At 38.5% G+C, this 121896-nt stretch overlaps 6 protein-coding genes across 11 annotated transcripts; 4 read left to right on the top strand and 2 right to left on the bottom strand.

Annotated features, from left to right (window-relative positions):
- Positions 1–2694: 2694 nt before the first annotated feature.
- tdo2a (tryptophan 2,3-dioxygenase a) lies at positions 2695–8330 on the top strand. Its single transcript, XM_056769670.1, has 12 exons — positions 2695–2816; positions 2952–3054; positions 3345–3435; positions 3971–4041; positions 5007–5134; positions 6057–6243; positions 6466–6573; positions 6660–6771; positions 6846–6903; positions 7331–7410; positions 7592–7682; positions 7852–8330. Exons 1-12 carry the CDS (start codon positions 2782–2784, stop codon positions 8003–8005), a joined length of 1218 nt encoding a protein of 405 aa, XP_056625648.1. The 5' UTR covers positions 2695–2781; the 3' UTR covers positions 8006–8330.
- A 115-nt stretch (positions 8331–8445) lies between these two features.
- Positions 8446–13661, bottom strand: ctso (cathepsin O). 2 transcript variants are annotated; one of them, XM_056769672.1, is made up of 8 exons: positions 13192–13661; positions 12670–12778; positions 12458–12597; positions 12026–12193; positions 11800–11921; positions 9977–10140; positions 9399–9491; positions 8446–8996 (listed from the first exon to the last, which is right to left on the bottom strand). In XM_056769672.1, exons 1-8 carry the CDS (start codon positions 13363–13365, stop codon positions 8962–8964), a joined length of 1005 nt encoding a protein of 334 aa, XP_056625650.1. In that variant the 5' UTR covers positions 13366–13661; the 3' UTR covers positions 8446–8961. The 2 variants fall into 2 exon arrangements, with proteins under 2 accessions (XP_056625650.1, XP_056625651.1); XM_056769673.1 differs by having other exon boundaries at positions 12670–12800; positions 13192–13325.
- A 385-nt stretch (positions 13662–14046) lies between these two features.
- rnf130 (ring finger protein 130) lies at positions 14047–53860 on the bottom strand. 4 transcript variants are annotated; one of them, XM_056769476.1, is made up of 10 exons: positions 53720–53860; positions 52897–53322; positions 39651–39845; positions 32761–33011; positions 30693–30764; positions 26431–26513; positions 21585–21681; positions 19772–19976; positions 17499–17592; positions 15162–15282 (listed from the first exon to the last, which is right to left on the bottom strand). In XM_056769476.1, exons 2-10 carry the CDS (start codon positions 53168–53170, stop codon positions 15276–15278), a joined length of 1278 nt encoding a protein of 425 aa, XP_056625454.1. In that variant the 5' UTR covers positions 53171–53322; positions 53720–53860; the 3' UTR covers positions 15162–15275. The 4 variants fall into 4 exon arrangements, with proteins under 4 accessions (XP_056625452.1, XP_056625454.1, XP_056625451.1 ...); XM_056769473.1 differs by lacking the exon at positions 15162–15282 and adding an exon at positions 15768–17292; XM_056769474.1 differs by lacking the exon at positions 17499–17592 and having other exon boundaries at positions 14047–15282.
- A 1751-nt stretch (positions 53861–55611) lies between these two features.
- Positions 55612–58913, top strand: si:ch211-132p1.2 (proteinase-activated receptor 4). 2 transcript variants are annotated; one of them, XM_056769745.1, is made up of 3 exons: positions 55613–55690; positions 55971–56000; positions 56810–58913. In XM_056769745.1, the coding sequence occupies exon 3, from the start codon at positions 56890–56892 to the stop codon at positions 57826–57828; it is 939 nt and encodes a 312-aa protein (XP_056625723.1). In that variant the 5' UTR covers positions 55613–55690; positions 55971–56000; positions 56810–56889; the 3' UTR covers positions 57829–58913. The 2 variants fall into 2 exon arrangements, with proteins under 2 accessions (XP_056625722.1, XP_056625723.1); XM_056769744.1 differs by having other exon boundaries at positions 55612–56000.
- Positions 58914–63550: 4637 nt separating this feature from the next.
- Positions 63551–65133, top strand: LOC130438035 (leukocyte cell-derived chemotaxin-2-like). Its single transcript, XM_056769785.1, has 5 exons — positions 63551–63674; positions 64189–64224; positions 64365–64461; positions 64630–64781; positions 64860–65133. Exons 1-5 carry the CDS (start codon positions 63635–63637, stop codon positions 65024–65026), a joined length of 492 nt encoding a protein of 163 aa, XP_056625763.1. The 5' UTR covers positions 63551–63634; the 3' UTR covers positions 65027–65133.
- A 2559-nt stretch (positions 65134–67692) lies between these two features.
- Positions 67693–69204, top strand: LOC130438212 (leukocyte cell-derived chemotaxin-2-like). The gene is made up of 5 exons (XM_056770043.1): positions 67693–67817; positions 68209–68241; positions 68316–68412; positions 68587–68738; positions 68833–69204. The coding sequence occupies exons 1-5, from the start codon at positions 67778–67780 to the stop codon at positions 68997–68999; spliced, it is 489 nt and encodes a 162-aa protein (XP_056626021.1). The 5' UTR covers positions 67693–67777; the 3' UTR covers positions 69000–69204.
- Positions 69205–121896: the final 52692 nt, after the last annotated feature.

Here is a 121896-nt window from a genome sequence, read left to right as displayed (position 1 = left end):
ATACATTAAATATGTTTTACAGATTGAGAGAAACAGTCTAAAAGCCTTATTCTAACTGCTTAAATTATAATAGATTTATATAACGCTTTCCAAAGTGTGGATTGTTCCAAAGCAGCTTTACAGGAGAAAAACAGAAAAACACAGCATAGAACAAGCAATATCATTATAGTAAATAATATCTGGTGAGAAAGCCAGCCAGCCAGCCAACAATGTCCTGTGGCGAGGAACCCAAACTCCAATGATAAATAAATGGAGAAATAAAACCTTGGGAGAAACCAGTCTCAGCCGGGAGGGTCAGATCTCCTCTAACGTCTCATATCTGCACTCAGTTACTTTGATTAAAAGTTACTGATGTTAATGAAGAAAAGGTAGAGTTTATTAGTTGTGATTTAGGAAGTTTCTGAAAGATGGAGACCTTCAGTATATCATGGCCCTTTCAAATAAGTGCATGTTGAAAAAAAAAAAAAATTTGGGAGAGAAATATTATTAGTAGTTCATAGAATAAACAATAATCACAATACTCAATATAGCCTACATAACAATAATAACTTTACCTAAATACATTTAGTAAACTGAAAATGTTTTATGTGACTGTATATATTTGACTTGTGAATACAGACATTTCATATGCATTTAAAACACTTAAAAAATGCAATGAACTTCTAGTAAATTTCCATCAAGTGTGCAATTTATGAGTCATGAGCAATGGTTTCTGCAAGGCAAGGTCTGATGAAGCCACCAAGACCACTGTGTTGTTTCAGTGCAATGAATGTTAATGATATGCAAATGCGTGGAGGAAAAACCTTCCCTGTTTTAGCCGTATTAGCCATGCTCTCCATTTTCTGGTTTAATCCACAATGCACCATGCTGTTCTGCCCCAGCGTCTGATGAGCACTGCCCTCAAACACACATTCATTTACAACCAACTTCCTTTCCTGTTAGAAATGAGTTATGATTGAGTTTCAAGTGCCTAATGTCCTCAGTTTTACCACAGCGATCTAGTTTTCTTTTTCTTTCCAGATTATAAATTTACACTCCTGCCAATAATAAAACTGCTTCATGAAGGGCACTGGATCCTGAATTGTGTCATGACCGACAGCCCTGTTTTTGTTTTCCTGGTGTCCCGGGTTGGCAGATTTGATGGATTAGCCATCTCGTCTTAAAAGGTATGAAAACAATGACACTGCTACCTGTCGTCAGCTCGCTCAATACCAGCGGACTCTCGTGCCCTAGCAGGGCATTTACAAGGACACGAGATACGCTAACATAAGAAGACGAGCTAACTGTCTTACTACCACACGCACATCAAATCCCCAGACAACCATCCCCACACCTTTAACCTTTTACAATCTGTCCAGGCTAGCCAGAGTTCACCTGTTATCCATCATATACAATTCATCAGAATCTTTTCAAAAGGAAACACAGACAAGTGTTTTCCTGAAGCATGCATGTACAAAACAGAAAAGCAGAACATTTGAAACACTTTAAATTGTCTATTTCTTTGGTAAAGATAACTAGATAAACAAGACACAAATAAAATGAATGTCAGTGTGAATGGACATGATTAAAATTATACCTTTTGCTCTGATTGTCTTTTTTACACAAAATTGTTTCCCCTATGCAGCATCATGACTTTTTTTCCCCTTAATCACAACAATAAAACTATCTAGGGTAGAGAACACACAGTGGAATGAGACAACTAACAGTAAATAAAAATTCTGGCACCATTCACCCTCGAGTTGTTCCAAATCTGTATAGATTTCTTTGTTTGGTTGAGCACAGAGAAAGATATTCGGAAGAACGCTTGTAACCAAACAGTTCTTGCCCACCACTGACAACCATAGTAAGAAAAATGACCATGGTAGTCAAAAGTGTCCCAGCACTGCTTTTTTCAAAATATCTTCTTTTGTGTTCGACAGAAGAAAGTAATTTATAAAGAAAAGTTTCCTACTATGGTAGTCCATGGTGACCAGGAATTTTCTGGTTAGAAGCATTCTTCCAAATATCTTTCAAAGGAAAGTAGAAACTAATAAGACCACCATAACATATCAGATGTTATTGAAGTCACGGATTTGGATTTATAAAGTGTTCTTTAACCCTCTTATGGGCAAGGGTAAAAACGGAAACATTTGAACATAGTTCAAGGAGTAGTAATCCTTCAAAATGAAAATTCTATCATCATTTACTCTCGTCATTCACAACCTGTATGACTTTCTTTCTTACGCAGAGCACAAAAGAAAATATTTTGAAGAATATTGTTAACAGCCCCCCTTCACTTGCATTGGCTACAATAGAAGTGAATGGGGGGGCTGTGATGATCGGTTACCAACAATTTTTTCAAAATCTTCTTTTGTGTTCTGCAGAAGAAATTCAGTCATACAGGTTTGAAATTGCAAGAGGGCGTGTACATGATGACAGAATTTTCATTTTGAAGGTGAACTACTTTCGGACAAATTCTTGCTAAAAACTTGAGTTTGCTGTATATTGAATGAAACATATTCAAGTCAATGTCGCACTCATGTCGCTATAAAGTCGAAGTTCTGTTTCAAATCCAATTTGTCAAGTGTACACATAGTTTTGAGGATTTCACATAAGATAAGAAAAAGACAAAGTACATGGAGTTCACCCGTTACAGGGTTCATCCACCGTTAAACATGAGTGTCCAGAAGGGAGGTGGGACGAATCTAAAGGTGATTGGACAATAATCATGTGAGAAAATATTATAAAATGTGCAGAAATCCTTGAAAACCATTCTACTTGTAACATATTAACATTTTAGTCATGAGTGGATGTCCATATTTTCAAGCGAAATTTGTGTATGTATATTAACATTTTTGAACATTTGAGTTTATAATCCTAGTTTTAAGGGCACATTTCTATCTTCAATGTGGAGATTTACCTCATTCAAATGTGTAATTCTTGAGAAGATAAATTACTTGATGAAATTACAGGTCCAGCAGTAAACAGCCTCTGACAGAAGATGAGAATAATGATTCTCAAACTGGAGTTAACAAAGCCAGCAAAGGAGGTCTTATCTATGGAGACTATCTGCAGGTAGTATTAATATTGTTATTATAGATTCACCAATCTGAGCAAATGCTGATACTTACTAGCTTTTTCTATCAATATATAATGAGCAAATCAGGGACTAAATGAAATGGCTGTATGTCCCAAAACCCCATGCAAGTATCAGTTTCAAATTTTAGGATTCAGGACCATGTTCGAATTCCAGCATAAATAATGAACTAGTTGTTTTGTGGGTTTTAGTTTAAATTGATACCTTCAGCTTATTTATTCAAGGTTTCCTCTCTTTGAAAAGCACACATTTTTTGCCTTGTTCCCAGCTGGATAAAATAGTGACATCTCAGGTGCTTCAAAGTGAGCTGAAGGGAAACAAGATCCATGATGAACATCTGTTCATTGTCACACATCAAGGTGAGTCACACAACACACTAAACAGCCTTTGGGCAAATCAGTATTAGCCTTAGCTTTATCCCCACCGAACGCTCCCAAAACAGCAGGCAAAATACTTCCACTCCTTTGTATAATGTTGAATGTTGACAAGTTTAACTAAAAATAGACAAGACTGTGTCAGAAAACTTCTTCTTTGTTAACATCCAATTAGCAGATATAAACTATCAAGCATACATTACTCCAGTATTTTAAATACAAACAATAATATATTATTAAAATGTTATTTAATATAAATCTACTTTGACCAAAGATTAAATACACAATATTTCATTTCAAAGGCAATTTTGTGGCATCAATAAATACTATTATTTTCTTGCACATTATTAAATATATATTTCTCAACTGCACTAAGAAAGAAAACTGCTCTTGCAATACTATTCTTCTGAACTTCACACATCTATAAGGTTTAAGAGTTCAGTGACCTTTCACATTTACAAGTCTAACAACTTCACATGTGTAACCTAGAGAAATAATTAACTCTTTTTTTGTATTGCAGCCTATGAGCTGTGGTTTAAACAGGTTCTTTGGGAGCTGGACTCAGTGAGAGAAATCTTTATAAGTGGACATGTGAGTTAATGTAGCATCTACAAGACAAACGTTCAGATAAGTTGAGAGTTTTAGGATTTACTGAGTCACGAACAGCAGCAGTGATTTTTGTCACATTTTGTTCCCCTTCGAATTAGTAAATTTCCTTGAAATCCACGTACCGTGACATGTTTAATGAATAATATACAGTATAAAACGGGTTGAAAAATGGAAATATTACATGTCATGCTGATGAAGCTTCAAGCTGATTCGAGCTGTCAGCGCACAGAAGAGCATGAGGTGTTGGCTGAAATGATGAATACATTTAACAAACATCAGTAAATGAAACACTAATTCAGCTCAACTAATAAACTACAGCCCAAAATTAAAATTCGTCATATTTTAATATTATTCCAACTCAACTTTTTGTGCTCTTCGGCATCCTTTAAAGTTTTTTGTCACCAATGTAAAACGGGATGTTTAATGTATTATGTTAGAAAATCACCTGCACTCATTGTTTGCTTTTTTATAATGATGATGAACAGATCTGCTTGTTATATATGACCCTGGATTACAAAACCAGTCTTAAGTAGCACAGGGACATTTTTAGTAAAAGACAAAAATACATTTTATGGGTCAAAATTATAGATTTTTCTTTTATGCCAAAAATCATACGGATATAAAAAAAAAGACGTAGATATTTTTTACATTTCCTACCTTTACCTTTAGTGGATGGCCTGCCACAGTGCCTCTAAGTCACAACTTTAAAGGCCATTAGACATAGAAATCTTATTTATTTACTTTAAAGATTTTGTAAAAATCTAAATTTCAAAAGTTGACCCATAAGACTGGTTTTGTTGTCCAGGGTTACATATGTGCTACATTTTGAAGATGTGCATTACTGCATGAGGCTGCCACCTTCAGTCTAGTTTAAGATATTTCGAGCAAGTTAACTCTCATGAATTTTATGACTCACACAGATGTGAAATATGTGCACATTTTCTCAGGTTCGTGATGAGAGATACATGCTCAAGGTCAACACTCGCATTAACAGGATTGTAATGATATTCAGACTGTTGCTGGATCAGTTTGCTGTTCTGGAAACTATGACTGCCTTAGACTTTTTTGACTTCAGGTGAGATGCATTTCTTGCAAATCATTGAAGTCTTTCTGAAACCTCGTATGTCCAAATTAGCCGTTTTTCAGGAAGTTCACTTTTTTAATGATTGTCATTCTTTATGTCAAGGTCGACAATAACTTTTTAATACTTTTTATTGGTTAGATATTGGCAAAACCCAGTGACAAACAAAAAGGATGACGACAGTAAAAAATATAAAAGCCTAAGAAAATGGAGATACGAGGTTTCAGAAAACATCATTGAAATTCCCCTATTTCTTTGTCATAGCTACATTTTTTTTTAATTACAGCAAAAAAGCAATTCTGAACATAGCCTATATGTGACCCTGGACAACAAAACCAGTCTTATGGTCAATTTTTTTAAATGGAGATTTTTATATAATCTGAAAGTTGACCAAATAAACTTTCTAATTACGTTTGAGTTATTAGAATAGGACAACAACTGGCTGAGATACCTGAGAGTGCAAATCTAAATATTGAGAAAATCCCCTTTGAAGTTATTAATCAAAGCTGTGACAGGCCATCAACTCCCAAAAATAAAGTTTTTATATATTTAAGGTAGAAAATTTACAAAATATCTTCAAATAACATCTTTACTTAATATCCTAATGATTTTTGGCATTAACAGAAAAATCTATAATTTTGACCCATACAATGTATTTTTGTCTTTTACTAAAAATGTTCCCGTGCTACTTAAGACTGGTTTTGTGATCCAGGGTCCCATATTATTTCCTACATAACAGAATTTCTCGTATAAATCAGATATATTGGATTCAGTGCATTCTGACACTCTGTACAGGAGCTATAAGGAACTAGGAGTAAATGGGACTTTGATGATACTAATTTGTTAAATCAAAATCAATGGTTGTGTTAAACATAATTGCATTTAGCTCGATCGATCTGTGTGCGTTTGTGTTCAGGGAATATCTCTCTCCAGCCTCGGGTTTCCAGAGTCTACAGTTTCGACTTTTGGAAAACAAGATTGGGGTCCCACACAACCAGAGGGTCCCTTACAACAGAAGACATTACCGAGACAATTTCCGTGGCGAGGAGAACGAGCATCTCATCTGCTCAGAGCAGGAACTCACTCTGCTCCAGTTAGTCGAGGTACACGAGACCCACACCAGAGGTTAAATAACATTACAACAACCAGCACTGAGACTCATATTAACAGTCCAGTCATGAATATCAGTCATAGAATGCAAATAAGAAAGTCAACAGCTTTGACTTCTTTGCAGGTGATTGGTATTCATTAAGTAAACTGGTGCACGGCCAAGTTTTCTATTCATTTTGTAGACAGTAACGTTTTTCTCGATCAATGTTTCTCAGCAATGGCTGGAGAGAACTCCTGGCTTGGAGGAAGACGGCTTTAATTTCTTCGGGAAATTGCAGACCAATATTTTCAAGGGACTCGATGGAGAAAAAGAGAAAATCGAGGTTTGTGAATGATCCCTTGACAATTTCACAGCGTTCTCTGTTGTGAGCGAATGAAACTCCTGACAATTTATGCTTCTTTTTGTAAGAAAATGGAAGAGTCGGAGACGAAAGAAGAAACGATGGCAGAGTTCATTAAGCATAGAGACGTTTTCTTATCTCTCTTTGAAGAGAAGAGACATGATCATTTACTGAGCACAGGTGAGAAACCCCTCCAGAGAGATTAAACACCAAATGAAAAGTCTTGACTGTTACTTATTTCTTTCCTTGTACAGGTCAGAGGAGGCTGTCCTATAAAGCATTACAAGGAGCACTGATGATCTATTTTTACAGGTAAATCCAATTTGTAAACACAATGGGATGGTTTGTTTGGGTGAAACGGACAGGTCACCCAAAAATGTTTTTGGCGTACTTATCTTCGAGTTGTTCCAAATCTGTGTACATTATTACGATGAACACAGAAAATATACTTGGAAGAATGCTGTAACCAAAATGTTCTCGGCCACCATCGACTACCATAGTAGGAACATCTGCTTTCAAATGTATCTGTTCTGATGAACACAGAAGATGATATTGTGAAGAATGTAGGAATAGTGTTCAAGAACTTACCATCATTCTTACAAATATCCTTCTCGTTGTTCATCAGAACAAAGAAATTTATACGGACTTGAAACAACTCAACTTGACAGAATTGACTTTTTAGGTGAACAATCCCTTTAATAAAGATAACTGAACTCAACTTCTTGTCTTTGGTCTTCAGGGAAGAGCCTCGATTCCAGGTTCCTTTCCAGCTCCTGACGTCTCTGATGGACATCGATACTCTCATGACCAAATGGAGATGTACGTGTTGCCATTTAAAACTAATAGCTATGAAAACTTGCCATTTCTTTGAAATTGCTTGTCAATACTCATAACACAGGAGAGACTATGCTGTCGCATATTTTCATCCCATGCTATTTCTCACGCTTATCAAAAACACCTTCTCACTTACTGAATATTTTATCCCCAAATTCTCACTTAGACAACCACGTGTGTATGGTGCACAGAATGATTGGCAGCAAAGCTGGAACAGGCGGCTCATCCGGCTACCAATACCTGCGCTCCACTGTCAGGTGAGTCGCATCATCTGGGACAAATCCAGTCTTCAGCTGAGAGGCATTAGGATGATCGGTTTCAAGCACAATGATAATGAGATCTGGGATTTACAGCATTATACAAACCGTCTTGTAAATACAAAATATGTGACAAGCTATGTTAATGACAACAATTATGTTTTGCCAGTGATCGCTACAAGGTGTTTGTGGATCTGTTTAACCTGGCCAACTTCCTTGTTCCGAGAGAGTGGGTTCCCAAGCTGAACCCGACAGAGCACAGTTTTCTGTACACTGCCGAGTGCTGTGACAGCTCTTACTGCAGCAGTGATGACTCAGACTAGAGAAAGCTGGAGGGAACAGAGTCATGAGATAGCGGCAAGTGTGTAACTCGCCATTCAGAAGAGCTGGAGACCTATGAAAACGCAGGGTTGAGTCTGGCGTGTGTCATTTCCAAATATTTTATCACAAGTTGTATTTCTATCACAAGTTTAAAAGCTATGCTGATGCTTTAGTTGTACAATAATGTCAATTCAAGCATGTCATCAAACTGTCTAAAGTACAGTAGTGGAACTGTTGACGAACTTGTATATACTGTCAAAATAATGTAATATATCAATTATATGTGAGGTCACCAGATTATTTTTTCAATAAAGATAATACAAACAATTTGTGGTTTATTTGAAAAAATCGATCTGTTTCCTTTGAAAATGTATTCTTGTTTATTTACCATTGATACACATGTCAGAGTGTTCTTAAAATGTACTCAAATATAAAACTAGTAAACAGTACAAAGTCTGTGTAGTTACAAAACATGTAGGACAGTAGATAAATGATATCTAGCAAAAGAATCTGTAGTAAAGCTGTCAGTAGTATTTACAATAATACAGTGTGCTCAAAAAGCATTTGAACATTTTTTGAAATACATAACTTGTCACATTATCCTTGATGAGTTAACAATGTGCCCTAAAGCAGTGCAACATTATTATTATTATCCAAATAAAACACATGTTAAATGCACAAAAAGTGTTAAAATCTTTTTTGTTTTTTCGTGTTTCCTAACTAAAATTGGCCCTGACTGTGAGATTATTTTGAGCTATATTGTTTTCCAGGATTAGGAATATTTGTCATTAATAGGCTTCATTTGCTTTGAATTCAAGAGGCAACCTGATCTATAAACCACAATCCACACGAGACCGTTTACCAGCTGCTTTTGAGACCTGATTCAGGTTCTTGTCCATATTTTCAAATGTTTATCTGTTATTTGCTGATCCCTCAATAATACAGATTGTTAACCTCTTTAAACGAAGACAGCAGCAACACTTTCCGCAATGCCTAGAAAAAGATAACAAGGGGATAAAAAGCACATAATAGGTGACCGCATAATCACTGTGTAACTTTAATTACTGAATGAAATGTCTTCTGACGCTGTAAATTCATTCAAATAAACCGACAAATGTTTATGACCGCTATCTCAAAACAATCACGCGACATAATTTCCAGAGAATCTGATATGAATCAAACATGAACAAACCGGCTGACATTTATTTTTTGATCTTTACATCAGTGACATTATTGTTGGCCGTCGTTTGTCAACAGAGAAAAGTCACATGAATATTTATGAACGCACACAATTGCCGCTCACTGTAGCAGACTGCACCGTGCTTTGTGTTTTATGTTTATGGTTTAATTGTGACAGTCAATGTCAAAAAGCATAACATCTCCAGATAAACTTACCACACAGGTTGCTTCCTATTTTTATGTAAACATAGCCATTATCACCCCATGAGGTTCCCCATGAATTGCGTACTATCCAATATGGCACATCCCCTACAGAAACATAAGATATTTTAGAGATCTGTGCCTGGAGTAGCTATAAACATTTAAGGTAAAGGCATAACAAATGCACTGATCAATAAATAAATATCAAACCTACTGACATTCTAGTTTCTTTCTTTAGTATACACTATGTATGCATATTGTATAAACCAAACCATAAAAAAATTGTACTATATGTAAATAGAAAATGTAAAATCTTTTTCTTCAAATTGAATAAAATGTGCTCTTAAAAGCTATTCAAAACACTGAAAAACATTGATTCATAGTTTATATGTTAATTGAAGCTTGCGGTGTGACATTGAACAGTAATTTCTCTCCTCATTCAAAATGATGTTGGCATAAAGCCCGTGTTTGCCAGTGTCTGATCAATTCAGCGTCCTTGACAGTATGATATGCGTGAAGGCCAGCGTTCTGAACCTTTATGCTCTGCAGCACAAGTAAAGAGTGTGTAACAGTCCGTGTCTGTGTGTGTGTACCTGTGGTATCATAGCCGGTGATCACTACAGCATGGTTGGCATTATGACTGGAGCAGTGGTGTTGAATGATGCCACCCAGATAATCCTGCCAGCTGATGGCATCCACAATGACAACAAGAGGTCCCGTCTCCACCAGTATACTTATCATTATCTCTTCCAGTCCACTAGAACACAATATCAATTTCATTATACTATGCAAAAATTATAAAAATAGTTTTGTTATTTTACTTCTTATCACACTGATATATGTTGTGTGTGGTTACAACCCTAATGCTGCAAATCCACCTTAAAGTTAAAAAATGAATTTTTTGTCATCATTAACTCACCCTCTTGTCATTTTAAACATGTATGACTTTCTTTCTTCGCAGAACACAAAAGGAGATATTTTGAAGACCGTTGGTTACCAGTTCCCATGCATTGGTTTTGTGTTCATACAACAGAAGTGAATGTTTGGTTACCAACGGTCTTCAATAAATCTTCTTTGTGTTCTGTGGAAGAAAGAAAGTCATACATGTTCGAAATGATGTGAGGATGAGTAATTGATGACAGAATCTTCATTTTTGGGCGAACTATCACATTAAGATCACTACTGCTCAGACAGGCTGCAAATGACATCATGTTTTTGCTTCATTCAAGAGGAGACACGTTCTATAGGCGAATCTGAAAATGTTGGACACTGTTTCTCAATCAGCTCCCTTGTTCAGTAGTCAGGGCATTGACCAGGGAGTCAGACATTTCAAGGGCTGTCTCATTCGCAAAATGCCTAAAAGTTCCCACAACTAAACGCAAAAACCAGGGAGCATCGATGCTCCCTATGTTCCCTTACCGCAGGGGTGTCCAATGTCGGTCCTGGAGGGCCACAGTCCTGCAGAGTTTAGCTCCAACTTGGCTCAACACACCTGTTAGGAAGTTTCTAGTCTGCTTTGCGGGACCTTGATTAGCTGTTCAGGTGTGTTTGATTAGGGTTGAAGCTAAAATTTGCAGGACACAGGCCCTCCAGGACTGACTTTGGACACCCCTGCATTACCGGCAAAGTTGCTATAAAGAAAGGCAACACAATCTACTTAAAAGTTAATTTAAAATCGACTACATTTTTGCACTAATATGTAACAAAATATTGAAAGTGTTTCTCATATGTACTTCAACAAGTATTCATAAAATATAGTCAGACTCAGAGAGATGTTGGTTTAGGTAGTTGTTGATGAATACCAGCTGTGACGTATAAGAACGCGCCTAAGCAGTCATGTAACAGGAAAATATGTGAACGGTGTCACGATGAGAAGAAAACCAGAATCCTAAAAAGTGCCCGGACCCCCGTACACGATATACTGGAGCAAGGGAGCTGATCGAGACACAGGGTTAGTCACAGAATTACATCTGCCACATTTACGACAAGTCACCCGAGTTCATAAGTGCTATATATGATAACATGATCGAAGGTATGTGAACTTGAAAATCCATAGTCAGTGGCCGCACTGTATCTGACCCTGAGCAACAAACAGAGTCGACATGCACAAATAACTCAAAATAAAACATCGGCACGCATTTCACCTGAATTTCAACCTCTCAGAATCACATAAGTACACAGAATTCAGCAAAATCAACCAAGTGTTCCAACAGCTTCACTGGTAAAACATTTAATTTGCAGCGCAAAGGTCGCAGGGCACGAACGATACATGCCCCCCCTGAACACACTGAAAATCAATGAACAAGCACAAAAAGCCTTAATATAAATGCATTAGTGTAATTGTAATGTCAGTGTTATATACAGTATAATGATAGATGTTGATTTAAAGGTCACGCAATCTGCACATTACACTTACCTGAAGTCATAAGCTGAATAATTTGTAAGTACGACTCCATCGTGAGACTGAGAAAAGTACTGACACATCCCAGCAACAGCTTTGAAAGGATACTCCACCTGGTTTACTAACTGTAGTTTGGTCTAAAATGAAGAAGAAACAAAGCATTCACAAGTTATTACGTATTCAGCGTATAACATCTCAAAATATGCTGATTATTTTCATAGGAAATTTAGAGAATTCAGACCTTCATGAGCCAGTCCAAAGTTTCAACAGGAGATCCACCATTGCATCCATGGTTCCTGTAAGAACAGTCTAGAACTTGCTGTACACTGAGCTCCTGTAGTTTTCCAGCATGTGTAGCAGATACTGATTCAATAGCCTCCACCACACTAAAGGCCCAGCAACCTCCACACTACAAGAAGAAAACTTTGTAACACGGGTAAACACAGGCACACTTTATTATTACTTAACATAAAAAAACTGTGAATGTCTGCAAGAAAATATACGTGCAACAAATCTCTGTGCTTTTAATGTCATGCAAGTGTAAACAGAGACGGAAGATGAAAGATTCGACTCAAATTCTCCATGTACGGGCCTGAATACAACCCACAGCCCTCTTTCATCTGGATGTTTTAAAAGATCTGACGTGCTTTCTTATCTAATATCTCCAACCTACCGCGTTTTGGTTTCGAACTGGTCCGACAACTCCACGGTCCCTCCAATCAAACCGTACTGGATAACTCGTCTTCACACGGATGTCGGGCCTAGTGGGGTCAAACTTTGGAACAGCATCGGCCTGGACCGTGAGGTAGCGTTCTGAGAAACAAAAGAGAAGTCAGTTGTTCTCTTAAGGAAACATCTGTAAGTGTGCATCTGCGACTCACTCACCTTTAAACTGTTTTGGAGATAAATCAGAGAACTGGTTGATTCCATACCTGGCAGACTGGTTTGACTTCTTCAGCGCAGAGTTCACAACCTCGTGTCTCTCAAGTGAATTCTGCATTTGAACAAAATGAAACCTGGAATTGAGATGTTTATCAAGTGAGGAAACGTCTCATGAACTGACTGCTTAACAACAACCTGGCATAGCTGCTTAACAACAAAAACATTATGAATCATAAGAAAAATTCTGATGGATTTAATGGTTATAATGGGAATTGTGTTGATTTAAATGGCGAACAGTTTATAATACAATTTTCAAAGAAAACTATTAGATTGTGTACTTTTCAGCGGTTATTGCGTCTAAAATATATGAACTTTTCTATGCATTTGTTGTACTATTAAGCTGTATATTGAACGTTATGATGCCCACAAAAAAGTGCCAAAATCTGAGCTCGACTTTGTTTTCCTGAACTAGTCTATTAAACATTATACACACTGCGTTATTCATATTTAGTTTTTCAAACATACCTTGAAATGTATCAAGCTCTCGTCTAACTCATTGTTTTTGTAGTTTCTGTCGTATAGTTGTTGAAAAGCATTAAATCCTTCCGTCTGATGTTGCTCAGTTGTCTTGACACTCCTGGATCCTTTCAGCAGCTGATAGTAAAGGACCAAACCAACAAGTGTTTGCGTAAACGCCATTAAACATGTGTCAATAAGTAACAATTTATTGAATGTGCTTTCAAAACTTTCATTTTGGGTTTTTTGCTCGTTTTTGCATCCGGATCAGGAGTGCGTGTCTGCAGCTGCGCGCTGTGTCTCCCTCTAGCGGCGAATTGTAGCTTTGCTGAACCTAAAGTGCAGCGCTGCGCAGACGTATCGGCGTATGACATCAAAGTACCGCGAGAGATACGCTTTCGAGGATCTCTCGCATACAGTAATTTGTCTTCTTATATCGATGTTAAGTTAGTTATCTCAATCTCTCTCATTCTAATGCAAATGTATTTTTATTAAAAGCGACAACTAACCCATAAACGAAAATCTGTCATCGTTTAGTCTGCACACAAAACCATTGAAACATTCCTCAAAATATCTTCTGTTATATTGTCAAGCAGGTTTCGAGTGACATCAGAGTGAATAAACAATGACAGATTTTTTCAGTTTGGCCTTTAAGCCGTGGGGGAAATCTAAAGGTCAAAGTTCCTGTTATTACATAAGTACTGTGTAATGAGACTATTAATAAGCTACATGTACTTTCTTTGTGTACCCATTTGTAATTTCACTTCATAATGTTATCACTCTAGACACATTATGTCTAGAATTATTGCTTTAAATCGATTCATCGAGTTTGGTAAACACATAACACAAGGGAAAAAAGCGAAATACGCAATTATGACAAGTTTAATGCTGAGGCAGTATGTAACATAGGTAGCCCATGACCCACATAAAGCAGACCCTTTACTCACTAAGTGACTCAAAGTATACGTTCCGACCCAGGATCAGGTTATCCTGCCCTGTCCTGATTGTAATTTGTATGGCAAAAAACCCATAACTGGTTCAGAATCAGCACTCCAGCTAGATTGGGTGTGAGTGCAGTCTCAGTATGGTCACACGTGGATGGCATCATCCCCAAAATCAGATAGGAAAACAAGAACAGACAGACACTCTTGTGCACAGACAAGATTGAGGAAAGACAAATTGTGCTAAGAGGCCACTTGAGATATATATGAATTATTATATGCAAATACTGTATATATCCATATATATATATATATATATATATTAGGTCCCCTTGTTTGGAACTGATTAGTATTCGCTGCAGGTATTCCATAGGATTTTCTTTAAATACATGTTTCAAACATTTTCATTCTATGTACAGAGAAATACTGTATATTTCTATGAGGAAGTAACGCTGATCTGTTGAGGAGTCTGAGTGTGAACTGGCCAGCACTAAATGTAAAGCTGCATATTTAAGCATATGATGGACGAGTTCGTTTGCATCTGAGACGGCTACAAAAGCAGGAGATACAAAGCAGACAACTGTCCTAAAAAGGCTCAGTTTCTTTCTTCAACCACTGTGAGAGTTTTCCCACCTAGCACAATAATAAGCACTGGAACGAAAAAACAAATCAGATTGGCAAATTACGCACATAAGACAACTTAAGAAGATGTTTGAAGCAAACAGAGAAACCGAGCGGTACTTCCAAAGCCATCTGTGTAAAGATGTCTTTTGAAATAGTCTTTCAAGAAGTATCAAAAAAAGAGGATAAAATGAAGTTGAAAAGTGTTAGGAGGCAGATGGCGGCGTTGACGTGTGTAACAGCAGTCCAGTCACATTTGCTTGACGCGGCTGATCGCTACGAGGATCGTTCTACAGCGGTAGAGTTTATGACCACAGTCAGTGCGGTCACCGTCAATACTCCATTTTACACTCGTAAGGTCAATTTCCCCTCAGGCTGGGGTTCAGGGTCACGTGACGGAGGAATGGGGTTGATGTGGAGGAGTGTCCTCAGGATTTGTTGTCGTCGTACATGTCCAACGTTGCCTGGATGTCTGGAAGCTCCATCTCACAGACCATACTGCGCGGAGGCATGGAATTCCGGTTGAAGAAATTACCACCTGAAAAAAATTAACGATTGGGTTAGAAGGCAATTTGTGCATTTGTGATGGTGCTCTTTATTATTACACATGCATGTGAAATGCACAAGATGGGGACGGAGATTTAGTAAGATGAGTGTTAATGAAATATTAAAGATAATCTTAACCATCTTGATAAACTTAAGGTTTCTGCTTATGTAGATTGTAAAGATTTGTCTAACTCTAATATGCAAGTTCTGGTTAATCTTCATTTTAGTACAAAATTAGTTTCTCTCTAGCACCATCAGACTAATGACAAACCAATACAACACTTTACAAAACTTGAAAGAACCAGCATATGCTGGGTTAGGTATCTTTTGATGCTGATTTGACCAGTTTAAACTAGACTAGGACCAACATATGACCATCTTAAACCAGAGTATGACCAGTTTAAACAAGCACAAACCAGCATCAAAACATAACAAACCAGCATATGCTCTTTATTTTAACATGGAAAGTATATAATGTAATTGTACATTGTTTTATTTACACAAGTAGTTCCATATGGTTATGACAAATGTGTGTATGTGCCAGTGTGAGTTCACACAACTGCATATTATGAAAGCAGATAATACATTGTATTAATGAAAAAAAGCAGAAAATCCTGAACCAAAAACATCACAAACCATATCTTTTTACTTGGCTTTAAAATGCAAAGATACCTTAAGTGGTGTGGTACATTTTAAATATCAGTATAAACACAAAGACAGGGGTTAAAATGTACAGTATATTACCATACACCGCAATGCAGCAAATTATGTCCACATGAACAACCATCACAGTTGCTTTCACCCATTATAGTTTCATAATAGGTCCATGGTGATATAATTTCTTGCTCAATGCATTAACTGTGAACATAATCTGCCATCATAGTTGTGTGCTGTTTTGAGGACTGCTGCTCGACATAAATCACTGTTTAATGAAACGTAAGCATTAATAGTACAGTGATGTTATGCAAGGATCCTGCACCTATAGAAAAACGCAAATTATTCCCAAAATTGTACACATCACTGACAGCACAACTACTGTATAGACGATTTCATCGGACACACGCACCTGACCCAAACAATTTATATTTGATTTAATTTATAATATTTATTTATAATTTATATGTTATAACAATTGTATTACATAAACAATTTGTTGAATTTAATTGTATATTGATTAATAATTTGTTTACTTGGACTCTATTCTTTGCGGATATGTATGTATGAGCCACAAAAGCAAAAATGCGCAGAAAAGTTTTTATGTTGTTACTTTGAAACCATCTACAGTAAAAGTCCAACTTTCTCTAAAGTCAAGCATGAAAGTTTGTGACCTAAAAAGAGACATTTACACTATGACCTGTGTGTTTATTATGCCACTGCACATCACCCTGTCCATTCTGACCAATGTTTATTTTTAACATTTTGGTTCATCTGGCAGTATTTTCTGCAACCAATGAGAGTCCAATACATATTCAAACATATTTGCATTAATTTAGCTGATAACTCTCAAACATCAAGCAGTAAAAATGAAATAAAAAGACATATTTTCTGTCTGGACTGCTCATAAGCATCATCACAGCAGCTTGAGGATGACAGAAGGATCCATTCAACAAACTTACATTTCAGCACAACAAACAAACACTTTTGCATAAAGCACATTTAATACACGATGTGTTTTGACACATTTCTACTTCTAACATCTAATTCACAATACAATGAAAAAGTAAATTAAAATCTATTTAATGTTTATGTAAGACACTTTATGCATTTAAGCAAAAGAAAACAAATGAAAATGTGCTCATTAAATAAAGCAATTGGTTCAAACAACAGTAGAGGTTCATTGGCAATGTCATCCAGTGAAAAGCTATGAGCCAGCTCAAGTCTACAAACATAAAAATGACTCCTAACACTACCAATAAATGTCTAAGTGAGCTTGAAGAGCAATTAGCACAAGTGAGATTTAAGGATGTGTGAGACCAGGAAACATCTTCATTCAAACATCATTCTGTAAAACATAAAACATAATAAAGCATATCGTCATTGTAGAATAAATTAAAAATCTCATTTAAATGTGCCTGTTAATTCCTGTCTACATAAGAAATTAAACTCCATTTAAAATATACCAAGTAAAGTTACTGTGGTTGGTTGTAGGAGGATGCTGTATTACTGTATGTAGACTCGACACACAGTCTTTTAAAGCAAAATACTCACTCATCAGTGGGGGTGCTGGTGGTAGCTCGGATGATCATGTAACAAAGTGTGAGAGCAGAGAGGACGGCGAAGCTGGCAACAATAAACCACTCTTCTGTTAACAGAGTAAAAGGGGAGGGGTCATTTTCTGGAGTGGGCGGGGCCAGGGTATGATCACGACACAGAAAGCCGAAGAGAAGAGGAAACTGGAGACAGGTGAAGGCGGCGGCGCGAAGAAACAGGAGCGTGTCTCTTATCCATATAACAGGAGAGGAAACCACCGGACAGCAATGATCCAGACAGCGCAAACAAGAGGAGAAAGCTCAACCGAATGTAGCACAGTCAGCGCACACGACATGTAGTGCTGGTTTAGCAAGATGTTTAAAAAGCAGCATCAATCTCGCATCTGAAGACCACTGGACAAGAAAAAGTAGCAGCTGACTACTTCACATTTCTCTCTTCTTTACATATTAGTACAGGAATTGAGAAAATTACAACATAATTGGTGAAATAAGACAACAATCGATCACAGAATTTTAGAAATGACCCTTCAAAACAAATAAAAAAATTGCAGAGCTATTTAGGCAGATACACCTTTATGGGTGTCATAATCACTGCAATATAAACTCTGGGCCTGAAGACGGGTTACAACTTTTGGGAATAATCGTATTATATAAGTCTGGCAAATAATAAATACACAACAGAAGGTTATCACTTTTAACATACTTATGAAGAGACCGTGCATACAAGTATGATGCTATCAAAAACTATATCTGCAAACAAATGGCTAATATAAAGCATAACAAAAATGCAATGGACTGAATTATTACAGGAAATTATTAAATAACACACTCAAGTAAACATAGTACATACATAATATCTCTATTAGTAGTATGAATAAAAACGTGACAGTATTTTTGTTTTGCATAAGTCGCAGATTCAATTTTGTTTATTTCCGATCAATTTAATTGCACTTCATATAAATCGTCTAAACGTTATTTGAATGGGAATACGATATTTTGAAATCCCCTCTACACATGAAATTTTAGTCATGTGTTTTTGTTTTATCAGCCCCAGTTGTTGTTACAGGGGAACATGTTTTGGGAGATAAGATCAAACTGCATGCTGCACGTTGTGTTGCCAGGTTTTAAAGGACTTTCCTTAACAACGATGATTTTATACTGCATTAAGTGTATATTCTATCCTTAACGTCAACATGAAACAGATGTTGCAATGTTTATTTTTCGGAATAGAGAAAAGGATTTCATCATTCAGGATTTTTCTGGATTGTTGGCAGTTGGATGCCTGACCAATGGACAGTAAATATAGCCCCCAGGCCAAGACATACATCATGCAGAGGAGATTTTGCCATTAGGAAGGCGAGGGGAATTTTCAGTTTTTGATTAAGGATTATGAAGGCACATGAAAATTGATTTTTAAATAATAATGATGAAAAAAAATATTGACTTGCATGGAGATATTATTTATAAACAGTGCAATTCCGTAAAAAATAAGCATTTGCATTTCGATTCCATGGTGAATTTAACCATTCCCTTAAACTGTGTCTACACCGGACGCCGTGCGATGCGACGCAACCAAAGACAATAAAACGCATTAGAACCCATTATAATGTTAATTTTGTCCACACTGAATGCAGCGCGACAATCGAGTCCAGTGTAGACAGAGTGTTACATAAAAAAATCTGAATTTTTACATAATAAACATCAATTACTTTTTTTGTCATTTAACTGTTTCCTCAAGGGTAAAAATGCCTGTTATTTCTATCTTTGTGGTTACTATTTATTTGGTCCCAATAACATACAGTAAGGTTTACTCTTACCACACACACTTGTAATTTGTGGAATCTAGAACATTAGACAGTAAGGGGCAGAACACAGTGCGTTTAGGACAGACACCTGATCACATCAGTGAGTCTCAGCGGCAGTAGGACAGAGCGCATGAGTCACAGCACACAGATGTCCCTGAACAACAGGTGGAGTGATGCAGAAAAGTTTACCCCCCGCTGAGGAGGAAATGAAGGACAGAGAGAGAAAGAGCTCAAATCCAAGGGAGGTGAGAAACATAAAGATGAAGTGCGTAATTTCTTATTATGCAATACTTTGTCCTTTCCCAGTTCCAAGGATTGTTCAAATAAGTACAAAAATCCTACTCATGTAAGGAAATGATGACTCTGCTGTCACCAGTCTGCTAAGATATCTTGACAGGACTATGTGGTGAAATTACACACTTCAGCTTTAAAAAAAATCATCTAAATGAAGAAGTTGTGTTCTTACTGGTAACAGCGATGTTAATCTCTCCGGTTCGAGGGATGAGCTCATCGTCGGAGGGGTGCTGGGATGAACTGGAGTGCCGCAGAGGCTCCAGACTGATGCTGGTCTCAGAAGACAGGTCCATCAGTGCCGTTCTCTGGCTGGACGTCTGGCTGCGGGACATCCGCTCCATGTCAAAACCCATATTGTCCACACAAGGCAGGTTCGGCTGTAAATAAATGAATGTCTTAATCCAACAAATAAATGTTGATGATATTTAAGTTACAATGATGAATTTTATACTATAGAAAATCACACAATATCTCATTAACATCAGAAATGAACAAAATTGATGAGATTTAACACTTGATTAGAACAATGAAAACTTGATCAAGCATCTTTGAGAAATAACTAACATGACCAGCAGAGGGCAGTGCTGGATAAAACAAAAACATTCGTTGGACATGCTATGAACAATTACGAGGCTGGTCCAGCTGAGGAGATTTTATGAACAGTTTTTCTAATAAAATACTCATAGTTCTTTGCATGCATAATTCTGTGGTCATTATTTCAAAGATAATACAAAGTATTTAAAGGGATAGTTCAGCCAAAAACTCCAATTTGCCGTTTATTTACTCCGTCCGACATGTAGGTGACAGATTGAGTAGAACCATAAAGCAGATTGTTTGGTAAATCCGCAGCCCTCTGTGATTCATATAATGGGAGTCTATGGGGTCCACCTGTCTAAGAGCTCCTAAAGCACATAATTCAAAAAAGCGCCTCCTGGCGACATGTTGACGTTTCGTGAAGCAAATGATTTGATATTTTCATAAAACTGAACCTCATTTTGAATAAAATTAGCCATAATGTGCAGCCTCTGCACACAATCGCAATCTTCTTCTTGTAGTATTTGGTGGCGAATGGCATACCAGCGTCTGGTACGTTTAGCGCCACCTGCAGAAAGGGAGTGTTGAGGCTGTACAATATGGCGAATAAATAACGTTCAAATTTATGAAAATATCAAACGAGTCACTTCATGAAACGTCAACATGTCGCCAGGATCTGCTTTTTGGAATTATGTGCTTTAGGAACTCTTAGAACGGCGGACCTAATAGACTCCCATTATATGAAGCAGAGCGGGCTGCGGATGTACCAAACAATCTTCTTTATGGTTCTACATGGATGTCCTGAGGGTGAGTAAATAAACGTGAAATTGCAGTTTTTGGCTGAACAATGCCTTTAATTCTTCATTCTTTTCATTATCAGCTGGACTTTTTTGGAGGGGCCGGATCAAGGAAAATCTGGGGGAGCAATGCCCTCCGGTTCCCCACAAGCCCCCATGATGGTATTTTCAAAACCAAAAAAGAAGCATTCTCATATATTTCATAACGGACTGGCCACAGACTTCATGTGCCTGTTGTTTTTGTATGACATTTAAACGTGTTTGGTATTACTCAGCTATACATTTGGGACAAAACTATTCCCAGAAGTCAGTCAATTCTGTCCCTTTGGGGATATTCCCGGACGTAAAAATAATAGTTTTGCTTTCCTATTTTCTTCTAAACAGGCTGGCAAGTGCCTCACGAGAGCCCCGTCCCAGAGAATCGTCAGTCTTTATTGACTGACAATTGGCTCGTTTTACTGGAAGGCGGGACTTCCTTCGCATCTTGTTAATATAAATATCTTTGGTTTGGTTTAGTGTTAGTTATAAAAATATATATAATTAGCTTAATATAAAAACAATCAAAGTAAATGGAATATCCCAAATTTATGTTAGGGATATTAGGTAAATACGTGTCTTTATATGTACTCAAAAAAAAAAAAAAAATGTACTCACCATAACTCCCAGTGCTTTAAGTATGTTGAGTTTACACATAGGGCAGGTGCAGTGCTCATTTAGCCATGGATCCACACACATTTTATGGAAGACGTGCCTTAAGAGAGAACATTATGACATTTAATAATAAAACAAGAACCCATGATCTCATTAGTTCACACAAATATAAACCTCACCTACATCACTTTCTTTATTACGCTATATTTGGTTCCAACCAATAATATCCATAAGCATTTGAAAATAATTTTTAACCAACAACTATGTTCAATTATGTAAAATCCTTTCATTTCTCTACGGCAACAATGAAAATTTGAAACTGCTCTGAGAACATTGGTTCAAGAAGTGCATTACACATCCACATTACAACTAGAGACAGAGTGAGCGAGGCAGATTAAAAAGAAGTAGCTGGTGGGCTTCAAAAGCAGCAACATGAGCTTTCATAGAGCGCTTTTGAGTCTCTCCTCCTCGTATCCGGCTGCCACACAATCTGAGCTGTGTTCACTGCAGGAAAGACCCTGAGCTCTCAGCGGCGGAAACCCTCTTCATAACCGAGTTTCTCTGCACAAGCCGGCCATTGTGGCTCTTGCTAGAAACAAGGCGGCCATTGTGGCTCTGCAGAATGTTTATCACTGACGGTCAGATATGCAGTGTGAGGGTTTTACGAACTACATTGATTTTGAACAACACCCAAGTGTATCTGCCGGTTATTCAAGTATTTCATATAGGCCAAATGCAATTCTTCAGGTATGACGGGTTTCGGGAATGTTTTTGCTAGGAGAGAGGATAACTGTAACACTCAATAAACGTAACATTGGTAAGAGCTTAATGCACAATGCACTCGAGACTTGCCATATCAGGTATAAAGGCATGACTCGATATTTTTGTTCAAAATTTGCCCTAAAGTAACAGTTTCGGTAACAATCAACTTGACATTTCTTACATCAGTTAAGGGCTTGAATAAAAAGAGTTACCTCTCCTTAGAAAGATGCATACAGTATGCAGTATTGGCAATATTACCAATCATATCTGTATGAATCATATCTGTATATAATGAAACAGCAGCGAATTTCGAACTCTAAGGACCCGTACAATTTAGCTCATTGTTATTTATGCCTTTGTGACAACCAAATGCAATTATGTTCGTAAGTTAAACAGTCATATCATCAGAAATATTAGCTTGTTCTTTTATGGAAACGTATATCAAAATCTACAAATATTTATATGACATGCTTATACGGCCCTCTGGCATTACATCAAGAAGCACTTATGTGGACTAGAATAGCCCACTTTGGACGACATAAACAAAGCTAGTCAAACACTGGTCCAGAAGAACTTTTTAGTTTTTAAGAGATAATATGAGGTTTCTTAATAAGATACTGTATGTCATTCAGTCAACTTGTTTGACTTGCTTTTAAAGGCTGTTACATTCCTGCTCTCCTCCGGTACGCACACCACCTGACAGGAGAGTTCTTGGAGCACAACTTCAGCAATGCATTTAAGGAAGTTATCTAAGAATGTTGTGCAATGCTAAGTGCCTCTGCCACGCTCTGATTTGTGGGTACTGAGTGGACGCTATGAAATGATCCTATAGCCAGGCGAGAGCGCCAACAATCTCCAACAAAGCTTTATTTGCTTTGATGGAGAACACACAAACAAGGGTCAAATGAATTAATGATGAGGGTGCTTACAACACAAAGACTACTAAAGAGATCAAAGTGAAGCAGACTAGAGCTGCGTGTGGGCTTAATCTTTGTACTATTTTGCATTTACTTTGCAGTCAGACAAGGTGTTGCATAACATGCATATCATGGTTAGAGAGGTCATAAAGTGAGGGTCGCACCCCATAGGAAAGGTATTGGAGAAACAGGGAAGCTAATGTGCTGGGACGTAAATTGAATGGTGAACGTTGGGTCAAGTGCGCTTCCATTACTTATACTATGAGTTATTGATTGTGGCCGGGGAGCCTCTCATGCTTAGAGAGCACAGGTACTTATGGAGTATACAGCAATGAGATAAGGACAGATTTTATAGTTATGATTCTGACATATTTATTACATACTTACATACGTTTGGGCAAATAGTTCATGAAGACCATTTAACTTAATAGTCAAGTGTAAAAAAATTTAGCGCCATCTAGCAGGGAGGTTGCGAATTGCAACCAATGGCTTACTCCACCCTTCACTCTCGAAGCACTACGGTGGCTGACACAGAAAAAGATGCCGTGACACTTACGTTTCTTTGCCGGATGAGATTTTTAATTTAAAAAGCACACTCTGTAAAGCAATTTGTCCGTTTAGGGCTACTGTAGAAACAACATGGTGAATTCCATGTAAGGGGACCCACATTGCATGTAGATAGAAAAAGCTCATTCTAAGGTAATACAAACATAACACTTCATTATGTAAGCCTCTCAAGACATAGTTATGTACTTTATATTGTATTTCTGTCAATAGATCCTATTGGACCTATTACACATTGGACCTTTAAAATGACCCTATTTAAAGTTCATCTTTTGTGCACCTTTACCATCACCAAAACAAAACACATTACATTTTCATAACACTTTCTCATCTGCCAATGCCCAAAAAACAGAAGGCCCTGCCATAACTCACGCCACCATAAACTGTTCTTCAAAATCGATTATTTCTGCTAACAATATCAAGACTCATTTTAAATATTCTAACCAATATATATCCCAACCTATAGGTGATCTTTTTATATATGAATCATTTTCTATGTTCAGTCATTCACATTCATGCAGTACAAATTTACCCCCTTCTTTCAACCATATGACGCTGCTATTTCAGAACTTAACTAGCTCTGAATATTCTTTACAGAGTATTCATACATATTGCATGACTATTGTATAGTGTACATCAGGTTACAGTTGTATCTGAATGGCCCCATTAAATCACTAACAGAGCAGGCTATTTTTATTTCGTGTGTTGATGTATTTCCTATGTTCCTACAAGCGAATTGCTTTAAGTGAGTGTCACTTTAAAAAACATAATAAAAAAACACTGGACACACCCATGAGTGCAACATGAGTCATCAATATTCTGAGGAATCTCATTCCCCGGAAGAGAAGAGCTGTAAATATTCCCGCTAGCATGCAGATTATCCCAAAACCAACAGAAATGCCCAAACTAACACTGAAAGCCATGGATGGTTCATATATGGTAAGATTGAGGCTGTCACTCATCATGACTAAGAGTTTCTGGGTGGTGAGCAGCAGGATGCCAGTAGCAGGAACTGGCTTGTGAGAGTGTTATTTGATCTGATAGGAGTGAGGCAGTGATTCAGCCGTACACAGAGAACCACATAGAACAATGCAATTAACCAGCTTCAGGATTAACGTTTTACTGCTTTACAGTACAGTCTACAGAGAGACACACATGGAGAAAGAAAGAGGGAGAGTGTGGGTGGGTGGGTGTTTGGTTGTGGGTTTAGGATGACAAAAATAATTGTATTGCTGTGAAACAGTAGATTTCCTGCAGAATTAACAGATAAGGCTACACAATAATATACTTATGAGAACCATTATGTGTTACTGCATGTTGTCGATCTTTTGTGTAAATGCGGTTGTAACGTGAGCCCAGATCTTTCCAGCAATACTATTGAGCAGCACTACGGCAGTATACATTTTTTTTACTCGAATTGTAAGTTTGCAGGGTGATTTAAATGAAATGTGATAAAACAAAGGGCACTGTGAAAGAAAGACAACACGGCTTCCTATGGTACAGTTTTGTCTTGGATGCAAAAGCAAACATATCCTAGTGAAGTTTGATTTAAGAACAAACGAACCAGTTCATTTATTGAATCGGTCAAAAATAATTCAACAGTGTAACTGAATAGTTACTGTACGAATTAACATCTTATGTAAACTCGACGTGATAATTATGAATAAGGCACTTAAAATATTATTGTTTTCTACAAAATGTAATTATGACCAATTTATGGAGGAGGCTACAAAGCCAACCAAACTAATGTATGGCATATGTGTTTTAGATTGTGTGTTTGCTGTAAGGTGATCCGCAGAATTACCGGCCAGACTTCCAGCTGTGTGACCGGGTCAGACCCAGCAGATGGTGTCTGAAGCTGTCGGAAAGGGCATGTTTACGTATTTGCGTGTGTACATATGTCAGGTCCATTAAATGCATTGTGTGTGAATAGCGTGTCTGTGTATGTAAGTAAGTATGTGTGTACGTGTTTGTGTCGGCTGCCGAGAGGTCACTGGAAGATGACGCTGCTAAAAATAAGCAGGGCCGTTTAGACAGGGCCAGTGAATCACAGTCACAGCAGTGCCATATTTCCGCAACAAAGTCACAACAGCACGTGACCTCGGATCTTTCTCTCTCTCTCTGAAAATGTCGTTCGACCATTTATGTAAATTTTGAGGTGGGAACCTGATTGCAAAATAAATCTGTGCTTATGGAGAGAGAACAACCCTATATTTTCTGCTGCTGTACATTTAGCTATGACAACTATGTTACAGGTGGTACATTCATGGAGGAGTAAAAATGAAACTGAAATCAATTCAGGGTGATAAAGGTCATAATCCAGTCAGTAGCCTCCCAAAAAAAATTGATTGCCAACCTTAAGAGGTCAAAGGAAATGTTATGAAAGCTGATTTATTTACTATTAATTAACTTTTACTAAAAGACGTTTGCAAGTTTTCAACATTTTGTGACGTATAACTACACTTTATTCCTTTCTAAAAAGAACAAATCAATATTAAACATTTGTAGACATTTGTTTATATCTGTTTGAAATAAAATGGCACACAAAGTGTACTATGTTCATGAAAATGCCAAACACATTGACTTGCAAACACATATAAACTTACTTGCAAGGCAAGATGCGGACCACATCATTTAGCTGGTAACCTTCAATACATACTGCACAATGATTAAAATCGGGTTCCGTTTCCTGCAAAACATGAAGAAGACAAAAAAACTGAGTTAAAGCTTTTAAACAGTCTAAGAAATATACTCTAGATAAAACACCCAAATGAAAGCAAAAACAGCATCATTAGGCCACACCTTCAGAATTCATAATAAAAGGAATAGATCACCTAAACATCATTAACTTGCCCTCTTGTCACTTTACACCTGTATGACTTTCATTCTTCGGCAGAACACAAAAGAAGATATGAGAAAGTTGGTAACCAAACAGCGGCGACACCCATAGACTTTCATTGTATAGACACAAAACCAATGTAAGTGGATGAGTGCCATCACCGTTCAGTAACAACATTCTTCAAAATATCTTCTTTTGTGTTGTAGAGAAGAAAGAAAGTCATAAAGGTTTGAAATGACAAGCAATTGAGTAGGCTTAATGATGACAGCATTTTCATTTTCGGGTAAACTATCACTTTAATAAACAATGAACAGCAAAATTCGATCAAATTGTCATAGATGACAAAACAGAAGGAAATTCACAATAACTGACGAATTCCCAAATTCATCTCACAGTATTAACATGCAGTAACATAATAAACTTCCTTTAGGACCCAGAGTCATTGATGCTCATTCCCTTCTTGAGCATCACACACCCATTCTTTTAAAATATGAATGCTGGCCTTATGGCACATATCTTTGAGAAAAGGTAATAAAGCAGGTGTGACTTTCTCTTTAAATGCCGTGATATGCCCTGAGCACCTGCATTCGCTCCATATTGATTTGATCTTTAGACCTCGCCCTTCTTTTCATCTCATCCGGCTATTCTTAAGAGCACCATTTAGGCTTCAGTTAAGAAGCCTGTGTGCTTGCTTTGAAACTACATAGTCAACTAAATTCTCCAAACAGATGACTTTGAAGTGATTCAACTGATGAGAAATCGAACTGCTAAGGCTGTAGTAAAATATGACAAACTAACTCTGTAAAATGCATTATAATTCTTCATAATGTGTGTTAGAATGCATTATAAGTAGTTGTAAAGAATTATAACCAATTTAAAATGTGTAGTGTAGCAATGAATTGATAAGTGTTATAATGTATTAACTGTAATAACAATTATTTATAAAACCTTACAATGCATTAAAATTGGCATTACAATGCTTTAAAACTACTTTTATAATGCATTATACATTCAGGAAAGTGTTACCAAAATATCTTATTAGCTTATTTGTAACATGTATAGACAAAACATTTCCTATCCTGTTTTAGCCAAGAAGACAAATACATTACATGTTTTATTCATTTGTTACTATTACCTTAAATACGGTATATGTCATTATTTAGGCATATTTATATTCATATATTTGTAAGTAAATTGTTTGTAAGGTCACGACAACTCATAGTACCTGCATTACCCTGTGTTACCAGTTGTTAGTTTAGCAGTTGTTGTTTAACCAGTTGCATCGGATGCATGCAGAAGACAACACCGTCTCTAAATATGTAAACTAACTAATCCTATGGATTGACAATATAAATTAAAGGTCCAGTTTATGAAATTGTATTGGCGTATAGTGGTGAGATTGCGAATCTCACTGCATGAAGATGTCGAAAAACGTTTCGCTACTTTGCCGAAGCAGATCATGTATTTACGAAATGCGTTCTGTAAAGACGTTTGTCAGTTTAGGGCCACTGTAGAAACAACATGACAAATGCAATGTTAGGGGACCCGCGGTGCATGTAGACAGAAATAGCTCATTCTGAAAAAAAAAAAAAAAAAAAAACATGTAAAAACTTGCTTCGATAGCCTTTTTCACACAGCAATGTTGGTTATTTACTGGTAAAGTCATTCTGGAAAATGTATGTTAAATACACAAATATGCCATTCAACGGCATACTGTCAATTTGCCGATAAGATAGTGTCTTAAAAACATGTTGTGGCAACTTATTATGGCAACAGTACTCCTGTCTGTATGATGTTTCCTCGAAGGACTACTACAATAGAATTAAAAAAGAGAAATGCTGGCGAATAATTGCTGACGCGAAACATAACATGCTAAACATAACTTTCTCTCAGTAGAATGGACAACCCATACGGCCCCCGTCTTGCAATCCAGGAACGTGTCCACTGTTGGGATTTTTTTCTTTTTTTGCGCTTTTCTGATACCAAAACATCCAGTTCAAAACACGCTGCTTCAATTCCCATATCTATGGTTTATTTTTCTTCTGCAGCCGCTTCTTTCCGAAGATCGGTCACTATGGTAAAGCCTACTCAATGACATCACATATGCAGTCAACGTTACCAACATCGTAAAAGACGAAAACCAGTTCTAGTCAGGAGGACACGCATAGTCTGCTATTGTTTCTTGTGAACGAAATGTCAAGTTTGCAAAGTCAAAATTGCAAAAATCTGACACATTGACATCGTAACGGATGAAAAAGATGGTGTAATCTGGAGAGGCCATAATATGAGTTGTACGATTGGTTTAACTATGCACTTTGCCTTACGATGTTTTTGGGAAACGCAGCCCTGAACTACATGACAACGAATGCAGTGACTTGAGAAAGTAAAACTGCTGGTGAATACATGAGAAAGTGTTTGGCACTGTTTTGAACAACTTCACTGAAGAAATGTGAAGAGATACACAGCACAGAGTGTGCGCATCATCTGCGTTAAAGTGTTGTGATTGGCCAAATGCAGTCAGCTCTTCTTGCGTTGTACGTGCTCTTACCGGTAATTCTAATTCTTCATTCACACAGTGCCTCATATTGGTAATTTGCCAGTAATCTTACAATTTCAATTACTGGTAAATTGGGAGTACCCATTTACCTGAAAGATTCTGTTCACAAATGATCTGTTAACTGTAATTTTCTCGCAATTTACTAGTAAAGACTGTATGTGTGAAAGGCCTATAAGACCTGTAAGGTCTTCATTCCTTTATACACCTCTGAAGACATAGATATATATATTATATTTCATTTCTGTCAATAGATCCTCAAACAAATTACACACAGCACCTTTAGTATCATAATATTCTTACAGTTTTTTCCCTAATAGGTGTTTTAGCAATAAAACATAAGCAAATATGCAAATAGCAAAGTAATATTCCATGCCCATGTATTTATATATGGCCCAGGGTAATGTACAGTTGGTTATCAAAATTGCAAGCTGTACACCGACCGTACATTATCCTCATACATATATCTCCAGTAGCAGGCAGAACATCATTCAGTCAGCTGAGCAGACCGCCCACTGCGTGACGCCATTAAGAATGTGATAAAAACCCCTCCTAGGTCTTGTATCACACCCTGCCCTGTTCTTCCTGGAAGTACCTTCTCTACTCTAGATGCTATTTCCGTCACCTGGCAGTGTCCTGTCTACTCTGCATGGTCAAGGTCAGGTTATGGTGAGCGGTGTACTGTTTCTAATGGGCCCCTTTCAGCGTGAGAGTCATTGACTGTGGTCCAGCCCGTCCCTGCAGAGGGACCGAGGCCAATACTCAGGGGCTGAGAAGCTACGGCTGTGAAGCTTAAGGGAGTATGAAGGATGCTTCGGTGCGGGTGAACGCACCATACCTGATCAAACACGACAATATTATCAGACTTTAAATGGCCTGGGTAATTATGAGAGAGAGAGAGAGAGAGAGGGGCGCAGATGATCTCGGCTCAGCATGACCTCCCTTAGATGAAAGGTTTCAATTTCTTGCAGCACTTCTCTAAGGCCAGTGATGTTTTATTCATGGCTGATGTGAGCTGACCTTGACTGGGCTATGATATGCACTGACTGGCATGGCTCCACCCACTTCTGCAAAGCCAACAGCTGTGAAGACTCACGATCCTCTTTAGCGCATCACTCACCTGTCAGTCTCACATGGGTCAGCGATTTTTCTTGGGATGTTTTTGGTGTAGTACACAAAGTATGATTATTTTGAATGGATATGTGAAAACTTCCTGTCTTTATTTTTAGCCGACATTTCTAATTGCAGCATCAATCATTCTTGTCTAGAGTATATTGTAACATTTCTTTTCATAGCTGATAACTTTGTAATTGAAATTGTATGTTGTTATACAAGTATGATGCAAAAGCGAGTCATGCACCGAGTACAGATTATGAATGAAGAACTGAATAACAGTTCTATAAGAAGTAACCGTGTTGCTTACTATAGCACCAGTCATGACAGAAAAAGTAAACAAGCCATGACCTCAACCTTACCTTGTCCCCTCTTTTTACTGTCCTGGTAGTCAGCTTGCTAATGGCCTTTTTGGCAGCATCTCCCAGCCTTCGCTATAGTAACAAAAGACGAGAGAAAGCAATTCACATCATTTTAGATTTGCGGCTTGATTTAATGAAACAGGAAATTAAAAGATCTAAACAAAGTGGAAAAATAAAAGGCTGAGTAATAGAAAAGTACAAATCAGAAACAAGACAACGGGGAAAACATCACTGATAATAGTGCAGTAGCTGTAGTGGTAAAAGGAGCATAACAGAATGTTTATCAGGATTATATGAGGCAAATGAGAATATAGTCAATAAAAGGACTAACAGAGAGGACCATTAATAAAAGACTCCGAGTGCAGTCTGTGATGAGCAGTTCATTGTCTATGTGAGTGTATAGGTTTGTTATAAGATGTCCCCTGTCTTCATGCTGCCTGTTTATTGCTAAATAAACAGCAAGCTGATTTACTGCCGGCAGTCTGAAGAAAAAAGCCAAAGGGCCAACAGGGGCCAGAGGATTTGCATTAGCTAAAGTGTGTATGTGCGTGCACTTGTTTGAGTGTGTTTGTAAGGGCCTCAAAATGTCCTCTTAAAACCTTTTAAAATTGACTCGTGAGAATGGTCTTCACAAGTAAAAAGGATAATAAATCAGTCAAGTAATGTCTTCTTTATTAAAATCGTAAAAGACTGACGGGTGTGCACAGGGATCTAGTGTTAACCTGTAGTAAACAGAGTTAGCTCCAAGAGTTAGCTTCAAGTATATAAAGTGGGGTTTCACAGTCAGGATAGAAGTTAAATTGATAAGGTGAAATAAAATGAATTTCTAAATCTGAGCGAATTTGGGATGCCCAAATGAATTGGCATAGACATGTAGAACCTGATGATTCAAGTTATCTTATCATGATTTGAGAAAGTGCCAAAGAACATCTTGTGTGCCTCAATGCAAGCAAAACATTTGATCTTTTGTACACAGAAGTTAACACGGTTGCCAGCATTAATTTGCATGCATTTGTTTAGGGACCTAGAAATATTGCAGAATCTTAAATACTTTAAAAAAAGCATAGTTCACATTTATAAATCCTTTAACAGATTTATTTTCAAGTTTCAATTATATTTTAAATCATGCATTTTTAATGTCTGTGTTATCCAATGAGTCTAGTTGACCAGATTTTAAAGGAACAGTTCACCCAAAAATTAAAAAAAATTCGTCATTAACTGATCCTTCAAATCTCATCAAATGTCTTTGTTCTGATATTTGAAAGAATGCTTCTAACCCAACAGTTCGTGCTCACCATAGACTACCATAGTAGGAAAAATTTCCTTACAAATTTCTTTGTTCTGGTTAACACTAAAGAAAATATTTTGAAGAATGTAATGGATGTATCTGTTGACTACCATTGTCATTTTTCCTCCTGTGGTAGTCAATGGTGGCCAATAACTGTTTCATTACAAGCATTCTTCCAAATATCTTTCTCTGTGTTCAACAAAGACATTTATACAGATTTGGAACAACTCAAGGGTGAGTATATGATGACAGAAATTTTATTTTGGGGTGAACTATCCCTTTAAATGTTACCAAGGTAAATGCAGACGTGAGATCCTAATTCAGACTTGACATCGCTTTAAATAGCGCATACCAGGAGCTGTTACTACAGCCTTACGATTATAGCCCAGAATGTCAATATTTAATTCAAAAGTCTGATATAAGACAAAGGGCAGATACACATCAATACCCCAGGGAATTGATGTCTGTGTGTGTGCATGATTGTGTGAAACCAGACGCTGAAGCAGGCACAGGCACACACACATACACACAAACCCCCCTACATTAAGATTTCATGAGCTGGGAAGGCTGAGCCATTTACTCCCTCGCATCTTTGGACACACAGGAAGTTCTTGAAGGTCAGATAAGACAGCCAAATTCCAGGGACGTATTTGTTAGAAAAACCTGGCAAAGTTCTGAGGCAATCCGCAAGTGTGTTTTTGTGTGTGTGTATTCAAAGGAGCTGCGTTGAACTCCGAAAGCTGAAATGGCATGGGTTTGTGAGTGTGAGTTGCGTAACACCTGACTGCGGTCTCGAGCACTGGTGTCTCTGATCTTCTGGATGAAGTAAAAGATGAGCCAAGCGGAGGAGATAATCATCAGTACGATGAAGGAGATGGAGACAAACACCAAGGATCCGCGATTGATGTTCTTGACAGGCCCTCGTGACCCCACCATCACTGACACCAGCACTGTCTGGTTCTTCTCCAGGAAGACCAGAATCTCCTTTCCAAAAGACTCAGTGATCATCACCGCCACAATGTCCCCGGTGCCTGTGGAGAGAGGAGTAGGTCATGTGACATTATTGGGATTAAAGGTTTGATTGGGTAATTTGTCTTAAAGGAAGAGTTCCCCAAAATAGAAAAATCGGTCATCAATTAATCAACCTCAAGTTGTTTCAAACCTGTATACATTTCTTTGGTCCGTTAAACACAAAGAGGTTAAGAAAAATGTTAGCGACTGAGATTTATGAGGCACCATCGACAACCGTAGTAGAGTAAAAATGTTGTCCTGTGGTGCCCCAGAACTGTTTGTTTTCTTAAATCCTTTAAACTATATAATTTTGTTTTATAAAATTATATTATACAATATTATACAATATTTTTTCTGCTATGGTAGGCAATGGTGCCCCAGACATTTCAGTTGCTAACATTCTTCCAAATATCTTTCTTTGTGTACAACCGAACATCAAAATGTATACAGGTTTGAAACAACTGTTTTTCTGTCTCTATTAAGGACATTAAAATTGAACTATATGAGAATCTAAGGCAACCTAAGAATATGTAGCTCAAAGTGCTTTACTAGCCAGTTGGAAAATCTTCTTTAGTAAATGTAGGTCATAAAAACATTACATTTTCCAAGAAACAGATATTAAACTCTGAACTAACTCAGACACAAATACATCTATATATAACATTTATTTCTCAATTAATCACATCATCTCATATTACAGAAGGATTAATCTTGTCTAATCCAATAAAATGCTCCCGATCTGACCTATTAAACTTTCCAACAACTGACTCAGAAAGCATGGCAACACAAAACGAGGACAGACACTTCCATCCCCCACCATGCAGTCACACACAAACATGGTCATGCACTTTGTACACAATGCCCTGACACACAGATCTAGGGCTTAGGCTGTGCCACAGACACTGATATAATACAGGCCCTTAGGATTAGTAATAATGTTGGAACTGCATGGATGGAAACCTATTGCAGATCCCGCCAAGCCAGTGATCCAATCTCACCATATTTGGCTACAGCGGTGCTTTATATAAAAGAAAAGAAATGCAGCTATGAATTCTGGCGCTGAACTTTTCATCTGGTCAAAATAACATTCAAGGAAAGGTGAATCGGTATGACAGTATTACGGTAATGTAAAAGCACAAACAGGATATAGCCGTGGAAAAAAATGAAGAGACCATTTAAACATCATTTTTTTCTGAATATTTATGGTCTGTGTTCAAGTAAAATTTTGATTTTCTGTGAAATGTGTATTCTGTGAAATACTAACTTTTTAATCTCCCAAATTTCAAATAAAAATATGGTTTCTATTTTCAATTATTTGCATAAAATTAAAACAGGAGAAACAGGTCAAAATAGCAGAAAAGATGGTTTCAGACTTCAAATACTGCAAAGAAAGTTTTATATTCACTTTTAGGCAATACAACACGAATATTTGTGCATGTATTTAGGAAGTTTAAAAATGTGTTTTATAACCTTGATCATTCAGTGTTCATGTGTCTTGTCATGCTGTCAGTCTTTCACATTGCTGTTGGCTAACTTTATGTCACTCCTGAGGTTTGATTATGTTAAAATTCAACAGAAACTGGACTTCAATGGCCACAACACATCTAGAAATGTATTAGGTGTTACAGTAGGTATTTTCATGTCTAACATTAAAATAAATATTTTGAGAGATGTCAGACTGTCTCTTGTATTTAATTGCAATCATATGCAGCCAAACTGGAGATGATACTTTGACATATCGTTCTGTGCTTGTGTCTTATGACACCACATCACACGACTTAAAGGGGCCAAATGACACGGCGAAAACAAATATTACAGTTTGTTTCAGATATAATACAATGTGTATACACGATTTAAGGTTAAAAAACTGTGTATTTTCCACATACCGTGCATTTTTGTATCTCCTCTTTGCTTCCGTCTCTCTGAAACGCGCAGATTTTTAACAAAGCTCATTGCTCTGAAAAGCGAGGTGCGCTACGATTGGCCAGTTAAGCAGTGCTTAGTGATTGGCTGAATACTGCAAACTTGAGACTTCTTACCATATTTGGAGCATCAGGTTCCAAAGCAATTGTACTGACAGGTACCCCCAATTATACATTTGGACGGTCTTAGACAAGTCATACCACGAACGGACGTAGATTTGTGGGGGTGTGGTAACACGAGGTGTTTCAGGCAGGTCTGGGTGTTTGTTCCGACACTATAATTTTTTAATCGTACGTGTCTAATACACGCACGGGCAACTTATAACCCACCAAAGAAACAGAAAAACACGTATCCGCGCCATATTACCCCTTTAACAGACGGTTACATCTCTTTAAGGTAAAGTTCTTTGATGTACCACTGAGATGGCATAATGGAACATTAAATTGACTGCTTCTTAGGCTTGACGCTGATGGGGTCTGCAAGGTCGCGGATGTACTTTCACAGCTTTGTAGCAGCTAATAGCGCGGCAAGGCTGTGAAAGAATCACAAGAGACAGGTTATACAAGACCCAATGAAGGGTGCCACATGGAGCTGCTGTTACTTAAAGCATTATGATGACTACAACAAAGAAATATGAAGCGTTGAGAAGCAATTCTTCTAATTCCTGAAAGCTTGGCACAGTTTGACAACTATAATAATACTTATGGTCAGTGTGCACTGTGACAAGCCGAGCGGGACGAGGGCACGATTGCTCGCATCTCGGAGGAGTTCCGGAAGCATAAAAAGAGGAGCGACAGCAGTAATTGACGAGAGAGAATCAGGCCTGGATTTTATGTTATGATTTATTATGTTTGTGTGGCCGGCAGTCGACCTTGAGGGAGCTGTCGGCACTTTACCTTTGTTTTGTTAATTGCTTAATTTGATTAAAAGTACGGTTAACTTTCGCCGGTTTCCGCCTCCTCCTTCCTATTCCTTGAACTTGTTACATGCACGCTCTTGACATGTTGAGCTGTGGTGCTCACATAGATACTATCTATATACACGTAAAATATACAATATAGCAACTTGCTCTCTTTATATCAGCCACTGAAAAACTCATAAGCCGTCCTCTTCCACCCACTGTTATACTTTTTCATCACCGAGTCACTCTTGATATTAAATCCATTCGTCATCAAAATTCTGAGTTAAGTAGTTAAAGTTAATGCAGTGGATTAAACTCCACATATATCAAGCGTTTCTCTTGATGCGGGCAGTGGTTGACCAGACATCTACTGTATTTGTTTCTGTACAGCAAATTGTCCCTGAATCTTACTGCCAACTTCTGAATGTCGCATGGGCACAAAGAGTGTTAGCAAAGAGTTTGAAAATGTCAGAGAATGTCATCATGAACACCACTGGTGTCTTGTGCGTCAGACATGTTTATTCATGCATTTACCCAAGAGTGATTATTCCGTCTACGTGCCGCTGTGAGTTTATATGTACCCGCACTGGCGTACGTGAGCTTTGTGTGTATGCGCAGGTGTGAACGGGAGGCATTCGCCGTGCTGCCTGGCTGAGAAGCCAGTTTGTCAATAGTAAAGATGATGGCAAGAACAGGACAGGGACAATTTGCTCCAGCAGTGACTGATGACGGGCGCAAATCTGATAAACACCAAGGCCGTTTTCACCATCACCAGCGAGAAAACCAACAGACGTATGTCATAATACACATTGTACATAACTCACTTCCATTAAACCCATTGCATGCCAAGACAAGGTGGCCCTTAAACAAAACAGCTCGTCTGAGTTAGATCGGATCTGGGCCCGAGTTATCCATACCGATATTGACCTTCAGAAGTTTCTTTCATTATGTCATATTATATTTAATAAAATGTAATGAGACTACAGCTCTGTTCTATAACTAGGATGCTGTCTGCTTGCGTCTTGAAACACATTTGGTGCTCGAATTAAAACAATCCACATGGGGAACAACTCTTTTTTTTATAATCCAAAATCGTCCAAAGATTAAGCTGCAAATGTAAATAAATGCATTTATAACTGCTGACCTTAAAGCAGGATCAGCCTTACCTTATAATGGCAATAAAAATCTGTTTATTTCGCTCTGAATCTTCCACAAGCAAATGTTTATTTATGCACATATTGATCCGTGTTAAAGGGGAAACTCCCTCAAAGGTGGTCTTACATCAGCACATGATAGCAAAGGTGACTCGACCCTACAGAGAGCGTGTGTATTGATATTCTGAATGTAAGATGCGCTCTACCTTTGATTGATTTTAAAACATGTGTCTCGGCTAACGTCACAATCACTTATCACTTCAGAACAGGACATTTGTAGGTGGTGTTGATGCTATTTTAGAAGCGATGCTTGGAGGACGAGGGTTCTTTGAGTTACTGTTAAATACCCAGCTGTGACTGTCAAATCAGACAGCGTGCGTGACCTACATCTACAGACTCTGCGAGCAGGTGAAAGTAACATGCAAAGCATTGATGCACAAACAAACCGTCCCAAAGATTCCAGACACACTGCACACACATGACATTAAATACTTACAGACAAAAATTATGCATTTACATTTATTATTACAATAATAATGCGCAACCTAATGAGGAGTCAGTAAATGCAGAGCAGAAAAAAACACTTTCGTAAAATAACAGTAGGATAACTATGATAACTGCATGTCTTTCTACCTCTGAATGCATCAAAGTAAAGAGTGTAATTCTTGTGACACTAGGGATCTCAAATGAATCTGAAAAAATAATGACCATTTTCAAACAGGTTTCCCAAACATCCCCTTTCCAACTACTGGCCAAGCAAACAGATGTATGCCATTTGTCAAATTGATGTTGTGTTGTGCTGGTCTGGATGCTCAAATAAACAAAAAGTGTTTGCAGGCATCACATAGTCCCATTGTCTGTATAGCAGAACCAAGAAACAAATGACTTTTTCACATGTATTTATAGTTGTTGCTGCATAATAACGCGGCAGAGAAAAAAGAACTGTAACATGGGTGACATCACACCTCAGCTCTTCATTCACAATGCACACGTCTCAGTTTTGCTTGCATATTCCTGGGTTGAGAACACACTTTGTAACCCACCCACACACAAACAAACAAAAAAAATCTACACTTCCCGTGTGCGCACAAGATACATGTATCTAGCGCAGCGATCTAAACGTGTAACTTCCTGATGGAGCCCACGTGAAAACGTTCTCGTTCTGTACATAAAAACACAAGAAACAGATGCCATGCTGAACAATTTTTCATGTGGTGAACGATCGATGGCATACAGAGGTTTGAATCCCATAGGGGGCAGAGGAAAAGGACCCTTTGAATAAGTCATGCACTCTGCTATATTTAAGCATCTCATCGATCCAGTTCTGATAGCGCTGCTGTGACTCACCATCTCTCCCTCGAACCCCCCATCTGCTTTATGCATCCTATCACGCTTCTTGCGAAGTTTGCCAACATTAGGTTGCGTCCTATGTGGCCTACGCATCCTAACCTTTTGGCTGTGTGCCAAGCTAAAAGTGTGGGTGTGTGTGTAGACAGAGCACCTGCAGAGCAACAGTGACGGCTCTAGTGGATCAGTTCCAGCATGCGGCCATGCGCAGTCCTTCACCATGTCCGAATGTCCTTAAACCAAATCTCCTGTTTCCCCGTCACATTGCTTGCTGTGGCAAGTTTATAGCCCTTATGACAAACTATGATTTAGACGGACTATATAGACTGTGATATTGACTTGGAGACTTTCCAGACTTTGGAAAATATCTAATAATCTGCAGCGACCGGCCCTGTACAACTAAAAAAACATCCATGCAACAAAATGTGATAAAATCTATTAACTATCAATTAAAAACATATTCAAGCTACTACGAAGTGTAAAATGACAACCGTGACAATACATTAATTCATAGTAAACCATAAGGTATTTTGTGTAGCATGATGCATCATGGTGTGGTTACCTAATCTATGTGGTTTATTTTGCAAACATTTAATGGACTGTAATGGGCCTTAAATCTACTGTGTCAGCTTTTGCTTTTACCAAAAATCCTTTTTTGTTTCATTTCTGCTTAGCACAGCAACATTTTCACCCAGACCGTCTCATTTCCAGTGCACAGGACTCTTCTAGCTTTAGTGACGTATACAAACTTCCACTTACATACACACAACATATATTTGGGCTTCCTATCTAGTCCTTCAGCAATTATTTTTCCACTCACTGCATTAAAATCTAACAGAAGATATTGAGTAGCATTACTGCATAAAACGTACAGACTACATACATGTAGAAAAACTCATAGTGTCATATTTCTACTTTTACAATATTGGCAAGTATCTTGTGATTCCCATCAGACAAACTTTGAAAGCGAAACTATTGCTTGATTCTCTCGTGAAGTAGAGTTGCCTTGCACTACACTGCCCTTACATGTAAGGTAATTTTGAATCTGACTGTGCAAGCAGACACATCTAAAGGTTGACATGGCCATTTTTCGTTTCTTCAATGTTTTATTTAAAACCTGCCCCACCTCTTCCATTTGGATAAAAATTTCATCGGGACAGAGCTCAACAGGACCAATTATTCCCATTGGTGTTGAAGGCTTTGCATTCCAAATAAGCCATCAGTCGGAGTATTAACAGCTTAAACGGCATGTGAACGCCTCTATGTAACTGCAGTACCCAAGTAACCCAATAACCAGTGTTATTATTTAAAAGAACATAGATTATGGCGCTTACCTTCATGAGCCATGGTGACCGTGTCCTCTTTGGAGCCATTATTGTAGATAATGACTGCTGAGGCGTTGAATGCGGCCGCCTTCAGGATCTTCTCCTTGAAGGTGCACTTTCCTCTTTGCATTATGGCCACCCAGTGTGTGGTTTTCGGAGGCACTACAAACCGTGTGTATGGACAGCATCCTTGCAGATCGACAGCTATAAAGAATAGAAAAAGTTAGAGTTAATTTCTTCATTGCCTGTTCAGGATTTTCCATGTTATTCCTCACCATCTTATTTGATAATTTTTTTTTAGCAATATAAGCAAGCAATCCCGAGAGATCTTTTTATCCAAATATGCACTCAGATAAACACATTTTCCAATTACTATTCATATTTCTGTTTAAACAAGCAGCATCTTGTTTTATCCACTTCCAAATTGTGAACAACATTCCATTAGCAAGCCATCAACATTTCTCAAGGGAATCTTGGCTTCAACAACTAGCCAAAATAAAAGAAATGAAATGTTTTTATCGATGGAGGTCGTGCTGACACTCAGCCTCCTTTTGTACTTCTAAGTTGCATTTCTCATGAAACCCAAACTCAACACTGAACAACTGTGGAATGAAAGAACGCTGCTACCGAACACATTAGCAATGTACCAAGCGGGGGTTGTCTGCCTCCTTATTTCTCTGTGATTGCTCCGTCAACACTGGAGATTATAGAGGCATTCAGATGAGCCGGGCTATGCGAACTAATGCCCTGCCACTTCCGAACACTGACTCATACGTCGGAGCAGCAGGGTAGGCTCTCAGGGAGCGGTGGAACCCCCGCAGGGAGGCATAGCCGGTCACAGTAATTGATTGTCTGCAAATGGTAAAAGGAAGGGAGTCTGCTTATTTCAGAACCAAGCCCACCACCCCACCCAAACTGGCCAGCTTCCCTCAAGGTATCTGGTGATGTACAGACTCTTTGGCATAAGGAGCACACATGTATGCTAACACAAGCGCAAAATGGAGCAGAATCAGTGTGTATATGTGTACTGGGGTGTAGTGCCAAGGCAAAAGGAGACCAAAAGCGAATATCGTTGTTCCACAAGCTAATATCATAAGGCCTCTGAGCAGCATAATATTAGTATCACCATGAATGATTCATGATCAACAGCCGTAATATGAATCCAAAACCACCTGATGCTAAGTCATAAAAACAGCCTGATAATGCGTCAGAGATAGAGAGCCAAAAGATAAAATGTATTGGGATAAAATAAAGCTTTTATTCTAAGCCAAGAATGTTTAACAACAACCAAAAAAAGTGGACACATGAACTCATCTATTGGGAATTATAAACCAGCTATTTTGTTAGTACATTATACTGATCTCAGGCTTTGATCCATGATGCCGGTTTTCTGCCAGTTCTTGCCAGACATTTTTCTTCCAGTTTCTATAAAGAGACACCCAAAAATGTTGTTCTAAACTCAATATTTTTGTACGCAAACCCAGAAGCGAGTTTATGGATTTTTGGTAAACTGCCTGAAATGATATCTGTGGTTAACAAAACCTCAAAATGTCTTCACGTTTCTATGACATGTATCACACCAGTTATTATAACCAGTTTGTGATTAATAAAAGCTATATTTTCTTTCTTAAAAATGTCAGTAGCTAACAAGTTCCTTAAAGCGACTACATCCTTTGGCGTCTATTAGATGTCATCTTGCATATAAATCTCACAAATAATGCAACATTGACACTCTATAAAACATGGATAGGGATTAGTTCACAGAGAAATAACTAAGCAGCAAAAACACGTTTTTAATAAGTTTAATAAGTTGTCGGAGGCTTTGTGGTGGTGACGTTGATATCAAGCGACCGTAGTGTAGTCTGTTTATAGACTCGTGTATTGTATTCACCAACAATTGCTGTAATTTGTAAAGATTATCCTCATAGTCAAAACCTCTAAGTATCATAAACCTTTGTTAACCACAGATCTATCTTCTGCGATCTTCCAAAAGTAATAGGAAAAATGGTCGAGGGATCCAGTGCGGCGCTAACTTCGGGTTGGCCTACAAAAATACGTCATCTCTGCTGTTATGTAGTGACTTCTTACGAAATAAAGCAGGTAATGGTTGTTTGGGTATAAACTAGTCCTTTAACTAAAGATTATTAATGAATAGCAGCTAATTCAAGATGTCCTTTAAAGTTAAGGTTGCCTTTGGATGGCAAATCTCTGACTTTGCAGCGTTATCAGTGCTGAGGGGGCATATTTGTGTTCGTAAGGAAAGCTGGTGAAATCTGGTCTTCTATTTGATCTTTTCCAAGTTACATAATGTTGCATAATATGCAACTCATTGACATTCAAAAAATTGGGTGATGAAGCATAAAAAAAGAGCGATATTAGAGAGTTCAGCGCCTCTATTTTGGCTTTACATTGAAATTCAAACTGTGAATGTTTGTGTACTCAGCAGGAGTATTAAAGCCCATCTCACGGAAAATATAAAACTCCCTTTCTCTCCATGACAACACATCATCAGCATTGCCAATGGATTACCCTTCACCTCTCATGAGCTTTATAAACTTGATCAAAAACAGCTGGGCGATTCCACTTAGTAACTGTTGACCATACCATGGAAATATGTCTTTAGCAACAGAACAAAACACATTACGCATTTTCAAGTTTGAAAAATATATATTCCTCTGAAAATATATATTGTCCGTTTCTGACAAAAAAATCTAGCTTATGCCAATATCTATATTTTCAGTTTACATACAATTTGGTCATAAATATTATTTCCGTAATTCTGACTTGCTTTTAATTTGCACTTTAAACATTAACATAAAACATAATGTAATATAACTGTAGTACTGGAAAAAATAACAAGAACATATTGCTGTGTCACAGCCCCTTCTTTCTTCCCAAAAGGCATCATTTGCCCTTCTCAAGATCACAGGGAGGCTGAGATAGGGATCAACAACTATAGGACTAGACGTTTGTATATTGTTGGTCCAGTACACTGGGGGTTAAAGGTGGCCCTGATTGTTCAATTTAATTGTATCATGTTAGGTTTAGTCACATGGTCAAGGAAAGGATAAAAAGGAAATATAAGATAAGCTCTGGCTCTCTTTTCTCCTCCCTGGAAGCTATGGCTCTTCTCCTCTGACTCTTCGTTCTCTTCTAAACTTTCTCTCTTTTCTATCCAATATCTCAGGTAATATCACATATATTTGTAAACTGTTACTTGTAATCATTTACAATTGTATGCATTTACTTTGTAACCATTCTACATGTAACATCAATTTAAGTCCGTTATTAAATCCTTTCATTTACAAATCTGCAGACAAGTGTTCGTTCGATGTTAATATTTAAATTTCAATACAGTAAAGTCATGTTATAACAAAGCTCTCCCACATATACAGCTATCACTGCACTTATTTCCGTCGTTGGTATGAGTGACAGAAGGATTGTCAATTGATTACAAATACACAGTTTTACACCATCTTGCTGTTAACCTTTCTTTAGTCATTTCATAGCCTGAACCACTAAAGCAGAATCACCCTTACATAACTATCATCAACTTCTATTAGTATCCATTTTTGTCATGTCAACCTCATATTACACTTCCTGACGTCTGAACTCTGTCTGCAGAAGTTGAGCATCATATACACTAATGGTTCAATCCTAAGACTTTAGTTTGAGAAGTTAAATGTTACGCTTTGAAAGCAACCATCATGTTCAGATTGCTAAAATTGTTCAAAGGACAAGCTGTTCAGGACACTTACCACATCCAATACTGTAATGATATATTTCTCTTTCCACTGATTCCTCCAAAGAGGAGTGAATGTAAAAGAAGATCTGAGGTCATTTGTGATTCATCCTTTCATAATAATAATTTATAATAATTTAGTCATTTGGCAGACGCTTTTATCCAAAGTGACTTACAGTGCACTTATTACAGGGACAATCCCCCTGGAGCAACAAGGAGAAAACTGTCTTGCTCAAGGACACACTGGTGGTGGCTGCTGGGATCCAACCAGCAACCTTTGATTTACCAGTTCAGTGGTTTAACCCATTAGACCACCATCTCGCACTTAATACATAATATAATAGACATAATACATGTCTTCGGGCATTTCCCAGAGGATTTGCGATCAAGTTTGGCCAAGACTGCAGTAATATGCACACAAATGTAAATGTAACAATAATAAAATGCTTTGGTAGAGAATTTTCATGGTTGAAATTCCACTGTCATCTAAACAGTTGGAACCACTGTGAAGTTCAGACTCAGATTTCCTTGTTAAAGTTCCTTACCAGTATGGCTCTTCTTAACACGCAACTGGAAATGATTTGAACATGACGATTCGTGGTTGGTTCTTCCAAAACATTGAGATGGCGAATGCCAGATGACAAACAAGTTTAATTTCACCTTTTCCCTGACATTTACACTGACCAAATGCACATGCAAAACTACATATTGAAGCATGCAAACAACAAAACATTCAAATGTGACTGTGAAGTCATAGGTCCACCATATGCCCTTTACCTTGTAAAAACAAAACTGACAGACAGCAGTGGCGATCTGTGACTCCTCTTTAGGGGAAGCACTACAGTAATGCGAAACTCAGCAAAACATGTATTTAGCCCCTCACTTGGCGCGTCATGTCAAAATATCTGCCTGCTGCAGACGCGTCAAAAGGGTTTTTAAAGCGGCCCTGCAAAGATGTGTCATGCGTTCTGACTTCTTTACAATGTTAAACGTGCTGTCTTCTCATGCTTAACATGGTCAACTTGTCAAAAAAGAGTTGGGCGTATTACGTAGTATTTCTGCCCCAGCGATCGTACAGGTTTCGGAAAGTTTTTTATCGAACATATGAAACTGTTTCATAACAATTTTTCTTAGTCCCGTATTGGACAATTCTCCCGGAAAAGCACGCAGGACGGCCACAGGAGAGCAGGAGAACGAGCATGCGCAGACGTCACATTCACTTGTAAGAAGGAAAGAGAGAGAGAGAGCATACGTTCGCGAAGTTCAGGTGTTTGTTTGTCCACTGCATTTAGGTGATGAATGTTATATAACCAGTGGATATAACGCTGGATTTGGAGATTGTATGAAACTGATATATGGAGCCATCCCAGCACTTAAAGATGCTGGACATGAACCGCATGCAGTGAGTGAAACTGATGTCTGTGTTTTGTTGACAATTGGTGAGCACTTGCCTTTGTTCAGCCTACCCCTCCCCCCCGCACGCGCCATATGTTTTCGGTATCTATCTTTTATAAATGTGATCAAACTAAATACTCTTCAAAGATACGATGTACGCAATACTGCAATATGTACTCAAGAATAATAGGAGACTGGCAGAAACCCCTTGTGCTACGACCGCTTTAATAAAAGAGAAGCTCGCGTCTCATGTGTAATCAGAGTTAAGTCTTCTAAACGTGAGCGTCTCTTTTATCATAAACCCTTTCGCCACGTCTGCAGCAGGTACGTATTTTGACATGATGCGTGATGCACATAGGTTCACGTGAAGCGCTGAATTTTGAATTCCTGCTTCCCCTGAAGAGGAGGCACCGATCGCCACTGACGCATAGCTAGTAAAAAGGAAAACAACAATTACCAAATGATTACATGAGTTAAATGTTGTCATCCAAAAGAGATCCTGTTATGAGGAAGAACTTTAATGTGCACAGGAAAAATAAACTAGACTAGATGAACATAAACATCACCAACAGAGCACACATTTAATGGAAACATTTTGACCATTACAAATGACCCACATTTAGCGTGTGAAATCAGTACAGAGGCAGGTTGAGCAATGTGGCACTGGCTCATATCTACCAATCATTACCAGAGGAGAACAGATTGTCTGCTAAATCGAATCGGGATCTTGTACAATAGAGTCTGAAGTCAAAATGAAATGCAGTGCTGGAGGACATGTACTTTCTAGAAACCCTGTCGTCATTAATTCTAATCAGAAGATTTGGAGCATGAGAGTTGATCAACGGGAGATAATAAAACAAATTGATCCTGTGTATCTGGGGCATGTCATCATAGGATGAGGGTAAAGAGGACAGATCAGCATTAATTGTTTAGAAACAATTCTTAACAATACACAGGTTGAAGAATTTACAGCAACTTGGAACTTAAGCCAAACCATAAAAATTGAATTCAAGAAAAACAATCAAATCAATCAATACAAATTAAAGGACCAATGTGTAATTTTGTAGAGATTCTATTGACAGAAATGCAATAAAGATACAGAACTATGTGTTCAGAGGTGTATAAAGACCTTGCATAATATTTGTATCACGTTAGAATGAGCTATTTTTTTTCTACATATACCGAAGGTCTCATTGCATGGAATTCGGCATGTTGATTCTACAGTGGCCCTAAACGGAAAGACTGTCCTTCAGAGCGTGTTTCGTAAATACGTTCTCTCCTACAGCAAAGTAGCGAAAAAGTGACAACATCTTAGCACTGTGTCAGCCATCATAGTGCTTTGAAATATGGGTGTGGGGTTAAGTGAACCGTTGGTTGCAATTTGCAAACTCACCGCTAGATGTCGCTAAATTTTCTACACTGGACCTTTAATATAGCAAATAATACATTACATAAATAAGTAAAAACGGTACATGAATTTCCTCTGCAAAGCATTTACGTTCACACTAAAAATGCCTAAAACTGATAATTTTCAAGTTAAAACAGGACACAAGACGGTAAAGATGATAAAAACCAAGTATGTGCCGAATGCAGCTGCCGTCAAACAGTTTTAATTTGTTGCTTTTTCCCCCCACATGCGACCTTGTGTGAAAAAAGGGGAGATATGCTTACAGGCATTTGCAAGTCAGGTATGCTAGATAACATCAGAAGAAGCAACAAAATACTTTCATCCAGCCACCTGCCCCACATCCAGACAAACTTCACAAATACGGCTTATTTCTGTGAGGTATTTCATATCTCTCCCTGTGGCATAGCTAAACAGCCACGAGCTGCTCCTTTGCTGTATCTGACGTCATCTCTGTACTACACAGGCTGATTTTCAGATAATCTACAATAAGTAGTTTTAATCATTTCAATACTAGACAGTGCACATTTTAAATAGCTGGATAAAGCTTTTAAACAGACACAGTTTTTCCTCTGAAGCAGACCTCCACAACAGCAAAGCCTGTTAGACTGATATGTAGGTCAATCCTGAAAGAACTGTGTGGATAAAAAAGTGCATCGCATCTAAAGTTTTACACCAAATAAGAGCAGCGATCATAAGATGCTTTCAAAGGTTTTGGGGTAGTCAGTGTTTGATGTTCTGCTTAGTTTGTGGGAATGAAAGCTTTGTAGTTTTTGGACATGTATTGATTTGAAGAAAGAAAGAAAAACAGAGAAGGGCAGATTTTAACTGCTCATACTGGTCTTTAACTCACAGCAGAAGGAAACAGCTGCCAGCACTTATGACTATGTCACGTCAAAAAAGCAGGTAGGCTGTGGTTCGGTGTTGGGTAGTTAAAGGGCTGTCAAAAACAAACAAAAATCTACATCTAAAATATCAGTCTGGGCAATTCTAGCATTATGAATGTGACATGTTGTGTTATGTATGTAACAAATAAACTTTCAGAGAATGTATACTTTCAATGTATTGTTGCATCTGTTTGTATTTTACTAAAACATCAGAAAAATATCAGTCTAGGCACGATTTTTCTATTAAGAAAATGTGGATGTGACCAAAAGAGGACATTCTTGTGTTTTTTTAGAGACAGGGGCTGCTGTGTTAACTGCAAACTTAGACACGTGGTTATGTAAAGAAAATCCAAGAAAAGCACTGACAAAGACTTTTCTATTATTCTTTTTTATTTTATTTGGAATTTGTTTTAAAATTGCAATTTAGTTTCATTTTTTGGCATAAAATATATATTTTATTGTATAAATAACACTTTTATTCTTTTTAATAATAAAAAGGGCACTTATTCATTTCTAATTTGAATAATCGTGAATAAATCATATATTGAGATCAGTATCGTGAACTGTGTGTGCACGCAACCACTGTATGATGTCAAAGGATGTCGCTTCAATCTGAAGTTTACAAGTTACCGACCGATAAAGGCGCTTTCATTAAGAAATTTACTTCGCCGCAGCAAGTCCTGTTGAAAAAAACAGCATATGCTGGTTTGGTATGTTCTGATGCTGGTTTGTGCTGGTTTAAGCTGGTCCTGTGGTGGTTTAAGATGGTCCTTAGCTGGTCTATAACTAGTTTAAGCTGGTCAAACCAGCAAAATACTTAACCCAGCATATGCTGTTTTTTTCAACAGTTAGTTCTGTGCTGTCTCTTTATCGCACACTTAAAAATGCTCCACACACTGCGACATGTTTGCTGCATTAATAATCTCTCTGCGCTGGTTGCTGCTTGATCATATACTCGTAATATTTGCTATTTTCGGCCGAATATTTTCGTTGCCAAACATTCTAAAAGAGGCACTTAATTGACTAAGGAAAAAATGCTATAAAAACTTTAAGAGAGACCTTACATGGGTATTTAAACCACCAAATGTTGACAGCTGTGCTGTCAGTATGGTGAAAGCCTTTTGTAAAAACTAGATTTTTTTATGGTATGGTTGACAATTGCACGGAATTGGCCATCTGTTGTTCCAGACAGAGTCAAAAGAAGGCACAAAAGCCCATTAAAGCATCTTTGTGAACGTATATCAAGTTTACGGTAAATCTTTACAAAATCACTACTAATTGCGTTCAGACACGACGCTAATTCGATTCTCTGCAGCTCATCTCCTAACATCGTGTTCATCTCAAATAAGAATACATTACGACCTCACATGCACCCACGTAGAGGAAAATCGCTAGTATTAGAAACACAGGCAGCCAGTTAGCGTCCGCATCTGTGCTGGCCCACTCCAACCTCATTTCATGACAACAGCTCCACGGCAATCAATGTCCCAACATCACTCCAGCTCACATTTCCTGCCTGGATCAATTAGGAGCATACGGTGTGTCACATGGTTCCTGTCTGTTCTTTCATCCGTTACTTTAAACAAAAGCATTTCTTTGCTTTGAAGTGTTTTTTCTTTAGAAGTCTAAACTATTAATTGATTATCTGCTACCGAGAGAAGTGTAAGAAACCTTTTTCTGGCATGAAAGAAATGACTCCTCCTGTTAAATAGTTTTTTTTTTGACATTTTTGAAAGATAAACTCAAGTGTGATCACTTAAAATGTTACTGTATTCAGCCTATAATTTGGAATAACACCTCTGGATTGCTATTAAGTTCATGAAACCCAAGGTTTGAACCTAAGGCCTTGCGGTTTCATCTTAAAAACATTGGATTAAGTTGGAGCTGTTGGCCTCGTTGGCACCTTTTCAACATGTAACACAACCGCTCTTCCGCAGACCCCAACACAAGATCTTTTCCGATCCAATTTATTTCTCTTCACCCTGTCCTCTCAATACTGTTTAATCCAATAAAGGCACAAAAAAAAATTGTAGGTTGTAGGTTGTACCTTACTAAAAAAACGTTATTTGTACACCTACACTTCAGGTCTAATGCTGTATTTTATGGAATGAAGTATAGGAGCTTATTTGTATTGTGTTCTTGGGTGGACTGCTACTGCTTGTATTTCCATCAAGTCAGTTTAGATAAAAGCATCTGCTAAATAAATAAATGCAAAGTAAACCCAGTTTGCTAAATATTTAAATGACATCAACCTACATTACCCTTATCACTTTTAAGAACACTCAAACCAAACACAAAACTGGACCCTTGCTTCACTTACCCAGGGGTCATTTACTGCCATTTGGGCTCGTTCAAGCGTCATAAATCGCTACGTAATGGGAAACAAGCAATGGGACGCTTATCATCACCAATATTCATCACCTCCCACTGGCAACATTTCTGTGTCAGGCTGATTCGGGGCTGATGACTTTTGAATGGCCGTTATAACCTCTTTGCATTTCTATTGGCAGGTGGTTTTCTGTCTCACTGCCCATTAGCTAAGTGTGGTTTATGTTGCCAGACCCCTAATGACAGCTGCAGCTGGTTGGGAAACAGAGATTTGAGTGGAGAAGGAAAACGGTGCACTCCCTGCGCACCATCCGTAATCTTTCTCTCTCTCTCTCTCTCTCTCTCTCTCTCTCTCTCTCTCTCTCTTTGTATGGGGTGAACTGAGAATGGGAGATTTTTTTGTGCTTGCCATGTTGTTTAGACTGATGAGCCATTGCTAAGCCATTTGAGAGGCAGGAGAGATAAACACAGAGGTCAGATGAATACATTGAGGTCTCCGGAGGAAATATAATCTTGAAAAAGTCAAACAGGAAGTAATGAGCTGCTTGTTTATTTTCTGTGCGAGACAAATCAACTTAGCCTTACATTGATAGTATGTTTTTCCAATGACAAATAGCCTACTACACCATTTAAAAGTTATGTTTTGTTGTGTAGCATAAGAATTGGCCAGTTAAAGGGATATTTCACCTAAAAATTAAAATTCTCTTATGAATTACTCATCCTTAAAGGGACAGTTCACCAAAAAATGAAAATTCTCTCACCATTCACTCACCCTAAAGTTGTTACAAACCTGTATAAATTTCTTAGTTCTTTTGAACACAAAGAAAGATAATTAAAAAATGTTAGCAATTTTCAGTTCTACACTGTGGTAGAAAAAAAATCTTATTTTTTTTCTGTTGATATTTCGACTAATTTAAGAAATCATACCTTATAAGGACTCATTTGACTACCTTTTGATTTTTTTCCTGCTATGGTAGTCAATGGTGTCCCAGAACTGTGGTACAAGGCAGACTTTTAATTTTTGGGTGAACTGTCCCTTTAAGACGTAAATTATGAAACTGTCAATTCCTTCCTGAGATTCAGCTGTAACCGTAAAAAAACATCTGATACACAGCACACTTAAACGTGCAGGTGTCAATGCAGCAAAATCTACTCCAGATATTAGGTTTGTCAAACATATCGCGCTCGGGCACAGTTGAGAGCTCGAATTTCAGTATCTTTTTCATGATATCATATGGTGAAATAAAAAAAAATCTGACATTCCAACGTTATATGCTAAGAATTCGGAGACAGGATCCTGATCATACAGCGATTAGAGTACCAAAGGAAGTGGGTGGGCTTTTCAAGCAGTCTTTTTAGGAGAAATATTACCTTGCCAGATGCAACCGAGCCGTGAAGATGATAAAATAACTTTGTAAACACACAGACTTACAAATGACAGAATGTCTACTTTAGCTTCTGGGTGGAAGTATTTTATGAAAATAGGGAGAATGGATGTACTAATCTCCTTGAGAACATATAAAAATACAAAAAAAATCCCTGTTGGAGGTCCTGACTGGATAACGATTGATGACCTCCACCGGGTTCACTGGCATTAATGACCAGCAGGTCAGACATCTGCCTCGGGTCAGTTCAACACACTAGGTTAACAAGAACAACATGTTAACTGAAAAGTAGGACGATGAGGGATGGACACGTCTGAACTTATCAAAAATGGGGCTTGAAAACAAAACTTCATCTTTGTAATCACCATGACACATTTAAGATCTCTATAAACATTACAATAGCGCTATAAATATTGAGTAATAATGGCATAATTGATCTAAAGAGAATTCTAGTAATAAAGATTTCAAGCTATTTCTGAGCATCGTGTAACCTGAACAAGCAAAATATAAAAAGAAAACCAGGCTACAGAGAAGAAAAACACACACACACACCCGAAATACTGGAAGACGATACCAGCCATCCCAAGGCAAGAATGATTATAGATACTGCACTTCCCTCAAGCTATTTAATACATCCAGGCGATATGGCAAAAACCAAATGATTCAGCAAAAATTACAAATACCAAGCAGGGCTCCAGGAGTTTAATTCACTTAATGTGCGAGCAGAGTTGAAAAACAGCCGATATACACATTGTACATTAACACCGGGAACATATACAAGTTTGCCAACCAATTGAGCAACATAAGCTGGTGACAAACAGGCCACCTCACACACGCTCTGGGACACAAGGACTGTCGAATACTTCAGTGCAGAGGAGGGTTGGAGACTGCATTACTGCAAACAAAGCAACCCCGACCCATGTCACTCAACCCCCACGTCACTTACTTACTGAACAGAGTGCACGGCGACAAAGTGTTCTCTTCGGGGGAGGTTATGCAAGGAAAGTTCGAAGGGTGTTTAGGGGACGGTTTTGTTTACCAAGTCACTGCGAGAGAATGAGCTACACAAACCTAATTGGTCCCGAAAGGGCATCTGAATATCCACAAGGCCTGAGACATACAATGTGTTACAGGGGAAGCCAAAGTGAAAGAAATAACAACTCCGTACACAACCTCAGAACAATAAAAGTAAGGTTAAGAACATGCACAGCAGAGGAAATGACACGACGGACCCGTGAAACAGTCAAATATCACAGGAAGTTACAGTTTATATACTTGAGCGTACAAATCATACCGGCTGCTTTTGAACAACATTCTAGATTTTGACATTGTGAAAATAACATAACACGTTAAAGGGCAAATAAACTAGGCACAATGTCGAACGTTTATCCTGTGCAATATCCTTGTGAATTTGATACATTTGCGATGCTACCATGCTATGAAAAAGCCTTTCTATTGAAGTTAAAACATTTAGGTGATAGTTTATTTTTATAGTGACATCTAAGAAAGAATAGAAAGTGATGGTTTACCCCAAAATGATTTTTTTTGTGAACCCTCTTGTCATTTCAAACCTTTATGAATTTCTTTCTTCCATAGAACACATAAGATATTTTGAAGAAAGTTGGTAAGTGAACAGCACTGGTCCCCATTTACTTCTATTGTATGGACACAAAACCAATGCAAGTGAATAGGGGCCAGCCAACAACATCTTTTGTGTTCTGTGGAAGAAAGTCAGCCATTTTTAATGACAAGAGGGTGAGTAAATGATGAAAGAATTTGTATTTTTAGGTTCACTTTAAAGGGGGTTGATGAAGCATATGACCATATTTGCCACTGATTTTGAAGGTCATTCTGCATTACATAAACCTTAAAAAAAGAAATTGCAGTTGTGTGTTCCTATATCTCAATTGTTAAAGCATTGGTTTACCAGTTAAGGCCATGGGTTCAAGCCACATAGGCCTACTTTAAAGCACTCAGTCGTTTTGGATAAAAGCAAATGCCAAATGCATAAATATAATGAAATATAAAACCACAAATACTCAAATAACAACAAGTCTCGTCAAGGATACTTTGTAACATTGTACTGTAACCCAGTAAACCCAAACAGACTCACCCCCATTAACAGCAGCAGGTGCTATCACAATCCCCTTCGCCTCTGTTTTGGGTGAATTCTGCCCGTAACGCCCATCATTCTTTGTTACCATCTGTTGAGGATTGCCTTTATGGTCCAAAACGGTGGCGTTCACCGTGGCGCTATAATAATCCTCCTTGTTGACCATATTTTTGTCGGCACCGATAGACAGCGTACACCTGGGAGATACGAAGGCGAGGAAGAAGGCAAGGAGACAGCTGCTGCATGACGCCGGTGCGGCCAGTCTCTTCAGCATCTTCGGCAATGTCTTATCTATTAAACTGCGATTCTTTCAACGATCACCTCTGCGTCTCGAGACACGACCCCTCATGTAAACATACCGTCTTCCCCTGAAGCCTCAATGTTCACGAGGAGAGCCATGCGTCGCCTCTCCCGTTTTTGCGCTGCCTACAAGAAAAGACAGACAGTCATAAGCATACCCAAAGCCCCCTCCCCACCCATTCTAATGCTGTCACGTTAAAACAAAGCAATGCATTGGGGATAACTGGGGTAAATGCGTGCACACCTTCATTTTGACTACGATTTTACGGCATGATTGACTTGGTAATGGCAACAGAGTGCATGCATGCGTTACAGGATTTTGTGCATGCAACCATGCGGCTACTTCAGAGAAAATGTCTACAGGTCTAACAACAAGTACGATGGCTTTCCATAGACTGTGCAATGGCAATGCATGTAACACTTCTGCTGTCGGCACCGCTTTGTTTGCGCAACCAGCCTTACAGCTGCCGTGCAACACAATTACCTGACATTGAATTCATGGCAACGATTACTTAAACCATACCTGCTTGGTCGCTTCTACTTGTATCGCATAAAATCAATCTTTCTCTTTGTTTTGATGTCTCACTGCGCCGTGGCTTGTTTGGCCATACGCAGACCGATGTGTTGCTGTTCTGGACGCGTTCACCCCCTTCTCGCCCAAAACTGAGCCTTATGCGTGTGCGCATGCGCGAAACAGCGCGTCTCTCACACGGTGAGATCAGATTAGTGGGAGGGAAGGGGGCCACATCACCATCATATCAAAATGCATGTATTCTTCCTTCCCATCTTTGGGTCTTGATGACACTGTTTTTATTCAACCAAAATGTCCGAGCAAAACCTTAGAACATCTGGATGCATCTGTACAGCCAAGAGAAATCTAGCTCTGTAATGGGTAATTTACACATTTTTCAGGCCTGTAATGTCTGGACTAGGGAGTATTAACAATTACAGGTGATATGATTTATCTCGCAGTATATGAAAATGATTTCGACTATTCATGAAGATAGAGCGTGTGTGCAATCGAATTTATGTGTGAAAAAATGAACCTTTATATTATACTATCTCACTATACATGAATTATTATTGCTGTGTTTATTACTTAATTGTGGAGTAAAAAGGAAAAATAACAACGATTTGATGCAACGAAACTGGTTTTCTTAATGAGTCACCATACTCTCTGGGACATATGTGTATCAAAAATACGTTGATACTGTTTTTGCGCCATCTCGTGGATGTGATATACTATAGGCCTATAATAGCTATAGAATCAAACAAATTGCACTTATTTAGCGTCATCTTAGAAGTTGTGTCACCACCAGGCAACGAAAGTACACTGAATATACTGTAAATGGTGACTGAAGCATACAGTAGCTATAGACAATAAAACTAACGCACATTAACAATACTTATTGGGCATTAGCTCATCAGTTGTTATTAATAATAAAATTAATGTAGCAATTTTATTTCCTTTATTAACCATAAGGCCACGACTACCTAAACATACCGGAATAATATTTCTGGCCAGCTTGCTTGATTGCTAAAAATATATGGAACATTAAAATGCATTTTATCTAAAACCACAGCTCCTCATTCAATAGTATGTGTTTTGGGCAGTCTATAAACACAACATTTCCATCACACCCTGTCTGACAGCCATCCGTCTATGTATGTCTACAGTGTTATCAACCACTTATCATCCTTAAGTCTGACCAAGAATTAGAACAGAACGTGGGCATTGTTCAAATTTGGTGCATCGATGTTGAATGTGAACCGCAATTTGCTTTATTTAAAGTGTGCTCTAAGGTATTGTTCATGTGAACTTTCAATGCTTACCAGCTAAATGAACTGGAGTCAGTAATGTAATAAATTAGCAAATGACTGAATCTTCTTTCAAGTGCTTGGTAACAACACTGTAGATTTTCCCAAATTACAAAAATAAACAGTAGACCCAGTAGAGCCACTATGTTATATTGTGTGCGAACAAAACTCAAAAAGGGTCAAATAGTTAGTGGCATATAAGCATTATTCTGAAATAGGCTATATATATATATAAAAAAGCCACAAAAAGTCTTGTTTTACAGTGCTCTTACACTGGGTGGGTTTTAAGTAAATGCTATATTTCACAAATAAACACAAGGAACGTAAAACATTTTCAACAAAAACATTATTTTATTATTCATAATTGTTAAATATATAATTAAGTTATTCGATTTATCACATTTGACCATAAAGCTCCAGAATACCCCAAAATGTTTCATTTCCTCTTCATTAACATCTCAATTCCTGTTTGGTACTTGTGTGGTTATGATTGTGACGTTTCAGACAATACTTTCTCTGATAACATTGCTTGCTAAATGGAAAGTTTTTTTTCGATTCTTTAAATCTTGTTTGCAAGCATGTAGACGGATGAAAACAAGCAACAGTGACAGTGAGGTAGCAGCTTACTTCCTCAGATACACATAGAGAGGAACAGAAAGAGGAGCTTCATTCACAGGTCTGTGTTCATTAGGAGGTCAGAACAGAAAACCACATGACAGTCAAAAGGATCAAACTTTTTGTTTTAACCTGAGTATACTGTTTTTAAGACAGGGACTTAACAGATACAAGAAACTGCATTTACAGACTAAAGAACATATCTACAGCAAGTTAGCAAGATTTTTTTTACAGGCATTCATTGTTATTAGTTATTGTATTCAACTCCACGACAATGTTTGTCATTTCTCGAGAGGTCTTTCTTTACCTACTCTTCGTTATTCTCCTTCGCATGTCTTCAGCTTCAGATGAGAGAACATCCATTCCTGGCAGTAAGTTTTTTTTTTAAATTATATTATTAGTTTGACACCTACCTTCTGTCTTGATTGTACATGACGATGAAAATGAGAACAGTTTCAGCATTTCTAAAATAAAATGATAAACTTGTCTTAATGTACTTTAAAACAGAGGATATAATTGTGAAAAGAAACTATGAGAGTATAATGTTTGGTGGGTGGGGGGGGGGGGTTTAGCACATACCTTGAACAAGCACGGACATGAGATGGGGCCTGAGATCTACATATCTAGATATCTACCACATTTAGAACTGTGAGACTGTGTACTATTCTATGTTCTAGAGGTTTAATACGTCCGATAACAATTTTAAAGAAGATTGTATTCTGTTGGTAAATGCATTAGCTATAAACTAACAATGGCCAACACTTCTACAGCACTTATTAATCTTAGTTCATGTTAATTTTAGCATTTACAAATGCATTTTTAAAATCAAATGTTGTGCCATTAACATAAGTTAATGCATCATTAAGATGAATAACTGTATTGACATTAACAAGGATGAATGAATGCTGAAATCTATATTCCTCATTGAAAGTTTGTGTTAGTTCATGAATTTACTAATGTTAGCAAATGCAACCTTACTGTAAAGCATTTTTCTAGGAATAACATCCTTGCAGGGTAAATTTAACTAAAGCAGAAATGAGCTTTTAAAACCTTTTTGATCTCTTGATAGCTTTTTCTTTATCAAATGATTTCATGATTCATAAAGTAAGGCCATAAAGCAATTTAAACAATTATCATTAAATAAAATTATCATTAAATACAATTTCTCTCTCTCTCTCAGGGGGCCGGGCCCTCGCACTGAATAATAATACACTATCGGATGAGCAAAAGGAGCAGATACAAAGCAACGCCATTGTACTAATGGTTCCTCTCCTCGGTCTCCTGGCCTTCCTTATTGGGCTTCCCGCCAACTCGCTTGCTTTGTGGGTGCTGCTCTTCCGAACCAAGAAGCTCCCTTCCACCATCCTGCTGATCAACCTCACCACCTGTGATCTTCTGTTTCTTCTGGTGTTCCCTTTTCGCATCATCTATCACTTCCAAGGCAACAACTGGTCTTTCGGGGAACCTTTCTGTCGTATTGTGATTGCACTCTTCTATGGAAACATGTACGGTTCAGTGGTGTGTCTGGCTCTAATAGCTGTGGATCGCTACGTTGCTCTAGTTCACCCTTTCGGTGCTAAGACATTTCGTAGCAACAAGAATTCATGGTGTATGAGCACGTTGGTTTGGATAGCAGTTGCAGCGGCGGCTGTGCCTTTGCTAGTCTCTAAACAATCTTATGTGATAAAGAATCATTCTATAACAACCTGCCATGATGCACTTCCCCCAGACGAGCAGGAAAAGAACTTCATGCCTTATTTCGTGACGCTTTTTTCTATCTGCTTCCTGCTTCCGTTGCTGGTAGTGGTGTTCAGTTATAGTTCTGTCTTACGCACCCTTAAGGCTGAAGGGCAGCGTTATGCTCACGCTGTGAGAGTTACTGCGCTCATGTTAATAGTTTTTGTGGTTTGCTTTTTGCCAAGCAATGTTTTATTGCTGTTGCATTACTCAAAATCAGATTTTGTCCAGAATGATCTTTATGTTCCATATCTGATCAGTTTGTCACTCAGCACTTTTAACAGCTGCATTGATCCCTTCATTTTTTACTACGTGTCAAAGGATTTCAGGAAGAGGCTATGTGAGGTTCTGAGTTGTTACCGATCCAATTCTGAGGCCTCCTATACATCTAGGTCAAAGACTACACTCGTATCAAATGTAAGCAAGTCCGAAGGACCTCTTAAAAGTGGTACAGCAGTCTGAAGACTTTAGTTTCAAGACATACTGTAAATATTCTATGGCTCACTAAAGGAAGAATACAATCTGAGCATACAGTATGTCCGTCCTGTAAATAATAATAATAAAAAGAAGAATGATAGTGTTATTATAAAACATGGCTTGCATTGACTTTACTGTGACATAACATTGGCTTACATTTTACAAATGCTGTTCTAGTACAAGGCTCTTTGTGCTCAGGGTCAAATGTAGGTGTGAGAACAGGATGCAATCTTTTGCACAATCTGTTTGCATGACCAAAAAACATTAGAATTGATTGAGAGTTTTTTTAATGTTCAGAATTGCATATATTGTACATTTGCTCTTCTCACTGTATTTTTATTTCAGCATGTGTTGTTTTACTGGACTATCAGTTTTGGGTTATCTATAAAATAATAACTGAATGCATTTATAAGATTTAAACTATGGAATGTAACATGTTAATTTCACCAATGTAATAACTGAAACAGTAACTGTACAAGTACATATTGTTCTTATAAAGCTTGATTTTTGGCTTTATAATTCATTGAAAATCAAGGCTGTACAAATAAATTTAGGCTTGAACATACAGAAAAGAATGAATTTATTTTGTGTTTGTATGTCTAGAGTAGGTAGTGCCAAGTCATAACTGTAACCACAAATAGTTATTGTGGTAGAAACGAGTGGTTCTCAGTTACAGTTATGGGGCCATGTCTGTCTTATCTGGCATGCCCAGATCACAGATCTCTCTGCAAATGATGTTTGAAGGGGGTGTCTCAAAGCATCCAAAAGACGCATTCCTGCAGGTCCCCAGGACTTGAACCAAAAACAAGATGTATTTTAACAACAGACATGCTTTAATAAAATATTTGAACGACAGCCCCCTTCAGACTGATACTACTTTACTGACTGAGGCTGGTCCTGCACTTCTGTTATTTAAATGTACCGATTTTAATATTATTTCTTTTTATTTCTATATTTAATCAATGTTAACATTGATTTGTTTGTTTCTATAGTTGTAAATTTTTGTTCTGTACAAAAATATTTTTCATTGTTTTGTAAAGCACCTTCATCTTCATAAAGCTCACTGTGTATGAAATGTGCTCTGTAAAATTAAAATTCATAATTCACTTAATATTTGATTCTCAAAAAGCATACTACAAGTATGCTGCTGTTTTTTTTAAGTTCAATATTTCACACCCATGTTACCCATGGTCAAACATAAAAAAATTACATTTATTGACCTCTCACTAATTTTAAAGTGAGATATAATACGAAGAAACATTTTCAGATTGATTTTACATTGGACAGGCCAAGGTTTGACTACAAGGTTATCACTCTGCCTGAACTCGTTTGAACTCCATTTCAATACCTTAAAAATACTGGCCTCTAGTGGATTATTTAAAACTACACACCTTGTTGAACAGAAAGAGGTTAATGCGTTGGATGTCTTACATGTTTCAGAAACGATTAAAACACTTTTTTTTCATACATGTTAAATGTTACAGATATCACAAATGGTTTCCTAACATTTGAAATTTAACATAACAATGACAGAAATATAGCACTAGAAATGTATTAACAAGTGATGTCAATGACGTCCACAACAGAGACGTCATTAGCCCACCTATTATATTTACGTGTACACCCAAAGAAACACACAGAAAATACATTTTCAAACCTTACATATTTTTCGCTATTTTAATATTATTATTACTTTGTATCATTTTAACTATTTCAAATATCTTCAGTTTTCACGTTTTGCTGTTTTTGTTTTGACATTTATAAAAAAATATACGTAGGACAATAGCAGACATTTAAGACAAGACTAGCGTATGTTTGGTTTATAGTTCATATTTATCTCAGCTATCTTGAATGACACAGTCCTTGATTTCATTCTAACTCTTGCTCTTCGTGGGTCAGAGCGTCTTTAAGTGCATCAGTGGGTCATCAGACTTCAAAACGGAATCAATTGGATGCAGAGCAGAATTTTGTTATACATCTGAGGAATTTTGTAGGACCTTTAAAAGGGTTAAATAAAGATATATATATGTATATGTTGCACAGGCTCTACCGTCATGTAGATCCACCAAAGCGATATGCTCGTGTTATGTTTATACACTTTTTATCTGCATTTAGCACTATACGGCCACATATTATGATGGACAGGTAATGGAGGCTGTGGTTGAATAGTACACTCATTAGATGGGTTGAGTCTTTTTTGACAGACAGTTTACAGTGTGTCAGGGTAAACTCTGCTCTGTCTTACCCCACCAACACAGGGGCTCCTCAGGAAACTACAGTACCATTTTCCCAGTTGTGTTTACCCTCTATACAAATATATTTTTCACTGTCTGTAGTAAATAAAAATAAATTGAATAAGATTGTAAATATGGCAAGTAAGATTGCAGGCCGATGGCAACATGCTATGACAACATTATGTGAAGAAAGGCCAAATAATTATCCACGATGAATTACATCCTCTTTATGGTTAAAATGAGCCGTTACCATCTGGGCGAAGATATAGGGTACCGTTGGTACGGACTGCCCGTGCACAAATAACTTTTATATTCTCCAGCATGGCTTTGTTATATAAATCCCTGTGATACCACAGGTCTCTCTGTATTCCTTGTGTAATTTTGCTATTGGAAATGGGAGGTGGGGTATTTAATGTTGGGAGTATTTGTTATGTGTTGTAAATGTAATGTCATGTGCTTTGCTTGTAATTGACAATGTTGTTGCTGTTGATGACTGGAAGGTGCCAGAGATACAAATAGATTTTCCGCTAGGACAATAAATAAACAATACAATGCAATGTTCTGCATTATTTCCTGTCACTGGTGAAACCAGCAGAAACACACAAGAAACAAGAAGTAGGGTTAACAAAACACTTAACTGTTTTTGTGATTTCCCTGCAATCAGTCTGCAATAATTCAATATCCATTTGTGTTGAAACCAGAATTTCCACAGATCGCACACAACACGTAAAAACTCACATTGTAGTGCACAAAACAGACAGATGACAACACGGAGGACGTTTCTGAAAACACTACTCTTTTAAAGTCTCTACTGAACCATGAGGCTCTACATTCTTTATGGTGTTCTGGTGTTGTTATTACTTTTTTCAAGCAAGAAGAGAAGCCTCTACAATGTTTATTTGCAGTCATTTATCATTTTAACCTTTAATATAATGTGTCAACAATAATGGACATCAAAATAGTATAAAATTTGCAAGGCATTTCCTTGATAGAATTAAAGCACAATTTGCAACGTTTTAACCCTGAATACGTTATTGTGTAAATCTGTATATGAAAGGGATAGGCTATCCCAAAAAAATGAAAATTCTTTCATCATTTACTCACCGTCAGGTTGTTTCAAACCTGTATACATTTCTTTGTTTCAATGAACACAGATAAATATTTTTTGAAGAATGTTAGTAATATTAATTTATTGAATATTATTCAATATATTAATATTATTATTTATTATTGTATATTTTTGTTCTTTTGAACACATAATGAAATATTTTGAAGATTTTAGGAAAACAGGCACCTTTGACTACCAATTAATTCTTCCTACTATGGTAGTTAATGATGTTCCGGAACTGAAAATAACCAACATTCTTCCAAATATCTTCCTTTATGGTCTTTATGTTCGGAGCAAAGTCATTTACACAGGTATGAAATTACATGAGCGAAGGTCAATGATAACAGAATTTTCATTTTTGGATGAACTATCCCTATAATATAAAGATGCTGACCCTATGAACTTCATTGTTTACAAACTAAGTGAATTCAGATGTAGGATTATAATTATAATGATAATAATAAACTATGGTGTAAACATGAATAGAGTTTCTTGTGTGTCATTATAAAACTGTAAAACTGTAAACGGCCCAAGTGTTGATCCTAATAAAGGTATGTTTTAAGACACAAAACGCCCGACATATTAAACTAAATTTTCAATGTTTTCATGTAGGCTATATAATGTATGGTGTTTATACACAGTCCCAGAAAAATTGAGAGACCATTCATTTAGTCACCATGTGGCCTATTGTGGCCATTCCAGTCCACTGTCTGTTAAATTTCAACTAAATCAAACCTCAGTGTCATAAAGTCATCAATGTGAATGACTGATAGCATGACAAGACGCCTGAAAACGGACATACATTTTTTTTTACTTTTCTTAAATACATGCGCAAACATAAAAGTGAATGTGAACTTGTTTTCAGTATTTGAAGTCTGAAAAAATACAGAGCATCTTTTTTGTTATTTTTACCTGTTTCTCCAGTTTTCATTTTCTGCAAATCAATGCGAATTGAAAGCAATCTTTTTATTAAATAATCTTTTTATTAAAAGATTTGAGAGTAATATTAGTAGCCTAGTTCATTTAACACACACCTATAAACAATAAATCCAGAAAAACTGAAAAAAAAAATCATACGGTCACTTTTTTTCGCACCATTATACTGTGTATACATATATAGATTTATATAATACCATATAATACAATAATAATATATAAATGTATCTTTTTACAGCAAGATTTGGCTACCCAAATAACACTGTAAGTTAGGATGTGATGGTAACTTCGGGGCCACAGGGAAAAAGTACTTATTTTTTTTAATCACCCCAAAAACAAAGCTGACTACCACCTGTAATCCTCACATCCCCAGGGTCTCTCTGAGATCCTTTTTTAATGATGTAATAAATATTCATAAAAACGTTATTTAAAAAAATGCTCAGTCCATTACATACACTTACAACAACAACAGATAACAGCAACCTGAAGAAAAAACTTGTAAATGACTATTTATGCCTATCCTCATAAACAATATCACGTTACCATATTCACTAAAATTAGATCGTAGTTCAGTGCTACCAGAGTTATCCACAAGAGGGCAGCGGAGTGCTTAAAAGGTGTTTGAGGTGCTTTAAAAAGGTGCTTCTACAACACAGTATTTAATAATCTAAAAGGTAATTTTTTAATATCCTGAAAAACTCTTTAAACCAACACACCTTGGTATCAGGTAGAAATATACGTAAATTGTTTTACCAAGTTATCTCATTAAATAATTTAGCTAACGCTTTTATCCAAAGCGACTTACAAGTTGGGTAAACAATGGAAGCAATTGGGTTAACATCAGGACAACAAAAAGCAGAAGTGCAATAAAAACATGTCTCACAAAGCCTACAGGGTACAGAGCTAAGTTTTTTTAATATAGGTAGAGTAGAAAAGATAAGGAAATCAGAAATGACCGGTCAGGTGCTGACGGATTAGATGTGATTACAGCCGATTCTTAAAGTTGGCCACAGAATCTCCTGATGTTGTAGCAGCAGGCAGATCATTCCACAAATATGGAATCGATCCAGAAGCCGATTCATGTCAATTAAGTCCATGACAGTCCATGACAGTCTATGACAGCTCACCCATTAGTTTATATTAACACGTACACCCATAAAATACATTTCTAACCCTTATTTGCCACTATATTACTTTTTCAAGATGAGCGTATTGTTGGTTTATACATATTTATCTCAGCTATCTTGAATGACTCAACAATCAAACGGTTCCTTTGATTTCATTATTCCTTCTGCTCTTGAGTCAGAGCCTCTTTAAATTGCATGTTCTGCCTTCTTTCCTGTTACTTGTTTCCCTGCAATCAGTCTGTAATAATTCAACATGCATTTGTGTTGAAACCAGAATTTCCACAGATCAAACTGAACATATAAAAACTCACAACTTACTGAGCAAAGCAGACAGAGGACATCACAGAAGACGAAAACTTTCTGAAAACACAAGTCCATATCGAACCATGAGGCTCTACATTCTTTATGGTGTTCTGGTTTTGGCTGGTGAGAACCTTTTTTTAAGCCAAATGGGTAGCAATGATATATAATATATAATAATAATAAATGTATATGTGTGGAAATCTATAATTTTAACCTTGTCAAAGGTGTCAAAAGTAGTCATGGACATCATAATATTGCAAAAATTAGACGGCATTTGCTTGACAATAGACAAACATTTTAAACTGAAGCACCGTTTGAAGCGCTTTCACCCTTATTCTGTAAAAACTAAAAGGAAATTTTGATAATGCATTTCATTATAATATCTAATATTTAGTAGAACCTAAATTTGTGTTTTAGGCTAAACTGCTTGCATTATTAATACTAAATTAAATGATTACCATTATTATGCTCTTTATTGTTTATAAACTAAATTGAGTCAAACCTAAATATGATTATTATTTTGTTTAAGGTACAAACATGGAGTGTAAATATGGAAAGAATTTGTTGTCTGTCTTTATGAAACAACAACAAAAAAACTTAATATGAATTACATGGTTAATGTCTATCTTTTTTCCAGTGCTTCACTACAGCCCAAGTGTTGATGCTACTAAAGGTATGACAAATTTTACATAAAATGTTAATTGTTTATACATTGTATATAGGTTTGTTTGTAAATATATATACTATATATATTCACATATACATTTATACATATGAATATACTCTACATGATTCATACATTAATTTTTATAGTAAAATTCGGCCCCCTCTGCAGTGGCAACCCAAATAACAATATAAGAGGATGTGACGCTAAAGGCTGTGGAAAATTTGGAGCCACCAGGAAGGGCAAGTAAGTTTGATCACCTTATTTCTAATTACTTTGTCTCTAATCCCTTCTTTTCTTCTCTCAATGACCCAAACAACATTCAACATTCCAAATCAAATAAAAAGTTGATAATAATAACTGCGGTTATTATTTGTGGTATATTAAGTGTATATGTGTTTGTGTGTCCCACAGAAATGGTGTCATTCGAAAACACAAGGGTCTTGACATTGTTTGTAATGATGGATCTACCATTTATGCACCATTTGACGTGACGTTAAATGGCAAGGCTTCCCCATACGGAAACAATAATGCTATTGATAATGGCATAAAACTGAATGGACAAGGTTTGTATTCATCGTATTACTATTTAAGCATGGAAAGGAGATTTGTGTTCTCAATATCATTGTTTGTTCTCTTGCCAGGACTTTGCTTCAAGCTCTTCTATGTTAAGCCGGACAAGTACTCTGGGAGTCTGAAGAAAGGCGAGAAGATCGGAACTCTCCTTCCAATGCAGAAAGTTTATCCTGGAATCACTTCCCATGTTCATGTGCAGATGTGTAACGAATCAGATCCCACCAAATACTTCTAATACTTTTTCTAGCCACCTGTTATCCTTACATCGTTCAGTCTGCGGTTTTCAATTGAAATCATGCTTAAAAAAACCCATTAATAAACATTAAACATTTCTTCTGCTAACAGTGAAAGAGTTTGGTGTTTGAAGGGATGTGAAACTTAAATATTCAGATGCATTATAAAACACAATACCAAAAAAAAAGATTATTGACAACTAATATGTCTACTTTTCTTATTATCACACATCAAACAATGTCTATAGAAACTAGAATACATCACATGTGAAATTCATTTAAAATCTGACACAAGTTTTCCCCATTTTTTTCCCTTTAAAATTATGTGTGTGGCTAATAAATGTCTGCATGTGAATTGCCAGCTTCATTTTGAATATAAAAACAAAAAACGTTTGTTGTGAGTGAAACCTGTCTTAGAAGGTTTCTGACAACACGATTCCATACAGAACCAGAGGATCATTTTTTAATTCTCTGCTTTTGGCTAGTGAGGATGACCATTTTTTACATTTGCAGACAACAAGCAAAAAAGGGTATCCAAAATATCTTATGCAGTAGTCACACCTGTAGTTATATTAGTGAAAAAAGACAAAAAAGCATAATACCGACCCTTTAAAAGTTCCCCTTAAGAACAATATCCAAATTGTTATAATTGTAAAACAAATTTGTATAGGAGTTTAGCATGCAGTGGATCCATTTGCATTACCAAACGTGGAAAAAATTAACAATTTGGTTGTGACGGCAAAATAAAATGTCAAAAGGGCCATATTTGCCCACTAATTTAATATATCTAACATGACTTAGTGTGAACAATAAATATGTGAGTTCTGCCACCATTTGTGGTCATGAGGACAAACACACTTTCAAAAGACAAACCTTTTTAGTCATTTTTGGAATTTAGGCTCAAGCATGTTGTATAATTAGATATTAAAAAAATATACACATATGTTAAAAGCTGAGTCTAAATGGCAAGCAATGACAAATAGCAATTTAATTAAGTGGAAATGGCAATCGATTAAGTGATGTCCTAAGATAACAGCCAAAAAATGATGAACAGAAAGAATGTAACGGATTCTGAAACATAAATAAAATGCACTGGTTTCACAACATTTAAAATGTGTAAAACACTGATCTCTAGTGGAGACTTTGAGGTTACACACTTCTGGTTACACAATGAGCCAGGTCTTAATGTCACATAAAAATGTGCAAACTAATATGCTACAATGAAACATGGAGATTCCATGTTATTGAAAAGAAAAAAAAAGATGTATGCATATTAATGCTATACTATAGTTAAATTAACATCAACAATATATTAAATACATTAGCTTTCATGTGAAAACTAAATAATTTGTCTGGTGATATAAAAGTTTAGGCCTTTGTAATTTTTCTTATAGGTATACTTTATAATAAACAAAAACTGACATGGAAAACATGACCCCCTCTGAAGTGGCAACCCAAATAACAATAAAATTGGATGGGAAATTAAAGGCTGTGGAAACTTTAGGAAAAGTGCACGTAAACGTTTTTCTTTTGGCCAGCCTTTAAAAAAGCATTGTTTCGTTCTCTGACTTGTCCAATTCTCTTCTTTGCAGATTATGTACTAATTTATATGTGTGTGCCGTAGAAATGGTGAAAAATATGAACATTATGGTCTTGAAATTGTGTGTTTTGATGGATCTACCATTTATGAACCCTTTGCTGTGACTTCAAAAGTGCATAACTCTTCCATACGGAAACAATAATGCTTTCAATGATGGTTTAACTATGAATGGAGAAGGGTTTGTTTTTATTGTTAAATAAATTATAGCATGAGCTCCTTTGTAAAGTGTTTTTAAAATAATAATCTTACAGTAATTTCATTACTTGTTATTCCTGCCAGGACTTTGGTTCAAGCTCTTCTATGTTCCAGACGGGTACTCTGGGAGTCTGAAGAAAGGGCAGAAGATTGAAACTTCACTCCCAATGAAGAGGCTTCATTTTGGAATCACCTCTCATGTTCATGTGCAATTATTTTCAGGTCTATTTTATATAAAAAATATTGACACAGAAACCAAAACATATACAGGACATTTGATAACTTTCCATTTAGTAGATATTTATAGGCATATACTGTGTTTTACATTTCATGTGGTATTTTTAGCCAAAAGTTAATCATTAGCCAAAAGTTAGTCATTAATTATTGTTTTGTAAAGTGCTGATTACATTTAGTTAATACATTGACTTATTGCATCTATCAGTTAAATAAAGTTTTGCTTTTAATCTGTTCTCATTGGCTGTGATTGTATTATTCCTCTTACTGCTGAGATCCTTTTGGCATGTATCAGGCAGGACACATTAGCTGGCAGAATACACATAACTGAAGAAACGGTTCAGAGTCTGCAGTGTTTTACCTGGGTGGTAGAGTCAATTAATAATGTATATTCCCATTCACTTTTATCTGTATTTAAAACCTAAATGACTTCTTCATTGGGTGGAATCAAGGGGTGCAAAAGTATGTATTATGCATGGGGCGCTACGAAAAGAGTGGTACCTTAAGTGAAGTGATCAACAATTTCTTCCTGAGATTCAGGCTCCTTAACCATACAGGTGCCAGATGGGAGCTATATCAGCCCCACCCAGGCAGGTTGGGCGTGTGGTTTTAAAATGATCCCGATCCAGGAAAACAAATGAAAACTCAGAATTCAGTGATCGGAACAGACTGAGGACGACACAGAAGACAAGGAATTTCTGGTTACACAAGATCTTAAAGAACCATGAAGCTCTATATTCTTTGTGGTGTTCTGTTTTTGGCAGGTGAGAATTTTTATTTACTTGCTGTATTCATTTTTTATCTTTTAAGCAAAATAAATTTGATGTGTTATGGTGAATGATACTCCAAATACAAAATTTGCAGCATTTTAATTTTGTCTTGCAAATTCTGTAAACTCATAAGGGTGGTATTTGATTTTGGGCACAAAACATTATTTGTATGATTTAGTTCTTCCTGTATTATTTAATTTTGAGTCAATATTTATTTTTATTCATTAATTCGATCATATTGCACATGTCCTCGCAAAGTAGAAGTCAAACTTAAAAAGAACACTGCTGTTGAAAATATAGTGCTAACCATAAAGGGATAAGGTTTGGTGTCATTATAAAATAGGTAACAAGAAAAAATTAATATGTCAATGTCTGTCTTTTTCAGTGCTTGGGTACAGCCCTGCAGATGCCAATACAGGTAACGTTATAAATTAAGATACATAGACCTTGTGTTTTGTAACTGCATATATATTATATATATATCTATTTTAGTTAAATTCGGATCCCTCTGCTGTGGCAACCCAAACAACAATAAAAGAGGATGTGATGTTAAGGGCTGTGGATACTTCGGAGCCCCCCGGAATGGCAAGTGAGTAAAGGTTTTTTTGACCCCTTGTTTCTCATTTTTCATAATTTGTCTCTAATCCCTTCCCTCCTCCTTTTAATGACCCAAACAAAATTAATATACCAAATGAGCTTTCTAAGAGGTTTTAATAATAATACTAAGTTACCAATTTAGTGGTATGTTATGTGTGTCCAACAGAAAGGGTGTCAAACAAAAACACGGGGGTCTTGACATTGAATGTGAAGATGGATCTACCATTAATGCACCATTCGATGTGACGTTAAATGGAAAGTCTGCTCCATACGGAAACAGTAATGCTATTGATAATGGCATAAAACTGAATGGAGAAGGTTTGTATTCATCGTATTACTATTTAAGCATGGAGAGGAGATTTGTGTCTATTTGTGAAGTGTTCTCAAAATCAATGTTTGTTCTCTTCGCCAGGACTTTGCTTCAAGCTCTTCTATGTTAAGCCGGACAAGTACTATGGGAGTCTGAAGAAAGGCGAGAAGATCGGAACACTCCTTCCAATGCAGAAGGTTTATCCTGGAATCACCTCCCACGTTCATGTGCAGATGTGTGACAAATCAGATCCCACCAAATACTTCTAATATGCTGTGAAAGATGACCTTTATTCTCACATCTCTAAGGGTCCCTTTTTTAATTTTTGTAGTTTTTCTTTGCATGCTAAAAATCAATGAAAACATTTTTTTTTTATTTGTTCTACTAACAATTCACAACATAATTGCATGGCTTCAGTTGCTTGACATCCTTTACCTAATGCGTTTCTGTTTAAAAAATAAAGTTTAAAGTTCAGATACTCTCCGAGTCTTGTTTTTGATACATGTGAAGATGTGAAATCACGATACATGAATCATTTCAGGCAGTGGACAACACTTAGTAAAGTGTGATGGTAAATTGTTCAGGTGAAGGTATGCGCTCATGAACAGACATGTTATGTTTGGGTGGAGATTGTTTTCTATCATAATATTCTGTTCTGATGTTCTTATCTTTTTGATGCAGCCCTTAATTATTAATTTAGCTAAAGTGCAGAAATGGACAAAATAGATATTTGTATTCTCGCTATGAATTGAAAGGAACTAAGATATAAATAATTTACTACAAACGGTATTCCTCATTTCCTACCTAAACTGCAGCACAATACTTTCAGCATCAGCATTTTTGTTAATCCATAATCCAAGAAACCAAATCCTAATTTAAACCCTATCCGTAACTGTAATTTACCCATAAATCTTACAGGTGTGGAGTCCATTAGATTTTCACCTTCCGTTTCTCCAATGCCATGATCTTCTGCTGAATCTGTGGAAAACAGCACAGCAGACTATAGAAAAAACTTCCTCATATTTCAAAAACAGTACTGATGTCTTCCCACTAGTGAGGGATGGGTAAATGGAGTGCTTATCATCATAAACAATATCAAATTACCATAAAAATAAGATTGAGAGATTGTAATCCAGTTCTACATATACGTCCTCCGCTTTCAAATATGCCTACTTTCTTACTATATAGTATGCAAAAGTGAGTATGCAGAATGAAAGTACGTGTCGTAGAGGCAGTTTCCCAGACACGGCATAAGCCTAGTTCAATACTTGGTTAAATGTAAGAGGTGGCTTGATCGAAAACAACTTGCAATGACGTGACTCTGAACAACAAAACGTCTTGGTTACGTATGTAACCTCAGTTCCCTGATGGAGGGAACGAGACGTTGTGTCGAGAACGACAGATGGGGTTCGCCCTTGAGAACCAATCAACTCTGACTACTATAGAAAAGGCCAATGAAATTTGGCGAATGCAATTTGCATGCCGGGCTCCGCCCCCGGAAATCCGGTATAAAAGGAGGCCGGCGTGCAGCATTCACTTACCTTTGTTCTGAAGAGCCTGAGACCTCTCAAACTGCAGCAGAATACGATACGTGTTCGTGGCATAAGGGACACAACGTCTCGTTCCCTCCATCAGGGAACTGAGGTTACATACGTAACCAAGACGTTCCCTTTCTGTCGGTCTCTCGACGTTGTGTCGAGAACGACAGATGGGGTTGCCTATGGAAAACGCCACAACGCTGTATCGCGTCACAATCTCTAGCGAAGCGACGGTAACAAGCCTGGGCGTGTCATCTCGAAGCTTTCGTGAGACTGTAACCTTCCAGTGTGGTGGTCGGGGGGTTCCAGAGCTTTCTTGGAGAAAGATGGGTACAGCCCTGACCGGTAACTTTCACGGACGGGGCCTTAGCTCTCTATAGGCGAGAGGCCGTCCAGATCAGTTTACACCGGGTAAGCGCGACTCTTAATCAGAGAAGCGCTACAGAGGCCACCTCCTACCCGTGGGGAGGAATATGGTGGATATAGGTATGGTCTCGTCCTTGGAGGAGAACGCATGGAACGTGCGGACTGAGTAGTTAACCGCGAGGTGGAGGCCCACCTGGGGAAGCTCATGGGTTACCAGGAGTGGGAACCATTCTCATGAGGATACATCAGACGGAACAGCCCACGGAGGGGGTGTTACAGACGTCCGGTAGCACTAGGTCCGGTTAGAGCTATCTGTGATAGCTCACATGGTATCCCGGCCTAAGGGGGAAGGCTGCTCTGCCCAGCCAGCCCCCAGGGGGTGCTTGTTTGGTGATGGATGGAATGCCTATTCTTAACCAGTGTCTGGGTAAGAAGGGAGGCTGGTGAGGTACCAGTTTCTTAGCGATGTGTTCGGGTAAGAAGAAAAGGTAAATAGCACACTGACCCAACCTGTTAGAGGGTGGAAAGGTGCTTTCGCAGGCATACGCCCCCCCGGATGCCAGTCCTACATGTCGCCACGCAGGACGTGGGCTGACACCGGGTTTACGCGAAGGTTGTTAACCCTTGCGAAGGTGTTTGGGCATAGCCCAACCCGCAGCTCTACAGATGTCTGCTAGAGAGGCGCTTCTGCCAGTGTCCAGGAGGTGGCTAAACTCCGTGTGGAGTGAGCCCTCACTGCCAATGGGCATGGGAGATTCTGAGATCGGAATGCCGTCGTAACGGCGTCCACGACCCAGTGCGCCAGCCTCTGTTTGGAGACAGCCTTCCCCTTCTGCTGTCCTCCAACAGACACGGAGCTGGTCAGAGCTTCAGAGCTCTGCGTGCGGTCCAGTACGTACTGGACACAACACTAATCGGGTTGGGTCTTCCTCCCCTATGGGGAGCGCCTGCAAGTTCACCACTTGGCCCCGGAGGGAGTAGTGGGAACTTCTTGGGCACGCATCCGGGCCTGGGTCTCAAGATAACGTGAGAGTTTCCAGGGCCGAGTTTAAGGCAATCCAGGGACACGGAGGATGCTCGGTGGTCCCCTACCCTCTTGAAGGAAGTGAGCGCCGTCAGGAGGGCCGTCTTACTCTATGAGGAAGATCGGAACCTCCGAGGGGCTCTTTGGGGGGCCCTGAGGCTCCCCAGGACCACTTAGGGTCCCAAGAGGGTATGGAGCGGAGATGAGGCGGATTCCGCCCTCTCGCTGCTTAGGAACCTGGTGACCAGGTCGTGTTGCCCTAGAAACTTTCCACCGACTGAGTCGTGATGAGTGGCAATAGCGACTACATACACTTTCAGTGTGGAAGGGAGATGTTAGTCTCCAGTCTCGTGAGGAGGGGAACACAATCCTGATCAAGCACCTCAGTGGGTCTTTCTCGTTGAGAAAGACACCAGGACGAGAAGAGGCACCGTCTAGAGGCGTGTAACCGCCTAGTAGATGGGGCCCTAGCCTGGGTGATGGTCTCAGCCGTATAGGGGGAGTAGCCATCTTAGGATCTTCTCGTCCCGTCTAGAGACCAGACATGGGTGTTCCAGAGGTCTGATCTGGGATGCCAGAACGTGTCCTTCCCCTGAGAGAGCAGGTCCTCTGTCAGGGGAATGGTTCAGGGGGAGTCGCTATCCAGAGCATCGGCTCTGAGGCCAAGTGCGGTTAGACCGGTGTGGTGTAACCAATAACACTTGGTGCTCCTGCTCCCTGACCTTGCACAGAGTCTGTACAAGAAGGCTCCTGGGGGGGGAAGGTGTGCTTCCGCCCATCCCGCGGCCAGCTGTGCGCAAGGATATCCGTGCCGAGGGCAGGGACTATCAAGCGGGCAAATGGTGGTGTTACGGGAGGTGAACAGGTTTTACCTGGGCCTACCCGAACAGCCTCCAAATGAGCTGGACTGCACGGGGGTGGAGTCGCCACTCTCCACGAGGCATAAACTGGCGAGAAAGCACGTCGGCTGTCTAGTTCAGTTTGCCCGGGGTGTGTGGCCTGCAGGGAACGAGTCACCTGTTGACTCCACCGGAGGAGGCGTCGAGCAAGTTGTGTTTAGCTGCTGTGTGCGAACGCCACCCTGACGATCTGTATTCGCTACAGCTATAGTGCTGTCCTCGGAACAGCACGTGTATGTCTCGCACGAGAGGCCGTAGCCTGCTCAGTGCAAGTAGCATAGCCCACAACTCTTGGCAATTGATATGCCAGCGCAGGCGGGGGTTCGTCCAACACCCCACCTGCGTGCCCGTTGCACACTACACCGCACCCCTGCAGGGAGACTTCAGTCGTCACCACGACCTGCCTCATAACCTGCTCAGAGGGACCTGAGTCCGTCGAAAAAGTCATAAAGACTAGGGGTTATGGTGCGTCGGCAGCAGGGCGGCATCACCATGCGCCTGCTGCCGGTGTGCCACGCTCTCCTCGGAACTCGACTCTGAAACCAGTGTTGGAGCGGTGTCATGTGCATCAACTCGAGGGGTATTAGCCCGCGAGGACGCCATGTGTCCCAGGAGCCTCTGAATTGTTTCAGGGGGACCGCTGTCTGCCTAAAATGTTCATTTCAGACAGTTCAACACTGGTTGGGCACAACTGCGGACAGGTGTGCCGACATGGTGACAGAGTTGAGTTCCATACCGAGAAAGAGGACGCTCTGCACTGGGGAGAGCTTGCCCCTCTCTTGGTTGACCTGGAGTCCCAATCGACCTAGGTGCCGGAGCACCAGGTCCCTTTGTGTACATAACAGATCTCGCGAGTGTGCCAAGATAGGCCAGTCGCTGAGATAGTTTAGTACCCGCTCGCCTTCCTCCTCTCAGGGAGAAAGGGCGGTCAGGGACAGACCGAAAGGGAGGACTCTGTACTGATATGCCCGCCTCTCGCACGCGAACCGTGGGAACGGCCGGTGTCGAGGAGGATCGAGACATGAAAGTAAGCGTCCTTCAGGTCGATTGCCACGAACCAATCCTGACACCTCATAGATGTCAGGACGCGCCTCTGTGTGAGCACCCTGAATGGCAGCTTGTGAAGGTGCTCTGTTCAGGGTACGCAGCCTTTGGGGGCAACCCGCCGTCTTTCTTGGGAACGATGAAGTGCGGGTGGTGACCCACTGAACATCTTGGTTTTGAGGGACGAACTCGATGCCTGTTTTGCCAGAAGGGTGGTGACCTCTACCCGAAGTACGGAGGCGTCCCTGCCTCTGACAGAGGGAGAGATGATGCCCCGAAACTTGGGTGAGTCTCTGGCGAACTGGATCGAGTAACCAAGACGGACCGCCCTCATTAGCCAGCGAGACAGTGTGGGCAGCTCTCGAGCTCCCAGGGACTGTGACAGGGTGACCAAGGGGACGGTCTGCTTCATCATTCCCACGGGGGGTGGTTCGTCGGCTGGCGGAGCTAACCATGTCGCGGGGAGTCCCCGGAGGGAAGGTTTTTGCTCCGCCTGCTTACCTGCCTGGCGGGACAACGGCACGCACTGTCGGTTTGAGAGTGGTGACGGCTGTCGTATGTGTACGACCTCACGCCTCGCCAGGGTGTGAGGTCGGTTCGCCGAGCACAGTCCAGTGGAGTGTGCGATCGGCTGCAAGTAAACCCGGGGAGAACAGAAAACTCAGTGAGTAAGTGGGCGCCAAGCCCTAACAAGGGCCCGGCTTTGGTGACGAGGCAGGAGTCGTCCCGTACCGACCGATCAGAGCCGTGGCTGTGAAGGTTCGGGCCCGATGTTGTTCTCCCTGGGGTCTTCCCGTCAGTGTCCCTTCTCGCGAGGAGGTTGCTGACGGGGTGTAGGTTTCCCCCTCGACCTCTGCTTCCGGGGTGCCGCCTGTGGGGACACAGGAACCGGAGCCGATGCCGAAAGGGTCCTGGGTTGCAGGGAAGCAGACGTCACGTGAGATCTCGGAGGCCTGTAGGCGGCCGAGTCGCGGCGTGAAAAAAATGTGGTTAATTGCCACTGTCTGCTTCGCCGTCAAAAAACTGCTGAGCGCAGTCCTCGACGGTGTTACCAACAACCCACCCTGCGAGATGAGTGCATCAAGAAAGCGGACTTCCTTGCTGTCACTCTTCTGCACAAGGTATAGCCGGGGGTGTCTCTCCTGGACCACTACCGTGGACATCGTCCGACCCAGGGCCCGTGCCGCCGCCTTAGTCGCCCGTAGAGCGCTGTCAGCGGTGGCACGGAGATCCTGCATTATACCCGGGTCGGCCTTACCCTCGTGGAGCCCTCTCAACGCCCTGGCCTGGCGGACCTGCAGGATGGCCAAGGCATAGAGAGAGGAGGCAGCCTGGCCCGCAACATCGCAAGCTTTCGACACCAGTGATGCCGAAGTCTTACGTGCTTTGGACGGTAGGAGTGGTCGATCCCCCCCCAGGTGGTAGCCGTCCGCGGCACAGGTGCACCGCAGGCGGACGTTCCACCCGGGGGATCTCGACGCAGTCCTTGGCTGCCTCACCATCGAGGGAAGTAAGGGAGCCGGAGCTGGTTTCACTGGAACGGTCCGTGAGTGGAGCGTTCCAAGTTTTACACAGCTCCTCATGCACCTCCGGGAAAAACATGGCACCCGGGGTGGGCGCGGTTTGCACCGCGCACCGACCTCGGGAACCACGCATCCCCGGGTTAGCACGGATGACATCACTTCTGCTTCCTCCTGAACTCGACCGCTGGGGGTGGAGTTTGGATTCGGCAGAGTCGGATGCCAGTCTCCCTCCGATGCTGCGAGCGACATCTCATCTACGTCACACATCGTTTCCGAGTGTGTGCGTGAGGATCCGGACGGTATGCCACCGCCGGTTGGGGAACGTTCAGAAGAGCGAATCGGGGTGCGATCGGCCCGTGAGCACTTGGCTGGCGGGTTTACGTTCGCAGAGTTCCCCGTATCACTAACGCTGCTAACGTGGGTGGTCATCGGGGCCGTAGCCACAGATGTCACAGCCCGGGTAGCAGACGAAATGGTGGCTGGTTCCCGTAGGAAGACAGCCACCCGTGACCGCAACTTCTGAATGACAATCTGCCCGCAGTGCAGGCAGATGTGTCAACGAACGCTGCTTCAGTGTGCTGGACGCCCAGACACCTAATGCAGCGATCGTGTCCATCCCCCTCCTCGATGAGGGTGCCGCACCCAAGAGAACAGCGGGACATGCCGCGCTGGAGAATGCTCAGTCAGTCCTGAAAAGGACTTTTAGAAAAAATCTCTAACACCTCCGGAACCGCCGAGACGCCCAGGGGAAGGTCGCTGCAGGAAGGGACGATCCGCTGTAACACGTCGTAGCACCAGCGTGTAGTTGTAGAGGATTGAATCCTGAGTTGTACTCATGAGCGATGGCTCTGAAGAACAAAAGGTAAGTGAATGCTGCACGCCGGCCTCCTTTTATACCGGATTTCCGGGGGCGGAGCCCGGCATGCAAATTGCATTCGCCAAATTTCATTGGCCTTTTCTATAGTAGTCAGAGTTGATTGGTTCTCAAGGGCGAACCCCATCTGTCGTTCTCGACACAACGTCGAGAGACCGACAGAAAGGGAACCAGTCTTACCGGTCCATTTTTTCGAAATTGAGACGTTTACGCAATCTGAAAGCTGAATATTTCTATTGATGTATTGCTGTGAGTTGTTAGAATAGGACAATATCTGGTTGAGATACAACCATTTAAAACTCTGGAATCTCAAAGTACAAAAATCTAAATATTGAGAAAATTGTACACCAGTAATGTTTTTTTGTGAAGAATGTTTTTGAAAAACGACTTCAAAACGGATGTCATGATTCCGAGCTGGTTGTGTTCAGGTGCTTTGTTTGTTGGAAAAAAATGTAAGACGCCAGACTCATGTTTGCGTACGTGTGTCTTGGGAAAATCATATATGGTGGGCTAATAGTTAATCTGCTTTGGACTATTCTGAAATAGCCTATTGGTGAAATACATGCTATTTACATGCTATGTTTTGTGAAATTCTTAGCGATTATACAAATATCTCATTTGTTCACTTCAGTACTTCAGCAAAATGAATAATTAAGGGCTGCAGCAAAAAGCTAAGAACATCAGAACATAATATTATGATAGAAAATAGTTTCCGCCCAAACATAACATGCCTGTTCATGAGAGCATACCTTCACCTGAACAATTTGACATCACATCTTACTTAGTGTTGTCCCCTGCTTAAAATGTTTCATGTATTAAATTGTTTCATGAGAAATTTGAACAACTATTATACTCACATGAGTCACTTCATACTTATGCCTAGGATTTTGTTGGTCCAGTAAACTTCTTTCTGTGGTTTTCTGTCTTTCTACATATTTCATGATTTTTATTTTATGCTAAATCATTATTATTAGTCACCCTTTATCTTTTCACTGGGTGTTGCAAATATGTAACCAATAAAAAGTTTATAAGTAAAAAAATATTTGATCATTTCCTGATAAAACAGCGAATTTGGACATCCAAGGTTTCCAAAGGACAGTGACAATATAGTTGTCAGTAAGGGAGCCTGGAATCAAGTGCAGGGGTAACAGAGAGCTTTATTTACACAAAGCAGAACAGTAATTGGTGACTCCGATGGTGGTAGATAATTCTTGGGGAGAGGTCTCGACCCGTCGTAGGCTCATTTTGGGGAGAACTTGACCCCAAAGGGACAGAGTAAACCACTGGGAGAGGACTCGACCTGTTGTGGACTCACTCCCGAGAGAGCTTGACCCACAGGGGAAGGATAATCCATGGGGAGAGGACTTAACCGGTCATAGACTCACTTTGATTGAACTTGAGGTGTCACCAATAGGAGATCTGGAGCGCCAACGGGGAACAGGGCAGAGGGGAGAACTACTACCGGAGGCTAAGGGAAATGGGGACTAGTGATGGGGCTGCGGGAAAGAGAAACACTAAACTAAAAACTAGGAACAAGGCTAGGGAGCCAGGAATACCAAGACTATAAGGGATCAGGACTAGGAATAATCGCAGAAGGTGCAAGGCAGGAATTCAATTACAAGACATGGGACCTTGAAAACGGTCTGACACAGGACAAGAGAAACACAGGGAATTTGAAGGGAAGATCAGAACACAACGAGGAACAGGATGGGAAAGAAAGAGAAAACAATAACCAAAACCAGGTGAGAAGAGTGAAACAATAATGATATAAGTATCAAGGTAATGAAAAGGGCGGGGTCACACCACATTGACAAGAATGCACATGAAAGGCTGTCAAACAGGCCATGTGCTCACATGAAACAAAACATCAACAGATGGAAAAACATGTTATTGGAGCCTAACGTTAACTTACACAATGAAAAGTTGTTTAGGAATCCGAAAGCCAAGGCTAAAAAGTGATACTTATTTAAAACACGATGCTTCTGAAGTTTGTATGAAGTAGCCTTGGCCTGCTTAGAATGTTCAAAGAAATAGGGGACCTCTCCCAACAATGTTTATTTTTATCTAAGGTTAGAAAACGCTGGGAAAACTTTACATTTATGCAACATTTGAAAGCGTAACGTTACATCGTAGGTAGATCACACTATGATGGAATGGTTCAACAAAAAACTTACCTGGTTGAGTCCGACTTGAACTTGAACTTGAAATGGCTAGAAAGCGTTTACGTTTTAATATTCCATTTGTCTCGCAAATTGCAGCAATCCATTTGCATCTTTTCTATCGTTTGTCAGTCTTTAAAAAGAAATATCAGATTTCGCGCTGTACGATCCATCGCACAACATCTTTTCCGTTCTAAACAAAGTAAAGATAGAGATAAACGCTGACCTGCATGACATTCGTGTGCGCTGCGATGACGTCATGTGCAAGCACTGCCGCCACACGTCAAAAAAAAAGTTTCGTTTAATGTGGAAATCAGGTGAAATCTGATGTCAATCAACATAAGTAGCAAATCAACTTTTGGGGTGACTCCCAGGGTGGCAAATTGGATGTCAGGGGTGTTCAGTGCCACCTTGGACACCCCTCTGGCTCTGCCACTGCTGACAACTGTATATTGGATTGCAGCAAAAAAGGCCAACTATTACCTGAATGCATTTGAAGTACATTGAAGAGAGATTTTTAGAACAGTTGTGAGCAATGAACTATACTTTGTTTCTTTAAAAACAAAAGGCCCGATATCCAGATCATGTCATGTGGAGTCTGGTATTAAGATCATGTCTCTGTTGGATCTTGCCAGCTGTCCGTTTCCTACTGTTACTCTTGATTTGCAAAGACTTAACTTTCTATCACAGATCAAACCAGAGACACTAAGAGTTCCTCTGGGCAGTGTGAATACATTTAAATCAACTCGTTCTTATTCATTGGAAATCATGGCCTGCTGTGCAAAGCCGAATCTGCAGTTTGGATTTCACCCTCCATTCATTCTGCAAGCGAATCACAAATGTCCATCTTCAGTGATTATATGCTTAAATTCCAGCGCACAAAGAAAATGATGACTGAGCTAGACAATTTACCCTCACTTCAGCTGTATTGAAATAAGATAACATTAACCTATTTTCTGACTCGGGAGTATCTTAAAATCAATTTAGAGAATCATTTGGTTTGCCTAAAACGTCTGCAGGACTTCTCAAATATCTTTTTCTCGTTCCCATCCGGATGTACTGACCTATCACTTATTCATGGAGATATGGGGGTGTGGATATAATGAACTAAGATAATGACCGAGGCATTAGGATGAATCAGGATGAATATAAATATGATATTGAGAACAGAAGAACAGAGGACAGAAAGTGAAGGAGCAGGCATATGAAAACTAGCACTGAAATGTTCCTCTCATTTAGTGAATATACTGTTTTTGATTGGTTACATGGGCATCTAGTGGTGAAATTAAGATCTGATGAACATACTTGTACATTGATATTTCATGATTATAAAATGTAACTTCATATTGTTCTTGGTTTCCTCAAATTTCATACAAAGATAAAAAAAGCAGTCAGGTGGTGCAGAATGAAGTGAACTGTGTCAGTGGCAAACAGGTAATGATGTCATATCTGTGCAAGTGGAATAATTGGTTTTACTTTTGGTTTTAATTGCTTTAAGTTCATATAGATGAAGACAAATATTATGACGTTAAACAGGTGAAAAGGACATAAAAAAGTGAAAAAACTAGAATGGTCTAAAGATTTGTACAATTCTCTATTTTCCGGATGGGAATAATATAAGTACAAGAGTTGGCAGATAAGCAGCCTCTCTAATGGATTTCTGTGCTGCAAAAAGAAGCTGTGAATGGCAGTCAGAGTCATGTTTGCCTGCTCTGCAGAAAAGCCATAATCCATCTCCTGCTTTATTACAAGATGGATTTGCCATCCCGGCCCAGTCATTGAATGGAGTTGCCTAATCAGGTAATTCTCTAACAGCCCCTGCTTCAATTACAGATTAAAAAAGAGAAAGAAAGAAAAGGGGTGGGGGTAAAATCTTGTTTCCACTGGATTAGAGCAATCACATGTGATTCTGATGAGGTGCTGTGCTGTTAATTGCTGGGGCTTGATAGATGAGCCTCTTAAGGCTGTTTAGATAGAAGAAATAAGAGGTGTTTTCTGGAGTGTTGATAGGGCACATGCAGGAGGGGGTTAAACACCTGGGATGGGATTCACAAAACAAGAATGTCCTTAACGAACTGTTTTCTCAAATTCGCATTTAGATAAAAAAGTTATTTTTAACTTGTCGAACATCTTTACGTTTAATCTTAAAGGTCCCATGAACTGTACTTGTTTATTGTTTTATACTGTAACGTATATGAGGTCTATATGACGTTCCTGTGGTTTTTACATAAAATAAATCAAAATCAATAAGTAATAGGCTATTTTCTACCCATGTTTGAGGCCAGCTCTGCAAACGCTCGGTTTTAATGGGAGTGCCACATTGAATACACTTGGAAGTAAACGCCCACCGCTGTTATTTGATACCAGTTTGCATAGTTGGAGGCTTCTGTGAATTTGTTTATAGACGAATTGTTAGGTTACACAGAAGCACAATTCACAGTTTTCGCAGGGCATAAGTATTATCTGGAGACCTCCTATCATTTATAAATGACCTCCCCACATCAGTATTTCATGTGATCCAATCACACAGGATGATTTTACTCAAATTTACTGACTTATTTCCCGGATGTGATGGCAAGGCTTTGTGTAAAGTTTGTATAGCCTGCACTTGTGTTGCGTTTAACCGTACCTGTCTGCATTTGAAACCAGTGATCCCCAACAGAACAAAACCGCGATCGCGGGTCTCAAATGTTATTGGAGTTTCCATTATAAATAAACAAACGGGAGACTCCCGGTAACTTATGGACATCACCCAGCACCCGAAATAATACTGAAACACTTCAAAACAGCCTCCATTATTCGCTAACGGTGTCACGCTAACACAATCACATTACAACACAGTGTCTACCGCAGCTCCGTTACCTCAACTCCCAACATGCATTGTGTTGCTGACGTCACGTTCCCAGACTCTATAAGTGCATTCCAGAACCTGACGTTCGCTGGGCCTGGTGTCAATAACAGATGTAAATCTCAATAACAAGGGTGTTTTCAGTTCTGACACTTACATGATTTTCGCGTGACCTCGATTCGCTCTTAAATAAAAATAGCTTGGGTTAAAATTGTAATTTTAATTCATTCCTCCTTTAATAGTATACATTTTTTACTTGTAAATAATGTAAATAATGTCATTAAGATAATCTCACAGTTGTCTTAAATCTCAAAGTAAGATTGTTTAAAACGTGACAGGTAATATTGTGACGGAAATTGAAATTTTCATTGTTGAGTGAATTAATGAATTTCATATGATATAATGATGATCAAACCTATCTTACTGCCATGCTCTGTAAGTGGTTGACAGATATACCGTAAATGTGTCCTATATGGTGTGACAGCAACATTTTCCTGGCACAAAATGAGGCGGAGGTGATGCTATCCATTCTTGTACACACACGGACAAGTGCCTTTAAGTGGCTTTACCAAACCATTAACATTTTTACATATTAAAACATAATAAGTTAGGTGAAAATTAAATTTAAATTACATCACCACAGCAGGGCAGTGTTGGCTTGCTCAACGGGAGACTGCATTTATTTATTTATTTAATTATTTATTTATTAGATATTATTTTTAGAATGATCTTACTTGTTCTATAAACATCATGCACTGTGCTGTGTTTTACCTATCTGTGTTTTTCCGTTTTTTCTTATTTGCTCCGGTAAAGCTGCTTTGGAACAATGCACATTGCGAAAAGAGCATTATAAATAAACTTGAAGGGATTTGAACATTAATTCAACCTAACAGAAATGTTTTTGCATCAGATAAACCTTTCTATGCTTTTCAACTAAATTAACCAGTCTTACTAAAACTGCAAAGCTCATTCACATCTTGTGTTCTCTTATGGTTTACTGAGCTTTGAATGATTCACAGATTTTTATATTCGCTTGTGACTGAAAAGTTTCAACATTTGAAACGAATCGTTCAAAGGAGTCATTTGTTTGGGAGTCGTTCAAATGTGCGTTCATACTGGCAAACTCGCTGTGTACAGTATAAAGCTGATTCAACCTGCCTACTGCACAGCTTAAAAGTAGGGATCAATAGTAAATTATCAGCCATGTCGGTATCGGCATATTAATCAATTATATCAATTGTAATCGGTATTGGCCGATAATAAAATTTATGCCGCTATATTACACAGTCGGTGAAACATTATGAATAATTTCCACCACGTTGAACTCTGCACTGTTAACAGTTAAAATCAAGTACAGTACTGTCTTTCTGTCATGATCATTCACTCACTGCTGTTAGCAAAACATTGTTGATGTAGCTCAGTGGTAAGAGCATTGTGTTAACAATGCAAGGTTGTGGGTTTGATCCCAGGGAATTGCAAATACCTATGTAAAATGTTTAGGATAAAGCAATGTAAGTTGCTTTGGATAAAAGCGTCTGCCAAATGCCTAAATATAAATGTAGTATGTAGATATTTATGAGTGTTTAAACTAGGAAACAAAGCATATTGTTTGAAGCCGACTGCTGTTTGAATGCTTTCTGTCTTGAGACCAGTTAGACTTGTGGCTATTAAGAACACGTTTCTGGGTTGCTCTGGAAGAACATCTTCAATTTGTTTATTAAAGAAACATTATTCCAGAAAAGTTTAAAAGTTTAGGAAGATTTCATTAGTGTAAAGCAGGCTTGTTACATGATTTTCGTGGAAAAAAGAAAACTTCAGTAACAGAACATGTCATATTAATATTTAGATAATCTATATCGGCAAATATTTCGATAATCGACCTCCAGTGTTCAAGAATGCTCGGTTATCGCTATCGGCCAAAATTCACATATCGGTGAATCCCTACTTAAAACATTATTCAATGATGTACGCAACGTTAATTTAAGAAATCTTTTAGGAAATTGAACGTACTTGGATGCAAAACAAACAATATTCAACTGAAAAGCCCTGAAACACAGCTAATACCGCTCCCATTAGCTCTTGTGCAACTCTTCAGCGCCTCATGGGACGATAGCAAAACAGCGTCGCCCTTGCGGCGTAATGGCGCAACTGCAGTTATAAATGTCTGTGAGTTTTTTGTGAAGATACCCGACATCATTTTTGAGAGAAACTGAGGCGGCACGAAATTCGACAGAGGCGGCCGCCTCCAATTTTTGAAAACCCTGAATTGAAAATAAATCTCTTTTATGAAATCTATATTAATTAGGGCTTTCACAATAACATCTTTTAATTGCACAGCTATAGTGGCCAAATTGGGGTACCTTGGGGAAGTGTATCGAGGACAGAAATACGTAATACGTTCAACTCGTTTTTTTGACAAGTTGATCATGTTAAACCATGTACAGTAGTAATGTATCATTTTACTCTTAATATCATGGTTAATGTTTGTACCCCAGTAGGAAATAGTGTAATGAATCAACAATGATCTTCTATTTCCTCACTCAGCAAATACAAATACAAATTTATCAACATTCTAATTTTTCCTTCTTACCCATTTCATGCAATAATAAGGATTTTTAAGCATTTTACACACAAAAAGGCAAGAAATGTCTTGTAGATAGTTGTCCACTAAGGTGACCTCTATGCATGAAAGGGTTAAAAGCATCTTTATGTATCCGGCCCCTGGGCTTCTAACATTTCCATAATTCTGTAGAATCTAAACTTCAAATTTTTGTAATGGCCCAACCAGAAAGATACAATATTTTTAACTTCTTTTTATGGTTACTAAAACACCATTGTGAAGGCTGTGCTAAACAATCAGGCAATGAGGTTCCACAGAGATAAACTGTCCTCTCTCTTTCTGTGTGTGTTTCTCTCTGTCTGTAAGAAGCTGAATCTCATACATCTCAGCCTTTTTTCCCCACTGTCTCTCTCTGACCTCTCGTCGTGGCTCTTTCCAGCAGTCATTAATTACACATTTAGCTGAAGTCCATTAGTGTGTGTCAGAGTTGGCCTCTCGTTTACCAACTCCGTAAAGGAATTAGAAGAGAGAGAGAGAGAGAGAGAGAGAGAGAGAGCGGAGGGAGAGCAAACAGACGTGGCTGACTGAGAAAGTGTCTGTGGAGGGGAAGAGTTAAGTAAATATAACTCAGATGAAGTAGGTGGCTGTGGGCACCGCATGCTGGCTGTATAAGCACGACTCTCCTTCTGTGATTCGCTCTGGGGGGACTACATTAGCCCTTACTTTAATAACAGAAATGTAAAAGCTATAGCCCTCTTACCCCTCGCAGTGAATCAACTTTCCCCAAACACACAAGCAAATCAAACAAGGTAGAAACGGCAGATTCTTTGTGGTGGTAGAGCATTTAAAGGGATAGTTCATCTAAAAATGAAAATTCTGTCATAATTTACTAACCCTCTTTTCATTTCAAACCTGTATGCTGAACACAAAAGAAGACATTTTGAAGAAAGTTGTTAACCAAACAGTGACCAGCACCCATTACATTTTATTGCATGGTCACAAAACCAAAGAAATGGGTGAAGGTTAACAACATTTTGCAAAATATCTTCTTTTGTGTTCTGCAGGAGAGAGAAAGTCATACAGTTTTGAAATGACAGAATTTTCATTTTTGGGTGATTTGTCACTTGAATTGAAAGTGTAATTTTTTTAGATCTCTGCTCAGAATAATCTTAAAAGGACACGTCAAAGCTCTTATGTGATATTTTGTACTGTTCCTCAAAGCCAGCATGATTAAAAAAAAATGTAAAAACGATGTAAACACGTGAGGAAGTGTTTATTTATGGCAATATGGATTTTGATTGCACGAATAAATAGGAATATTGATCTTGTATTTTGACACTTCAATTTAAATTGATAGAACAGGTGGTGCAGAAATGCTTAAAGGGACAGTTCACCCCAAAATTAAAAGTCTTCCACAATTAACTCATTCCCACATTATTTAAACCTGTATCGCTGACTTTGTTCGATAGAACACAAAAGAAGATATTTAAAGAATGCTGGTAACCAAACAACATTTGACCCAATTGACTGTCTTTACATGTACGCAAAACCACTGATACATTTCTAAAAATATCTTCTTTTGTGTTCCACAGAAGAAAGAGTCACTGTCTGAGACTGTTTGTGACTGACATGTGAGTGAATAAATGATAAAATATTTTTTATTTCTTGGTGAACGATCCCTTTAACATTACTAAAATGCCATGTATAGTTTTTGGTCTATCCTTGTATTTAATCCACGTTAAAAAAAAAAATAAAACAGGGTGTCCAGAGGGATCATGTTATAAGGTCTATGAGTATTCATTAATCTAATGAGATTTTTGACATTTCGGGCCTCTCTCCCTGATGTATATATAACTGAATAACAGCACACAGTGGATTATTTCTCTTTCTCTTCGCCTGTTTCTCTCCCCCTTTAATTAAGTTTTCAGGACCCCATTAATGAGCATGTTTATTAGCTGCAGGATACAGAGTGATTGCAGGGAGAGTGTTGGATGCCGAGGACTCCCAATCTAAGGCAAAACTCTCAAACCAGTCTCTAAACTCATTTCTGGTGAGTGAAGAGTCCCATAGACCTTCTTGTTCCGTAACCACACTTGCCCCAAGGTCCTTAAAGGGTCTTGATGAACAGCTGGAGCAACGGAAGAAACCTTCTGTACATAACTGATGTAATCAAGGTTGTTTATGACTTCTTTTCTCTAATTTAAAGTCATATTTTGCATCAGCAAACCAACTTAAACTGGAAAAAATATCAACCGTTTGCCATTGGTTGGACACACAGCCTGCCCCAAACATATCATACAATTCATCTATGTTTCGGATGCCACACTGATATCTGATATTTACCATGGTTTAATCAAGATGATTTTGCAGAAAGTTATCTCTATAGGTTGATTTTAAAAACAGTATTTGTGGTCCAGCTCTATTTGTTTAAGGGCTGTTTTTTCTCTCTGATTTAAGTGGATGTAGTATGTCTGATGTTTACAGTGCCGGTATTGATTCTGAGGTCTAGTCCACAGACTCAATAGCATGGGCCAGTGGCTATTGAACCACGCAGTCGGTGTCAGAGCGCCTGTGCGGCATGGTAATATTGGCCCTGGGTTACCAACACAGGAGTGGAAATGTTAAAGTGAGGTGAGCAAGGTTAAATCTATAGTCTTAGTCGGTCTGCACAAACATGGCACGCAGGGGAACCTAAGACCGACGGCTATGAAGCGAGATGCCATCAGGAGAATAAACCCATTTACAAATGCATACATATGCATAAAAGGACAAGCTTTGGCCTTAAACAGAAATGTATTCGTGAGCACGTAGTACGGTTTAAAATGTTAACTTGGTTGAAATCTTATGTAAGATGGATAAACGTGTGTCCACAGAACGTGTATGCTACCGGCCATACATGAGGGAACCAGTGTTCACCTGTTTCAAAGGGGATTGTTTATGGAGGATTTGCGTGGGTAGTCAATCGTCATGAAGAACATGAACCCTGTATGGTAGAGCTTCATTTAATGACATTTTCACTCATTAATCTACCACTATAATCGCAGTTTACTTTCACTCTGTGCTGAGCATTATGACTGTATAAGAAAACTGTGTTGGGGTAACTAACAACAAAAATGCTTTATCTTTTTAATGTCATGTTGTCAACCTGATCGCACAGGACACAAGGTACAAGGTGGCTTATTCGTATGCATTCGTATGTTATGATGAATCATACAAAAACGTACGAGTGCTAGAAAAAAGTATTATAATTAAACTGCACTATAAAAAAATATTTTCAACTCAGCCTTGGGTAAAGAAAAAAACAGTCGCTGGGTTAAATTCACCCAGAAAATGTATATATCTGACCGAACAATGGGTTAAAACAACCCAGCATAGGTGAAATGACAACCCAAGGTTGGGTTTGCCCCTATTTGACCCAACGCTTGGTTGAAAATAACCAATCCTTTATTTAAATGAAACTGTGTCTTTTGTAGTTAAGTAATAAAGTCATAATGCCTGAGAGTTAAAAAGATGAAGTATACTTTTTTTATACTGAAATAGTGAGTGGCTTATGGTTGCTCATAAAACCGCTACACTTCTTGGTCATTTTGATATTTTTATGGAAAGTATGTGCAAAGGGTGTCATGTGGGGCCGCTGTGTTTGTTTTAGTCTTAGGAGGTCTAAAAATCAAAGAGAAGAGATGAAAACAGCTGAGGCACAGGTAGCCGTGAGCGGTTCAGCTGCTACTTGGAGGTCTCATCTTTTCTATCCCTCTTGCTCTTCATTCTCTCCCTCTCACGCACACATTTACAGACGCTTGGATACTGTACAGTCAGTGAACATTTTGGAAAATAAACATACAATATATCAGGTTAAAAGCATTGGGTCCCACATGGATATGATTTCTTTTTTATTTGCATTCAGTGTGTGCATTTTGCATGTTTTAAAACAACCTACTTTACTACAATAACTAATAATCTAATAATGCTTATTAATAAAGGTTCAAAGGGAGGAAATTACGGGGAGAGAGACACTAAATGTAAATTATCAGATTACATATAAAACATATTTAGCACTGTTAGCATTTTTATATGTATTTAGCAGTAAAAACTTCAGCTCAACTTCACGGATCAAGTTTCCAGCACCGCCCGGTCCTGTAGATTCATCCTCTACAATATCAGGAAAATTAGACCCTTCCTATCAGAGCATGCTACGCAAGTCCTAGTGCAGGCTCTAGTCCTGTCCAGACTGGACTACTGCAATGCGCTACTGGGTGGACTTCCAGCTTGCACAACCAAACCTCTACAGATGATCCAGAATGCTGCAGCAAGAGTGATCTTTAATGAACCGAAGAGAGCACACGTCACTCCTCTACTCATTAAGTTACATTGGCTCCCTATAGTCGCTCGCATCAAATTCAAGACTCTGCTCCTGGCCTACAAGACCACCACTGGTTCGGCACCACCTTATCTTCGCTCCCTAATACAGACATATGTACCCGCCAGATCCCTACGCTCTGCAAATGAACGCCGTCTTGTGGTGCCATCCCATAAAGGTAAAAAATCTCTCTCGAGCACCTTCTCCGGATCTGTTCCACCTATGTGGAATGATCTGCCCACTGCTACAAGATCTGCAGATTCTGTAGCCATCTTTAAGAAACACCTGAAAACACATCTCTTCCGCCAACATCTTACTGATCTGTTCTAACTCTATTTTCTTCTTTACTCTTTTCTTCTCTACCCATTATAAAAAAATAAAAATAAAAAAAAAGTATGAATGAATGATTCTGTATACTGTGTTAGGCTATATGAGACCAGTCTTCCTTTTGATTGCACTTATGCTTTTGTTGTACTTGTGCTGTCCCAATTGCTTCCATTACCTACCCCACTTGTAAGTCGCTTTGGATAAAAGCGTCTGCTAAATGACTAAATGTAAATGTAAATATAAAAACTTAATTGGCTAAAGGAAACCTACTTGCTAGAGGATCGCATCTCATGACAGTTACAGGACTTTCTCTGTCATTACTTTACAATTTCATTAATCTTTTATACAAAGAATATTCAACATTTTGTCAACACGTAAAACAGTAGGCTACTACTAGCCTTTCCCAGGCTATGGAGAGAATGAACAACATGAAATATTGTCTTTATTTAACAGACAAAAATACAGACAGTAAATGTTTAGTATGTTTCGAGTTGTTTTTAGAAAGTTGTGATGGATGCTGCTGCTGCAGCTCGGTGGAGACCTTCGATACGAGAGCAACCAGTCGTCTCCATTCTTCCATTATTAGTTGAAGGATCCAGGAATGTTTACTCCACTTTGACTGGTATTCAGATCTGCTTTAAAAAACACAATTTTGTCGTCTGTCATGTGCAAATTTTGACAGATTTCCCCACCATGCATGTAACGTTATTGGTACGTCTGTGCTTTTAAGGTTGCTTTTATGGATGTGAAAAATATTCATCAGAGCTGTTTTAAAAGTGTTTTGAGCGTTTAAATGTTTTCCACTGACCGGCAAATAAAACGGAAGTCACAACACAGAAATGAAGTACGTCACATCATTAACTTCTGCTTTTAAAAATTAGGTGGATAAAAATGGCTCCAAAGCTAGTGAACATGGATTCCAAAACTCTAATTTGATATTTAAAATGTATTTCTGTTCTACACACCACAGAAATGATCAAAATGTATGTATGACCCTCCGTTGTGACAAATAACCAGTCTGCATGTCTTGCGTCACGCTAAAGTGGCCGTTCTCAACAGGGTGCTTTTGGTTAATATATTTAAAATTAAGAGGCACAGCACGCAAACAGCTCTGGGTGTTAGTGAAGTGAGAGCTGGGGGGAAAAGAGTGGAGAGGAACAAAAAGCTATAGGTCTTCTGAGCTATATTAAAACACCCAGCGAGACCTTCCACCTTTTGGCATTCTGTTCTCCATATCTCTCTCCTGGCGTGTTATTAAAATAACAGAGCACTGAACGGACTCCATCGAGTGTGGATGTGGGAACTCACTGAACCCATTAGACAGGTTAATTAGTACAAAGGGCCAGGGCTCAGCTTTGAATGCACTCTCAGATGGCCACACTCACAAAAAATCCTTGGTGGCTGTGCTTCGTTCGGCTTTAGCCGCCTGTAAAACACTTGTGCGGTTATTCCGTCCCAGGTTATTTCTACACTGCTAAATGCCAGTTGTCAATCAAAGGGGGCATTGTATTAGCAACCTGTGACATGAGCAAGGTTTTAATCATTGTCCTTGTGTTCATTTAGGGGACTTTATGAATATGATTGAATTCATGATGGAATAATTTCATACAGTAATTGAGAGTATATGCCTCTAAATGAATCAGAAGTCTGCTAACCTTCTTTTGTTTAAATTCCCCTGAGAAACTGTTTGCTTTCTTTATGCATATTATGTTTATACATTATTAGATTAGCATTTCTGTATTTTATAATGCAGTCGAATTTAAATTGCAACAGGAAAACCATTGAGTCTCATACACTAATAATGGCGTACATTTTCAGTATTTATACACACATTTGAACTTCTCATGAAATTCCGTCTAATTCACAACATGTTCATACGCACATGAATTTGTTCTTAACCTCGTCCTAATGTTTTGTGAATTTGGAGTATTCTTAATGTGCGGCTGCGTGCACAAATTAAGTCATTTGCATAAAACACACCCAGTCCATCTCCATATTAGCCTAACCTTTCCTTACAACCACCTGTAGTAACTTAAAGTCACCAACGGAAGTTGCCATTGATTTCTTTTCCGTATCGTGACGTGTTTCCAAGTGAAAGGGATTCAGAATTTTTAGGTCGGCCTTTATTTTGCCCTTCCATTTTGTTTTACGTTCGGCCTGGAGGGGAGGGCTAAAAATGCCTGGTCATTGGACAGTCAGCATAGTAGGCCTACATAAATATATATATATATATATGCGGTGAAGAGTTGTTGAGAGGGGTAGAGGAGCTTAATGTTTTTGATACAAGTGCAAATGTCTCGTCCACAGTCCCGTCGCTCGTCCTCTTATGCTCCCAATCTCCTCCGTGAGATGCGGGACCGGTGTGCGAACTGCTGATTCAAACTATCAATCACGCCACCAGCCCCGCCTCACGGCTCTCGTCACGTCTTCCAAACCACAGTGAGCTTTTAGCTGTTCCTATCTTTTTTCTCATATTTAGAATAAATTGTAGACAAAAAGTGAAGTGAATCATTATTTATCTGTGAAAACGTTAGTACGCAGGTTTCACGCACAAATTTGTCTACCATAACTTTAATTTATAAAAAATTATATTAATCTGATAAACATAATTATTTTAGGGATTAATTGTTGGCAGGTTAGATTATGCAGTTAAATTTATGGGACGTGCAACACATACACTATTTTGGTTTAAAAGCACGTTTTAACTAGTGCTGTCAAATTGATTCATCACGATTTATCTCATCCTGAATGTGCTTATATTATATATATGTGTGTTCATATGTATATATAAATGTCACTTACATACATGCAGGGGCGGACTGGCCATCTGGCATTCCGGAAGTTTTACCGGTGAGCTGCTAACGTATGGGGCCGGAACGTACGCTTGGGCCGCTCTGACTGATGTATTATAAATGCGAATGCACGGAATGCGTATGCAGAAGACGCTTATGCATGCCACCCCCCCTGGTCAACAGACCCGACCATGCACATATATTTTTATTAATATTAATGCCAAACAAGTATATTATAAACCCTTACATTTACTTTGGAATCGATTAATCGCGATTAATCAGTTTTACAGCATTATATAGATTTAACGTTATAAAGCGGCCATGTGAGTACATTATATTTAAATTGTGTGTTTGATAAAAACTTAAATACAGAATTCACATTTTATGAATCAGGTAATAAGTTTGGCATTGCAGAATCAAACTTTTGTGTTTGTGGGGTTGCCAGGTTGGGCACATTATGACTCACTGGGTGCCTGGCTGTGTCATTCCCCATTCACTGTTTTAAAAACGATTGCTGTTAGTGGGTAATAGACCATGTTTTTGTCACACAGACCTGTAATGATAGCGTTAATATCTACCATCTGCCAGTGCTGAGGGATTTCTCTGACTCGAGCAGTATTTGATGAGGCACGGGCTTTGGGGGATAAGTTACCTGAGGGCTTGCTGCTGTTTCAGACACTGTTTAGTGCACCAGGGATGTTTATGCTCTAGGGTGTTCTGTAACATACCAGTACCACATCACTGATTCCTTTGACACTCACACACTCTTACAAGAGCAGACTAAGGTCTTAAAATCAGAAACATGTATGGCTGGAGTCTGAAAGCCGTCTAAAGGTCAACATTTCAAAGGGCTTCGAGATCCATTGTGCAGCGCAATCAAAGCGTAAATAATCTGACAGAATGAAGTCTAGGTATGAATATGTCATCTACTTCAACAAGGACATTTCTACTTTTGAAAACAGATTCATCTGCATGTGTGTAGTGGATGTTCTTGACTCAAGTTTTTGTTCTAGTGTCAAAACACCCACGATGTTAAAATCTATATTTTGTTCAATTTCAGTCAATGTCCCTCTCTCAAGAACGCAATCTATAAGGCTATTTATTTTTGTTCACAATATCTACCCATCAAAATACCACCCAAACATGACAGAACCGTCAGTCTTCAATGGTTTCAACATGTGCAGCCGCTGGGTGATTGGCGGTTTGTTTTAGATGACATAAGTCACCCCGTGGCGCCGGGGTGATCTAAATTCTGCATAGGGTGTTGAGAACCATATGTGGTGTGAAGCCTCATGAGAAACTCACTAGCACTGCTTCTCTCTGAACGCATGTCTTCTCCTCTGTGGCCCTCACAGATATTGGCTTTGTTAATTAACCAAGGCTGGTCCTGTCTGTAAATGATGGTTATAAATAGTTGTACCCACATGAAACACCACCAGCAGGAAAGGTGTGGAAAGGCTAACACCAATACTGTGAAGCCCACAGTGGTCTTGGTGAGTAGCAGAGCAATTAGTGACTTCCAAGCACCTATGATACTGAAGTCAAGTAGATCTTCTGTTGCCATAGCTGTTGAGGTGATGGCTGTTTATTTTTGCTGATGTAAGACTGACAGAAAACAGAAACTTACCATAAGTCAGATTTCAGTTATTTTGATAAATAAGTTGCATGTACAGTATTTGTATCTCTAAAACCCACATTTAAAATCACATAATACGAGAGAAAATGTGTTGTATAAGCCTACTTAAGGGACTTCAATGCGCAATTCTGTCTCTGGCCAATAGGGGTCACTTTAAACACACACTTTACAATCTATGTAAGGTCGCATTGCCACACGATTTATTCAAAGGATTGCTTGTGTACAGCTGGTAGGGCATTTATAGATGCTGAATATATACCAAGTGCTCTCCATTTCATATGTTTGTGATCGTCAGAAGAAGTAATAAAGTCACAGGAAAGAAATCCGTGAAAAAAGGAAACAACATCGTTTTGTATTTGACCAAGCAGCAAATATAGCAGACAGTTGGAAGCAAACTGGAAAAAAAAAACATTCAAATCTCTGTGTGTAATGCTTTCAGTGACCTTTAAAAACATGATTGCAAAACACTTTCGCATCCAGTCAGCTTATTGGCTTTGCCACATGGGTTAAAAGCAAAAGTAGCGAGAAATGTAGCAGGGAGCTCACCCCAGTGTTGAGGCATAAAATAAACAGCCATTAAAGTGCGATACAAATGTAACTGAAAATATGATCCAGTGTATCTCTAGGAAAACAATGTTTCCTGCTGTTTGTGTAGGATGTTTTAAAGAACAACTTTCAGCTAGCGGAGTGGTATTCAATGTTGTTCTAGGGCGTTGAGAACAGCATGTGTTCATAAATCTGAGTAAACTCACCATGAGGATTTCTGGCTTTTTGTCTTACTGGTGATGACTCACAATGATTATTTTTCATCAATGCCTTTTTTATTGAGCCTTTTTTGACAGTCTACAAAGGGCCATAAAATAGTGAGAAAATATTAAGCAAGCTTATATGGAGAAAATGCGTAGAAAACTCTAGCGTAATGAATAGATGTGATTTAGCTTAATTGAACTGAAAATGAACCAATGAAGTCTTTCAATATAACGCTATCTGTCTTTTTTTATCTTTTTTTAATCTATTATTTAATCAGACCATTATGAGACACACATTCACAGTCTCACAGTCACATGCATGAAATTGTTTTGGACAAGCTCACAAACTCTTCCGGAGTTTTGTTGAAGTAGTTTTAGTCCTTTATTATGGCAACCTTTTTTACTATTGATCCTTCGGATGTCTTATATAAAGCCCTGTGCTGTTCTCAAATTGGACTATTTTGTGTATTTGGGTTGTGGGTCCACAATCCCAGGTATCTTCTAGACTAAAGCAAGTGATCAATGGACGTTTCTTATTTTAAATGGGCAGGTCACAAGACTGAAGTTATCTTTGAAGACCAGTGGTCCCTTACTGGCAGCATCATATCGATATTTGTTGCATTTGAGAATCGGAACTGAATAAGAATTGGGACACGAGAATGCAAGTTCTAAACCACAACAGGCGGTTCTGGGGCTTTGTGAAACCAACAAGCTATTTTGGAGAGAAGAAACAGCAGGCAGAATGCCAATTAACACTTTTCCACAAGTGCTGAATCTCCATGTGTGCCCTTGAGAACAGTTGAACAGTTTTAAGATAGTCAGTCAGATATATATGGCCAACATTGCTCTAGTTTTCGGCAAACTCTGGGTCCCATAGAAAAGACTTTTATTCTGTGTCATGCCCACACATAAAAGTGGATGAATTAACTTTCTTTTTATGCACTTTTATAAGCCATTGTTTCCTTTCACCTACCCTCAACATTTCCTTAAAGGATTTGTGGGGACCCTGTCTGAGGTCTGACCTCGCCCCTTTAATGTTCAGCTCAGCGGAGTCACATTCAATCTCTCCCTGTGCCTCTGCTCAGCCACACGGCAATGACAAAGAGCAGAGAGACTGCACCTTTTTGATTCAAGATTTGAATCAATACCCTTGTCACAAACAAGGCCAAGCGATTTCATTCGGGAGGGAAAGGTCTTTATTGTGTGGACACACACAATAAGCGTGCTCTGTCAGCCCACAGACGTGAAAATGGCAGCTCAATCAGAGGTCATCAATGTTTGGGCTGCGAGACACGGCTGGGGGCTGGCGTGTAGCCAAGTCAAAATATGAATAGCAAAACCCTTGACTGTAAGAGCGCCGAGCGTGCCGTGTCTGCAGCACGTGCAGGGCTCGCGATTATGTATTACGGGAAAATGAATGTGTGCAATTTTCTCCTGCTGCAACTTTTCAAGTCGACCTTTCAAGATATCGTAAACCAATTTTCCTCCGCTCGAAAAACAAAGCCAGCCCCGTACCGGTCTTTTATTTTATGAAGGGACGGCAACAATTAGTCTGTAGCTTTGAGGCGGGTGAGTTTTAAAGAAAGGGTTTCGGCATAGTGCGGACTTTAAAATGAAAGGGTCAGGTTGGGAAGTTTTTTACTGTGCTAGTTCTCTTTATGGTTTGCGTCAGAGATCCATGAGACTACGCTGTGCTTACGGTTGTCAGAGGAAATCGTTTAATACTGCCCTACTGTGATGAATTGCCTTCATAGCACGGGTTGGTCATCCTCGGAGGACCGGTCGCGAGATATGTTGCTGAAAGTTTGTAAGAGAATTGCCATGGCAAGCCTCATTGAGAGCCTTAATGCTCATCTGAATGTGACCAAGAAAGTATTAAAGGACCAGACCGATGTCTCTCGTGGGGTGTTGGATATGAATCCAACTGATGGATTGGTGATTGCTTTGGCATTAAAGCTGGCGTGTGTAATGAAACAGAATTGAAAAAGTTACTGTTTTTTCCCTCCACTATCCTCTTTAAATATTAAAAGCCGTGTGGCATGGCTTCTAGGTTGGTCATCCATTGCATAACAGCAGAACAGCTCGAAATGGGCGGTTGATTAAATGTCTGTTTGTCACTGATTGAAAGTTGGTTGAAAAACACACAACTTTTCTGCACAACACGATAGTAGCTTAATATATCCCTCTGACTCATTCTGTTATACCGTGAAGGCGCTGTAGCCGGATCAGGCTCTCAATTCATGAGATGCATGGGTTCACACACCCATGGAGCTCGACTAAATGAGCAGGTGCCCCAAAGCTCCACCATTATTTTGTAGAAAACTGACATTGAGATGAAACTAGTAAACATGCCATTCCAGTCTGCCCAATCAAAACAGCCTCGTCCTAGAGATGTTATTTCGAGTGATGGGTTGCTATCAGTTGCAGGGCACCGTAATGTCTTACATTCTTGCACACATGATAAAAATATTTTCCGATATCATAATGAGGGACTATAAATGATAATAATAATAAAAACTCCCATGAGAAACATCAAGTTTTTTGTTTAATGAATGTATCCTTTCTGTTGTGATTTGGTATCAGTCATCATGTAATTATGAGACAGCAATTACAGTAGATCTGATATGGCTGTTATCACTTACTTAAGAGATTAAATAAGTGTTTAAATACATACAGTATAATGGACATAACCTTGAGGCAGCATTCTGTTCTCTTAACAGCTTGTGTGTTGCAACGCATAAATGGGTCACAGGTTTGTTTTAATAGCCATGGGCGGCAGAGAGAAAAGCAGTCTACATGTGAAAAAATGTATTAACTAACTACTGTATATCATCATAAGATACAATAAATAGGTTTATGCATTTTAGAAATATATAAGAAAATGCTTTCCAGATTTTTCTTTGGCTTGTTCAAGACTCTGTTGAATCCAATTTTATTTTGGCAAAGATTTACCTAATAGGAAGTAGCCCAAGAGCACTGCATTGGGCCTGTGCGTTTAACAGTTATATCAACATGCTTGGTTTTACAGGACATTTCTGTATACTTAACAATTTTATGTTGCCTCGAGATGTAAAATGTACAATCTGGTCCTGAAGCAAGAACCACTCCTCTGAACTGCTCTTTTACCAGTCAGCCCATGATCCTCCGAGTGATAATGTCAAATCAAACAGGCATAAATTAAAGCTGCTCTCTGTTTGCCCCAAGGCGCTCAAGTGAAAAGCCTTCAGTAATAAATACAAGAGGACTGATATTTCAGCGTGAACGCCTGAGCCCCCATCAGCTGGGAGATGCCTCCGAGTGACATTTTTTGGCAAGGCATTTTGTGCATCAAACGCGGCCCTATAATAAAAACCATTTATTCATGAAATAGGATTATTCATGAGAGAAATAGCGTGTCCCCACATGAGGTTCCGTCAATTCCGTCTAAATGGCATCAACATTTTTACAGAAAACACAGACAGAGGGTAATTTAACGCTGTGACGAATTTTCCGTTGTCTCTTCGGACACGTGTTTGACAGACAGCTGTTGAACCATTTGAGTGACATCTGAACTCCCAAAAGTTAAAACGGTGTTTTAAAAAACGTGTTAATATAAAACAGGCAAATTAAATTAGAGAAAGGGATATCTGTTAAGCATTCCTTTCGGCTATGAAACAAACAAATGCACTTGGAATTTTATGTAAAAAAATGTTTTTTAAGTCAAAGACAGTGTAGTATTTGTGAGGATCTATTGAAAGAAATGCAATACAATATATGCAGAGGTGTATAAAGTCCTTACATAATGAAGCGTTATGTTTTCATTACCTTAGAAGGAGCTTTTTCTAACTGCATGCACTTCGGGTCCCCTTACATGGAATTTACCATGTTGTTTCTACAGTAGCCCTAAACTGATAAACTGCTCTACAGAGCAAGTTTTATGAATACTTTATCTCATTCGGCAAAGAATCAAAAATGTGAGAACATTTTAGTCCAGTGTAAGCAACTGTAGTCTGTCACAAAGGAGGCGTGAAGTGAGCCATTGGTTGCAATTTTCAACCTCGTCACTAGATGCTGCTAAATTACATACATACACTATTAAAGAACTCTTCTATAATCTTTTACGGATAATTTTACCAAAAAAACTCTTTATGAAACTTTCAGCTGATTTCACCACACAGAGGGCAGTAAACAACATTTCTCGACCACCGGCCTCAAAAAGAACTTTAAAGAGGCTGATACAAACTTTATCTTGGACAAACATGGATGGATGGGCAAAAGTGTCCCTAATTCAACATGTCTGCACTTTTAAAAGCAGGACGGTTAAGAAGAGTAGCCGTTTTTAGATGGTATTGATCTATGTAATGCTTGAAAGGGCCATTTATTACAATGGCTTACATTTTATAAAAGGGGGCACTTAACACAGAATGCACATAAATCATAAATTCTTGGCATTTTTCATCTCCCCAGCACAATCACAAAAATGGATGTGACTAGTTTCATCATTTAATTGTAAGTGGACCTGCAATGAAGACTTCATTAGCTGACTGCAGATTAGCTGAATGCAGCGTTTTTTTCTATGGTTGGCTGAAATCTACTACTCTAACTGGAGATAGATCCACATACTGTACATTTTTGTGTTGTATGTGTAAATATTCAAATCTCTATGGTCATACAAATCCCTCTGTATGTGTTTTACGGTTGATAAGATAAGAGAAAGTACAGAGAAAGATTCCGACTTTCTAATCCCACTAATGCTTTTAATGATAGAAAAACGTCATCTCTCTAGTAGCTGGTTTAATTATGAGAAAGCCAGGCAGAGCATGCAGCGCACCTACACATAGCATTAATTATTGAAGTGCTGGAAAATAAATAGTGAAGTCAATTGCACCATTTGGGTGTGGGCGGTAGGTTAAATTATTCATGAATTCAATATTTGTAAGTGTAATAAGAAGTCATGGATAGAAAGAAAAAAGTCCCAGGAATATTAGGCAATTTAACATGTATTAAGTCTTCATCTGTCTTAATGTTAAAACATGTTGATTGAATTTTGAAAGGATTTATTCTGTAATACTCAGACAAGTTTAGATACAATTCAAACATTACATGTTATTTACGTCACACTGAGATTTATTTGATGATTGATTTATATTAGCCGATTGTATAATGTTATTATGTGATGAAATATTGGATGGTCTTGTATATTGCAGACCTCTTGACAAATTTATAAGAACTTTGCTAAAAAACTTGTTGACATTATATGATACTTGAGCTTACTTAATAATGAAATTCTTACGAATTCTGAAAAAAGGAATGTGATTGTAGATTCTGGTCAGCACAGTTACTTCTGTAACCAGTAAATTATGTTAGACTACATTTTCCCAAATAGCTCAGTAAGATTGAGGTACATGTAAGATAAAGCCATGTATTTCTAGACTCTGGTTGGACCCTATTTTGTATGAAACAGACAGCCGGGTTACCATAGAAACTAAGCCTTACCTGGACTGGATCTTTTCAGGGTGACTGACTTGAAAGTGTCCTTTGCTAATTAATGTCATTCAGACAATATCGTCTTTTTTACTTATCAATTTAATAAGTTCATCACTCCCAGAGGAATGAAACATCTGGATGCTTTAGTCATCCCAAAGATACAGTTACTAGAACCTGGAAAATAGCTTGAACGTGGAGTCACAACCGTGAGATTAACCTCAACCAGAGTATCAGCAGTGTTCTTCAAACTATATCGCAAAGTATATACTTCTCATTACTTGTAAAATGCACTTTCTCCGAATCACTCTCTCTTTGTGCCTCAACACATCCATAAATAGACTGAAGTTGAAGATGAAACGAGAGGTACAATGAGACAGTATGAAATGGAAAAACTGAAGCATGTATCGGTTTTGTTGAGGATAATTTGTACCGTCAGCTTTGCTTGTAGATGCATCATTTGAAAGAAGGACTTACTTGAACAGCTTAAATCTAGAAGTTTAAAGACGTATATACTTGCTTATATCTTGAAATATATAATGCTACTGTGTGGAAACATTGCTATAGTTTAGTTACATTACATGTAGCACATTTTTGTATCTATTTCAACCATATACTTAAAGACACATAGAAATGTAATGTCAGTGAAAGATATTTAGCTAGTTCACTTGTATGATGGGTATGGAAGTAAATTGCATTCAGTTGACAGGTACAGAGAGTGCAGGGCACCCGGAATAGAAATAAATATGAAAAATGAATATAGCTTATTTTAGCAATAGGACGCAATGTAAGTGAGCCTTTAATGCTCACAGTTATTCCGACAAAGTTCTTACTAAGAGCGAGAATACAAACCACTGGGTGTAACAATTGTGATTTTAGAAAGAAATATGGTTTAGTATGTATGAATATAAAATAGTTATGAGAAGTCGGTCTGTTGTGAGCACCGACATGAATGTTTGACCATTAACCTTACATGTGTTTACTAATCTGTATTCTTTTCATTTTATTCCAAATATGTATGCACATATGTATGCATGGTAATAGTTCTCTACATACATAGCCTCCATGTACATTTTTATACATAAAACCATTTAAAAAGTGCTTTACATTTAAACACCCACTAACTGTCTTGTGTGGGAGTTTGATATTCTGCATGTTCAAATGAAGACTTCAAACGAACATCTGTCTTCTGTGTGAAATACGTTTTGTATAAAATGAATTGAGGGTTAGCCTGGATACTGACAAACTGTATGACGGTGAATCGACCTCTCAGAAATAATCTGAGATGTTGACATTGCGCACCTGAAAGAGGTTGAGATTTGAAGTGTTATGTAATATAATAAGTTTGTTTCTACGTTTGATTCTGGGAAATGTGCTGACCTCATTGGCTTTTTAAAAGAGTTTTGTTTAGATGTCCTTGTGTGTAAAGATGTGCTTCTGTGTATCTGAATGAATGTTTCTTTCTCAACAAAAACAGCTATACATTCGTCGCCCTGCTGGCACTTGATAGACAGCATCAGAGACAGGAGACTCAATGAAACGCTCCTACCAGCACTGAGAGCCAATGAATCAAGCTGCTTCCTGTGGATGGGCCGCTGTTGTTTGCTTGGAGTCATATTGAGCTTAAAAATTTTGTCCACAACTACAGTCAACATTGTATCAGTGATGCATGTATACTTTATTGTGTTTGTGTGGGTGTGGAGGTTGTTTTTGCTTGGGCAGCACACAGGAAGTGTTGACATCTTGAGTCGTGAGATCAAATGCAAGGAATATTCTACATTTACAGTGTAAACCTACAGTGTCTTTTGTGAGATGTGGAGGTTGATCTACAAATGTATTTATTAAGAATATGTAAACTCTAAATGTGAAAATGGGACAGAGACACTACTGCATGAAAGTTTATCTGTTTGCTTTTCTTTTAAAGGAATGGTTCATGCAAAAATTACATTTGTCTATTTTTCACCATAACGTCGCTATGAAGCTATGGCTTCATGTAACCCAAAAGAGACAACAAGGAGAATGTACTGGTTGCAGTTTATTCTCAAATGAATGAAAAAAATGAGAAAAAAACCTATTTATACGTTAAAGCGGTAATTTCTACCTTTTTGTGTTGAATATAATTTTTGCATAATTTGCATAATTTTTGCATTTAGTGCATAAAAAGTTACAGATTGCAGCTTTAACAAAACTGGTCTGATTCGAACATTATGTGGGTTTAGAGAGGTTGTGTGATTTGAAAACAGAATGTTATTTTCTGCTGTGCCGAAATAAGGAAATTCTGTTTATGAATTACTCACCATCAAGTCGTTCGACAAGCCCAGAATGTACTTTCTTGTAGCTCAGTTAGAGCATGGCGTTTGATCCCAGGGATTGCACATATTCTGATATAAATGTATAGTATAATGCAATGTAGTACAGTATAATGGAATGTAAGTCCCTTTGTAAAAAAGCGTCTGCCAAATATGTAAATGTCAGTGGCGTTGCTGTCAATGGGTGGGAGTCAGAAAGCTCCCGGACCTCATCAAAACATAATGAATTCATCAAAATTTAAAAATCTTAATTTGCGTTTCGAAGATGAACAGCTGCCCTAGGCTTCTCGAACGACCTGAGGGTAAGTAATTCATGGCAGAATTTTCCTTTTTCATCAGAGCAAAAATTGTAAAATACAAGTTAGAAAAGAAATCACTCCAAAATTCTTTTCAGTTTTTCTCAATTAACTGGCCTATTTATAGGTTTGTGTTTAAGGAAAAAAATCGTTTTTGTTTCATTCTATGAACTAGTGACAACATTTCAACCAAATTCTCAATGAAAATATTGTTTTTATTAGCATTAATTGACAGAAAATGTAAACGGGACAAACTGGTCAGGATAACAAAAAAGATGCAATGTTTGCAGATCTTGAAACAATATGAAAACAAGTTCACAGTGATGTTTAAAGTACACAATTCTAATATTTTTACATGTATTTTAGGATGTTTTTGTAGCAGACTCACATTGCTGTTGTGTGACTAAATGTAATTCCTGAGGTTTGTTTCTGTTGAAATTCAACAAACACCGGACTGGAATTGCCATAACACATGCAGAAATGCTTATTTAAGGCCAAACAGCGTCTGTATTTGTGGTCACACACATATAGCTGATCCTAATAGGCCTCTGTATGAAAAGAACAGCCATCTGAATCAATATTTAGGCAGTCACGGTAACCTGTAAAACATAGATTCATCAATTTCATACAGACGCTGCTGGCAGGAGGAAGCAAGTGAATGTTGCTTGAATATGGCCTGGTAAAATGAACCAATGCAGGTACAGAGTTCATGGTTTTACAGAGTGCAAATATGTGTGCGCTCGCTTAGTTTTAATGTGCATATATACTGTAGGGCTTGAGGTTCATATCTCAGAAGGTGTGTGGAAGTTGTAGAGGCTGAAAGGTCAGTCTCTCGCCTGAGGCTGTTCATCACCCTTGTTGAAAAGGTCACGGAGCGTCCCTGTTAGCGCTACTGAACGAATACGCCACCTCTCACCTCCAGAGAAGAGAAGACCATAGAAAACCCCGGCCAAGCGCGCACACCCCCTCCTCTTCCCTTTGAGAGAAACAGACCAACAATGTGAACTCGCTTTGCCCCGAGCGCTCTTACCCTTCACCATGTTTTAAAGTCAAGTGATTTCCACCCACTTTTCACAGGATGAAAAGTTTTACTTTTTACCTATTTGTGAATAAAGATTAATTTATACTTTTACTTCAACCTCCGCTGTGGCAAACGACCTCCCCTGAAGTTACACAAGATGCTCTTAGAGGAGAGGTTAAAGCATATACTGCATGCATTTGATCCCGAGGACATACATGTGAACAGACTGAACTTTTGATACACTGGCTACTAATAAAGAATTTTTTTACACAAGAATATCTTAAACTTAAAGGGATAGTTCACACAAAAAGGAAAATATCTCACAACATTGGTTCACCCTCATGTCACTTCAAACTTGTATGACTTTCTTTCTTCTGAAGAACACAAGAGAAATTTTGAAGAACACCTGTACACTGTAAAAATGCATTTCAACTTAAAAAGTAAAATTAAAAAAGCTTTAAGTTTTTAAGTTCAATTAAATAGAATTTAATTTAAATGACATGAAACTGACAAGTTTCATATAAAACCGAGTTCCCCTACATTTTAGGTCAGTTCCTATCCTTTAAAATTCAAATTCATGTCATAAACAGGTTTTGAAAAACGTAAAGGTGAATAAATCATGACTGAATCGTAATATTTGGGTGGCTCTTTAAAAAGTTTTGGATGCACTGCAGCCTAGTGCTAATACTATCAATACTAGTATCGATAGAATTGGTATTGATATTTTGTATTTTTTAATGAACAAACGTTATGTTAATTAATAAAAACAATATTGGTTTGTCCAAAATTTTGTGAATCTGAAATTCCTGCAGTAACAAATACGTAATGCTAAAAATAAAATGTCATTTTAGACCCATTCTACAAAAAGTATTTTTTCTATGTTTTTACGTAAATTGTTAAAGGCATGTATAAAGTATAACATTCAACTCTGTTACTGCTGACTAATTCTTCAAAGGAGAAAATTTGACTCTGGCGTTTTTTGTGTCTATCCTGTAAAAAGTGCCTTATCAGATGCTATGTTCTATTAAAGAACCCAGGTGTTATATTCAGAAACTCTGACCCAGTACGAAACATGAATGTACCGCAGACCATCACATTGTCATACCAAATCACACGCTGGTAGCGCCACTCAAGGTTGGCTTCCCCATATGGTGGCTTCTGGTTGCCGTCAAAATGAGGGAAGTGAGAAGTCTTTGCATGTGAGCTTGCAAGCAGATGAAAAGGTGACTGATTACACCTGCGCGCCTCCTTCTACTCCCCTTCCAGGTGTTGTGTAGGCAAAAGACTTAGGCGGTTTGTGTATTTATAACATGTGGGTCAGAGGCCCCGTGCTGGATTCAATTAATTCCATGACGAGTGAAGCTGCTCTAAGCAGCCGGTCCTGTGATTAAGTAGGAGGGTGGGGTAATGCCATACGCTACTTAATCATAATTATTTCTCCTGCCTTGACTTCTTTTTTGTAGAGTCAGCTGCTTGTTTGTTCCCTGATGCAAGAGGTGCCTGCGTACAGCAAAAAATTTAGACCACTAAGGCTACTGTACTGTACATTACCACAGCACCAGAATATGGTTGTCCGTCTTGTGCTAAGTACAGTTATGTTGAAGGAACGAAATATGCAATCTACAACCAAATCCAAATTTTCAGGACTTGAGTTTTAAGTTTGGCAAACCTGTGTGACCGCACTGGACAACTGTTTGTCGCTTCATACAGTTGTATAACAGTGTGTCATGGAAAGGATTTACATCCGAGTTTATTTCAACCTGAGCATATTTTTGTAGAAAATTGGTAACCAAACATTGGCGGTACCCATTCGCTTCTATTGTATAGACACAAAACAAATGAAAGTCAATGGGTTGTTCGGTTACCAACATTCTTCAAAACATCTTTTTTGGTGTTCTGCATATAAAATGTCATACAGGTTTAAAATGACAAGAGGGTGGGTATATGAGGACATAATGTGAATTTTGGGGTGAACCTTTAAAGTGTGCAAAAATTGTAATTTCTATGGATTGAAACATTAGGGATGATGTAAATATAATACACCATGCTAGTGATTTTCAGACATTTTTATGCAAACGTCTCACAAAGAAAAATTCAAATGTGGTTCAATTTTCCAGTCATTTTTTTCATATTTACTTCAGACACTGTCACTATGGTTACACGCATCACTCTCAGCTACGCGGTCAGACCAGCTTGACTTGTCCGCTCCTACAAAAAGCAAGTCACTCCTGAACAAGATTGAAAACCAAACTGTGTAAATGTAGCTTAAATCATCACAGGAAAATGAAGAGTGGAGTTTCAGGGATGGCAAACCACAGTTGTGTCTCTTTGATTTACCTATTTTCTGCATATCCTGATTGACAAGTAGAAACTCTGTCACGCCATAATTATGAATCAGTTGTGTAAGAAGATGTGACAGTGCGTGTCCATGCAGCGGAGAAAACTACGCTCCCAACAACAGCACGCTTATGTTACTATCAGGCCTCACAAAAGCGTTGCAATTTTGTAGCAAACCGAATGGCGTTGTGATTCTGACCATAACAGAGGACTGTGAAATGGCATTGTTGTGTCTGTCTCTCAAGGTGTTGATAGAATTACCACACTGTAGGTGATCTGAGCAGAATGAGCACAATCTTCAATTTACCAAGACACATGGCACGGCAGCCTAAGAGCTGCATCTTACTGATTCATTAGGACAAAAAAGTGCAACATTAGAACCTTAGCAGGTAAAAATGCACATTAAAGAGAGGTTATGAAATGTTCTCATTCAACAAAAGATTGATCATCATACTTAGGAAAGTAGTACCTAACACCCAAAACTGGCCTGCAAGATTTGCATCATTCAAATTCAACACTAACCATTTGCACTTTGGATACAACTGATTGTACTTTATATGTGCTGTTTATTATCTATGCTTATACCACCGGCTATTGAAAGCTTCAATCTGATTGGATGACAAACGTTCTATGGGTATGCATTAACTTTCAGTTAAATGCACATCTATGAAGATGTTCTAGGTGTGCTGTCCGCTTTACAGTTCCATATCACTTCGCCAAGTTAAGACAACAGAGAGGTTATAGCAGTGGTCCTGCGAGATCCATTTTCCTGTCGAGTTTAGCCTAAGCTCTGAAAAAACACACCTGAACAAGCTAATCAGTGGCTTCAAGTAAAGAATGAATAACATGGTAAACAGTGAAATTAAACATTTCAACAATGTCCTGTGGTGTGGTAAGCGTGGTCAGAGGTGTCATGCCCAATCAAACAGATTTTTGAACAGTCAGTTTGGCATGGGACCTCTAAATGATGAGTTAGGCCACGCGTCCACACGTGGTCGGGAGTTCGGTTCACGGAAATACTCGCTTCCCCGAAACAAGACTTTAAGGCTTGTTCTATGCTAATATGCGCCATCGTTTACAATTACATATAGTCATTTAGCTGACACTTTTATCCAAAGCGACTTACAAATTGGGTAAACAGTGTAAGCCATTGGGTCAAACCTAAGGACAACAAAAATCATACGATCAATAAATAGATGTCTCACAAAGCCTACTACAGTGTACAGAGTTTGGTTTATCTGAGCATGCTTTTTTTGGGGTGGGCAAAGCATTTTTAACTGACTTTCATTTAAACCGCGCGACCAAACGCGGGTGCGAGAACTGGACCTATGAACTGGGTGTTTCCCAGACCGATCCGTGTATGTCACAAACTACTTTGAGCACAGACTGCTCCATGTGCTTTCAAATGGCTTTTGCAATATGTTGGTGTAGTCTGTGCAGTCGAACACACCTCTTGCCGGCTGGCATATATAGCATCGTTTAAAGTGAATAACTTTTATGTTACAGTTCAATTTCAGAGTTCAAAGACTGACAATATTCTTGAAGAAAATAGATTTATATCAATAATACATTCAATAATTTAATATAGATTTGGAAATACATAGTGGTATAATAGTTAGAATAATATATGCAATATATTAAATAATACATGAAGAAATGAAACATATATTTAGAAATAGATGCAATGAAATGATTATATTATGTATTATATTGCATTATATATTTTGTTTCATAATAGAAGGAATTTGTCATGGATAATAAATCTGTATTAAAGGGTAACCACTTTGCTTCATATTTATTTATTATATTCTGTTGTATGCAAACAGTGACTCTTTAACTACAATGGCACAAAATTGTATACAAGATATTTGTTCTCAAAATACACCGGACTGATACATTTACCTTAAAAATGTACATATTTATTTTTTACTGGGGAGAAGATTCATGTATCAAAAAGTGTTGCTATTTAATTATTGTTATTGTGCGATGTTTTGAATATGCTTAAAAGATATGCACCAAAATATTGCTTTAAATGTATGTATTTGTAAGTCGGGCATGTTTCTATGTGTTGTGCACATTTTTCCCCATTAAAAAAATGGGAACCTTGTCCGTGGTATAAGTGGAATAATTGACTCCGGTCCGTTCTATTATTCAAAAGTTAATGCACAAGTGTAACCAGTTTGGGGTGTGATTTATTCCTTACTTATTGCAGGAAGTGACATCATAGGAAAACCTCTGGTTTGCTTGTGTTGAAGTATACACTCCAGCCTCCCACACTTCAGAACAGCCAAGATACTCGGAGAGCAAAGCAGTTAGCCAGTAGTGCTTACTGGTATTAAATCAGAAGTAATTTCCATCTCATCTTACATTAAAAGTTAGAGGGGATTTTTATTTTTTTCTACCCCCTCATTGGAAAAAAATCGATCTGGAATTAAAACGTGAGGCCAAAGGTGAAAGCAGAGAAAACAAAGGCAGAATTTCGCAAATGGCTCCCAAGTAACTTTCTAATGCTTTGAAATGTCTACTGGTGAGACCAACTAACAAGAAAAAGAGTTTTGCCTCTTAACTCATTGTTTTTCTCCGTTCCTGCCCAATCTCTTAGTGGCAAGGATTAATTTGCCATGTGCTACTGCGAGGAGCCCTTTTTTACCAATTAGAGACCTTCAAATCTATTGCTCTGCTGGGTTAAGTAGGCCACGCTAGTCCCGTCCAATTAGAGGAAGCCATAAACAAAGAGGGATAGCAATCAGGTCAACAAAAGCTCAACTCATTCCTCTCTTTCTCCTCATTGCCCTGCATCAGCATCTGCAATTCAGGTGGAGGTGTGGTCTGAAATATATGCTGAGGTCGTGAACGAGTCCCTGGAAGATATATAGATTCCTGAGGCTATGTGTACTACAAGACCAGAATAAAGAGCAGAGTATATATTGAAATATATTTATAGATGCATTCCACACATACTCTCTACCTTACCTGTCTGTCATCTCGCAAGAAAGCAAAATAAAGTCCAGCTTTAGTCCAGCCATTGCTTAAAGCCATACGGCATCGTGAGACCTTTCTTGGGTTCCTTTGTGTACCTGTGGGTCACTTGTGAATCTTTGTGGAAGGTTTAAAGAACTGAGGAAGAGCGGTCATAGCACATATCTGTGCTTTCCATGCAGCATGCAACTGTAACTGTTTTGGAAACTGTTTTGGTGTTCAAAATTCATATCACATGTGATGCTTTTGGAGTATTGCAGTACTAAACGCCATTTTCGGACTCTCCAGTTAATAATAAATAAGATTTCTGATAAATAATAAAAATTGTTAGAAGAAATGCCAACCTGATCTCACAGGAATTTGCAACTATTTTAAAACATGGCTTAGTCATATGAATTTGTACAGTGTGATTCATACAAAAACCTACAAAGAAAAGCAACACTGAGGCTCTCCCCTAATCGTGTGTGCACACCAAACGCGCATTCAACTATTTGCGCGAGTCAATGACATAAGATGTCAATGCAGAAACCTAAAATCATTGTCCGTACTAAAATGTACCAAAAAAATTGTACGAATTCGTACAAAGTCACTTAAACTCTTAAAAGTTACGAATTCCTGTAATATTGATATATGTTGGAAATGCAGTGGTTCTCTCAGTTCATTTATCCAGAGCAACTTAGCTAAACACAATTTTGAAATAACACACATTTTCTAAAACAATCTCTGGATTAATCTCTAGATTAACGTAACAATTATGCAATTTTATATGAAATACTATACATCACATTATGTGCTTCATTGAGCTGAACTGTGATTCATGTGACAGAATTGATTCAAAGATGATGATCTCAGCATTGTCTTCCTGCTGCTTTACTCTCAGTAGTGTAATTTACAGTAGCTTTAAATGGGTTCAGACCAGCACGAGCTGTTGAAGGTGTAAATATAGTGATTGCCCCTGGAATTCGGTGCTGATGAGCGTCCCATCCAGCCATCAGCACACTGCCCCACAGGGGAACAGCAACAGTGTCAACGGCAGACAATATTGTGATGCTGCTGCGACTCAGGTGATTACAGCTGTTTTCTCACGCTTCTGCGTGTGTTCCCTGCTCTGTATCTCCTGCTAATGAAGAAGCAGATTAATTGAATTTGCTTTCCCCGTTCTTGTGCTAAGACAGAAACAGAGTAAGAGTTTTTTTTTGTTCTCATCTACTGTTTACTATTACCAGCGAATTCATTTCAAGGGTTTTTACAGAGCAACTTGCGTAATGGTTGCAGATACATGTTTACATATTCAGATTCTACTTCGACTGATTTTGTATAGAAATAATGAATGAAAGAAGTTTGCACATGCACTTGAATGAATTTGCATCAATGAACAACACATAAATGACAGTATACGCTGTTATGATACATATTCTCATTAAAGGCTTCAGTGGTATTTGCTTTTTAAGTCGTGACATAATACTGTTTCCGGGTCCAAGCCTTCACTTGTTTCTAATGAGGCGACTATTTTATGAGACACATTTTATTCACATTACACATATACTTATGGTGTACACTACAGTAGTATTTTAATAAATTGTAAAAATTAACCCCAGAAACTGTATATGACCTTCCATTTATGGTGGCGTGTGATGTCAGGCTTAACAAGTGGATTTCGGATACATACCCAATTTTTGAAATGGTTCAGAATTGATCATCTTTCTATTTTGAAAGTGATACTGTATTACTAATGTTGTTGCTAATATACACCTTAAATGTGTTCAAATTAGATATACATACTTTCCTAATTGCGTGTTGAATACTATGATCTGATGAAACAAAATGAAAGACTATAGACGCTTTCAGCGCCAACAACATAAAAGTTCTGAATTTAACTTCCGGTGGACCTTCGCAAAGAATAAATACCTGTGAGCAGTTTTAATGTAATTATTACAATTAATTCAACAAAATATTTAATATGATTAAATATAAAACAAATATTTATATTATAACCAAAGTTAACTTCTGAACAGGGGTGTGCGTCAGATAAAACTGTCTATATTACGAATGTTGCTTTTTTTAACCTCTGTCACTATTATCTGTATTTAAACAGTATTTATTTATGTAAAGCTAAAGTGTTTTTATGGAAATTCGAATTGAATTGAAATTTAAAAGGTAATGTTGCAGCATCTGTCCATTTTTCATTATGTGCATCTTGTGAATAGAGGACATGGATGCCGACTGTGCTGCAATCTTGGTAATGCTTACTTGCAGCTACTTTCTATGTAACATGCTTTTCTATCTATTTGAAAGCATATGTCAAATTGACAATAAAATCTGACAAAAATTCTGTCTGTGTCATAATTTATGGTGCTTTAGCTAAATCATTCCAAAACATTTTTATGGGCTGGCTAAATTAGAGTAAACAAAATCTGTCATAATCTGTTCTTGTGCATCTTTTATGTTATGATGTCTCCCACTCAATTTTCTATGAGTGGCCCGTCTTCTCTTCCTTTACTATATCTTTTTATTGCTGAAAATAAAGTAAGGTACAATCCTGATTTTCGGCAGACTTGTAATTAACAAAGTGTTTGTGCACATGGTCAAATGTTAAAGTATTCCTTCAATGGCTTATGCAAATGACTGATCATGTAAAAAGCCCAAAAGTCACTAACCAAGCTTGTGAAACAAGGCCCAAAGTGAAGATTTCATGTCGTCCACTAATCACTTCATCACTAATCAAACAACTCCTCCCTCTCTGATAGTGAGGTCAAGCTGGGAGTCAAACCTCAGTCTGGGGCAAGAGTGGGATTTCCTTTTACTTCCTTTGTTATTACCCTCGGTGTAATTAGTGCCACTGAAAATCCCCTTTGTCTGAGGAAAGAAGGCGGATAAAAGCTTCCGAGCTTGGGCGTGTGGTCTCCTTTCTTCATCACACACCTTTTATTTCCTCTTAACAAGCTTATAAAATACGTCGACAGGCTTCAAACCGGGATTGCGTTCTGAAGTTCTGACAACCAAAGGCCCTTTACTTCAGCTCTCCGTCGGGGTCTTTTAAAAAACCTTCACATGGTTTATCTACCAGGACATAATTAACCGTGTTATCACATTTCTCACCACATTGGAGTTGGGGATAGTATCCCTAACAATGCTTCTGGTGCATGTACAAAGAGTAAAATGCCTAATGTTTGAAATGTTAAGCTCATGAGCTTTGCTTACACTAGAACAGAGTTATTGTCAGTGGAAGATGTTGTTTATTCAAGCAACGTATCACAGATATTTAAGTGCAACTTTCTTGCTTTACATAGTTTGAAGACTAAAGTAGATTGCCATTCTTGACTTTGTGGGACTTTGAAAGTAGTAATCAATTGACCCTATAGCAATATTCTCGAAAGCCAATTTTGCAACGTTTATTAGATGATAGAAAGTTTGGATAGATGCTATAGCGATGAAACCCTTACGCACTATAATTTTGTTTGAATTGAATCCCCTTTAAACTCTGATATTAATATATGTTTTCATTCCGTCTGTTTACAGTGAATTCCCAGAAGACCAAAATATTTAGTCACCTTTAGTGCTACCAAGCCGATGGTTGCATCATTTTACAGTAAACTTTTCCGAACCAGAAGCGCCAGGCTCCAGTCTCAGCCGTGCATTCTGCACACAGGCACTTTAGGATGCTTATTAGCATTGTCCTCTCATATGTGCCTTGAATTGTCTTTTTGTTGTCCTGTATACCCTGCATTTCCCTTTTTCCCTCCTCCCTGTTGTTAAGGGGCAAGTTCGCCAGACGGCATGAGACCGCTTCGCTGCTGAGGCATCTGCTGCTCTGAGCCACCCAAGGCCAATCTTTTGAATCGCAAGCTATCCAAACCCTGCCATTTTTTCTTGTTTTTTCCCTCCCTCTCTCTCACTCTCTTATTTCTTTCCTCTTTCTGATGGAAAAAGCTTAGTGCATTCAGGGGAGGGTGAGTTGAACCCCCTTCCAGCACATAGTAATCCAGGCTCAGGTCTCAGTTTGCAGACACAATGGGGCTTGGAGAATTGGACTTGAGATAATTGTGTTGCTATCCCATTTCTCCTGTAATGGAATCTCTCATGAGTGGCGAGAGCGGCTTAGCAGATTCTGAATGGCGTCTGTGCCGATAGTGCCCAGACGAATCCTTATGTGCTGCGCCATTTTGGAGATAGTCCTAGCTGTGCTTTTTTGATTACTTTGTGTGGAAAACTCGAAATCTTCCCCCTTCTGCGTTTTTCTTTTCTCTTTGTGGAAAAACGGTCTTGTCTCTTTTAACTCTCTGCTTGGAGCTTGCTAAAAGACAGGTACTTTGGAGAAGTGCACAGATTCGTTCAGAACTTGTTAGGGTTGCATGTCAAGTAGAAGATTTTGCTGTACTGCACATAGCTTTTAACTTTTTTCCCCTTAAAGTGATTGTTCCCCCAAAACTGCTGTCATCCTTAACTCACCCTCTTGTCATTTCAGAATGTTGATAACCTTCACCTATACACTTGCATTGGTTTTGAATCCATACAACAAGTGAATGGGTGCCGGTACTGTTCTGTTACCAACTTTCTTCAAAATATCTTTTTTTGTGTTCTGCAGAAGAAAGAAAGCTGTACAGGTTTGAAATGATAAGAGGGTCGGTAAATGATGACAGAATTTTCATTTTTGGGTGAACTATCACTTTAAGTCAACATTTTGGGTTTTCTCACACTTTAGTAAGAACAAGACCTAAACATGTAAAGTTTAATAAATAACATAAATTCTTCGGTAACAGAATGTACTTAAACTGAAAATGTTTTATGATTGATCAAATCATTTTTTATAGATTAAAAATTCATTTTCAATTTTGAGATCTATTACAATATATATATATATATATATATATTTATTTACTTATTCGATTTGACTTGTGGTTGGTTGAACATTGCCAAAACTGGGGGATTTGTTATCTGAGCTTACAGTTAGATTGACAATTAAATTACATTTATGTGCCACATGCTGGGTGGGAGAGCTCAGTTTCGAAAACTTTCAAACTAGTTTGAACTATCATCATATTGATTATTCAAGTAAATAAGCCACTTATGTCTTAAAGCCATGATATAAATGACAATATAATACAGAACTATACTCTCTAACCACACCATTTAGAGTTTATCTGAAAAGCTTTTGATTCGCTCTTAAAATAGCATAAATACAATATTATTATATAGTCTGAATGTATATTAATCTCATTTTACAACAGCAAAAGATTTGTGGGTAATATATGAATATTTGATCTTCTCTTTGAGCGCTTTATTACAGAAATGATGGAAATAAAATAACACAATTATTGATCTCCAGAGGGAAATCTAAGAGTCAGACAGTGATGTGGGGGAAAGGATTTGAGTCCAGAAGAAGACTAACATGTTGGATGTGTTTTACCAGAAGCTTGGGTGTTGTATAGAGAATGTGAAGCTACGTAACGCCGTGTTGAATGTTGGGCCATTTTGGGAGGAAGGCTGCTAGTGCGTTCAATGCGTATCAAAACACTAATAGCAATGGAGTTTGATCCTCCCAAGATGGCGGCGCCACTGCAACATGCAGCATTACGTGAGCTTCACATTCTGTATAGGCGTACAGGACTTTGTGATGAAAGCGTGCATGTCAAAACCTGATAAACAGATTCATTGGCTAATGGCCGAACTTGCAGGCAGAGAACCGAGATGGCAGCATGCAATAGGGATCTGAGAAAACCTTTTGTCATAGATTTCGCTGAGAGTAGTGTGTTTTTGTCTTACAAACAAAAGAAGAATACAAACAAATATCTGCTTTCAAACACAGTACGTGTCAGCATGTCAGAGTTATTGGCACGGGTTTCTAATAGCATCTTTAATGCCCCATCTTGTGCTTTGGCTTAGTGGCACACTTGGCATCACATACTAAAAAGATGTTTTGTGGTGTTCTAAGAAAACACTTGTTAAACAATATATCATAACCCTTTATTTGTTGAAAATCTATCCTACAACCTTTCATCTATGCATGAAGGTTTCTGTACGTGGCCCCAGCTGTAGGTGTTTTCTCTCTAGAACCCAGAAGGGGGCAATGTGGTTGTTCTTGTAATGTTGGCTGTTGAGTTGAAAGTCTCCGCAGGCTCTGGCAGAATAATTTTCACGGCCTATGAATAAAAATCATTTCTTGGAAACTCTCAGACTCGCTTCCCATATGCTGAAATTATACATCTGCCCCGTGCATTTCGACTTTAATGGAATCGCAAACTATAGCCTATGGATTTCGAAAACACACACAGACCCACATATACAAAGCATAGGCCTACTGATGTTATTATTGAATAATAGGTAGGTACGTAAAAATTCATATGAGCTTTGTTTCAAAATCTAGTGAGGTACCTATAGAGGTAGAATATTAATACATTAAAGATGTGCTTCGGATGCAAACTAAATTATGCCGTCAGTTAAAAAAAAATGTTTGGCCAAATAACAAGGCATCATGTACAGTAGTGATCCTGTAGCTCAAGAAGTGAGTCATGAGTTTGATTTCCAGGGAATGCATACTTCAAATACACCGTCAATTTCTTTGGATAAAAGAATCTGCCAATCTATAGCCAGCTTATTATTTTTTACATCAAAGCAAAGATGCACGGGGCAAGAAATGCACGAGGGTTCAGGCATTGGATTTTACTATTATTACCATTATAATACAAATCTCTGTGCAAACAAAAGAGAATTTGATTGTCGTTATGCTTATTCTCTCACATTGTCTACATCTCCATCTTGCATCCTAGTGTTCTCCTACCCTGCCATTACCAACTGGAGAGAGGCTTACATTTAAATGTGTGGAATTTTTAAGCCAGAATCAGCATTTCTCCATTCTCGTTCACTCAGCAATGTATTCACCTGACAAAACACTCTCAATCATGGGCCGCTGGAATCTAAGCTGTGCTCTTTATTTAGATCTGCTGAGGCTGGTCAAGGGAAAGACCGCGGCAGTACATACAAGAAAATGCAAATGATTAAGAAAGAGGGATGAAAGAGTTGCGAGAGAGACAGTCAATGAAAACACAAATGAGGGGAGAGTAACATATGAACGATGGGATGTACATTGATGGTTCAGAAGTTCACTAGTGAAAATGCTTGTGCACGAATGATTTAAGAATTATTCAAAAGGTTTTTGTATGCTTTACTGGAATCACACAAATCTGTCCTGCTTTTTTAAAGAGGGAAAATTTAGCCAAAAATGTAAAGAAATCTTCATTTATTCACTCCTCATGTCATTCCAAACCTGTAACAGACCTGTAACCAGTACAACACTTGTATGACTTTCTTCATCCGATAGAACAAGCATAAGATATTTTGAAGAATGTTGGTGCAAAACTTGATACCCCTTTGACTTCCATTGTATGGACACATTGTTTGTTCAAAACCTGTCTGAGCGGGCGATCACACAGAACGCACTTTATCAGTTTGAAACCATTTTTGTTGACTTTTCGAAAAAAGCAGGAAAAGAGCTTTTTTTAATGTTTCAGGCAACTGTAAAGTTCTGTCACCACAACTGAAGACCCGCCTCTTGAGTGGACAATGGGAAAAGGCGCATGACGTCAACCGCTATTCTGCTCAGAGTTGATTTTTTTCAACCTCAGGTGCTCAGAGCACTCCGCCAAAAACGTGAGGCGCAGCAGGCAGCAAAAACGCAAGGCATCCGGCGCGCATCAGCAGTGCACAGAATACTCCCTGCAAACTGAAAGCAATTCAAAAGTGGTGCGTCTAGCAGCAAAAAACGTGTTCCGTAGACCGGCCCTCGACTCTTTATTCTGTGGAGCACAAAAGGAGATATTTTGTGAAATGTCCCAGAGGTACTGTGTCTCTACAATGGATGTCAGTGGGGGCTTGGGATGACACAATGATGAGTAAACCATGAAGATTTTTTTTCAAGTCTCAGACTGTCAATGTGGTCTTTACACCCCACTGTGAAAAGCAGAAAACACGCGACTCCTTACAAAATCAACCAACTAAAAGTGAAGGAAAGTCGTAGAAAGCGAAGACAGACATAATCGAGTTTGAAGTCAAAGGATTAAAGTGGAAGATATTGCAGTTGTAAGGTATGTTTGGACATCATTAGCTAAAGTCCAGGAGAGTAGAAAGCCTGGTGCACCGGGAGGTTGTTGGGGTGGCAGGAACCTCTGCTGAACGCTGCACCCGATTCAGCCTTAGGGCTCTCCTGACAGCTTCACACTTCTCCAGTGTTAAACCCTCCTCTCCCCTCTGCACCCGTCTGCATCGCACAGGCACTGTACAGGACAGAAGAGATCAAACACTACAGTCTGATGAAGAGGCAACAGAGAGGGCTAAACACGGTTAAGGGGTGGGGACAAGGAGAGAGAATAGCATCTTTGGGGAATAGCACAACACTGTTCTCATGAATACGAGTTGAATGCACTAGTAAAGTGGGTATTCCAGCTCGACCGCCACCAGATGTGTAAGTGACACAAACCCATTTCGAAACTCTTGGTTCACCCCTTCAAAACGTATGTTTGTGTTGCAACAACTCTCGCCGCATGCTAAAGCTAATTAGTAGCAAGGCTTTTGCTTGTTAATTGGTGCCCCAACAATACGGAGGCGAGTTGCCTTCAGAATCCAGCGCCGCTTTTACAAAAGGGAATCGTTTATGTTAATTCACCCCATGAGCCTTATTGTGCCGCCTGCGTTCTCTTTCAAACCTGTTTCTGTCTTGCAACGACTTTACTGTGGTATTTTTGCATTTTTCTTATGATATTTCCTGTTTCTAATGAATTATTTTCTCTCATTTGCGGTTTCTTTCTGAGTGCAAGCACGAGGGTCTGGATTTAGACTGGTGGTGTTATGGCCTTAAGGGGGCACTCATAGCCTATTCTTTTCCTTTTTAATACAGTAACATTTTAAAGTGAAAAACTTATTTTTTTAACTGTATGTTTTTACAGGATTTTTTTACAGAGAAACAGTGTAGAGGAAGGTTTCAGGAAGATTTATTTCATTTCCCCCCAAAGCTTTTCTTTCGCACAATAGCAAAAGACAAGCAAAATTACCCAATTGTGCAAGATCAAGGATAGTAAGTTAGTTAGTTCTCTTTGAAAGTTAAGTACAATATTTAAAAACTAATAAAAAGATGAATTATCCGCTTGGTAACAATGTGAATCTCACCATTGCTCTTAAATTCTAATTGGATGGCACTTTGAGCTCTATGGCTTGGAGTTTGTGTATTCTAGTAAATCATATAACCTCAACATTTATTCTTAAAAAGTTGTGGAATCAACTCAGAACTCATTTGATTTGAGTTGTGTTAGTATTGTCCGAGCTAAAAGACATAAGGTGAGGAAATCATGATGCAGAACCTGGAGGTTACAGTAGTTGAATAATTAAAGGTTCTGTGTGTAATTTTTTAGCAGCATCTAGTGGTGAGTTTGCGAATTGCAACCAATCGCTCACTCCGCACCACGGAGGTCAAGAGAGGAATAAGATGTCGTCACGTTTACCCTTCTCTCCCGAAGGAGAAAAGGGGATGTGATTTTTCCGTATAAATATGGATTTCCGGATTTTTGGACCTCATTGGGATCACCCGCGTAAATTGCATTATTTAAATTTTTTTAAATTACTGATGGGATTCCTTTCAGAATCCTTTCTAAGCTCTCTACATCGTGCAAATGCTTGTTATAAATGCAGAGTTACTGCTTCATTCAGAGCATCATTTTGTGAGTTATCTTTATGTATCAAGAGAGTCTGTGAAAAATACAGAAAATACAGAGTCTTGAAATTGAGACGACTATATGATATGCTTTAACATTATAACAAAATCTATATACAGAGACTTAAATAGGCAATTACGCAATCTATTGGCTTGAAACTTAACAAATGGCCGATCTAGTCAATGTCTATACATAAAAACGTTGAAGTCTCTATTGAATGCATACATTTACATACAATAAAACCGCAATATGCAGCGTCTGCAAATACCTTTATTACATGCAGATTAATGCTGACAAACGATGTATGAATGACGTGTATGCTCCATCTAGTGGCTATGTATGGAAGTGTCTTGAGGTCACGCTATTCTTTACTTTTGTGTTCAATTATTGTTGTGTCAATTATATTGTGCTTATTACAAAAATCTTAAAAGTAGGCCTTATATAAACGCAAGGGGTGCCATTTGTTAATGCCATCTTATTTGATATTAGCATAAGATCATTGCACAAAGCATCCACCTATTTATTAAATATTGTTTAGGCGACAGCTAAACTATTAAACATTTGAACTGATATTTCCAAAATTGCCAGTCAGAATTGCGAAACACGTGATGTAGAGAAGTTTGTCTGTTTAGGACTAATGTAGAAACAACATGGCGAATTGAGTGTATTCCCAATGTGGATATGTGGAAATTAAATGGTTTGTAAGTTCTGGAGCTGGATGTGTCTGAATGATTTTAAAAATGTGTCTGAAGTACTGTATCTGTACTTCCACACATTCCTTAAGAGAACTATTTTGTTTTCTTAGGTGAATATGAAAAAAGCTTTATTTATTTGACCGGATGTGCTCTATACTCTAGTTTACTTAGTTAATCTGTCCACCAATGGGCCAGTAAGAATACCATAACATTACAACCACATTATTAACCAATATATACACTCTTAAAAGTAAAGGATTTTAAAAGGTTCTTCACAGCAATACCATAGAAGAACCATTTTTGGTTCCACAAATCATGTATATTTATATATATATATATATATATAACTACGTCAATCTAAACCTTGAACAGTAAAGAGGGACAGACGACAAGCTCGCGTAAATGAAGTTATATTATTATTTGTTGAATACATCATAAATCACAGTCTATTGATAGCGAAGACCACACTGGAGAGAACACTTAGTGAAAACGGAAAGCGAATTCCAAGATACAAAAGAGGAAACTGTATTTAATTTTTGAATAAAAATGGAAAGAACAAAACAAATCAATACAGAATTTCAATGCTGTCTTTAAAATGGTGGATTTTCCCTTGAACTGCCCTCACATCCCTCAACACACACACATATCTGAATGACCCCACTCTCCTGGCGTATGCAAACAGTAAGCTTGGTTACATCGCTCAACCCAATTCAACCGGACGTGGGAGTGAAAAAATAAAGGTTATGAATATTAATTGTTCTCGGGGAACAAGTTTATGTTATCCTGCCAAGACATATTCACATATGAGAGTGCACTTCCGATGTATATTTACTTCCCCCTAAACCTCAAGAATTCAACAAATATGACATTAAGGGGTTTTAAAGATGTTCAACTGATCAACAAATTGACTTTGGGGTCTGTGAAAGGGGAATGTTCTCCAGTATCAAAGATAGCAGTTCATCTGAGTACAGAGTGCTCAGACACAGATCTCCATCCAAATGCTGCTCGCCATTTTGCGTTTTTATCACATGCTAACAACCAACGCTCTTTAGAGAAATAAATTAGCACATTGTTAGACAAAGCTTTGTCACTGGCAACTTAATTAGCACTAATGCATCAGCAAGCCTGCCTGGTAGACTTGATTTGGTTAGGGCTTTTCAAATGGGCCGGTCTGACAGCCCAAATGTAATTTCACCTTAAAGATGAATTATCAGCGCTGCAATGGAGCTTCCACTGAATGACAGACCATAAATACTCAATGGTATATTGCCAAGTAAATAGTTTTAAGGACCTTGAGCAAGTCGTTGGCTCTCATTTAAAACCGTGCAGGTGCTTTAAGTTCTTAAGCGTAAAGACTATTAATCCTGTCCGTCCATTCTTCTCCATCTATGGTTCCTTAGCACACAGTTACTTGTTGAACCAAAGCTTTTAACCACAGGCCAACCAAAATGCTTTTCCATCAAGCTGAGTTTTATGAGCTGTTTTCATTTTGGTTGTCCTGCAGATATCAGCAGAGGTTCCAGGTGTTAGGTACCGCTGTTGGCAACGGCTCAATGGGTCAACCCACATCCTCTCAAAAAACGAACACTAGAGATCGAAAAAATTCTGGTGAGGTCTCCACCAGGCCAAGGCCTGCCTTTATGAACGTTTGAAACCTGTCACTTTAGAGCAGGCAAAGTGACTCTTCTCAGCTCCTGTGGTGTTGCGATGGGCTCCCACCGCTTCTGGAAATTGCTCCTCAGATGCCGAACAAAGTCAAACACAAAGAAAACGGCTCTGTTAAACAACCCCGCTCTCAGTGCTGGAGATAGAAGCGTGCACGGCTGCCGTTGAACATAACTTGTGCCATCACAGTCGGAGGGAATACGACCAGCGAGCTATAATTGGAATGTGACCAGAACTGGAGTTCATTAGATTACAAGCATGAGTTTGATGTTTCTTGAAGATGCTGTTAGTTGGACATGATAAAAAAATGTCTCGCCAAGAAATTATTGACAGCCCCATGGAGTTCTTGCTGCCGCATCGAGGTGATTATTGGATTTTAAAGAAGAAAATAGAAATACGATTCGTATTGTGTTTTCGGTATTACCATGAGAGCTTTTTCATACAGATTTTTATTAGATTATTGATGTGTGTAATATCACACTTAATCACTGATAAAACTCATAAAAAAAATCATCTATTTATTTTTTACACGTCATGAAACTGAGAAGATTGGAAAGTTCTCAACATTTCAGCTGGGAGATGTATGCATTTGCCTTCAAATCAGTCATGCGCTAGATATCAACGCTGCTTGTCATGTCATATCTAGCAGGAGAATACAGGTAACTAGGACATATTCGTTTCTATTATGTGTATATATATAATATAATTCTGTACTGAACAGAACTTCTCCCCTAGTCTTTAGAGGTAATGCATTGTTGACATTTACATTACATTGACATGTAGGCATTTGGCAGACGCTTTTATCCAAAGCGACATACATTGCTTTATCCTATACATTTTACATAGATATTTGCAATCCTCTGGGATCAAACCCACAACCTTGCGTTGTTAACGCAATACTCTTACCACTGAGCTACAGGAAAGCTAGATGTTGATCAGTTAAAGAAATCAGAACAACAATAAACGTCGACAGAACAACAGCTACACTGTTATGATTTTGTGATCTTGGACATTTTTCCTTAAGAAAACAACCTGCATTAAAATGCATGTGCTGTATTGGACAGGCATGTTGAGGTAATAAAAAAGCAAATATTCCTGCAGGGCACAAATAAGAAAAAGGAAATGCACCAGTGACAGGAGCCATCTGATTGTCTGCGCTTCAGTGGACAGTGGTCCAGGTTGGTTGGGTGATTAATAGCTCAGGACTGATGTAGGGAACATGTGCTAATGGATAGATTACACCCCAGCCAGCACGAGCTAACATGGCTCGCAGGCGAAAACCTGCTTCTGATAATGTAATTTAGCATCCAGCTAATTCTCCTGTGCACAGTGCACCATACTTGCATTCAGGCTGAGGGCCATTAAAGTACAGAGGATGAGGAGAGATTACAGACGGACAGAAGGTAAAGTGGCAAATAAGGAAAACGTTTAAAACGCATATGTACGAGGTTTGCGATTCAGTGGAGAAATGGTTATCCTAAATCTCTGAAGAGAAAAGATGAGTAACAAATCATTTCTAATACAGAGAGTAAATAAACAAATTAAATGCATGCACATCAATTGCAGTCATGCACGGCAAGATTAGAAAAATGTCAATAATTAATAAAAAACAAAAGGAAAGATTTTTTCAGGACTTAAGCGATGACCACAAAACAAAATTATTGAAGATATCCTTAAAAAACAAACATGGACTTAAGTGGTATTACCGTGATTTTTGACCTGAACGACCCAATTCAGAATCTGGACATTGATACTTAGATTAGTTCAATCACAAATAGAAATTCTGTCATTATTTATTCACACTTATGTTGTTAAGTATTTTTCGTCAAAATATCTTCTGTGTTCTGCAAAAGAGAAAAGTCATAAAGGTTTGGAATGACATGAGGGTGAGTAAATGATGCAATGTTTCATGTCACTTTAAGGAGAATACTAAAAACATTCAGTGCCAAAATTAAACATCCAATTGAAATTGCATGAATGTTTTGCATATTTGACTGTTGACTG

The sequence above is a fragment of the Triplophysa dalaica genome, chromosome 16 (genome assembly GCF_015846415.1).
Source record: "Triplophysa dalaica isolate WHDGS20190420 chromosome 16, ASM1584641v1, whole genome shotgun sequence".
Lineage (NCBI taxonomy): Eukaryota > Metazoa > Chordata > Actinopteri > Cypriniformes > Nemacheilidae > Triplophysa > Triplophysa dalaica.
Note: the sequence above shows the minus strand (reverse complement) of the source record. Positions and strands in the feature narration are given on the sequence as shown.

What these genes read in the sequence shown, in the direction of transcription:
- LOC130438035 (XM_056769785.1), top strand. Translation starts at nt 63,635, where the DNA reads ATGAGGCTCTACATTCTTTATGGTGTTCTGGTTTTGGCTG. An exon ending in AAGTGTTGATGCTACTAAAG is followed by an intron (nt 64,225 to 64,364) that starts GTATGACAAATT and finishes TAATTTTTATAG; the next exon opens with TAAAATTCGGCCCCCTCTGC. An exon ending in CATAAAACTGAATGGACAAG is followed by an intron (nt 64,782 to 64,859) that starts GTTTGTATTCAT and finishes TTCTCTTGCCAG; the next exon opens with GACTTTGCTTCAAGCTCTTC.
- ctso (XM_056769672.1), bottom strand. Translation starts at nt 13,365, where the DNA reads ATGGCGTTTACGCAAACACTTGTTGGTTTGGTCCTTTACTATCAGCTG. An exon ending in ATCTCCAAAACAGTTTAAAG is followed by an intron (nt 12,598 to 12,669) that starts GTGAGTGAGTCG and finishes TTTGTTTCTCAG; the next exon opens with AACGCTACCTCACGGTCCAG. An exon ending in AATAGGAAGCAACCTGTGTG is followed by an intron (nt 8,997 to 9,398) that starts GTAAGTTTATCT and finishes ATCTTTTTCTAG; the next exon opens with GCATTGCGGAAAGTGTTGCT.
- tdo2a (XM_056769670.1), top strand. Translation starts at nt 2,782, where the DNA reads ATGAGTGGATGTCCATATTTTCAAGCGAAATTTGT. An exon ending in TATTTTCAAGCGAAATTTGT is followed by an intron (nt 2,817 to 2,951) that starts GTATGTATATTA and finishes ATGAAATTACAG; the next exon opens with GTCCAGCAGTAAACAGCCTC. An exon ending in TGATCATTTACTGAGCACAG is followed by an intron (nt 6,772 to 6,845) that starts GTGAGAAACCCC and finishes TTCCTTGTACAG; the next exon opens with GTCAGAGGAGGCTGTCCTAT.
- si:ch211-132p1.2 (XM_056769744.1), top strand. Translation starts at nt 55,904, where the DNA reads ATGTTTGTCATTTCTCGAGAGGTCTTTCTTTACCTACTCTTCGTTATT. An exon ending in GAGAACATCCATTCCTGGCA is followed by an intron (nt 56,001 to 56,809) that starts GTAAGTTTTTTT and finishes TCTCTCTCTCAG; the next exon opens with GGGGCCGGGCCCTCGCACTG.
- rnf130 (XM_056769474.1), bottom strand. Translation starts at nt 53,170, where the DNA reads ATGCTGAAGAGACTGGCCGCACCGGCGTCATGCAGCAGCTGTCTCCTT. An exon ending in TTAAAGCACTGGGAGTTATG is followed by an intron (nt 19,977 to 21,584) that starts GTGAGTACATTT and finishes ATTTATTTACAG; the next exon opens with CCGAACCTGCCTTGTGTGGA. An exon ending in GATTAACATCGCTGTTACCA is followed by an intron (nt 15,283 to 19,771) that starts GTAAGAACACAA and finishes AATTTTTTTCAG; the next exon opens with GTGGTAATTTCTTCAACCGG.
- LOC130438212 (XM_056770043.1), top strand. Translation starts at nt 67,778, where the DNA reads ATGAAGCTCTATATTCTTTGTGGTGTTCTGTTTTTGGCAG. An exon ending in TGGTGTTCTGTTTTTGGCAG is followed by an intron (nt 67,818 to 68,208) that starts GTGAGAATTTTT and finishes TGTCTTTTTCAG; the next exon opens with TGCTTGGGTACAGCCCTGCA. An exon ending in CATAAAACTGAATGGAGAAG is followed by an intron (nt 68,739 to 68,832) that starts GTTTGTATTCAT and finishes TCTCTTCGCCAG; the next exon opens with GACTTTGCTTCAAGCTCTTC.